Genomic DNA, 126836 nt, shown 5'->3' on the forward strand with positions numbered 1-126836 from the left:
TTGGAATTGAAGGGAATATAGGGCATTTACTTACGGCATTCAGGAGCTAAGGTTGCCATGAATTCTGTCGTGGATTCGCTAGACTCCTCTGTTTGAACTTTATTCTCTGTCAAACTTCTTTTCTTTAGTTCAGCCCTTCGCCACTCCTCCACCCGGGGCGGTAATCCTGAAAGGCGCAGTTTTGGCTGGATCAATATGGTATAAGGAATTGACTTCCATGCGCTGTGACACCTCAGCATATCCAACCTTTCAAGCTTCGACAACTTGGTCATGCTTTCAGGAAGGCTCTCCGATTTTTCGCACCAGCTCAGACTTAATTGCTTCAGCTGTGATAGGTTGCCAATGCTCTCAGGAAGTTCATTTAAGATTTTACAACAAGTTAAGTTCAAGAACTGCAGCTGTGATGGGTTTCCAATGCTGTCAGGAAGGTATATTAATTTTTGACAGTAACTCAAATTCATGTATTGCAGTTGTCAGAGGTTGGAAATGGTGTTTGGAAGACAGTCCAGATTCTGACATCCAGACAAATTCAGGGACTGCAATTGTGACAAATGAGTAAGTGTTTCAGGGAGGTTTTGTAAGGATCTGCAGTTAGTCAACTCCACGATCCTCAACTGCGATATTACAGAGGTAGATTTCTTCTTCATTGCTAAAATTAAGTCCTTGAACAAATTGGAGCTATACCACGTGCTTGCAAAGGAACTAGAATCGACCTTTAGCCATCTCAAACTTGGAGGAAGACTGTCTATGCCATCTTCTATGTGCATATGCTCCAAATGAAGATACCAATGGCTAGGTGTGCACAACTTTGTAAGACACTGTGAATCACCACCTTTACAGAGACGAAGACGAGAGATATTAATAACGTTGTTGATTATTGAGCTACTTGATTGGGCAGTCTCCCATTGCCGGGTTTGCTCTTCTTCAGCAATGATTCGCCCCATATCTCGCACGAGGTCATGCATATCAAATACGCGTTTGTCGTCTATCTTAATCAACAACTTAATTGAAAGATTGGTGATTGCAGTGTGCACATTCTTGTACATGGATTTCCAGAACACAATGGCAGAAGTTGTGTATTCTCCAATAAAATAGCAAGCAATGTCCAGAAATATTTCCTTTTCCTCAGCACTCAGACCATTATAACTGATGTAAAGAGTTCTAAAAATGTGTCTGTTCACGGTAATGTTGTCAATAGTTTCAAACCAGCAATCAATGTCACTGAGATCCTGCTTATCGTACAAGAAAGCTCCAATTATTTCGAGAGAAAGAGGGTGCCCCTTGCAGGCCTCCACTATTCTTTGGGAGAGCTCTTCATAACCGGGAATCGGGGATGGTCTGAGGAAGGCGTGCCAACAGAACAGCTGGAGACCTTCACACTCCTTCAATCCATTCATTTGGAAAATGTTTTTGATTCAGACGTGGGCAGCATTGAGAATGTGTCGATCTCGTGAAGTTATGATTAGACGGCTTTCAGGAGTCAGGCAATCCCAGGCCAAGGCATCCAGTTGAGCGCGATCATCCACGTCATCCAAAATGACAAGGGCGCGGACTCCTCTCAGACGATCTCTCAACAAATATTTGCCCTTTTCCAAGCTGTACAGTTCTTCTTCATAGTTGACCAAATCTTTAAGAATTTGGCCCTGCAATTTCGTAAGGCTGGTGTCGTGGACATTAAATAGGAAGGAAGCAGCTTCAAAAGCACCGTGAACTTCATTATACACGGCCTTTGCTACTGTGGTCTTGCCAATGCCGCCTATACCCCATATTCCAACTCTAACCGCTGTTCTGGTTGATTCGAGATGCAGTTTCTGAATGAGAGCTTTTTTCAGGATTTCTAATCCCACTGGATGTTTGGCGACTTGTAACGACAACCTATCCAATGTCTTTATTATGTCGTTCACCACTTTTTTCACTAGCTGAGCTTCAAAGCTGCACAAGGCGAAATTAGTGACAGCTATAAAACGAAGAAAGGAACGAATGCATTTTCTATCTTTACAAATTGAAAGGTTTGAATGTGCGAGAGAAAAACAGCAAAAGAGCAGATGAATTTACAATGGAAGAAGAAAAATAAACAACACTAGATTTATCCTGGTTCATCACAAATGTGGCTACGTTCAGAGTGCAGAGTATATTTTTTTGATGGAGGTCATCTTTTTTGCCTAGGGCACGATTCCGGCTTCATCCATTTTAGATATTGTGGGCCTTGCACTCAGCAAGACTTGATCCCTGGTGGGCTCTTTGTGAGCCTTTCAACTTCAGGAGTGCAGAGTATTGAATTAATATAAAAAGATATTTACAAATGAGCAGGAGTACCAAACATAAAGACTCCAATAATATTACATAATGAAGAGTCTTCAAAATGAAGAGCCACAATTTGAAGGAACGGGTTATTATGTCTCTTGGCCTTCACATCTCAACAAACTCCCACATGAAGGAGAACCAATGCTGCAACTAATCACCCAATACCCTGCTTCAATGATGATTTATCTTTTCTTCACAAGTCCAAGAGAAGTCCTAGCACATTCAAACTTCTCTTTGGCAACAACCTTCGTCAAAATATTAGCCTGGTTGATCTTAGTGTCAATCTTAACAACTTTCAGCTTGCCTTCTTCAACTGTATGACAAACAAAGTGAGCATGTGCATCAATGTGCTTAAAGCGATGTTGTGATCAGTGATTATGTGCCATGAAGATCGCATTGCGGCTGTCACAAAACAGATTATATTCGCTTTGATGAACTTTCAAATCATACAAGCAATCGCTGAAGCCAAATAATTTCCTTTGCACATTCAGAAAGAGCTAAGTATTCAGCCTCAACTAAAGAGAGAGCAATGCAATGTTGCAACCATGAAACTCAACTAATCACAGCTTCAGCAAACATGAAGGTATAACCAGTGGTACACCTTCATTTATCCAAGTTTCTGGCAAGATCGAAATCAGTGTAACCTTGTAGCTGAACCTTTTTCCTCCAAAACATAATACATAATCTGAAGTGCTTTTTATATACTTTAGTATCCATTTGATGACTTCCCAATGAGATTTTTTCGAGATTGCTCATGAATCTGCTCACAACTCCCATTGCATGAGCAATGTCGGGGCGTGTAGAAACCATGGCATACATAATGCTACCAATTGCTGATTTATAAGGAATTTTCTCCATGAATTCCTTTTCTTCTTGTGTTTTTGGGCACAATTTAGAACTTAACCGAAAATGATCAGCAAGTGGAATAGGAGCAACTTTTGCATCAGCAATGCCAAATCTCTCAACAACTTTGTCAATGTATTGTTTTTGAGACAAAGTGATTTTCCTCTTTTTACTATCTCTTGTGATCATCATACCAAGAATCTTCTTGGCTGCCCTTAAGTCTTTCATTGCAAATTTGCTTGCCAATTTCTCCTTTAACTCATTAACAATTCTTTTATTTGTGCCAGCTACTAACATGTCATCAACATAAAGAAAGAGAATGATGAACTCACCATTAGGAAGTTTCTTGAAGCAGATACAAGGATCTGATTCACATCTTGTGAAATTGTGTGTAGCCATAAAGTGAACAAATTTTATATACCACTGTCTTGGGCCTTGCTTGAGGCCATACAAGCTTCAATTTAATCTGCAATAAAGATGCTCTTGTTCCTTCTTGATGAATCCTTGAGGCTGCTCCATATTTCTCTTCGTCTACATTACCATGTAAAAATGTAGTTTTGACATTAAGTTGTTCCAACTCAAGATCCCACGCTGCTGCTAATCCCAAATAGTGCAGATGGTTGTCATTTTAACAACACTTGAGAAGATCTCATTAAAGTCTATTCCCTTTTCTCGATCAAACCCCTTTACCACCAATCTAGCCTTGAAGCAATTTTTGCCTTTCACTTTCTCTTTCAACCGGTATACCCAGTTGTTCCTAAGTGGTCTTTGATTTGGCGAAAGAGTAACCAAATCCCAAGTTCGATTCTTGAGTAAAGAATCCATCTCTTCATGCATTGCTGCTTGCCATTTATCACTGTTTATATCTTTGAGAGCAGATTTATAAGTAGTTGGTTCTCAGAATTCTGAAACCAATATGGAAGGCTCTGCTTCTTTTGCAAAAAGAAGCTCATAATCAGAAAAATTAGTTGGCATTCGTCTCTCTAGTGGATTTCCTCAATTGAGGTTCTATGTTCTCTATTTGAGCTTGAACCAATTCAAATGGAGAACCAAAGACTAGGGTTTTTCCATTCAAACGTTTAACTTCCTGCCTCTGTGTTTGGTTACAATCATGAGATGGGAATGATGTACCCAATTCGTTTTGGGAATCATGTCCAGTGATGTGTGCCTTTGATGAAGGATCCAGAAATGAATTATTTGTATGATGTGCATTACTCATTTCTTGTTGTCGTGTCTGTGAGCCGACAATCTCATCAAATGATTTACCACACTGGCTATCTTCGTCAATCGTTGCACAATGATTTGGAGTATTTGAAGTGTTAAGATCTCTGGAAAAGCGTTGACCTTGGATATTATCGTTGGTGGAGCTGTTATCTTTATTCCTAGGCTGTGTAACACAGAGTTCAATGAACTTGTCACGTCTTGTCACAATTTGTAGCGAACTAGTGTAGAAAACAAAATTATCTTCTCTGCCAATAATGTGGCTGATTGCATTGAAAGATGAATGTCCACCATGTTGAATATGTTGAAATAAATTAATTATCTTAGATATGGTCAGCACAGACCAGTCGTCCAGCACTGACAATTCATTTTCCATGTGCAACCAATCATTCAGCCGTCCATTTCAACTGTCCACCACCATTAATATTGCAACTGACTTCTACTATACATTTATGATGTATTTGCTTATAAATAGAATGGATTGGGCTGTGATCAGCAGAGCCCATTTTCTGGGTTTCTCCATGACTTTTTCTCTCTATAGCTTTTTCTTTTATTTGGTTTCTTTGTTGTGTTGTGCTGTAATTTTCATCAGAATATAAGCATTGTCAAAGGAAGTTCGCACATCATTGCATTTAACCTGTTCATCAAAAATTGCAACACGGGCACGGAATTGTAGGTTTTCAACGCTATTGACAGGTGCGATCTCCATGTGATTATAGTTGCCCTACATTCCACGACATCGCCACTTATTAGCCATGTGATTGTGGCTCTGTTTTCCACTGATTTTGTGGTAGCATAGGGCCCGCCCATGTTAGAATTGGGAAAATTCAGGTCATGGTGCTGACCATGGTGAGAACATCACCGGATGAGAAGTCTTTGTTACTCATTCTCATGTCTTCACTTAGTAAAGTGGCAACAACTTTATCATAGACCAGCTTTGTCTTCGTGGAGTTTGAAGTGCTTACAGGATCTCAACTGTCAAGTAAGGAACACAACAAGATGATGGCTTTGGCTTCGTCATCTTGAGTCATACCAGCTGAGGATGCTTGACATAATAAAGTGTTCAAATCATTTATATGGTTTGACATCACGGTCCCTTCATTTTCAGCTTGTAGAGCTTCTTCATATTGAAGATTTTGTTTGCAGCCAATGCTGTCTCATACATGCTTTGAAGTTTGTGCCAAACTTCTTTTGTTGTCTTTTTCGTTCAAAACAATGAACAAGACATTTTGTGATAGTGAGAGAAAGATTGATGCCATCGCCTTATCATTAGTCTATTTCCAATCATTCGTCATTGAAGCTGGTTTCTTACTTTTTCCTTCAATTGCAATTGATAGGTCTTGCTTGATCAGCAAGCAACACATCTGCACTTTCCACAAGCTGAAGTTCTTGCTAGCGAATTTCCAATCTGCACAACTTGTGCTCTGATACCAATTGAAAGGTTTGAATGCACGAGAGAAAAACAACAGATGAATATACAATTAAAGATGAGAAATTAACGACACCAGATTTATCCTGGTTCACCATAAATGTGGCTACGTCTAGACTGCAAGTATTGTATTAATATAAAAAGATGTTTACAAATGAACAGGAGCAGCAAATATAAAGGCTCTAATAATATTACATAATGAAGAGTCTTCGAAATGAAGTGTCAAAATTGCAGGAAACAGATTATTATGTTTGTTGACCTTCACATCTCAACACAAATGTCAGTGTAATTGCTGGTATATCCAGTTACTTTCATCCTTGAGTGGCTTTTCTGATAGCTCTAGCATTTCCAATGATCTCCTGTATATTCGTGTATGAGCATATTGAATTAATATATAAAGAACTTATTCAATATTATTTTATTTCCTTCCAGACTGTATCGTTGGAATTTTTAATTTTTTTTTGAAAATTTGAAAATGCAGAAGATATTTACGAAACTTCAGGATAAATTCTTTATGATTTCAACGATTTATAGTAGAAAATCTGCTAAAAAAATTCTGTACTTTTGAGATCTGAGGAAAAAAAAAAAGACTTTTCGGTGCATTCTGTAGGGAGGATATCCCGCGCCCAAATAAGAGATCAACTTGGTTCTTCAATTATAAAATGTTTTTTTTTCATGTAGATGGTCCCATCTAATTCAGAGTGGTAAGTAGAGTTTGAACTTTCAACACTGTAAAACTATGTATATACGGTAGCCTATTTCGATTTATTAAAACTGAGTAGTTTTTTAAATTAGATTATTTATGTATATTTTTTTCCAGTATCAATGTTTTAAATTTCTCTGATCTATCATCACTTTATTGCATCTCTTATTAGTAGAAAGAGCATCGGCTCGGTAATTTGATTTATATGCAATTAAATATCGTTTATTGTTCCGAACCTTGCATCTCTCTTTTGTGTTCTGTTTTAAATTGAGTAGATTTTGGATTAGATTGTATCTATAATTTTTTGTATTATTATTTTCGGTCTACTAATAAGTACACACGATCTAATCCAAAATCTATTCAATTTAAATACACAATCTAATCCAAAATCTACTCAATTTAAATACTAATAAATTGTCAAAATCTTGTATCTCTATTGTAAAAAGTTATTACATACGTCCTCCAACGAAGTATACCCTGTTTTGTTCAAGAGGGAAAATTATAAATATTTGCTATACTTCTTTGTACTTCTTAGTACTTATCCGTCTAGAATAGCTGGAGAATCTTATCGTTTTAAAACATAAAAGAATACCACTAAATACAGTGAAGGGGAAGTTCAGTAGTCTCTGATGATGTTCATGTTCTTGCATCTTAACTCACATGTATGGAGGAAAACATAACGTATAGATTTCCTTTTATTCATCTTTACAGTTTGTCCTTGATATTTAAATTTATCTTTTCCTATCTAATCTAGTTTATCATTGAAGTTCTCTAATCACAATTGCTTCCAAGTGTTTTACTCTTTTCCGTGAAAGAGAAATAAAACAGAACACAAAGTAGAGATGCAAGGTTCAAAACAAGAAACAATATTTAATTGCACATAAATCAAACTACCGAGCCGATGCTCTTTCTTTGGCTCTAAAGAGTTAAAACAGGTCTCTGTTCTTGCCGGCCACCCTTAAACATCACACACTAAGGGAAGAATTAAGCTTGGGAAAAAAAAGTCAACTTCGACTATTTAACACTTTTAGTCTAGGAATTAAACTTAGTGTGTGATGTTTAAACCGTTCCGTTCTTGCCTGCTTCTCAACCTGCCGTTGCTACGGCAATAAACGTTCCTACTTCTACGCTCTTGTTCAAATACCCAGCACATAAAAGATTACTCTTATTCAACGAATATGACCAGCAAAGAGAGGCAAAAACCAAAATAATTTGCATTTAGAACTGCACTGTATGAAGATCCAAACAAGGAGAACTCAATCTAAATTTTATATGTCACAGACGAGAAAAATGAGAGCCAACGGAGGAGTAAGAAAGAGTGGTAGGAGTGATTAAGTCTAACAAAGAGGCTTTCAAGCGTTTCGTATGGATCCACTAAAATGGGTCTCATTTTTTCTGTTTTATATTGTTTAAACTACATTTAGGCTATTGTTGAGTAGCAAAGATAATATAACCAATTTTAACTATGATTTCTCTTGCAACTCCTGTTAAGTTTTGTAAGAAGGAACAAGATGGGTAAAGTCTGTATAGCTTTTATAATTATCCTATATCCAGTATTTGACTGGGTCTATTATTTTCATTAGAATGACGCCAGAAATAAATTTAAAAAATTGCACATCTTCCGCTAATCCTTTATCCATGCTCTTAAACCAAATCTTACTGGTTTCAAATTTTTAACCTGCTGTCATGGTTTTTGATAGGAAATTACATGACTACGATTATGTTTGACTATGTTTGGGATTGGAGGGCTTAAACATCACAATACTGAGTTTCATTTCAACATTAAAAAATGTTAAATAGTCAAAGTTGACTTATTTTTTCCAAGCTTAATTTTCTCCTGTTTAAGAATGACCCTTTGAAACTACTTTTGAAAACATTTTTGAACAGCTAAATTAAAGTTCAGAAATTTTGGAGTTCAATCATTGGGCACAAGAGATATATAACATTGGATTGATATCTGAATTTGATCTTATTTAGTTGCCAAGCAAATGAAAAAATAAATGCGTATCAGAATTCCACAGTTTGAAATTAATAATATATGTAGAGAGATTTTTTAAAATCTTGTCCAAATATGCAACCCAATAATAGAAAAGGTGAATATATTCAAGAACCGACAGTAAATAGCTAAATCCACACAACACAATTTCTCTGTGTTCACTGTACATAAATTACCATTATCTATGAATATCCGATAACTGTTGTGAAACTGATGCTGATCGTGCAGACTATCTCCGTCACCTCCAAATCTTTAGTTTACCACCGCAAGACCTAGTTTACCTCAGATGTATGAAAGCAGATTACTTTATATGTATGAAAGTATATTACCATTTATTTTAGTAACAAACTGCACTCCCACCGAATACTGCAGGAGTTGCATACATAATATGCATGTCCAGTGACTATTCTAAGTCCTGCCTTAAAATCTATCTAAAGGAGCTATTAGCTCTATAAAACAAAGCTTTATTGCTGTATTGATGCAGCCTGCAACAATGTATTGTGATCTGCAACTGTAATAAGATTAAACTCTGTGTTTGTGTGAACATTCTTGTACTATGTTTTCTCTGTTTCTTGCCCTGTTTACAGGTTGCGTTTTGAAAGCTTTAATAATCATATAAAATTTATTTTAATCTTAAGAATTCTAGCATATTATAGAACAGTAAATATGATTTTGCTGCACTAGAGAATAGTGAATATGATTTTGCACAGTTTTGTTGAATAAGGCTAATCTCTATCTCACTAAATAGGAGGCGGGTACTCCAATTTAGTACCTAAGTTTCATAATAGAAATATCATCATGAAAAGAAATTTAAAATTTGTTTAATTTAGTATCGCCTGATCCTTTACACTACTGAATCTCGGTAAAAATGTATTCCTTGATTCATTCAGACCTATGAATAATCTTATCCCTATGGAACCTTGTCCTCCTTTTTAAAACTCTTAGGTTACAGTGTTTATAATTTCTATAAGCCCATATGCAGCCCATGCTTAATATGGTTCTTCCAACAAAGGTAGGTTCAATAGTTATATTTAGGAAATCGTTTGGATTGGCTGGATTTGATTTTGAGCTATTACATAAATTGAAGTTAAAAAGAGAGAAAAAGTGAATTAAATTACTTACCCTCCAGTCATATCCAGGGACCATCCTGAGCGACAACAGATCTCTTGGAGGGAATGCTTCCACTCATCAATCTCTGCTCTTGAATATCAATCTGGACTATGGCTATCATGCTTTTCAAATGATTTCCTGTAAGGGCTGGATTCTCCCTGTGGATATCTAACATGGGTTGGATCAATTTCATAAAAGAGAGGAATGATCAAGCCAGGGAAAGCCAACATTAAGGCAGCCTCCTTGAGACACCATGCGGAGCTTGCATATCCTTCAGAAAATATGGGGATGCAAATTGCGCTACACATAATTGCATTTTCTAGGCTTAAATCAATGATCTCGCCCTTCTTTAACTTGTGGGTGTCAAGAAACACATTCAATCCAGCTGCGGAAAGAGCTTGGAAGAGATGGTCAACCAGAGTCTTCCGCACATCTTTTCCCCTGAAACTCAAAAACACATGAAATCTCTTATCATTTAAAGAAATTTTACTCAGGGCAGGTATGTAAGGCTTACAACCATTCATGTTAGGGTTCCAATTGAAATGATGTTGGGATACAGAAGCGTGAAGAACAAAACCCAACTGCGAACAAGGAGTATAAGGGATCCGACTCCACAGATTTTCATTATTTATGAGATTGGTCAAATTGTTTTTGATTAGATTAAGTGATAACCAATTATAACTTAAAATATGTCACAGAGATTTTTCAGCGCTGGCTCATCTCCAGATACGCTAAAGACAAAAAAAAGTTCACAGTGATTTGTTTTTCAATTTTTTGTTATTTTCGATCACAAAATGTGAAGATCATGAAGATCAAATGCTGAAAATTTCAAAAAAAATCACACTCGATTTTTTGATTTTTTGAAATTTGGTGATAGCCACATCTATATTTTTCTGTCTGATTGGAATGTTGTGGTCACTTTCATGGCAAGATTCACGCTAAATTTGTATGGATATTGGGATTGCATGTATGTGTAATTGATGAGGCAGCTTGAACATCAAGTTGGAGAACCCACATTCTTTTGTAACTATCCATGCTTTAGAAGATGTTTGGAATGTTATTTTATCCATTTCTAAGGAAACAAGAAGAATAGTAGTCTGGTTTTGTTGAAAAATAGTAGTTTTGTTTTGTTGATTACACAATTCATTTGTCATTCATTGCTCAAAATTTATCACTACAAATTTATTTTAGATTTGTTGATGCTTTTGGTCGCTCCTTAGAGAAAAGATTTGTTTTAATAAGCATAACTTTCAACATGTTAAAACTAGCACTTGCATTCAAAAGAGGTGCAATATTTTAGCACATAGCAAAATATATTTACTATTATGTTATTTTAACAAAAAACGTTTGAGAACAATATGACAACAAGAGATATAGATATTCAATCCACTCTTCTTCTTCTTCTTCTTCCCCCCCCCCCCCCCCTCTAGTTTGTTCTTCATCTCTGAGGTAGGAGCATCTTGGGTTGACGTTTTATCCTGCTCATTTGTGTTCATTCTGCTAGTTGTTGTCAAGTTTTAGTCATTGCCGAGTTGCAACAATTGAGTGCTAGTAATTTTGTAGTTTAAGTTGAGTTGAGGTTATCCCCACGTCATGTTAACACTCGGGTTAGCGTGTTATCCCATCTCACTCTACAGTGCGTGTCGAGCTATCCTTCATGTGCTGAGTGATCCTTCATGTGTCGAGTTATCCAGTTGATGTTGAGTGTCAGCATTTTGGATGAGTTTTCTGTGTTTTTGGTGCGAGCCGACTTGCAGGATTTATTTCGATCAGGACATTTTTTATAAGATCTTTTCTTGGAATGTGTCCAGACCATTGTTGGGTTGGCCTACCTATTATGTAATGATCTAGAATGTTCTGTAAGCCATGTTGGCAAGTATAAAAAGAGTGTGTAGGCTTAGAGTTAGGCAGTTTTTTTTGGAGAGATTAGAGGTAGTTTAGAAGAGAACTGGAAAGTGCGAATTTGAAGTTGGATCTTGGATCTGGAATGTATCTTGTATATGGTTGTAACCTAGAAGGCCTTACAGCTGGGCATGTATGCTGATCACTTGTTTAATCAATAAAAGAATATTGTTCCCTTTGTGTGTGGTGCTGTTCTCTTTTTGTGTTTGCTTTCATTGTGTTTACTTTGCAAGGTTGGTTTAGATTGTTGGGTGTGCCTTTGGTCCTAGTCTTTCTTTGCCTTCCTTGTATCAGGTAGTATTAGAGCGCAGTTGTTCTTGAGCGTTCAAGTAGATTGTCGAAGTGTGAGGCAGTTTGTACCAGGACCTTGGATCGTGTAGAACCCTAATTCAGATTTGGTTGTAGGATTGTAGATGTGTGGATTTTATCTATAACTTGCAAAAGGTTACAATCTTGTAGGAACTTGATTTGTAGATATGGTTTGTGGCAGAGGAAATATTGATAATGTCGTGTTAGATGCATTGAAGCAAATTACAGCCAGATTAGATGCTATGGAGATAGCCCAGAGGAGAGGAGCACATCTTGAGGATGTGAGTGATGATGAAGCAGTAGCACCAAACCTTAATTCGAAACCTGAAGAAGATCAAGATGATGAAAGATTGCTGAGAGTATTTGTCTAGGGCACATTCGAAACCTACTGTAGAAGTTGTTCCTTATGATGGAAAGTTGGATACCAATGTTGTGTTGGATTGGATTTCTGATATGGAGAAGTTCTTTGATTATGAAAACACTCTTGATAATTGGAAAGTGAAATTTGCAGTTACTAGGCTGAAAGGTCATGCTTCACTATGGTGGGAGCATTTGCAAATTGATAGACAAAGGAGAGGAAAGGAAAAGATCAAGAATTGGCCAAAGATGGTGAATAAGGTAAAGAAAAAATTCCTTCCTGTTGATTACCAAGTTAGCTTGTTGAGAAAAATGCAAAATTTGAGACAAAAAGACATGACTATGAAAGAGTATATTGAGGAATTCTATAGATTGGACATCAGATCTAGACATGTGGATGATGATGCTAAGAAAATTGCAAGATATTTAAATGGATTGAGATCTAGAATTCAAGATGAGATAAGTTTGGTGAAATTGGAAAGTGTAGAAGAAGCATATCAATATGCCTTGAAAGTTGAGGAGATCTTGACAAAGAAGCATGAACAAAGAAAAAGAGGTAGAGGTATTAGATTCCAGAGAGGTAGAGGTAGAACTTATGGTGAAGGTGGCAGATCTAACAGTTTTGTGCAAGATAAAGGCAAATCTAAATGAAAAAATGATGACAAAGACAAGACCAAATGGAAAAGTGGTAGTTCATACCGAGCAGGTACTGGTTCTTACCGAGGAAGAGGTAATTCTTATTCTAGAGGTGGTTTCCATGGTAATTGTTTCAGATGTGGTAAAGAAGGGCATAGATCTTTTGAATGTAGATCCTCCGAAAGTGGGCAAGGTAATAGAAATGCTATAATTCAAGAAGACATTGAGAGTTCACCAAGTGGACCTAAGGCTGGAGAAAATCTGATGGTGAGAAGAACCTTATGTAATAAGGGAAGTGATGAGGAACCTGTCCTTAGAAGAAGTCCTTTCAAGACCAGATGTAAGATGGCTGGAAAATGTTGCAAGGTGATCATTGATAGTGGAAGTTCAAAAAATTTGGCATCAAAAGAGCTGGTTACAATGTTGTAGTTGTAGAGGCTGAAGCATCCCAAACCTTATCATGTTTCATGGATCAAAGATGAGCATAAGATATTGGTAAGTGAGCAATGCATTGTGAAGTTTAAGATTGGACATTACTTTGATGAAGTTTTGTGTGATATTATGCCTATGGATTATTGTCATATTTTGTTGGGTAGACCTTGGCAATATGATAGATATATTGTACATGATGGAAGATTGAATCAATATACTCTTTAGGTGAATGGGAAGAAGCAAATGTTGTTGCCTTTGATTGGAAGCCCAGATGAGGCCAAGTGTACTACTGTGAGAGTTTGCATGGTTAATGGAAAGCAATTTGAAAAAGAAATGAAGAAGAATCAAGTTTGTTTTGCTATAATTCCTAGAGGATCGAGTTTGGGTAGTAATGGTTGAGTGAATACAGATAGTGGTAGCCAAGTACTAGAATAAATTACATAATTGCTAAATGAGTATAAAAAGATTGTTGCTGAGGATATTCTTGATGGTTTACCTCCAACGAGAAGCATAAGTCATTGTATGGATTTGATTCTTGGAGCTAGTTTGCCAAACAAAGCACCATGTAGATTGACACCTACAGAGAATGAAGAACTTAATAGAAAAATGCACGAGTTGTTGCAGAAGGGATTAATCAAAGAAAGTTTGAGTCCATGTGTTGTGCCTACTGTATTAACACCTAAGAAGAATGGAGAATGGAGAATGTGTACTGATTCTAGTGCTATTAAAAAGATCACAGTGAAATATAGGTTTCCTATGCCGAGGATGGATGACATAATGGATTGTTTGAGTGGAGCAAAGTATTTTACCAAGATTGATTTGAAGAGTGGTTATCATCAGATCAAAATCAGAGAAGGTGATGAATGGGAGATTGCTTTCAAGACAAAAGATGGTTTGTATGAATGGTTGGTTATGCCTTTTGGTTTGACTAATGCACCTAGTACTTTCATGAAGTTGATGAATGAAGTTTTGAAAAGATTTTTAGGTAAGTTTGTGATTGTTTATTTGGAAGATATTTTGATATTTAGTAAGACTAAGGAAGAACATCTTGAGCATGTTAGACAAGTATTATAGAGGCTGAAAGAGGATAAGTTGACGATTAATCAGAAAAAAAGTGTTCTTTTATGCAAGAGGAGATTGTGTATTTGGGATTTGTGTTTTCCATTGCTGGTTTGAGAATGGATCCAAAGAAGGTTAAAGCAATTTTGGAATTGTCTACACCTGAGAATGTGGGTGAGGTAAGATCATTTCATGGTTTGACTAGTTTTTACAAAAAGTTTATAAATAATTTCAGTGTTGTTTGTAATGCTATGACTGAGACAATGAGAGGAGATAATAGGGAATTCAAGTTGACACGTGGAGCTAATAAGAGTTTTGAGACTTTGAAACAAAAGGTTGTTGAGTTACCTGTATTGGCTTTTCCTGATTTCAATAAGGTATTTCAAGTTCAATGTAATGCAAGTGGTAGTGCAATAGGAGCTGTATTAAGTCAAGAAGGTAAACCTCTTGCTTTCTTTAGTGAGAAGTTGAATGATGCTAAAAGGAAGTATTCTGTGTATGATCAAGAGTTTTATGCTATTATTCAAGCTTTGAAGAAGTGGAGACATTATTTGATTCCTAAGGAGTTTGTGTTGTATATGTTGGCCATTTTTGCCCTCTCGCCAAAAATTGAATTTGAATGCCTATGCCCACCCAATGGTTACTTCCCATCTTTAATATTATTTAAATGCCACGAAAATACGAAATGAATGAAATTAAAACTTTATTGCATTTCCATATCTCCTTAGTTTATTTTTATGGGTTCGCAACTTTCCCCGCTATCAGATCTTGCATAGATCTACAACAGGCACTTTCCTGCTTTCTCAAAACAAGCGATCTTTACATAATGTGGGAAAATGCCTCGTTGCCATGTGGCAGGTGAGTCTGTTTCCTTTTGTGGGCCTCAAGTTGGGGAAGCTATTGGGTGAGCTGGTATTTTGATTGGCTAGCGCTTTCCCACATTCTGTCTTTCATTAGACCTTTTGACAATGCAGGCAAGCACCGTCCGGCCACATGGTTTCATGGGTTTGACCTTTTTAGTAGGCTACCACAGATAGGGTGGACAAGGTGGTAGATGTGTGCCGACAATATGATTGGTAGGCGCTTTCCCACATTTTGTGTTTTGTCAGACCTTCAGACAATGCGGGCAAGCACCGACATGACACATGGATTAGTGGGGTCATTTCATCCTTTGTGGGTTGAGGAGGAAAAAGGATTGTCAGTCGAGTTGGCATACAGAGGAATTTTCATTGGTCAAGTACTGACATAGATCGTTAGCAGCCATGGATTCTCATCGATCGTTTGATCTCCCAAGATCAACGGATGGCACTTCCCTGCTTTATGGAGATACAAGGATGTTAAGGAATGTGGGCAAGTGCCTTGCTGCCGTGTGTCCTTGTGGGGCTAGGTTATTATGAAGCTGTAGGGTGATGCCAGATGGAGCAGTGTCATGTTGAGGTGTATGCTGAATAGTTCGTGGGCCCAAAAACTTTTGTGGGCAGGCACAGTGTAATGAGGATCTTTCATGATCGTTGATCTTATAGAGATCAATGATCGATGCTTTCTTGCATTATGAAGATGCAAGGTAATTAAACAATGTGAGAAAGTGCCTAAAGGGCCCAGCTAAGGCATTGATAGTTAAGACTGGTAGTTGTGAGATTGCCATAGTCAGGGTTTTGAAAAGGTGGCTCAATTAGTTGGTCAACCACATAGAGACTTTTGCAGGGTGGAAAAATGAAATAAGATCATTGGCACACGTGGCTCATCCTGGTGGCAGAATTTGGTTGACTTGTTGAATTTGCTGACTCGTAAGCTAGAAATGAAGGGAATTCGGTTTTCTTGCACAATCCAATCTTCATGATCGATTCCAACCACTCTAAGTGAATGCTGCGCCCAGTAAATGAAGGAGAACACTCCACCACCTCTGATCCTATCCATCTACTTGGTTAGAATGGTTTAATGGCACCGTTTCTGTCTTCTTGAGGCCCTGTTTCAACAAGATTTTGGATTTCATTACATTTGAATCTGTGCCAAGGTTAGATTTTCCCTAGATCTGCATGATTATTCTCTATAAGACTTAATGGTAGTGGGTGTGGAGTAACTTCAGTTAGAGAACATCTCAGTTATGCCTGAACTATAAAGGTAATTTTAATAGATTTTGTTAAGGTCAAATCTTCTCTAACCTCTCTAATATTGCTCTGGAATTTCACTATAAATTCCCTTTGTCTCTAAACTGTATGACATTCTACCTTATCTCCTTCAACCATTGATGTAAAGTGCAAGAACTATTTGCCTCTCATTGGTGTATTGTGGATATCTGCAATCTTGCATGACTGTATCTCTTTTGGCCTATAAATGATATATAAGTGAATTTCCTCTTTCCTTGTGTCATTTATTTGGATTTTCTGATCTACATGTGATTGCTAGATTAAAGCAAGTCTAAATGTGTATATCTTTTGGTGTTATGATGGTTCAATAGTGCATGTATGGGTAGAGATTGGTTTGAACACTCTATTTTGGTGCATGGCCCCCTTAGGTTAGAGTAGGTAGATTTGCTTCTATTCATTCCTTCTCCCTTTTCCTTTCCAAGAGTAGTTAGGTGCACCTTGATAGTAAAGGAAGTTAGCCTTCTCCAGAGACTCAACCTCACAGTTCAAGTTCCACAGCTTGGAGGTTGTTTTCATGTTTCACAAGGTTGTCCTTAGATAAAAACTTTGGACAAGGGTGCAAACTTTTGTGACAACAATATACTGATCATAAAGCTTTACAGTACTTGGGAAGTCAACATAAATTGAACCAGAGACATATGAAGTGGATTGAGTATTTGCAAAGTTTTACATTTGTGATTAAGCATAAGAGTGGGGTTGCTAACAGAGTTGTTGATGCATCAAGTAGAAGACATTCTTTGTTGACTAAAATGAAAGTTGAAGTTCTTGGTTTTGATGAGATGAAGGAGTTGTATGATGCTGAATCTATTTTTCTGAGGCATGGAGAGGGTGCAGAGCACCAAATGTAACAGATCACATTAGTAAGTATGATGAATATTTCATTCAAGAAGGTATGTTGTTTAAAGGTATTTAGTTGTGTATCCCTAGAAGTTCTATGAGGTTGAATTTGATTAAGGAAAATCATAGTGGTAGATTGGCTGGACATTTTAGAATTGATGAGACCTTAAGTTTGGTGAATGAGAAGTATTATTAGCCATAGATGTATAAGGATGTTTAGAAATTTGTAAAAAGTTGTGGAGTTTGTCAAGTTGCAAAAGGAGTAAGTTAGAATACTGGATTGTATACACCTATTTTTATTCCTGAGAAACCTTGGAGTGACATTAGTATGGATTTTGTTCTTGGATTGCCTAAAACATCAAAGGGGTATGATTCTATATATGTTGTTGTGGATAGATTTTCTAAAATGGCTCATTTTATACCTTGTAAGAAGACATCAAATGTTGAACATGTTGTTGAACTTTTCATTAAAGAGATTGTTAGATTGCATAGGTTACCAAGAAGTATTATTTCTGGTAGAGATAGTAAGTTTGTTGGCTATTTTTGGAGGACTTTGTGGAAGAAGATCGGTACTGAGTTGAAGTTTAGTTCTACATTCCATCTACAAACTGATGGGCAGATAGAGGTTGTAAATAGAAGCTTGAGTAATTTGCTGAGATGCTTAGTCAGAGATGAAACACATAATTGGGAGATTGCATTGGCACAAGTTGAGTTTGCATATAATAATTCTGTGAATAGGAGTACATGGAAGACACCTTTTGAGATTGTTACTGGAATGATGCCTAGAGCAGTATCTGATTTGAGAGATGTTGTTGGTGAAGAGAAGAGAAGTGTTGCTGAAGAAGAATTTGCTGATTTTTGGAGTCTTTGCATAAGGAAGTGAAGCTGAAGTTGGAACAAAGTAATCAGAAGTACAAAGAGAAAGTTGATAAGTTTAGAAGACATCATGTTTTTGAAGTTGGTGATGAGGTGATAGTTCATTTGAAAAAAAGAAGATTTCTGGTTGGAACATATAGTAAGCTGAAGATGAAGAAGTTTGGACCTTGTAAGATCTTGAAGAAGTTTGATAGTGGAAATGCTTATGAAGTTGAGTTACCTGATGACATGGATACATCTCCTATATTCAATGTTGCTGATCTATAAAAGTATCATGAGTTAGATGATGAAGTTGTTGTACTTGATGATTATCCTAAGAAGTAGATTGAAGAGGTTGAACAGATATTGGATCAGAGAGTTGGTAAAAGCACAAGAGGAAAAGAGTACTATGAATATTTGGTAAAGTGGAAGAACAAATCAATTGAAGATGCTATATGGATTTCTCAATCTGAGTTGGATTCAGCTCAGGTTGTGACACTTGCGTGATTCAGGAGAATCATTTCTTTCTACCTTGGTTTTTTGATGCAGGAGCATCTTGGGTTGATGTGTTATCCTGCTCATTTGTGTTCATTTTGCTAGTTGTTACTGAGTTGCAGCAATTGCCGAGTGCTAGTAATTTTGCAGTTTAAGCCGAGTTGAGGTTATCCCATGTCATGTTAACACTTGGGTTAGCATGTTATCCCATCCAACCTTGCAGTGTGTGTCGAGCTATCCTTCATGTGTCGAGTGATCCTTCATGTGCCGAGTTATCCCGTTGATGTCAAGTGTCAACATTTTGGACGAGTTTTCTGCATTTTTGGTGCAAGCCGACTTGCGAGATTTATTTTGACCGTGACATTTTTGATAAGATCTTTTCTTGGGATGTGTCTAGACCGTTGTTGGGTCAGCCTACCTGTTATGTAATGATCTAGAATGTTCTGTAAGCCATTTTGGCAAGTATAAATAGAGTGTTTAGGCTTAGAGTTAGGCATTTTTTTTTGAAGAGATTAGAGGGAGTTTAGAAGAGAACTGGAAAGTGCGAATTTGAATTTGGACCTTGGATCTTGAATGTATCTTGTATCTAGCGGTAACCTAGAAGGCCTTACAGCTAGGCATGTATGCTGATCATTTGTTAAATCAATAAAAGAATATTGTTCCCTCTCTTTGTGGTGTTGTTCTCTTTTTGTGTTTGCTTCCGTTGTGTTTACTCTGCAAGGTTGATTTGGATTGTTGGGTGTGCCTTTGGCCCTAGTCTTTCTTTGCCCTCCTTGTGTCAATCTCCCCCTCCTCCTTCTTATTCTAGTCTTCTAGGTCTTCTCCTTCTCCTTCTCTAACTTTTTCTCCTTCTCCTCCTCTTTCCCCCTCTAAAATACATATTCTAAATTTATAAATAATTACGCTACATTTTCATGTTTTTATAAGGGATTTTTTTCTTGGGAATTCTTGGTTCCTCCAATATCCTAACCTGATTTAATTTAATTTTTTTATTGTCTTTGGGTGTCAGACATACTAATATTTTCTATGATTGTTTGGTATTTTTAAATGCACTAAATTATGATTACCTTTAATTTTTAATTTTTAATTATATATCAATAAAATTAGATTTTCTTATCTAAACAAAATGTAAGAACTTAGAAATTTAGTTAGTAGACATATGAATTTAGAACTATGTTTTGTAAACTTACGATTTTTTACATATTGTGATATTGCTATCAAGATTTAACTCTATAGTTTTTTTAGTCAAACTCATTGACCCACATTTCATGAGTAACAAGTCAACACAAATCTATCTCTCATGAGAATAAATGGAACACATAGCACTCATTGGATCTAGGTGATGCTCACAGTGGTGAAGCACCGAGACTTCCCATTTCTTCTTGATATGAGTTTGCCTCTTCACTCCATCTTCTATGAAATATCCATTTGGAGATCTAAGATGAACTCAAATGTATCCATTTGGAGATCCATTTGCATAAGAAGAGGAGGTAAGAATATGTTAAATTTTCTTTCATGTTAAATGTTGTAAGTGTTAAGGTTGTAGCTTCTGTCGGATTGATTTTATCTTGAGATACCTTGTTGATGGTAAATCTTCTTTAAGTTAAATATCTTATATATATAATATATATAATATATATGTAATATAATATATAATATATTTTATATATAATAATATAATAATATATATTATATATTGTATATTATTATATAATAACATAATAATATACTACATATATGGTTGTTTATATATTACTATCAAATATGTTAACTAGTGATGATTAATCGTAGCGACATGTCTCTTCATGAGACATTTCTCCTCCTCTCATATGAAGAGACATGTCTCCTCCTCTCATATTTATATGAGATCCAAATCTGCATTTGCAAATCATCAATTACAATGGTCATTTTAGTACATTTGCAAAAAAGATCTAAGTTATTCAACATGATATCAGAGCCAAACTACAAATGATAATTGGTTGTGGCTATTAGTTTGAAAACAAATAATCCCTTAATAAATTTGTAATATGTTTAGCAAGATAGTATGTGATGGGCAAAGACATAGACAATGATAGTGCTTCAATACATTGCATGAGAACTGGTTTTTCCTTGTGCATTTCATCACAGTTTGCAAGTTATAAATAAATGGATACTATACTTCTAGGTTGAGAATGTATGTCATTTGACACACAAACATAGGTTATCTCTCTTAACTGTCAAATCTTCTTGGTAGGTTGTCATCCATAAAATAAACTTCCATGAAGAGAAATATATTCTCTCTTACTAAGGAGTATCATGATAGGAAATAAGTGTCAAATTAGACAAGTGAATGACATATAGCAACATCCACAGGTCTCATGGAAGCTTGAAGAATATTCAGGTGTTGACATTTAAGTCTGTACCATTGAAACAAGATGAACATTACCTATAGGTTTGAGGAACCACATGGTCTTTAGATCTAATGTGGCGTTAGTTGCGCGGAGTCCAAATCTCTGTGTGAGCTATGAAGAGAAACATTGAATGAATGTGCAAATTGGGCTCCTTGAGGATGGAGAAGATGCATTGTAAAAAAAGTTTGTGCCTCATGAGATAGTTTAGAGTGTGTGGCGTTTGAGGACATTATGTTGATGCTTCTTGCATGATTGAAATGTCACTTGTAGAACTTGACATGCTTAGGCATAGTCTCTGAGAGCTTGCTGGTTGGGTTGTCTTCTGTAATAGCAAGGCAAAGGAAGCCAAAACCAAGAAGATCATATCTACTGGTGTGCTTGAAGAAAAGGAATATGTAGGTAGTTGTGCAAATCTAGTCCAAGTAGTTCTATCTATGGGTAATTGATTGTCAGATGTAAATCACTAATCTTTAGTAAAAAATAGGGTTAAATCTTGTTTTAGGCACCAATGAGGAGAAAAAAGAATGAGGGAAGGATGCATGTTGAGCCTAGTCATATTGAGTTCAAAGATTGTGAGTGTGGTCATATTGATATGTGAAAAGGATAACATTAATTACAATCAAAAAGAGAAATTTCTTCAGATTGTATGGTAATGGATGTCAAAGCATTTAAACCAAGAATTGGTCTCTTTTGAAGAAGCAGAGTACTGGTCATCGTCCAATTTACAAGAAAGAAAAATTTCTTGGGGAAACGTGGAACTCGATCACGCTTTGAGAATAACCAATACCACTCGACTTACGTGGCAAATCAATACACACAATGAACATTTTAATGAAAGATTAAGTGAATGGAAAGAAAATCGACTCACCAAGGACTAGTGGCTTCCACGTGACGGATATGGAATGGAAATAAAATTTATCAGATGTGGATGTTTACCGGTTGAATGCTTGTTTGACTTGTAATAACAATGGGCAAAACTTGAAGTATCAATGTGCGTAGTGGATTTGACTTTTTCCCTATCTGTAGATTGTCTTTATACAAATTCCTTAAAAAAGGATATTATCTTCAGTATCGATATTGGTTGTAGATAGATTTGAGATGATCATTGACGAGTGTAAAAAAAAATTAAGTATTTTATTAGGGCACCCTTCTCATTGGCTCACCCTTCACACAAAGCATGAAAAGTGTTAATCCTTGTACTCTTCCACCTTGAAAATTTTGTAGACTGCACGAAATATAGTCCCACCCACATTAAGATGTGACACCTGCAAACAATAAAACGGGGAAAGGGTAAATAGATCCTTGCGTCCAAGGAGAAGAAACTACACGCAGGACATGCAGGTAAGGAATAAGGTACCTGAGACAAATTCATATAATAGTCAATTATGTTTAGTGCCTAGATATATCAAAGGTCTATTGGGACCTTAGGTACTAAGACATACCGAAAGACTCTAGGGTTTCGAGCATTGGTCCCTCTAAGGTAAGTATGTATGGTTTATGTTTTAATGTTTCCTCTTCATACTATTATTATGAAGTATATTGTTTAAATTTTATTTATTAATATGTTAATAGACGTATTATATGAAATGTTATAATTGAGAATATATGTCAATAAATTATAGATGTATAATTGTATTTGAATTATATATCTTTGTTCAAAATGATATTTAATAATTAGATATAATGATTGTGAGATTCATAATGCGAGTATGAAGGGTTAAAGATATTAAATATTATGTTATCTTATTTTTATTGTTGAAAGTATAAAATAAATGTTACAATCAGTTATGTTATTGTTAGTAACATGCATGAGTTAAATTACTAATATCCTAACTAATGTTAATATTCTTATTTGTATTATATGAATTATTTGCCTTGATTTTTTTTCTTCGAAAATGTTCTTGCACAAAAAAGAGGGAGATTGAGATTCAGAGGGAGCCTAACGTGTTATTAGAAGCAACCTTGAAACATATGGAGAAGATTGAGGATGTTATTTAGTAAACCTTCAATGAACTTGGTTTTATTGATTAAGAGAGAACAAATAATGTTGAGATGGATTCTATAGTGTTGATAGCATAATTCAGTTGAGAAAACATTTTGTCAATAGGGGGAATAAAAATATTCAATGTTTCCTCTGTTTAATTAACTCGTCAAGGTCTTCAACTCATTTTGGATAGCAAGGGCACTACAAATTAGATTGGATAAGTGGATCAAGAATTGTCTAAAATAATCTCGAATAGACAACTTGATAATGGAAGAGTGTCTTGGTTGGAAGAAATCATTGGGCCACACATAACATGAGAGCATGGATATGGGTTGATTTAGATCCGATATTTGGGTCAACTCTTTACTTGCAGAAGGGGTAGATCTTAGATTTGGGGCAATCAACACGAGAGATGATGCCAAAGGAATCCATATTTGATTTGATGCAAAAGTGTTCAACAATACAACATGAGTGGGAATTTTACATTGTGGGGGGAATAATAACCAATGTTTCATTCCTACTTGAACCATCCTTAGAAAAGGAGATGTTCCATGACCCTTATGGGCAGATAAGTACTTGTATCTTTTACATTGTGGGGGGAATAATAACCAATGAAAAGAAGGTTGGTACTTTGCATATGCTACCAAATATTATGCAGACTAAATCTATTGATAGTAGCTCCAAAGACCCTGATGATCAAGATAGATAAAGCGAGGCTCTAGAAGCAAACATTTTTTATGATTAAGATTGTGAGATTCTTCTACATTATGAGGGAGTATGACACTTCTTTGAAGACAACACATGAGCTTAGAAGATTGACACACAGAAGGAGTCTAGAAATACATGTATGTGACTGCATGATTTTGATGGGCCTAATTCTATGTATATCATGATGAAGTGATGACCTATCACCAAAAATCATATTCAGAGTGAGTCTGACAAGAATCCTTGGGGGAAGGAAGCCTCTAAGAGGAGTAAGTACTGGACCTGACTTCCTAGGATCTTTGTTTAGAAGGAGAATTTTTGAGGTGCAATCTTTTGTGAATGATACAGATTCTCTATGAGAAGAAGTTCTAAGTGAAATTCCTTGAAATGCATTCTTCTCTATGAGAGAGAATTGAGGTGAAAGCCTTTGCACCACCCTCTGACTTGGTTCATGGTGGTTATTATTTCACATATGATATATAATGAAAGGTGACAATATTTCATTGACATATATAAACATAAGGTAACCATTATAAGATGACGATATTATAAATGGTAGACCTATTATCATGATATACTTCATTAAATTGCTATCCCAGAGTGCTAGAGTTCATGATAACGAATAGATAGAAGGTAACCATTGTAAGGTGGCGATCTTATAAATGGTAGACCTGTTATCATGGTTCTTTGGGCCGGATTTTGCCAGACACCATGGTAACCAACTTGTTATAGTATTTTGGGCTGGATCTTGTCGGACACTATGACATAGTTTTTATTATAAACCACACTTAAGGTGGTGTCTAAGCTTATATTAAAGTTATGGAAATTGCTTAAATTACGTGTTATGAAAGGTGAGAAATTCAACCTCATAGTGAATTGAATATCATACTAAGATGATATCTCTTCATATTCTTGAGATAATGTGTTCTATAAATCCTGCCTAGCTAAGAGGGAGTGTTAAGGTTGTATCTTTTGTTGGATTGATTTTATCTTGAGATACCTTGTTGATGGTAAATCATCTTTAAGATAAATATCTTACATATATATTATATATATGTAATATAATATATTATATATGTTATTATATAATAATATAATAATATATATTATATATTATTATATAACAATATATTACATATATGGTTGTTTATATTACTATTAGATTTGTTAACTAGTGATGATTAATCGTAGAGACATGTCTCTAATCCAAATCTACATTTGGAAATCATCAATTACAATGGTCATGTTAGTGCATTTGTAGAAAAGATCTAAGTTATTCAATAGTAAGAAATAACAAATTACAGAGCATACTTCAAGAGGATATGAACTCGTATCCTCTTGAAGTATGCTCTGTTATTTGCCATTTCTTACAACATTTAACATGAAAGACAATTTAACATATTCTTGCCTCCTCTTCTTATGCAAATGTATCTCCAAATGGATACATCTGAGGTCATATGAGTCTGCAAATGGATATTTCATAGAAGATGGGGTGACAAATCAAGGCATACTCATATCAAGAAGAACCAGGAAATCCCAGTGCTTCGCCTCTATGAGCATCACCTAGATCCAATAAGTGCTAAGTGTTCCATTTATTCTCATGCAAGATGGATTCGTGTTGAATCACTACTCATGAAATATGGGTCAATGAGTTTGACTCAAAAACTATACAGTTAAATCCTGATAGCAATATCACAATTTGACTTCTATTTTTACATTTTTTGTATTTCACTTTTTTTTGTCTATCCATGTATAAAAGATCAACTTCAATTCAATTTTTTGGGACATAAATGTATCATAAATAATAATAATAAAAAAATGAAGCTTATGTAGAGGATATTTGTATAGCACAACATTGAAATGAGATCTAGTACAATAGACAACCTACTATCACTTAGTATCTGGTGGTTGAATAACTACATAACAACTCATTCTAACTACACCATATTAGACGCAAGATGGATGGTCGAGAAGATCAAAAGATATAGAAGAAAAAGAGAATAAATAAAAAATAATTAATAAATTATATATATATATATATATATATATATATATATATATATATATATATATATATATATATATATATACACCACATACTGAAAAGTAAATAGAACAAAAATAAGCAAGAGAAAATAAATATAATCATAATAATAAATTGATCACATCTATTAAAAAAACTAAAATGAAAAATTACCATTGAATAAAAAGGTTTCAAAATAAATAAAAATAATAAATATTAGACGACAAAAGCTTCCCTGTCTTTCAAACAATCCACCGACTGTCCATTTGGCTCTGTTTAAGGAAGAAACAAGTGGATGCAAATGCTCGCGAATGGTTCTTGAGTACGATATGGATGTTAACTTATGAAGAAAATAGCCCAGAAAACGTTCTTGCTGTTTCTTTAGAAAAAAACTGTCAGGCAAACAGAAAAATTGTAGCATCGTTCAAACTAAATGGTAAGCACAAAGTGTTGAAGTATCTGTACCTTCCGAGTGATGATCACTCGGTTTTTGTCTAGCCATTTTATATTGCATGACCTGCCAAAAAAACATCCACAAATAGATCTAGACGCAAAATGTGAAATCGGTAAGGCACGCGAACTGTTTGACAAAATGCTTGACAAAAGTGCGGTCTCTAGGAATGTTAGCATTGCAAGATAGGTACAAAATGTATTTCTTAAAAAGGCTTTGGAAACTTTGGAGTAAGTACACTTGGTAGGTGTAAAGCCAAATCTGTCTTCTTTTTCTTTATCTGAATCAATTCACGTATGTCCCTGCCTTTACACTGACGACAAACCTCCTACTGCTCTTATCTGGAGAAGCATGGATGGCTTCAGTAATAATCGCTCTCGTCCTAGGTGACCCACGCGTCAACTTGCATAACGCCTGAAGGAGCTTGCAGTAGCCAGCGATTCACCACCGTCACCATGTCGGGTGAGACAACACGGTTTTCCATTTTTATGTAGCAACATAACTTAGCCTATCGGCTAAATATTAGGGGAGGGATATCACACTGTGTACCCTATCTTTAAGGTTTCACGTTAGTCGAAAAGATGATCTTTAGATGTTTAGTTGTTTGATTGATTTTTTCTTTAAATTATTGTAGAAAACGTTTGCCACTTCACGATCCAACGTGTGTAAATTTGGGCATTTTGGGTGTTGATTGAGACACGCACTAGCCTATGTCACTAACATACTTATAGTCATGTGTAAAATTGTGATGGTGGTCGTGTGGCAATGAATCTTTTGCCACCATTCAAACCAACTACACATTTTTGAGTTAGTACCATGGATTCATGTTGAATCACTACTCATGAAACATGGGTCAATGAATTTGACTCAAAATCACACAGGTAAATCCTGATAGCAATATCACAATTTGACTTGTTCTGGAAATTATCTCCTACTTATCAATTGATAAGCTTAAGGGGCTTTCTAATGAATGGTTCATAAGGCACAACAGTTGGTGAAGGTTTTGCAAATGGGGTTGCAAGCTTTGGATTTAACCATGGAGCAAACTCTGTAGTTAAGTGCGCTCAGGCTGGAGTAGTACTGGGATAGGTGACCTCCCGAGAAGTCCCAGTGCTTCACCCCTGTGAGTATCACCTAGATCCAATGAGTGCTAAGCGTTCCATTTATTCTCATGAGAGATGGATTCATGTTGAATCACTACTCATGAAACATGGGTCAATGAGTTTGACTCAAAAATCACACAGTTAAATCCTAATAGCAATATCACAATGTTATTTTCATCGAAATTGAATGAAACGAAAAGAGTTTTTTTATATCATCTTGAGATTTCATCGATATAACTGCTGTCAAATTTTGAGTTCGATAAGTATTTATTAAATAATTTTCAATGAAGATTATTATAAAGTGCTGATTGACATACTGATTGAAAAATAGCTATAACTTTCAAACGGTATAACATTTTTTAAATCCAAAAGTTGCATCACGTTCTATGCTTCACCTAGTATAGGAAAAACAAAAAAAAATTAAATTTGGTAAAATTTTCTATTAGTTAAGGTGGTCAGACACGAGAGTTTTTTTTTCCAAAAAATTTTTAGTAGAAAATTCATATTTAATTATTTATTTGGAATAAAAATACTCAAAAATATGCGTCACATCTGGGCATGAGTCTACTTTTTATATCTATAATTATATTAAAAAAATATTATCATTTGATTTTGATTAAGGTCGTCAGACATATACCTACTTTTTATTTTTGCCCTAAGATTTTCGTAGTATTGCATTAAAATCCAAACTTTTGACCAATCAATTTTTTTTTTCTCCAAATAAGGCCTAGTAGTTTAGAAACTACATTCAATTTTCTACAGATTATTTTTTTACAAATTTTTGATATAAAGTCCATAACCACTTTAAATTATGTGTTAAGTTAACATAACCTTGATTTGCTGGTTTGTCACTGCCACTTAAGGCCATAGTTTGGTTCACCATGATCCTGCACATACTCAAGGGAAAGAAATCACACTATATTGTTGAAGACAAGCACACTTAGTCAGATTCTGATAATGATAATGAAGGTGGGGAAGTGTTAAATGTTGTTGTTAAAGAAGACTTAGATGAAGAAAGGTATGAGGATGAAAAAGTTCTTATTTCTCATGTTAGTGAAAGTGATAAATGGATAATCGATAATGGATGTTCACATCACATGACTGACGATGTTAGTAAGTTTGATAAGTTAGAAGAATATGATGGTGGAACTGTTAAACTTGGAAATGATGTTCCATGTCCAATGAAAGGTAGAGGATCATTGATGCTAAATGATAGGATCAGATGCAATGATTCTTATTGGGTTCAAGGACTAAAGTACGATTTTTTGAGTGTTGCACAATCGAACAATACAAGTCACTAGTTGGAATTTTAGAATAGGAAGGTAAGAATATATATGATGATGATGAAGACTTGATTGACCTACTAGAGAGAAAACAAGAGGTAACCTATTTTACCTAGATCCTACTATTAGTACATGCATATTTGCTAAAATTAAATATGTATGGTTATGGCATAAGAGATTGTGTTATGCAAATTTTGATAATATGGTCAAAGTGAGTAGAAAGAAGAAAGTAAGAGGCTTATCAAATCTACACAAACTTGATAATGCTATGTGTAAAAAATGTCAACTCCATAAGATGACCAAGCCTAGTTTTTCTAGTAAGGCACATTCATCTAATGATATTGTAGAGTTGGTACATATTGATTTATATGGACCTACAAAAGAGCTACTATGGATATAGATATTTCATACTATTTGTTGATGATTATTCCAGAATGAAGACAATTATGTTTTTGAGGTTGAAATTTTATGCTTTTCAAATGTTCAAGTGATACAAGGCTAGAGTAGAGAAAGAAATTGGTAAACAATTGAAATGTTTGAGGTTTGATGGAGGTGGTGAGTTTATGTCTGATGATTTTTTTGTGTTGAGCTTGGAATTAAGAGACAACTATTTGCACCGAGGACAACACAACAAAATGGAGTTGTAGAGAGAAGAAACAAATCTATTGTTGATTGTGCTAGAACACTAATGATTGAAAATGGAGTTGCACAAATGTTCTGGAGAGAAGCTATTAACACTATTGTTTACACCCTCAATCGATTTTAGTTAAGGAAAGGAACAAACCAAACACCATATGAACTTTGGTATGGTCATACACTTAATCTAAGTTATTTCAAAATATTTTGAAGTAGGTGTTACATTCATAAAGATGCAAGGAATGGAAGGTTTGATTCTAAAAGTGATGAAGGTATATTCCTAGGTTACTTTACTAGGAGCAAAGCTCACAAATTTTTGAACAAGGTGACTAACACAATTATTGGCAATTTGCAATACGTTGTATGCAATAGACATGATATTGCACATGTAGTTGGTATAGTTGCAAGATTTTCTTCTAATCCTAATGGAACACATATGACTGTAGTTTTAAGAGGATATTCAAATATCTGAAAGGAATAGAAGATTATGGATTATGGTACAAAAAGAAGGTGATTTTGAGCTTAGAGTGTATACTGAAGCTAATTGGGCAAGAAATGTTGATGATAGAAAGAACACTAGTGGTGGAGCTTTCGTTTTAGGAGAAAATCCCTCCTCATTTTTGTTGTATTATTTGAAACGAAAAGTAATTTAGGGTTTTATGGGAGACTAAGAATCTTGTAGAAGTTGTGTTTAGATATCCCTTTCACATGTTATTTGATTATTTTCTTGTTATGTAGTGTAAATGATCTATGTTTTTGTCTACTCTCTTTGGTCACATAATGGCTTAAAATTGGGATTTGCCCAATTTCTATGCTAAATTTGATAATTCCAAAAGGTTTATTAGAAAGAATATTAGATGGAAACCCCTAGATAATGGGTGACATGCATTAATCTTTGATGACACTACTAGAGATGTTTTATTGGTTAGTGGAGGTGTTATCTATACTTCATCCAATGCCTTTGTAGTGGCATATTCTAGTAATCTTGATGGATTAATTAACAATCAAGAATAATGCATGTCAATGTTTTGGGGCCTAAATGTTGCTATTTCTATTGGTATAAGGCTCTTATTCTTGAGGGTGATCCTAAACTTGTCATAGATGTTGCTAAAGGGATATTTAAGATCAATTGGCCCTTTACTAATTTAATGGAGGATATCAAAAGGCTTCTTTGGGGCCTAGATTGTTTTGTCATGCACTACAACTATAGATACGACAATTATGAAGTGGATGTCATGGTTGCTCTAGGTTTAAGACTTAAAGGATTAAGATGTTGCAGAGACTAAGGGATGCTTTCAAATAATTTGGCGCTCATTCTTTCCATGGTCACTAGAATTGGACTTGGTGTGGTTGATTAGCCTAGCACTTGCCATGTTGTTGTGGCAATATTTGGTTTGTGGGAGTGTTTAAGATAGGCAAAATATACGGCGTTTGTTTATAAATGACCCTATATGTGTGGTTCATAAGACTAATATTAGTTATATTAGCTCAAATAGTGTGTATGTTTATTGGACTTTTTATTCCTTGTTAGCTTATATGGTAAGATTAATTATACCACACAATAGTTTGCTCTTTGTTTTGTGTGTGTCTAGTTTTTTATATTATCATAGTGTTGTTAACGTGTCTCTGTAGCTTTTGGACTATTAGGGCACTCCTTTAGGCCTAGTTGTATTTGGGCAATACCTTAATTTTACTACACTTAATCAAAATAAAAATGAAAATAATAAGTTCAAACATTCATAAATACTTAAAGCAACAAATGTAAATGTGACCTATGAATCCTGCAATATATAGTAAATATATAATGTTAATAAAAGACAACTAGAAATATCATGTTAACATGAAGCTATCTTCACATTTTAATATAGTATTTAAAAAAATGTCATGATGACATCAAGCTCCCTTACCTTCCTACCCATTTACTTGTTCCTGCAATTTCAATACATCAAAGTTGTGATCTTCACTTTTTTTCCTACTATTTTCATTTTTTACTTAACTATTTGTATAATATTTTTAGTATCACTGTTTAATTCAAACAATGAAATTTAAAATTAAAAACATTTTTATATTCAAATATTCTATTTTTAAATAGATGAGTACTTTGAAGAATAATTAGAAAGCATGTATTTAGTTAAAAAACAAAAACAAAATGACACAACGTAATATTCAAAATGTGCATGCTTTGAAAATTAGCTAGAGACCCTATATTTATTAATAAATAATCAATAAAAAAATGACAAACTAGATAGTACTGGTGACCTTCCTATTAATAGAACATATAATATAAATAAACATTTTACTAGTGAGGCCAGCCGTCCAAAATGACTCTGACTTTTTCTGCTTCAGCTTTTGATTTGAATGAAAGTTGACTGACGCTGCAATCAACCCATTCAATTCATCGCTAAAATTGATGACATGAAACACAAATTCTACTTCTAACTGGGTTGCACAACACGGATTTGATCTCAGCTACAAAATGAGGTGCAGCTCTTGCTTTTCTATTCTTCTTTTCTTCTTTGTAATGATTTTTTCTTCTGTGAAATCCGATTACAGATGGCATAATTGTAACAATGATTCAACTTACGCCAACAGCAGTACATATTCTGCTAATCTGAACCGAGTCATGTCGGATCTATTTACAAATACATCTCTAAATTCGGGGTTTAACAAATCTTTCTATGGTCAAACACCCAACAAGATCTATGGTCTTCTGCAGTGTTTTGGGAACTTATCAGCACAGAAATGCTCAGACTGTGCACAAGCAGCAAAGACTTCTCTCATGGAGCATTGCGCGAACACCACAGGTGGCATGATATTGATGGATGACTGTTTTTTGCGCTATGACAACTCTAATTTCATTTCAACCCTCGATACCAACGTATATAAAAAGCTGTGGAATCCCATTGAAGTCGACACGAGCAATATGGATGATTTCAAAGCCAAAACCTCTATTCTTCTCTCCAACTTGTCCAATCTAGCTTTAGATCCTGCAAATAAGCGATTCGCCATGGGAACGACCAACTACTCCACATCCAAAAATGTCTATGGGCTCGTTCAATGTTGGAGATATTTATCTATCAATGATTGCAAGAATTGTTTGTTTACAGCAAGAAAAACTGTGGAGGATTGTTGTTCTATGAACCAAGGAGGTCGGGGTCTGTTAGGAAACTGCGTGGTCAGATTTGAGTCATATTCATTTTTCAACACTACAGTTGTATCTTCTCCACCTACTTCAACAACTTCTGCACCTCCCACAGCAGGACAGACCCAATCAAAGAGTAAGCACAAACACCTCCTTTTAATATTTGTTGGATTCTATGTCTGATATTCTTGTATTGAAAAGAATCTGCACTGCAGAGAAGCAGTCAAAAGTACCCTTAATCTTGGGAGTATTTGTCTAATTGCAATGAGAAAAAGAGTGAGATTTGTCATTTTTAGGAGCCCAGTCACCCACAACGAAGGTGCTGCGTCCAATTTTTTTTGTTCTCTGTTGGGTTTAGTTTTTAAACAAAAAAATTCTGAGTTTTTATAATTTTCTTTCCTACACAGAGGGGCATGGGTATTCTGCCGAATCTCGTTTACTCATACCTGACCAGCAACATTTACTCATGAGCTTAGGGACATTGGCAGAAGCCACACAAAATTTTCATGAAAATAACAAGCTTGGAGAGGGAGGCTTTGGAAGTGTATACAGGGTGGGGCTATATTGTATCCTTGACCTTAATCAACACTGTGTTCATAAGGTTATTAAGGGGGAAATTTCTTTAAGAGAAATGCAGAGCTCTAATTCTGGTTTGATCTTTCAGGGAACAAATAGAGACGGGAAGGACATAGCAGTCAAAAAGCTGTCTGCAAAATCTTTCCAAGGTACAATGGAGTTCATGAATGAAGTGAAGCTAATATCTAATGTTCAGCACCGAAATCTTGTGAAGCTGTTAGGATGTTGCACAGAAGGAGATGAACGGTTGCTTATTTATGAATATCTTCCCAATAAGAGCCTGGATACTTTTCTCTTTGGTGAGTTATGTTCTCTCTTTATTTATTACATATAATATAATATTATTTTGCAGAGTCATAGTTTAAACATTATACATTTAGCTTCATTTCAGTACTAAAAGTGTTAAATAGTCAAAATTGACTTATTTTTTCCAAGCTTAATTTTTTTCCTTAGCATGTGATGCTTTGAAGAATGATGGATAGAATTGGGATTAGAGATCCAGAAAAGCGAAGACAGCTAGATTGGCAACAACGCTATAACATCATCACTGAAATTGCTCGGGGTCTTCTCTATCTTCATGAAGATTCACAGGTGAAAATCATTCACAGGGATATTAAAACAAGCAATATTTTGCTTGATGACAAATTTAATCCTAAAATAGCTGACTTCGGTTTAGCCAGAATTTTCCCAGAAGATGAAACACAAATCCAAACAAGAATTGCGGGCACAATGTAAGGACCCCAATGATGATTGAAATTGTTTAAAATTATTTTTCAATTTTTCTAAGTGGGGTTTATTTGTGAGGCAGAGGTTACATGGCTCCAGAGTATGCAATGCGAGGACAACTGTCAGTTAAAGCTGATGTTTATAGCTTTGGTGTGCTAGTGCTTGAGATTGTCAGCGGAAGGAAAAACTTAGATATTCATTTAGACCAGGGGATGCAGAATCTGTTGGAATGGGTACCAAATCAATCTACCACTATATGTTTGTTTTCAATAATGGATTTCAATTCCAGATATCAAACTTAAAACTGACGGCACTAAGGAATAAATTAAGCTTGAAAATATAAGTCAACTTTGACTATTTAACACTTTTAGCTTAGGAATCAAATCTTAATGTATTATGTTCAAACAATCTCAAAACTGACAGATACTGACAGATATAATTTGTGATTTATACAGGCATGGAGAGTTTATAGAGGAGGAGATGTGATAACTATGGTTGAGCCAACATTAAGAGAGAGGTGCTCATAGGATCTTGTGGTACGATGCATTCATGTGGCACTTTTGTGTGTACAAGCTGATGCCACAGTTCGTCCACTTATGTCCAAAGTTGTTCCGATGATATTGAGCAATTCGGTGACATTGCCAGTTCCATCAAAGCCGGCGTTTTTAAGTGGCTCGGATTCAAGTAAAGGACTAGAATTAGTAAGGCACGGAAAGGAGACACCCACATTTGAAGACTCGCAGACATCTGGAACCACCGCTTCTTCTGCGTTGGGCGTTCCATCGGTAAATGAAACCTCCGTCACTAACATGGGGCCAAGATAAGGTAGGTATTGACATTTAGGCTCCGTTTGGTTGCCGGAATATGGGTGGAATAGGAAAACGAAATTAGAATATGTTTTATATTCGTTGTTTGGTAAGCTCAATTGGAATAGAGAATAGGAAGACATATTCCAATTTTGCCCCTAAAATGAGCATATGTCCATGCCCAAAAATATTTGTTATTGGAATAGGCCATTTCCATTCCCATTCCGATTTTCCATTAAAAAATATTTTTTATTAATTTTTTTTTTTTTTTTTTGTACTTTTACTTTTTGAATTTTTTTTGTTAAATTTTTTTAAATTTTTTTTTTTTTATAACATTTTTTAAAATTATATCTATTTGTTTAAAAAAATGAAAATGAAAATGAATTAACTAAAAAAAATAAATTAAAAAAAAATTAGGAAAAATGTTTAAAAAAATACAAAACTTAACCTTATTCCTATTCTATTTTTGTACAACCAAACAATAGATTAACATATTCCAGTCGAATTCCAAGTGCACCAAACATGATTGGAATTGTCTATTTCTATTCCCATTCCTCCTTTCCATTCCCATTCCCATTTTCTATTCTAATTTTCTATTCCTATGCCAGCAACCAAACGGGGCCTAAGAGCATAATTAATGTGATATACAGAAGGAATACCAACATTACAACATGGGTTGTATTCTCCATGCCTATTCTTAAGGTGACTCATAGATTCCTTCCAACTGTGGACAGAAAATCTCCAATGGTAAAAAAAAATGCAAACGTAGACATAGGCATAAATACGAGAATTCGGGTTTAACGGCACAGGGCCCCACATGACGATTGTACAACTATGAGGTCAGCGTACGAATAAAAAGAATGGACAAAAAACAATGAAAAACCTGTGAGAAGGCATGGACAAATGACATATACATCAATGTCATCACCAGTAATGAAATGATGAAAAAGCGGTGGACATCGTCAGACGACTGTATAGCCTTCAATCGTCTTGACTCTCGCCTATCCTTTTCCCACATTGCAAGCCGTTGATAGACAAACTTAGTAAAGTCCATTTCACATAAACACCTTTCGAATAATAACTAGCAATTGCACCTAAGGTTGCAATAAGGATACCGAAGAAAATTATGTTAAGTTTAAAATGTTGGTAATGAATAATATGATAAACATTTATTTTTATTGCATATATTTGAACAAACATAAGTACAAAAGTTTATGTGGCACACAAACATCTTTTTATGGATCTGTCGTATCCAGGTTTAGCATTGCCTATTTTTTCCATAAAGAAACATAACACAAGCAATAGTCAAAAGACACATTTGAATGTCAGCAAGGAAATATGATTAGTAAGAAATTGTAAATCTGTCATTAAATTGTAACAATGAAGGTATAGAAGACATATTTATTTATTTTCGAGAAATAAACAAAAGTTCAAAGCAATCCAATCAACAATCAAATGGTATTAATTAATAAAGTATCAAGTGAGGTGTGTAAATTTAACAAATGCAAATATAGGAATGGGCATAGTTGGACAAGGTGAGAAACATGATTTGCATTATTATATGTTTCAATTTTTGAAGATTTAAGTTTTAATGAAAAAAAAATTATAACTGTGCCCAAATGTTGTATGGAATTGTGTGTGGATTATAAGTAGCAAATAAAAATGTTCTTTTAAACATCATTTGGTAGCTGAACATTTGAAAAATATATTGGAAACCAAATAGAATGAAGAGCCAGTGCGTATATAAAATGTGTTGCATTCGCTGTTAATTAAGACATGCTCAATGAACTATTTTTACTGTTTTGTAGTCAACTGTAAAAGAATAGAATCTAAGATCACAACACTCATGAATTTGGTAATTAGTTTTGAGTTTGGCCGAATAATGTGGGAAAATTATGTCCTTTATGATAAAAAAAAATTCTCCATAGACACACATTAAAAATATAAGTCTTCTTAGTGCAATCGCAGTAAGGAGAGCTAGTGCTATAATAAGAATTATACAGTAATCCACCATGCATTTAGATCCTCACGAAAATAAACATCAAAATTGGATAAAATATTATCACATCTAACACCAAATTTGTTGTGCGTATAGAAAGTAGAGCTCAGAGGCGATATTGCTCAACAAATTGATGGCCAAGGCAAGAATATCTCCCCACTGGTCTCTAGACCCAAACGCGGCCATTCCCGGCAGCAGATACCCTATAAACACACATATTATGAGTCTTCCACTCTCAATGAGGAGATGATTGCCAAGCACCATTGACATGCCCCATATGTTTGGGTTGTCCGAAAGGCTCACAGACGCCACGTCCAAGTATGACAGAGCCTCAATTGTCAGCGCACACAGAACCAAATACTTCCCCGGGATCCAGTACGTTCTCTTCTTAAAGCTTCCCCATAGATCGAGTGCTATTACACAGCTAAAATAGACAAAGTGCTATGGACGCGAATGCCAGGTTTTGAATATTCGTCAAGAAGTAACCCCAAACATCCTTCTCCATTGCGCTTCCCTCACTCGATATACAATGTGATTGACACGCAGAGCATAAATCATATTGAGCCTAACTGACGGTGGGAACGCAAACAAATAATTTTTAACAAGTATTTAATTAGTTCTACTTAATTTATTAACAATTCAACGATTTCGAAATGATTTTTAACTACTTCAATAGTTGCACCCAAGTTTAGTAATAACTTTAGAGTAGGGGAGAAATATATAATATAAAAGAGAACTATGAAAGCAAATTTCTGGGTTCCATTGAAGGCCCTCGTAATTCTAGGCCAGACTATTTTTGTTCGAATAATAATGACAGAACATTAATTATGATAATGAGAAGCATTTATACTTGCCTATATTTTGTTGATTTCCCATCCACCAGCTAAGACTAGCTAAAGAAGATGATTTTAGGAAAGATTCCACATTTTAAAATATACGATCCAGTCCCAGTTCCTCAAAGCGCACAAATGGTGATCACCAGCACTGATTTCAACATATTCTGCTGCGGTTGACGGCACTCCCATCTGAACATACACGTTGTTTCCCCAGCAATACGGCTGCCCGGAGCCCTCCAATCAGCACACAAATCCATCGCCGCCAGTCAGCCCTGTGAACGCCTTTCTGAGAGGTGCTCCGTACACGATCGCCGCATCGCTTCCAAAGCGAGTCACAAAATGCGAACCATCGGCGTTCAATCCGCAGAGCGTCCGCCCATTTTCTCCATAAGAAGCCGCCAGAGAATTCATAGAACCGACCACCAAAACAGCCGTTAACTCAACAGTCAGGAAAACAAAGAACGCCGCTACATTTTCCATAATCTAAACCCATATAGGATTATGGCAGTTGGTTGAGATAAATGCGTGTTTTTTTAAAGATGCAGATCAAACATGTCCCATACAAAATTTTTTTGGAAAGGACTACATTTATCACACGGTGAGAAAAGAATTTCATATTGGACTTTCACATTCTGAAAACACTCAACAACAAATGTAATAAAATATTCTAAAGGACTACACTTGTCAGGAATGGCATATTATCATATTTTGAAATTAATCATTGAGATTACTGCAATCATCTTGTATCCTATATTAATGAATATGATCGTTGATTTTAAAATGATGTTTTGAGACAACTCCCCCTTTCGTGGAATCCTATAACATGTTTAATTTCAACTTTACTTGTCCGGGTGCCCCACAAACGAAAGTTCTTATCTAAGTTAACCATTACGTGGTTTCTGAGGAGAAGGATGCACATTATGTCAAATCTGAGCAGGCGAGCGAGGAAAATTTCCTAAAGGTGTTGCATTGTATTCGAATATATCATTTTCAATCTACAAAACGCGTCAGCCAAAAAGTGCGTGTAACGTGGAAAGCGAATTGGCCGGCAAAAAGTTCAAGAAAATAAATATTTTTCCAATTTCTGTGGCTTTCCTTCCCCATTCTTCTAATTAAACATATAAGTTTGATGCGGTAGTATGTTTGGGCTTTTGTTAGAATCTTAGGAGGAGGGCCAATTCCTGTTAGATGCCATAGAATCAACCAAATGGTCAAGTAGGTCCACCACCAACTCAGTCTTATCTTCATGATTAGTGCAACCTGATCACAAACTATATATGTCATGAATACTATAACCAACTTCATGACCACCATTTATTATGCATTTGACTATAAATCTAATAGATTGATGCTCCTTTGTATCTCCTCCGGTGCATGTTTTTCATAATTCGCAGAAGCTTCATGTTGAAGCATCGCTCAAGACTCAAATATTATATCGTTCTAATTCCAAAACAAGCGGCAAGGCAATGCGGTAGAAGTTAAAATGTACGCCCTCACTCGACCCTAAACTCTCAAGCTCGTGAAGCTATGCAGATGTTTCTTCCAAAACAACGTCAAACTCTCTGTCGGAAAATTTAACCCTGTCAGAGACCTGTTTGACAGTGACTTTCAGACTGAAGTTTTCTTACCATTTGCTTTAGCAAATTATTGAATTTGTAAGTCTTCTTTATATTTGCTTTGTTTCAGTATTTTTACCACCAAGTCCAGTTGACCGAAAAAATATTATACATTTAAAATATATTAACTTTTATTTAATACAAAATTTTAAAATATCATACATGTAAAATATAGTAGCTTTTATTTAATACAATTTTTTTTTAAAATTATTGATAAATTTTAATCTTTTGTTTTGGAGAATATTAAATTTCAAAAAATTAAAACTCGAACATTATCAGATATAAAGGCTCTCATTGAAATTCACATGGTAATAGTAAATAGATAATAATAAAGATCTTCTATACCAATACATCTAGAGAGCTGCACACTACAGTATATCACATTTGTAATAGTACGACGAAAGAGTGCATTTATAGAATGTCTATTAATGAGTTGAAAGGAAGTTTCCTGCTACATGGAGTACAAGTTAAGATCTGATCTTTCCTATAATATTTTTCCTTTTTGGGTTGTGCCCAATATCGCCCTTCTGTATCTAGGTTTCATTACATTCTCCTTCCTTTCAATTGGAACTCTGACATGGAAGGATTCACGCCTTACCTTTCGGCCGCCATGACAAAGGTTTCTTTCCATGCTAAGAGATATAATGTGTTTTTGAGTTTTAGGGGAAAAGATGTGAGAAAGACTCTGGTTGACCATCTCTTCCAAGCTCTTTCTGCAGCCGGATTGAATGTATTTCTTGACACCCACAAATTAAATAAGGGGGGAACCATTGATTCCAGCCTGAAAAATGCAATTATGTGGAGCGCAATATGTATTCCTATATTTTCCAAAGGCTATGCAAGCTCAACATGGTGTCTTAGGGAAGTTGCCTTTATGTTGGAATCTTCTGGGACGATTATTCCTCTCTTTTATGAACTGGAACCGACCCATGTTAGGTATCCTCTAGGAGATTCCAGCCCTTACAAGGAATCATTTGAAAAGCACTACAACCATCCAAATCGATATTCAAGAGAAGAGATTGATGGGTGGAAGCATGCCCTTGAGAAGATCTGCTCTCGTTCAGGGTGGTCACTAGATATGACTCCAAGGTTAGTAATTGATCTTTGTTTTTTTGTTTTTTCAAATTCAATTATTAGTTTAAAATTGAATTATTTTTTAAAAGTAAAGGATGAAATGTGTCAAAGTTCTTTTCTATAGTTAGATAAGAAGAAAAATAGATAGATATAAACAGAAATGGAAAATAAATAGTGAAAAGAGATATTGAGGGAGTTTAAATGGATAGAACTCTATGTAATTATATATAAAAAAGGGGAAGAGAGAGAATTTTTAGTCATGAAATTGTTTTAAAACTAACATTTTCAACTTGGTGTGAAATGGATACACTCAAGAGATTTGGAAAGTCTATGCGAATTATTATTATTATTATTTTTTTGACATATATTAAAGACTTCAAAATTATTGTCAATTCACCACTTTATAAAAATTTGGTAAGACTAAATGGGAGCCTGCATGCTAATAGTTTTACTTCTGCAAGTTTCAGCTAGAAATGGCAAATAGTTTGTCTAAAATGCTAAGATTTAAAAACAAAAATATAAATTAGATACTACATACTGAAGGGCAAGACCTTTTTGATAAAAGACTCACAATTTACCGTTGTGGTGTAAGCTCTTGCCTATAATCTATTAAACTTTATTATTCACTATACAAATAAAATATAAATGAATATTTTTAATAGTTATAATACATTTATAATCCAATTACACTTTCTCCTTTCTTTATATTGGCAATCTCAAGTGAAACCTAATATGCCGAATCAGAAATGTTTTTTAAGGAGACGGAAAATAGGATAGCATTTATTTACTTTAAAAGAATAAACCCAAAAATCTCGTAAAAAATAGTTATTTTTATTTTATACCGCACCATTCATGGATACTCTGGTGGCCTCGGTCATATATATATATATATATATATATATATATATATATATATTCACCTATCGAGTATTGAGAGGTTTAGAGCCATCCAATTTAGTGGAGATAATGTTGATCTCTACTTTGTAGTATAATATTTGTACCCACTGCAATATAAAATGCGGGTTGTACCGGGCATCTTCTGAGCGATGTAACGTTATTGATGCCTATAAGCTGCTCTTATGCAGAAGAGTTACCAGCTGCATCTACGGATGAGATACACATGTACATATGGTAAATTTGAGTCAAATAGACATACAATGAATAATATGGACATTTCATTGATGCAGCATATGAACAATTTAGCCATGTTGGTTCTTATTTAATTCTAAGTCTGTGAATTCCAAAATAAATGTTATGAATTGTCACGTGTCCGAGAGTGTAAATCTATCAATTTAAAATTGAGGAGTTTCAACAGTTGAATGCCTCCACAAAGCCGGCCTATTTTAAGAAGGAAAAGAAATACCAGATTCGTTTATCACATAATTAATGCCCCATATCTAATATAGTGAGCACTCTTAAGAACGTCAAAAGAAAAAAGCCAAACACCTGAACTCAATCGTTCAAAATAACCAAATTTGAGCATCTAGAGGTTTCCTGTGGGCTTCTCATTTCTGACTATAAGTATGGGACAAGTTGAATTGTTTTGGTCGTAATAAAAGTAGCAAGGAATCTAGTCTATTTTGTAAAGCTGAAATAGCTAATATCTTGCAATTGAAGAGCATGTGCAAATTTTCATTTTCATTGAGAAATAGAAAACAAGTTATTTATTACAAGTTTTTAATTACTGCAAAAGAGTTCTAGATTAACCTTCATATGATATATGTAAAAGAAGTTTAGATTGCAGAATATATATTTTTAAATGTTGATAATATTAGAATGATGTGTTGAGTGACCTTCATGTTATGTAAAAGATCACAGACTTTGAATAGGTTAAGATCATCACTCTGTTTATAGTATTCATGAAAGTTACACAGAACAGTAGATCTATAATTCGCGATCAAATATTGATACAGATTTAAATATATATGAAATATGATTTTTTTTTAAATTTGATTTGTAAAAATCTTACCTCTCTAGTTTTCTGTTCCTTTTTATTTCATTTTTCCTGTGCTCTTTCTTTCACTTTTCTGACGTAAAGACTCCATCATATCACTAAGCTTTATTTCCTTGCACGGTAGTTCGCAAGCATTAGCTTTCGCTTGAAATACTTGGAAAACCTGAAGCAATAATGATTGGAAAAATGGAGTTAAAAGGAAGATTAGAGAGGATGATCTTTTAAATTAAATATGGAAGAAAGCTGGAGCAGATGAAAAAAAGAATTCTTACCTTAGGTTTTCCTTCATACGCATGAGATAAGATGCCAGAAAATAAAGATCATCGGAGATAGTTGTGTGGCTTTACTCATATCCATCCATTCTACACTATTAAAACAAAATCATAAAACATTTAAAATCTGCCCTCTTGGAAAATAACAGGAGATACTTCATTGGCTAGACAAAAACTAGCACAATGTTTCAAAGCAATATGCACCAAGTTTTTAGTATGAGCAAATTTCCATAAATACATAGATTTTCCATGGTTATTATGAAGATTATATATTGTTTGGGTGATTAGGATGGGCACAAATTAGATATACTTCGTAATTGCAATTGCATTGTCATTTGAAATGATAGAAAATAGATTCGATTATTTCGTCATTGTACAGGTGTCACTAACTTCGCAATATACAGATTCGAAGGTCAGCTAGTGAAGAAAGTGGTGAACGACATAATAAAGACACTTGACAGGGTGCCGTTACAAGTTGCCAAACATCCGGTGGGATTTGAAACTGTACGAAAAGGTCTAATTCAGAAATTGCATCTCATTTCATCCCAATATGGAATATTGGGTATAGGTGGTATTGGGAAGACCACAGCTGCGAAGGCCGTGTATAATAAAATTTATAGTGAATTCGATGCTGCTTCCTTCCTGTTTAATGTCCGCGACGCTAGCCTTCCAAAATTGCAGGGTCAAATTCTCAAAGATTTGGTCAACTATGAAGAAGATCTGTGTGGAAAAGGGAAAATATTTGTTGATAGATCGTTTGCAAGGAATCCGCGCCCTTATCGTCTTGGACGATGTTGATAATCGCGTGCAATTGGACGCCTTGGCTGGGGATTGGCTGGCCCCTGGAAGCCGTTTAATCATTTAATCATTAGACACATTCTCAATGCCGCTCATATCTCATCCGATTGCATTCGCGAGATGCGCGGATTTGAGGAAAGCGTAGGGCTCCAGTTGTTTTGTTGGCACGCCTTCCTCAGACCATCCCCCATTCCCCGTTTTAAACAACTCTCGAGAAGAATAGTGGAGGCTTGCAAGGGACACCCTCTTTCTCTCGAGATCATTGGAGCTTTTTTGTACGATAAGCAGGATGACACTCACATTGATTGCTGGAATGAAACCCTTGAAAATGTTGCAGGCAATAGAGACATTTTTGAAACACTCAAGATCAGATATAGTGGTCTTAGTAGTGAGGAAAAAGAAATGTTTCTGGACATTGCTTGCTATTTTATTGGAGAATGCACAACTTCTCCCATAGTTTTCTGGAAATCCATGTACAAGAATGTGCGCATTGCTATCAATAATCTGTCAAATAAGTTGTTGATAAAGATAGACGAGAAAGGTGTATTTGAAATGCATGACCTCGTGCGAGATATGGGCCGAATCATTGCTGAGGAAGATCAAACCCAGCAACGGGAGACTGTCCACTTCCAGTCAAGCAGCTCATTCAACAATGCAAGTAGCACTATCAATATCTCTCGCCTTCGTCTCCATCAAGGTGATTCACGGTGCCTTAAAATGTTGTGTACACCTAGTCTTCGCTATCTTCATTTGGAGCAAGTGCTCATAGAAGATATCTTAGACATTCTTCCTCTAACTTTGAGATGGGTCAAGGTGAATTCTTAGACAACCTGAGTTGGTCTAGTGGTGGAGAACTTGTACTCTTGAAAGAGAGGTCACAAGTTCAAATCCCACTGGGCGGGTAGGGTATGTATGCCTCATTTGTAGTGCCAAGCGCCTCTCGAAAAAGAGTACGAGGTAGTCCCATATCACTGTCACCATACATAAACCCAAAAACTATGGCATAGTGTCGTGGACTATAAAACCACCTTGCCTTGCCTTTTTGCAAGCATGGGGTGTAGCTCGAATTCGTTGGAGGAGTTACTTTTAGCAATAAAGGAGAAATCATCTGTTTTAGGCATGAGATCGCAATTGAGGATCATCGACTGGACTGACTGCAGGTCCCTGCGAAACCTCCCGGACAGTGTTAGTTATTTGTCACTTTTGCAGTCCTTGAATTTTTCCAGATGTCAGAATTTGAATTGTCTTCCTAACATCATTTTCGACCTCTCACAACTGCAATACATGAATTTGAGTTACTGTGAAAAATTCCGTTGCCTTCCTGACAGTATTGGGAACCCTCTCTGGGCTTGAGTACTTGAACTTAACCTGTTGTAAGATCTTAGTTCAACTTCTTGACAGTATTGGCAATCTATCACAGCTGAAACATTTAAGCCTAAGCTGGTGCGAAAAATTGCAGAGCCTTCCAGAAAGCATTAGCAACTTGTCAAATCTGGATAAGTTGGACGTTATGAGTTGTTATTCTGCATGGAAATCAACTCCATATGCCATTTTGATCAAGCCAACAATATGCCTCTTGGGATTGCCTCCTCAGGCGGAGAACTGGCGGAAGAATTTAATTATAACCCCAGGATGTAAATAAATACTATATATTTATTTCGATATTGAATACTAGCAATCAGCTCATTACAGCTTGTCTTATGGTTTGATGGAATGAAATTTATGCTTTCCCTTATTTGCATAAAAGCATGTGTAATGTGTAATGTACTGGCAGCGTCACACAAAGAGTAGATCAAAACGGTATACCTCAACCTCCTGATCATATCTTAAATGCATTAAATTCTTGGTCATTTTTTGTATGCAATCTTAAATAAATTTTACACTTCAAAGCTCTTAAAAAATATACTTACTATCACACGCTAAAGGGGATGTTTTCCTTCAATCCAGAAAAATTAGTGTCCAAGCTAACAAAAGTCAGATGGTCGTAGGGTAAAAGTTCAAAACTCAAATTCAAATTGTCCGGCAAACCCAGTAAAGGTAAAAAGCATATCAATCGCCTTGCACGTAAGTTCAGACTCGTCTTATTTTTTCTTCACGATTTTGTTCGATTAAAATCTCTTGGATGCAATCTCATTTTTAAAATTCAATTGAGAATATATTAGAAGATTACTGAAAAGTTTTTTTTGCCATATATATTAAAATGGTTGGAAGCAATTGTATAATGGTAATGCTTTAAAATAAGGTTGTATTGTTTCAGCTTCATATTTATAGTATTATATCTATACCAATATGAATATGAGAACTTATATTTAATTTAAATTTTTAGGCTAATTTTTATTTTTATATTGTTGAAGACTTGATTTTTAGGCTGTAACTGTTAAAAAGTTAAATTTTACTTCTTTTTACAAAAATTAATTTATTTCTTAATATGTGATGTCTAAACTGCTAAATTCTTCTATGAATATTAAATATTAAAATATAACATGATTTTATTTTTCTAAATCTTAGAAAAGTTAGATTCTTGTGACGAAACCAAACCCATTGATCATGCGTGGAGTGTCCCAATATTCTCAGCAGAGAAATCTGGTTTTTCCATATAGACAAGGAGTGCCCCTATTTTCCCATGATATAAAGAGCAAACCCATGGATATGATGAACAACAAAAATGGGATGAGTAAGCCACGTTTGTTGAAATGAATCAAGACTGGAATTCAAGCTGGTAGGAAAACAAACTAAAAGTAACAATGAGAGTTATATTTGTAATCTCAAATGCAAATTGACCCTCTATTTGTTATGTGCTACCAAAAATTATATTGTAATTTATTTTGTGAGTTGTCAAATTTTATAATAAATACCTTTCTCTGGTGCCTTTTTAAATTCTTTATTCAACAACGGCATGGTTTTAGAAATCAATGACTTAAAGTTTTTTTTTTTTCGGTCTTCTATAACTTAGAACCCATTTTTTTGACTGCATGAATTAGCAATCTAGCATTTGTCTAATATTGGAATTTGCTAGATGTTGGATTTGTTAATCTAGAGTTTGATTTTGGAAATATAATTGGATCCATTTGGTTCACTTGAAATTTGATGGGAAGATGTTTTCCTTGTTTGATTATACAAAATCAGAATTGGAATAAGATTAACTTTATAATTTATTTTGAAATCTCATTGAAATCGAATCTTCCAGAGATTGCATGAAAATCAAGTTTTGCATATTATGCAAACTAGTTAACAAATTTCGGGGTGCTTCTTTAAATTCTTTATTAAGAAAGTGCTTTAATATTAAGGCGTGGTTTTGGAAAACACTAGCTTGGATTTTTATTTTTTTTGTCTTCTATATCTGTTTGACTGCAGCAATTAGCAAATGCAGCATTTGTGCAATACTGAAATTTGTTAGTTATTGAATTTGTTAATCTAGAGTTTGATTTTGGGAATATGATTGAATCCATTTGGTTCACTTGAAATTCAATGGGAACATATTTTCCAGTGTTTGGTTGTACAAAACTAGAATCAGAATAAGATTAATTTTATAATTTATTTTGAAATATTTATTTTTTTAATTTATTAATTTTTTTATTATATTTTTTAATAGAACATAAAGTATTTCTTCAAGTTTTCTCTAACTATGTTTACCCAATTTTTTTACTACAAATTATCAATATTCGTTTTTTTGTATTATGCATCCAGTTGATAATTTGGTAAAACAAAATTCCTATCAACTCATTGTTGCAGGCAAAAAAAATCTGCAACAACTAGTTTTTATGAACATTTTGAGAAAGGAGTTGGATGGAAGGGTTCCAAGATTCTGAATTTTGACCACAGTGAGGAAGAAGAGATGTTTTTGATTGAATCTCAAGATCCTAAATTTGATTATTCAAAAATGCTTTCCATTATTAAAATAGTATTATCCCATGCTCCATCTAAGTCCTCCTCCAAGAAGAGATGTCAGAAATATAAGATAGCTAAATTGAAGGAAGAAATTGACATTGGTAGTCAATCCATCTTGGATGGAAAATCATTAGTTTCTAAAAGGTTGAGGAGACTGTATCGCTTTCCTTGAGCCCAATGAAAATTCTGACATGGAATGTCAAAGGTTTAAATGCATCTAATTAGAGGTACGAGATCAAGTATCAATTGTATGCACTTAAGGTATATATTATAATGTAACAAGAAACCAAAAATTCTCTACAAAACTTTGAAGACACTATTCAAAAATGTTATAAATAGAATGCAGTTCATACACTTATTGCAGGAGCCCTATGTGGTCTTATTACTCTCTAGAACCTAGAATCAATGGTTATTCATGCTGAAAAATAGGATCCAATTGGCAGGATCTAATGGTTGTCAATTATAAACTAAACTTCCTATTACTTAATTTATATGGACCAACTTAGACCTATAATAAAAAGAAGCTATGGATTTCTCTACTTAAATATGAATCAATAAAATAAAATATTAAGTCTTCAATACTTATAAAAAATTTGTTTTTTTTCTAGATGTTTTCTTCCATGCTAGTATAACATTGTTCTCATATTGTTTTCCTCAACATGATATCAAAGAAAAATTTGATACTTGGAAAGTGATATGGCTTTTTCGTGAAATTGTGATCTTTTCTGCTAAATAGTGTCAAGAATTTTTCTTGTGTCAACTAATTTCTATATATGTTTAGTGAGATTTTTTTCATTTGTTAATTTGAGATTTGATGATTCTAATTTTTTTTTCTTGTCCAAAAATGAGAGAAGTTGATACAATGGATTATCTTAGTGTTATTTTACATGCAGAAAGTTAAGTGGAGATAATTACTAGTATTGGGTTTCACAAATAGAGATGTCTCTAACACATCAACATTATTATAATATTGTTATTGGGATGAACAAAGATAGAGCAAGTAGATTGGGATAAAATGGACAAGAAGGCAGCAACTTTGATCAAGCTTGCACTTTCAAAAAAAAGTCTTTTCGAAAGTAGTGTGAAAATATAAGAAATGTAAAAAAAACTATCAAAATTGAGGTGATATATGAATCATATCCCTCACCATAGACTTGTACAATATGGAGTTATCAAATTCACAAGAAATAGTCTATCATTTAAGTAAATTAAAGGAATAGAAGAATTAATTGTTTTCAATAGAAAGGAATATAAATGATAAAGATTTTGTACAAATAATATTACGAAATCTTGAAGAATCTTATCAATCATTTAAAAAGGACTTGATACTCCAGATAAATTAAAAATATTAAATCTAACGAGTCATGTGCTAAGTTAATCTATGAAGAGAAACATAAAATAAAGGAAAGAGAATCATTTATTGCTTAATCTTGAGTCTTAAGCATTTAAGAAAATAATGTTATAAAAAGGCACAAAATAATTAATCTAAAGAAAGGAACCAAAAGTATGGAGATAAAACAATGAACTCTTATTGGGTTGGGGGGGGGGGGGATGGAAACACTCAATAAATTATGTATCAAATAAGCCTTCCACTTCCTAAATAGAAAATACAGGTGAAAGAGGGGTATTCCAAACATAACTCTTAATATAATCAAGGTTAGACTAGCAAAACTCAAATAGGATGAAGAGATGTCAATATTAAACTCATATTATGTAATCAGGAAGTGTGCATGCAAATCAACTTTCATGCAATGTTCATTTACTTTAAGATGTGCAATATAAGTGTAAATTGAACCAATTAATTAAATGAAATATATCTAGGAGCATTATACGTGCAATCATACCAATTAAAGCATATAAATAGGTCTATGCTAAGAGATTCAAAAAAGGGGGAAATCTAACTTTGAAATATGAAAAAGAAAGTGCCTTTCTACTCTAAAAGCTGTGGATTTGGAACCGTGATTCAAAATTCGACTATGGGTTTGTGTTCAATGCAAAGAAAACCCAAAAACCTTGAAAATCTCAAAATTCTTGATCAATTTGGGTGACATCTACCAATTTATGAGATGACAAACATGTTCAAGAAGTTTAACCTAGATCTTTCCAAATATTTATTATATAATTAAGTTTCTTCAAATCAATAATAAAAATCACTCCAACACATATTTTGTACCATAATATTCTATAATAATTCAAAGAACAAACTAAAATATTACGGAACTGCTTACTTAAAGTATACATTTGAATCAATCTTAAAAAATATTTCATATTAATAAGTTAATGTTAATTACTATTATTCTTATTTAACATGTTCTAGATTAATTAAATATTAGAAAATTTTGAAAAAAATAAAAATACAGCTAATCATAAATTACCTAACAATTGTTCTTTGCACTACATAGAGTTTTTACATAAATCTGACGAGCAAAGTCACAAACAGATTTTCTAAGGTATACGCCCCCTGAAACTACTTGGACATTTCTTCTCGAACAAGGTCAAGCTCCTCTCTCAAAAATTTTAGTCTTGACAGAGATTCGTGTGCCACCGACTTTCAAAATAGATTTACAAAAAATTATAAAATGTGTTTGACATTGACTTTCAAAATAGATTTAACATAACATTGCAAAATAGATTAAAAAATAGACATGCATGGAGGTACCCACTACAATATAACAATTGTATGGGGAAAGAGTGGGGAAAGAGCATACAAGATGGCTATCAAGAAGTTGGAATAAATTCCAATGATATATGTAGTAGAGGTTAAGATCTGATGCGTGGATTTAGGTTTTGTCTCATTACATTCTTCTTCTTCCTTTGAATTCAAACTCTAACATGGAGGGAGTCAAACTCTACATTCCTACCGCCATAAAAGTTCCTTTCAATTGTACCATGAAATATCATGTGTTTTTTACTTTTAGGGGAAAAGATGTGAGAAAACTCTGGTTGATCATCTCTTTCAAGCTCTCTTTGCAGGCTGATTGAATGTGTTTCTTAACATCCACAAGTTAGAGAAGGCGCAAATCATTGATTCAAGCCTAGAAAATGCAATTAAGTGCGGTGCAATATATGTTCCTATATTTTCCAAAGGCTATGTGATCTTGGCATGGTGTCTTAGGGAGTCTGTCTCAATGTTGAAATCTTCTGCTCTTATGGGCGAGCTTTCCAATTTATAGGAAGGAAATGAATGAAATTTTGATTGAAAGCTCCTTGTTATAATCTTCATGCGGTGCATTTCTATAAGAAAATTTAATTCTAATTAGTACTTTGGGTTATTGCCTCTCTTTGTTGCCCATATTCGTTGAACAAGAGAAGTCTTCTATGTGTTGGCAGTAGCCAACAACAAGGGTCTCTCTCTGATGTAGGAGAATTTGGGGGCATAGGACAATTTTACATCTTTTTTAAGTATTATTATTTTTTATTTTTTTAATAATAGTTAAGTAGTTGAAAATGAATGCAGACATATATAAATTTTTATGTATTGGGCTGGGAAAAGTGTTCAAGAGAACACAGAAGACTGAAAATACATCTAAACTATAATTTTCAACAAGGTACACCTGAACTATCATTCATCATGGTTAAATCAAAAAAATTGATTTTTTGAGGTGTGGAGAAATTTACCTTTAGTTTTGCAAGTTTGAAGAACAATTGGCAGATATTTTCTCTATGGTGTTATGAAAAAGTAAATTTGAGTGTCTGCGATAATGAAGTTTTAATAAAAAGAAAATGGAGCAAAGAACAACAGAACAAAGATAGGGCAGAAAAGAAGGAATTAAATACAACACATATGGACACTGAAAATTTAGAACTTTACTGCCAGAGCACACTGCAACTTTTTGTTATATACATGAGCCAAAGCAACTGGAAATTTATAACCATTTATGCAGACCTCTAGAAAGCTCCCAATAAGCTACGTTGAAGATGGGATAAGATGGGGAACAATCTGGATGTTTAAGGTACCTATTTTGGAAAATTGAATAGATACACTTTTTAGAAGCTCTGTTGGAAAAGTTGAAAGGTGGTCTACTAGTTATGTGTTTCTTATATTGATAGAGATGTGTTGTTCATCAAAAGGAAGAGAGATTTCTAAGAGGTGAAAAAAATATAAAAAGAATTCGTAGGCTAGAAGTTATTTATTGGAAGTTGAGTTCTTCTCTTCTAGATAAAATAAATAGTAAGTAATCTCGAAGAATAGCTTGTAACTTACAATTTGTAAAACTAAAATAGATAATATTTTGCAATTGAAATAGAATAGCATGTGTGAATTATCATTCTCATTAAGAAATAGAAGGCAAATTATTTCCTATAAATTTCTTACTTTGAATATATTATATTAGTTTGAATAATCCTCTTATGATATGAAACAACATGAACTTTAAGTATTTTAAGAAAGTTCTTTTGATCACTTTGATTTTCTCTTTATAAAAATAAAATAGTAACAATAGTTCTATGATTTGATATATATTCAATTAAATATTAATAAAATTTAAAATAAACATGAAATATGAATTTAAAAAATTTCTATTTTATTTTATTTTTATTTTTCCTCTGCTGCTTTCTTTCTCTTTTCTGACATAAAAGAGTCAGTGATATCAAGGATCTTGATTTCCTTACACATTAGTTTACAAGAATTGGCTTTAGCTTAAAATACTTAAAAACCTAATGAAATAATGATTGAAAAAATGGATTTATAAAACAAATTAGAAAGGGTGATCTTTTAGGTAAGTTTAGATATGAAAGACAGTTGATACAGATGAGCATGAGATATTCTGACCTGAAGTTTTCCTCCGTTTGCATTAGATAAGATGCAAGAAAATAAAGATCTTCAAAGACAGTTCTGTGGCCGCCTTGGTTTTCATCTATTCTATAGGATATAAAAATATGGAAAAAATTTAAAATATTCCCTCTTGGAAAATAAGCGGGGATAATTCACTAGTTGAACAAAAACTGGCAAATGCGCCATAGAAATATGTACCAAGTTTTTAGTATAAACAGATTTCTGTAAATACATAGTTCTACCATGGTTATTTAGTTCCCTTTCTAATACTGTGAAGATTATATTTTTTTTAGTGGATTAGAATGTGTGCGAAATAGATATTCTTCGTAATTGCAATTGCATTGACAATTGTAAATGATAGAAAATAGATATGTTTCTTTCTCTATTTTTTAGCTGTCACTAACTTCGCCTTAAGAAGATTCATTTTTTTATTATAAATAGTGGTATTGGGCTTACCTCCCCAGGTAGATAACTGGCGGAAATTTGGAATACTAGCCCTGCGATGTCAAACAGAGTCTATTCTTTCGATTAATATACAAGACATGGAAGAGTATAGGGCAATCTTAGCCGCTGAATGTGGTAAGTAAATAATATATATTCATTTGGATTTTAAATACTAACAGTCCATCCATTGTAGCTTGTCTTGTGATTACATGGATTCAAATTATTATTTTTGTTTATTAGTATAAATGAAAAAAACATAAACAAACTTAAGAGAAAAGCATAGCAGCACAAAACAAATTTGAAAGAGAAAGATATTGTTTTATTAATCTAGCTACAACAACACATTACAATGGCTCTCTCTATATATAGAGGCTTCCAACACGTATAGGTTGGTAGAACTTTCCTGAATTCATGTTGAAAATAAACTAACTTCCTCATACATTGCAGAGGACCCGATATTATTTTGACAGCACTAAAAGTCAATGGCTGGAAAATATGATAAACTGGCAGTTTTGTTATAACGGACCAGTGATGTGGAGATAATAAGGTGGAATTATTCCGATACCTTCCCTTAATTTCTACCACGAATGCATCTTTAAGTGGGAGAAATTATTACAAGAATGAATTCAAACATCAACCTCTTTGAGATATAGCAATGTTCTAAACTTGAGAAATTTGATAGTAGATAATGCTTTGGTAAATATATCTACAATTTGATCTTCAATGCCACAGAAGTGTAGCTTGATTACTTCACTCTCCATGAGATCTCAAACAAAGTGGTGGTGAACTTCAATATGTTTGAATCTTGCATGGCAGACAGGATTCTTTGCAAGCTTAATAGTGCTTTGGTTGTTACAGAATATGGTAGTTCGATGAGCTTGTTGATGACATGTCTCTTCAAGTAGTCTTCTGATCCATAGAGCTTCTTGAGATGCCTTTGATGCTACAATATATTCGACTTCTATTGATGATAGTGTCACTGTTGATTGCTTCTTGCTGCTCCAAGAGATTGGTCCGAATCCAAGGTGGAAGATATATCCTGAAGTTGATTTCCTATCATCAATATCAGCTACATAATCAAAATCTATATAGCCTACTAAAGTAGGGTCTCCTCCATGTTGGTACTCAGTGCCAAGCTTGTAAGGGTCTTTGATGTACTTCAAGATCCTCTTAGCAGCCTTCCAATGATCAAAGCATGGGTTTTCCATGTACCTGGATACAACACCAACAGCATATGCAATATTTGGTCTAGTTATGGTAAGATATAAGAGACTACCGACAAGCTACCTATACAATTTTTCATCCACCTTCTTTTGAGTAGATCTAATTTCTGGGCAGTGGCTTTATGGAGAAAATCTCTAATCTTCTTTGTTGCAGGCTAAAAATTGGTTGAACAACACTAAGTTTATTCTCTACACAAGTTTGGTAAGAATTTCATGTCCTTGTTAACTTTGAAGTGCTGAAAGTTCTATTTTTTTCAAAAAAGAAGTGAAGTTGATTAATGGATTCTCTTGTTACTCCTCTACCCTCAATTAGATTGAATGGAAAGAATTACTATGATTGGGTTTCACAAATTGAAATGTCTCTAACTCTACAAAACTGTTATGATATTGCAAATGGTAGTGAGCAGAGACTAGTAGATTCTAGAAAAGAACATGATGATTGGAATAGGAGAGACAAGAAGGCATCTGCTTTGATAAAGTTAACGCTTTCAGAAGAAGTTTTTCCAGAAGTTTGAAATGAAAGAAGAGGAGTGCCAAGTATGGAAGATCTTGGAAAGTTTGTATCAAAATTCAAGTATTGTATGGATTATATCTCTCATCACAAAGTTGTATAATCTAAAATTAAAAGGCTCACAGGAAGTAGTGACTCATTTAAGTAAATTAAAGGAAAAGAAAAATGAATTGGTTTCTCTTGGAAAGAGCATAGATGATAAGGATTTTGTGCAAATAATTTTACAAAGTCTTCTAGGCTCTTATCAATCTTTTATAAGGGGACTTAATATTGTTGATAAATTAAAAGGCATTAAATCTGATGGGTTGTGTGCTAAGTTAATTCAAGAAGAAAAATGTCAAATAAAAGAAAGAGAATCCTCTATTGTTGATTGTGCATCTCAAGCATTTGTAATGAAAGAAGAACAATAACATCAAAGGACACAAGATAATAGATCTAATTGAAAGATTTGGAAGTATGGAGATAATAATAATTCATATAGGAATCCAAATAGAAGTAAGTGGAAATGTCATCACTGTGGTAAGAAATGACACAAAGCTAATGAATGTTACAAAAGGATTAATGACTCAGAAAAGAATAAGTCTACAAAATCATTTGATTCTAAGAGGAATACCTTCTATGTAGCACTTAAAGCAAATACTTCTTTTAAGGATGAATGGATAATTGATTTTGGTTGCACACAACATATGTCACATAATAAGGAGCAGTTTGAGTTATTCAGTGAAAGCAATGGTGAGAATATATATCTAGGAGATAATAGTCCTCTAGAAGTTCAAGGAAGTGGAAATGTGCAAGTAAATAATGGAATGTTAAAAAATGTATGATAGAAGAGTATGACGGAATCCAAAATGGGTTTTCCATGGATTTGCATTCTTGCATCAATAGTTTAAACTGATTCCGTACTCATGAATCACACCGGCTAAAATACACTAAAAAACAATCCATTGCAAGGAGGCGATAAAGATTAGTAAAGAACTTAAAGAAGACACACAGGTATACTACGAAGAGTTTTTAGAAGTGAGCATCTTATTAGCTCCAAGTTGGAACCTCACAGAACAATCTATCACAGAACAATCGAATATTCATTTAGGTTTTTTTTTATAAAAACATTACAAATACTATATTTTCAAAAGAGAGAGATTGATGCTATCAACACTCAAATGAACAAGACTCATTCTTATTAACAAAATTTACAGAGAAATAAAATAAATAAAATCTGAGAAGACCGAGCAACTCTGGAATTTTGTCCAAATACAATGACCCAAATCAAAGTCAAATAGAAATTGAAATCAAAAGGCTCCAAAAATTCAATGTTTCAATTTGTCATGGATCTTCTGAATTCTGCAAAGATTTTAGTGCGCTCATAGACTGGAAGGAACCTATAAATTGGAGCCGCAATAGAGCCAATTCCAAATGCATATCCAGATCCAGAGTCAGTCATTTATCTTTAATCCATTCCCATTCAGTCCCAGCAACGCGCTAATAGCGTCAGGAAGCTCCATGCATGAATCAGAAGAAAATGGATAGATTTGGTTAGGAAAGTACATATTGGACCAAAATATTTCAGAAATAGAAAAGAAGACATCCCTAAAACACTCCCATCAAGCACCATTAACAATGAAAAGTATTATAAAATATATATATCAAATAGATTTTGAATACAAATCTAAATCTAAATCAAACATGCAAGACTAAACTATTAAATGCAAGCCTAAATAGTTATGAACAGAATTCTAAATCTAAATGAAATTAATTAAAATTGAAATCTAAATCAAAGTAGAATATTATAACTAATTTGGAATTTCAATTTACATCTACATCTAAATCTAAATGAAAATGTAAATAAAAAATAAAAATCTCACCTGCAAAAATGTTACTCCAAAACTTCAATTTACTCCTATTCAAAAACTCCAATCTAATCCTCCAATAACCTCCACCTCTTCCTTCCTGCAAAAACATAAAATGAAAATGAAATGAGGAGCCTTGGTTTTATAACTTCTGAGAGGCTCCTCATATCCCCCAACAGACGTCTCTTCACATTCCACGAATTTGTTTCAAATTCCCCCACTCCCCGCAAAGAATAAGCATGAATGTGCATGCAAAATTATATTTAACAAAAAAAAAAAAATCATATTGAAATTATTTTGCCCCTACTTTTTCGAGCCCTATTTTTTCGGGTCCTAATTTTTCGGGCCCCACTTTTTCAGGCCTATTATTTCGGCCTCCATCTGGCTTCCTATTATTTCGGCCAGCTATTATTTCGGGAATTCTATTTTAATATTTAATTTGGAAGTTTGTAACTGCTCCCAAATCTTTTTTATTGACAAGGAATCTTGGCATATTCCTGTGCTGCCATTGTATAGAACACCTCTCGGCGTAATCAATTGATTAAAATAAATTTAAAAAATAATTGAATTTTAAAATATATGTTCCATCTCAAGACTTAAGAAAAGAAATAAAATCTAAGACAAAATTAAAACAAAAGATTATCTCAAAAAAGTAAAAATCATTAATAAAAATGATTCGAAGATTGGTTTGAAGAGTGGTTATCATCAGATCAGAATCAGAGAAGGTGATGAATGGGAGACTGCTTTCAAGACAAAAGATGGTTTGTATGAATGGTTGGTTATGCCTTTTGGTTTGACTAATGCACCTAGTACTTTCATGAGGTTGATGAATGAAGTTTTGAAAAGATTCTTAGGTAAGTTTGTGATTGTTTATTTGGATGATATTTTGATATTTAGTAAGACTAAAGAAGAACATCTTGAGCATGTTAGACAAGTATTGTAGAGGTTGAAAGAGGATAAGTTGACGATCAATCAGAAAAAAGTGTTCTTTTATGCAAGAGGAGATTGTGTATTTGGGATTTGTGTTTTCCATTGCTGGTTTGAGAATGGATCCAAAGAAGGTTAAAGCAATTTTTGAATGGCCTACACCTGAGAATGTGGGTGAGGTAAGATCATTTCATGGTTTGACTAGTTTTTACAAAAAGTTTATAAATAATTTCAGTGTTGTTTGTAATGCTATGACTGAGACAATGATAGGAGATAAAAAGGAATTCAAGATGACACATGGAGCTAATAAGAGTTTTGAGAATTTGAAACAAAAGGTTGTTGAGTTACCTGTATTGGCTTTTCCTGATTTCAATAAGGTATTTCAAGTTCAATGCGATGCAAGTGGTAGTGCAATAGGAGCTGTATTAAGTCAAGAAGGTAAACCTCTTGCTTTCTTTAGTGAGAAGTTGAATGATACTAAAAGGAAGTATTCTGTGTATGATCAAGAGTTTTATGCTATTATTCAAGCTTTGAAGAAGTGGAGACATTATTTGATTCATAAGGAGTTTGTGTTGTATATGTTGGCCATTTTTGCCCTCTCGCCAAAAATTGAATTTGAATGCCTATGCCCACCCAACGGTTACTTCCCATCTTTAATATTATTTAAATTCCATGAAAATATGAAATGAATGAAATTAAAACTTTATTGCATTTCCATATCTCCTTAGTTTATTTTTATGGGTTCGCAACTTTCCCCACTATCAAATCTTGCATAGATCTACAGCAGGCACTTTCCTGCTTTCTCAAAACAAGCGATCTTTACATAATGTGGGCAAATGACTCATTGCCATGTGGTAGGTGGGTCTATTTCCTTTTGTGGGCCTCAAGTTGGGGAAGCTATTGGGTGAGATGGTGTTTTGATTGGCTAGCGCTTTCCCACATTCTGTCTTTCATTAGACCTTTTGACAATGCAGGCAAGCGTCGTCCGGCCACATGGTTTCATGGGTTCAACTTTTTTAGTAGGCTACCATAGATAGGGTGGACAAGGTGGTAGATGTCTGCTGACAATATGATTGGCAGGCGCTTTCCCACATTTTGTGTTTTGTCAGACCTTTTGACAATGCGGGCAAGCGGCGACATGACACATGGATTAGTGGGGTCATTTCATCTTTTGTGGGTTGAGGAGAAAAAAGGATTGTCAGTCGAGTTGGCATACGGAGGAATTTTCATTGGTCAAGTACTAACACAGATCGTTAGCAGCCATGAATTCTCATCGATCGTTTGATCTCCCAAGATCAACGGATGCCGCTTCCCTGCTTTATGGAGATACAAGGATGTTAAGGAATGTGGGCAAGTGCCTTACTACCGCATGTCCTTGTGGGGGCCAGGTTATTATGAAGCTGTAGGGTGATCCCAGATGGAGCCAAGTCATGCTGAAGTGTATGCTGAACGGTTCGTGGGCCTAAAAACTTTTGTGGGCAGGCACAGTGTAATGAGGATCTTTCATGATCGTTGATCTTATAGAGATCAATGATCGATGCTTTATTGCATTATGAAGATGCAAGGTAATTAAACAATGTGAGAAAGTGCCTAAAGGGCCCAACTAAGGCATTGATAGTTAAGGCTGGTAGTTGTGAGACTGCCACAGTTAGGGTTTTGAAAAGGTGGCTCAATTAGTTGGTCAACCGCATAGAGACTTTTGCAGGGTGGCAAAATGAAATAAGATCATTGGCACACGTGGCTCATCTTGGTGGCAAAATTTGGTTGACTTGCTAACTTTGCTGACTCGCAAGCTAGAAATGAAGGGAATCCGGTTTTCTTGCACAATCCAATCTTCATGATCGATTCCAACCACTCGAAGTGAATGTTGCGCCCAGTAAATGAAGGAGAACACTCCACCACCTCTAATCCTATCCATCTACTTGGTTAGAATGGTTTAATGGCACCGTTTCTATCTTCTCGAGGCCTTGTTTCAACAAGATTTTGGATTTCATTGTATTTGAATCTGTGCCAAGGTTAGATTTTCCCTAGATCTGCATGATTATTCTCTATAAGACTTAATGGTAGTGGGTGTGGAGTAACTTCAGTTAGAGAACATCTCAATTATGCCTGAACTATAAAGGCAATTTTAATATATTTTGTTAAGGTCGACTCTTCTCTAACCTCTCTGATATTGCTCTAGAATTTCACTATAAATTCCCTTTGTCTCTAAATTGTATGACATTCTACCTTATCTCCTTCAGCCATTGATGTAAAGTGCAAGAACTATTTGCCTCTCATTAGGGTATTGTGGATATCTGCAATCTTGCATGACTGTACCTCTTTTGGCCTATAAATGATATATAAGTGAATTTCCTCTTTCCTTGTGTCATTTATTTGAATTTTCTGATCTACATGTGATTGCTAGATTAAAGCAAGTCTGAATGTGTATATCTTTTGGTGATATGATGGTTCAATAGTGCATGTATGGGTAGAGATTGGTTTGAACACTCTATTTTGGTGCATGGCCCCCTTAGGTTAGAGCAGATAGATTTGCTTCTATGCATTCCTTCTCCCTTTTCCTTTCCAAGAGTAGTTAGGTGCACCTTGATAGTAAAGGAAGCTGGCCTTCTCCAGAGACTCAACCCGACAGTTCAAGTCCCACAGCTTGGAGGTTGTTTCCATGTTTCACAAGGTTGTCCTTAGGTAAAAACTTTGGACAAGGGTGCAAACTTTTGTGACAATAGTATACTGATCATAAAGCTTTACAGTACTTGGGAAGTCAACATAAATTGAACCAGAGACATATGAAGTGGGTTGAGTATTTGCAAAGTTTTACATTTGTGATTAAGCATAAGAGTGGGGTTGCTAACAGAGTTGTTGATGCATCGAGTAGAAGACATTCTTTGTTGACTAAAATGAAAGTTGAAGTTCTTGATTTTGATGAGATGAAGGAGTTGTATGATGCTGAATCTATTTTTTCGAGGCATGGAGAGGGTGCAGAGCACCAAATCTAATAGATCACATCAATAAGTATGATGAATATTTCATTCAAGAAGGTATGTTGTTTAAAGGTATTTAGTTGTGTATCCCTAGAAGTTCTATGAGATTGAATTTGATTAAGGAAAAGCATAGTGGTAGATTGGCTGGACATTTTGGAATTGATGAGACCTTAAGTTTGGTGAAGGAGAAGTATTATTAGCCATAGATGTATAAGGATGTTTAGAAATTTGTAAAAAGTTGTGGAGTTTGTCAAGTTGCAAAAGGAGTAAGTTAGAATACTGGATTGTATAAACCTATTTTTATTCCTGAGAAACCTTGGAGTGACATTAGTATGGATTTTGTTCTTGGATTGCCTAAAACATCAAAGGGGTATGATTCTATATATGTTGTTGTGGATAGATTTTCTAAAATGGCTCATTTTATACCTTCTAAGAAGACATCAAATGTTGAGCATGTTGCTGAACTTTTCATTAAAGAGATTGTTAGATTGCATAGGTTACCAAGAAGTATTATTTCTGGTAGAGATAGTAAGTTTGTTAGTTATTTTTGGAGGACTTTGTGGAAGAAGATCGGTACTGAGCTGAAGTTTAGTTCTATATTCCATCTACAAACTGATGGGCAGACAGAGGTTGTGAATAGAAGCTTGGGTAATTTGCTGAGATGCTTAGTCAGAGATGAAACACATAATTGGGAGATGGTATTGGTAAAAGTTGAGTTTGCATATAATAATTCTGTGAATAGGAGTACATGGAAGACACCTTTTGAGATTGTTACTGGAATGATGCCTAGAGGAGTATCAGATTTGAGAGATGTTGTTGGTGAAGAGAAGAGAAGTGTTGTTGGAGAAGAATTTTCTGATTTTATGGAGTCTTTGCATAAGGAAGTGAAGCTGAAGTTGGAACAAAGTAATCAGAAGTACAAAGAGAAAGTTGATAAGTTTAGAAGACATCATGTTTTTGAAGTTGGTGATGAGGTGATAGTTCATTTGAAAAAAAGAAGATTTCTGGTTGGAACATATAGTAAGCTGAAGATGAAGAAGTTTGGACCTTGTAAGATCTTGAAGAAGTCTGATAGTGGAAATGCTTATGAAGTTGAGTTACCTGATGACATGGATACATCTCCTATATTCAATGTTGCTGATCTATAAAAGTATCATGAGTTAGATGATGAAGTTGTTGTACTTGATGATTATCCTAAGAATTAGATTGAAGAGGTTGAACAGATATTGGATCAGAGAGTTGATAAAAACACAAGAGGAAAAGAGTACTATGAATATTTGGTAAAGTGGAAGAACAAATCAATTGAAGATGCTATATGGATTTCTGAATCTGAGTTGGATTCAGCTCAGGTTGTGACACTTGCATGATTCAGGAGAATCATTTCTTTCTACCTTGGTTGTCTGATGCAGGAGCATCTTGGGTTGATGTGTTATCTTGCTCATTTGTGTTCATTTTGCTAGTTGTTATCGAGTTGCAGCAATTGCTGAGTGCTAGTAATTTTGCAGTTTAAGCCGAGTTGAGGTTATCCCTCGTCATGTTAACACTTGGTTTAGTGTGTTATCCCATCCAACCTTGCAGTGTGTGTCGAGCTATCCTTCATGTGTCGAGTGATCCTTCATGTGCCGAGTTATCCCGTTGATGTCAAGTGTCAACATTTTGGACTAGTTTTCTGCATTTTTGGTGCAAGCCGACTTGTGGGATTTATTTTGACCGTGACATTTTTGATAAGATCTTTTCTTGGGATGTGTCTAGATCGTTGTTGGGTTGGCCTACATATTATGTAATGATCTAGAATGTTCTGTAAGCCATTTTGGCAAGTATAAATAGAGTGTTTAGGCTTAGAGTTAGGCATTTTTTTTTGAAGAGATTAGAGGGAGTTTAGAAGGGAACTGGAAAGTGCAAATTTGAAGTTGGACATTAGATCTTGAATGTATCTTGTATCTAGCAGTAACCTAAAAGGCCTTACAGCTAGGCATGTATGCTGATCATTTGTTAAATCAATAAAAGAATATTGTTCCCTCTCTTTGTGGTGTTGTTCTCTTTTTGTGTTTTCTTCCGTTGTGTTTGCTTTGCAAGGTTGATTTGGATTGTTGGGTGTGCCTTTGGCCCTAGTCTTTCTTTGCCCTCCTTGTGTCAATCTCCCCCTCCTCCTTATTCTAGTCTTCTAGGTCTTCTCTTTCTCCTTCTCTAAATTTTTCTCCTTCTCCTCCTCTTTCCCCCTCTAAAATACATATTCTAAATTTATAAATAATTACGCTACATTTTCATGTTTTTATAAGGGATTTTTTTCTTGGGAATTCTTGGTTCCTCCAATATCCTAACCTGATTTAATTTAATTTTTTTAATGTCTTTGGGTGTCAGACATACTAATATTTTCTATGATTGTTTGGTATTTTTAAATGCACTAAATTATGATTACCTTTAATTTTTAATTTTTAATTAGATATCAATAAAATTAGATTTTCTTATCTAAACAAAATGTAAGAACTTAGAAATTTAGTTAGTAGCCATATCAATTTAGAACTATGTTTTGTAAACTTAAGATTTTTTACATATTGTAATATTGCTATCAGGATTTAACTCTATAGTTTTTTTAGTCAAACTCATTGACCCACATTTCATGAGTAACAAGTCAACAGAAATCTATCTTCTCATGAGAATAAATGGAACACATAGCACTCATTGGATCTAGGTGATGCTCACAATGGTGAAGCATCAGAACTTCCCATTTCTTCTTGATATGAGTTTGCCTCTTCACTCCATCTTCTATGAAATATCCATTTGGAGATCTAAGATGAACTCAAATGTATCCATTTGGAGATCCATTTGCATAAGAAGAGGAGGTAAGAATATGTTAAATTTTCTTTCATGTTAAATGTTGTAAGTGTTAAGGTTGTAGCTTCTGTCGGATTGATTTTATCTTGAGATACCTTGTTGATGGTAAATCTTCTTTAAGTTAAATATCTTATATATATAATATATATAATATATATGTAATATAATATATAATATATTTTATATATAATAATATAATAATATATATTATATATTGTATATTATTATATAATAACATAATAATATACTACATATATGGTTGTTTATATATTACTATCAAATATGTTAACTAGTGATGATTAATCGTAGCGACATGTCTCTTCATGAGACATTTCTCCTCCTCTCATACGAAGAGACATGTCTCCTCCTCTCATATTTATATGAGATCCAAATCTGCATTTGCAAATCATCAATTACAATGGTCATTTTAGTACATTTGCAAAAAAGATCTAAGTTATTCAACATGATATCAGAGCCAAACTACAAATGATAATTGGTTGTGGCTATTAGTTTGAAAACAAATAATCCCTTAATAAATTTGTAATATGTTTAGCAAGATAGTATGTGATGGGCAAAGACATAGACAATGACAGCGCTTCAATACATTGTATGAGAACTGGTTTTTCCTTGTGCATTTCAGCACAGTTTGCAAGTTATAAATAAATGGATACTATACTTTTAGGTTGAGAATGTATGTCATTTGACACACAAACATAGGTTATCTCTCTTAACTGTCAAATCTTCTTGGTAGGTTGTCATCCATAAAATAAACTTCCATGAAGAGAAATATATTCTCTCTTACTAAGGAGTATCATGATAGGAAATAAGTGTCAAATTAGACAAATGAATGACATATAGCAACATCCACAGGTCTCATGGAAGCTTGAAGAATATTCAGGTGTTGACATTTAAGTCTGTACCATTGAAACAAGATGAACATTACCTATAGGTTTGAGGAACCACATGGTCTTTAGATCTAATGTGGCATTAGTTGCGCGGAGTCCAAATCTCTGTGTGAGCTATGAAGAGAAACATTGAATGAATGTGCAAATTGGGCTCCTTGAGGATGGAGAAGATGCATTGTAAAAAAAGTTTGTGCCTCATGAGATAGTTTAGAGTGTGTGGCGTTTGAGGACATTATGTTGATGCTTCTTGCATGATTGAAATGTCACTTGTAGAACTTGACATGCTTAGGCATAGTCTCTGAGAGCTTGCTGGTTGGGTTGTCTTCTGTAATAGCAAGGCAAAGGAAGCCAAAACCAAGAAGATCATATCTACTGGTGTGCTTGAAGAAAAGGAATATGTAGGTAGTTGTGCAAATCTAGTCCAAGTAGTTCTATCTATGGGTAATTGATTGTCAGATGTAAATCACTAATCTTTAGTAAAAAATAGGGTTAAATCTTGTTTTAGGCACCAATGAGGAGAAAAAAGAATGAGGGAAGGATGCATGTTGAGCCTAGTCATATTGAGTTCAAAGATTGTGAGTGTGGTCATATTGATATGTGAAAAGGATAACATTAATTACAATCAAAAAGAGAAATTTCTTCAGATTGTATGGTAATGGATGTCCAAGCATTTAAACCAAGAATTGGTCTCTTTTGAAGAAGCAGAGTACTGGTCATCGTCCAATTTACAAGAAAGAAAAATTTCTTGGGGAAACGTGGAACTCGATCACGCTTTGAGAATAACCAATACCACTCGACTTACGTGGCAAATCAATACACACAATGAACATTTTAATGAAAGGTTAAGTGAATAGAAAGAAAATCGACTCACCAAGGACTAGTGGCTTCCCTGTGCCGTTAAACCCGAATTCTCGTATTTATGCCTATGTGTACGTTTGCATTTTTTTTTACCATTGGAGATTTGCTGTCCACAGTTGGAAGGAATCTATGAGTCACATTAAGAAGAGGCATGGAGAATACAACCCATGTTGTAATGTTGGTATTCCTTCTGTATATCACATTAATTATGCTCTTAGGCCCCGTTTGGTTGCTGGCATAGGAATAGAAAATTAGAATAGAAAAATGGAATGGGAATGGAAATGAGGAATGGGAATAGAAATAGACAATTCCAATCATGTTTGGTGCACTTGGAATTCGACTGGAATATGTTAATCTATTGTTTGGTTGTACAAAAATAGAATAGGAATAAGGTTAAGTTTTGTATTTTTAAAAACATTTTTCCTAATTTTTTTTTAATTTATTATTTTTTTAGTTAATTCATTTTCATTTTCATTTTTATAAACAAATAGATATAATTTAAAAAAATGTTATAAATTTTTTTAAAAAAAAAATTTAACAAAAAAAATTCAAAAAGTAAAAGTACAAAAAAAAAAAAAAATCGAAATTTTTTTTAAAAAAAAATAAATTTAAAATTAAAAAAAAAAAAAAAATAATAAAAAATATTTTTTAATGGAAAATCAGAATGGGAATGGAAATGGCCTATTCCAATAACAAATATTTTTGGGCATAGACATATGCTCATTTTAGGGGCAAAATTGGAATATGTCTTCCTATTCCCAATTCCGATTGAGCTTACCAAACAACGAATATAAAACATATTCTAATTTCATTTTCCTATTCCACTCATATTTCGGCAACCAAACGGGGCCTTAATGCAGTTTTCCAAAGTTTTGTCCCCCAGGTTTCCACATCACTTTTAATAATGAATATATGGACGAGAAAATGTTTAAATCTGGATCAATCCAGTCAATGAGTGCCATTGTCTTCAAAAGTATTCCACATGGTCTTCCTCTTCAACACAGACGAATCAACCAATTAATTGGTGAGCTTTGTGAATCCATGACAAATAATTGTTTCAATCAATTTGAAGAAACAACACATGCCCATTCTTTGAAGCTGCATTATTTTTAATGGGATTTTAAGTTGGGCTCAGATATTAGCAAAGAAATTGGTAATTCCTGAAGTATACATCTGAACTGCAAGTGCTTGCAGCTGCAATATTTACTTCTCAGTGCCTCTTCCCAGAAAAAGGGTCACATTCCTCTCAAAGGTATTTTTCAGTGAGGTATAGATATTTTGAATATATCTATATGTCAATTTAAAATTATTATATTTATAATTAACTATTACTACTTTCATATTATCTACTATCAAGTTTTAGATAAAAAACAAGAAATTTTCCTAACACATGAGCCAACTTATTATATTCCATCACAATTTCTATGTAGAACTCTATTTAAAAATAGTAATTGTGAATTGTATAAATGGATTGGGATAAATCTTTAAGGTCAATGTTTCTAATATTTGATATTAAAAAGAAATTGTATATTATGTCAATTTATTTATTTCAATTTTTAAATTATCATTTTTATTAATGATTTTTACTTTTTTGAGATAATCTTTTGTTTTAATTTTGTCTTAGATTTTATTTCTTTTCTTAAGTCTTGAGATGGAACATATATTTTAAAATTCAATTATTTTAAAAATTTATTTTAATCAATTTATTACGCCGAGAGGCGTTCTATACAATGGCAGCACAGGAATATGCCAAGATTCCTTGTCAATAAAAAAGATTTGGGAGCAGTTACAAACTTCCAAATTAAATATTAAAAAAGAATTCCCGAAATAATAGTTGGCCGAAATAATAGGAAGCCAAATGGAGGCCAAAATAATAGGCCCGAAAAAGTACGGCCCGAAAAAGTAGGACCCGAAAAATAGGGCTCGGAAAAATAGGGGCAAAATAATTTCAATATGATTTTTTTTTTTGTTAAATATAATTTTGCATGCACATTCATGCTTATTTTTTGCGGGGAGTGGGGGAATTTGAAACAAATTCGTGGAATGTGAAGAGACGTCTGTTGGGGGATATGAGGAGCCTCTCAGAAGTTATAAAACCAAGGCTCCTCATTTAATTTTCATTTTATGTTTTTGCAGGAAGGAAGAGGTGGAGGTTATTGGAGGATTAGATTGGAGTTTTTGAATAGAAGTAAATTGAAGTTTTGGAGTAACATTTTTGCAGGTGAGATTTCTATTTTTTATTTACATTTTCATTTAGATTTAGATGTAGATGTAAATTGAAGTTCAAAATTAGTTATAATATTCTACTTTGATTTAGATTTCAATTTTAATTAATTTCATTTAGATTTAGAATTCTGTTCATAACTATTTAGGCTTGCATTTAATAGTTTAGTCTTGCATGTTTGATTTAGATTTAGATTTGTATTCAAAATCTATTTGATATATATATTTTATAATACTTTTCATTGTTAATGGTGCTTGATGGGAGTGTTTTAGGGATGTCTTCTTTTCTATTTCTGAAATATTTTGGTCCACTATGTACTTTCCTAACCAAATCTATCCATTTTCTTTTGATTCATGCATGGAGCTTCCTGACGCTATTAGCGCGTTGCTGGGACTGAATGGGAATGGATTAAAGATAAATGACTGACTCTGGATCTGGATATGCATTTGGAATTGGCTCTGTTGCGGCTCCAATTTATAGGTTCCTTCCAGTCTATGAGCGCACTAAAATCTTTGCAGAATTCAGAAGATCCATGACAAATTGAAACATTGAATTTTTGGAGCCTTTTGATTTCAATTTCTATTTGACTTTGATTTGGGTCATTGTATTTGGACAAAATTCCAGAGTTGCTCGGTCTTCTCAGATTTTATTTATTTTATTTCTCTGTAAATGTTGTTAATAAGAATGAGTCTTGTTCATTTGAGTGTTGATAGCATCAATCTCTCTATTTTGAAAATATAGTATTTGTAATGTTTTTATAAAAAAAACCTAAATGAATATTCGATTGTTCTGTGATAGATTGTTCTGTGAGGTTCCAACTTGGAGCTAATAAGATGCTCACTTCTAAAAACTCTTCGTAGTATAACCTTGTGTCTTCTTTAAGTTCTTTACTAATCTTTATCGCCTCCCTGCAATGGATTGTTTTTCAGTGTATTTTAGCTGGTGTGATTCATGAGTATGGAATCAGTTTAAACTATTGATGCAAGAATGAAAATCCATGGCAAACCCATTTTGGATTCCGTCATACTCTTCTATCAATGTGAAAAAAAATTATTTCCCACTTACATTAATATTAATTGGTATGGATTTACTTTCATTATATAATGTATGATATGAACAAAATAATTTATATTAGAGAAGATACAAATAGTTGGAAGTCAGGAATAAATTGTTGTTACATAGTTTTAAAATCTGTATTATGCAGAACAACAAATCTTTTACATAGTTTTAAAATCTGCATTATGCAGAATAGATCTATGTTGTGTAGATTTTCTATTTTTAATTTAATCACGTTTTAAACAGAGCAATTAAGTTTTACAATGGGGTGGGTAGATTTGGTAATTTAGTAATTCAATATAAAAGTCATCATTTAATCAATAAAATACACTTCAACACAGTTTATTTCTGGCTTGCATCCTGAGCATTTGATATTTTAGTCATTCATTTTAATATTTTCAACTTTGACATTTTATATCTTGATATTGCTTACTCATCTTTGGAAGATGCAATGCCAAGATGAGACAAAGTTCATTCAAAACCATTAGATAAATGAAAAAAATTAATGCATTTAGTGCACAAAATAAAGAATGCATATGCAATCAATTTTTTTTATCAATCTTTATGATAGCTTTTTTTTAAAATAGAAAATAAAAAATAGAAAATAGAAATTATTCTTTTATGTATGTAGAAAAAAATTAGAAAGATTTTATGTATGTAAAAAATTAAAAGAATTCTATATACATTTAGATTTTTTGAAAAGAATTCTATTTACATCTAGATATTTTGATTGAAATAACCATAATGTAAAAACAAAATATAAAATAGAAATGTTAATATATGTATGTAGAAAAAATTAGAAAGATTGCATGCATCTAAAAAAATTCTATTTACATCTAGATTTTTTTAGAATGGAAAAAAATGGATAATAGAAATATCAGTTGCATGTTTGTAGAAATAAATTAGAAAAACATGTATCTAGAAATTAAAAAGATTCTATATGTGTCTAATTTTTAGATTTTACTTTATTCTAAACTAATTATTGATGGATATATATTTTAAAAATATTTATGTAGTTTAACGTTTATATTTTAATTAATTTGTATGCAAATAGCAAAAAGAATAAATATTTTATATATATGTAGATTAATTTCTATTTTTAAAATTTACAAGTAAATAAGTACTTTATTCATTTAAAGTAAACAAGTTTTTAAGTAATATATTTTTATTTTAGAAATATATTAATCATAATGTTCATTTATTATTACTTATTTAATATACTTACTCTAAAATCTAAGACAATAGAAATGATATTTTATTAACTTTGAAATAGGGAAGAGTCAAGCAAGTTCGTTTACAAAAATACCAAAAATATATTTGGTCTTTGATCAAATTGGAGTTAATATTAGAAATATAAATATGATCATTAACAGTTAAGCTAAATTCAGTTCAAAACAATAATATTATTTAAATTTAAATAAAATAAGCCATGTTTACTTTGAAACATCAAAAAACTAATTAACTAATACAATAATTAAAATAAATGAATCTATTATGACATATAGAAAAATATTTTCGAAGTATAATTTCTTTGTTTTTCAATCAATATGAGTTTTTTTTTCTACTTGAAAAGATAAACCATCCTAATTGTCATCCTTAGTTAACCCTAACAGCAACCCCTACCTGAGCCCTAGCCCCAAAAATGATGTACAATCTAACTATAATCCAAAATTAAACTATAATTATAGCACTAAAACATATCCCTATTGATATTCTAAACTCTAATCATGACAAAAATCTCAGCCCAAACCATAATCTAAACCAAAAACCTACACACTAATATTGGTTATAGTCCTAACCCTAAAATCTAACCCTTAACCATAATGTAAAAACAAACTCCAGAATATTGATCAAAATCCTAAACCTAACTATAGGGATAACCATGATATTAAACTCTAAATCCAGTCCCAAGGTCTTAACCATGGTGTAAACCTATAACCGAACTCTTAAAAAATTTACTAATCCCTGATCCTAATCACATTCCCAACTTTAAAATTGAACCATAAACCATAGTTGTAACCATAATCATAAACTTAAACAAAACCCTAACCCTAAAGGTACAATCATAAAATTAATCATAGCTTAGACCCTAATCCTAGCACAAACCACAATCATGACCAAATATAAATCGTCACCTTACCCCTAATCATAATTTCAATGTTAACCCTAACATTAGTTTCAATCCTACCAGGATATGAACCCTAATATAGACTTCACCTTGATCCTCACCCTAATCTTAAGTCTAATTAAACCCTGACTAAAACCTAATCTAAATGATATATCTAACTATAATCCTAACTGTAACTATCATACAACCCAATGCTAACCCTCATGTATATTTAATCCCTAATCTTAACTCTAAATATTCTATAAACTCTAGAATTGACCTTGATTCTAACCATAACCCTAAAATCTAAATTGTAACCATAGCACGAAAGGTGGGGACCCCCGCTACGTGGCACAATTCTAGGTCTTGGAGCCTCGCGAAAGCACTACAGAGTGAGGAAATGTCAGAAAGGTGACATGTGGTAGCATGACGCAATTCTGGGCTTTAGAGCATTGAAGAAACAATGCAGCGTAAGGAGGCGCTACAATGGAGACTCATGGAAAGAAGAGGAAAGACTTTCATGTCGCTGGCAGAAAACTACGAAAAGAGATAACATGATGTGTTAACCTCCCACAAAAAATGCAAGGTTGACCACAATGGGGAATTTGGTTTCCCCAAAAATGAATGATGGTCATCGATGAAGGTCTTCCTCTCGAAATAGACGGCATACATGCATCGTGAATCCTCACATATGAAGGATTAAGTCACAACCGTTGATGTAGATTCTCCCCTCAAAAAGGATGACTGAGATGCAACGAGGAAACTCCTCCCAATGAAGGATTAAGTCACATTCGTCGAACAAGATTGGCTTTATTTCCAATGGATGACTAAGATGTAGTGAAGAGATTCCTCCCAACAAACGAAGCAGATAGCACAAAAGGTGTGAACCCCCTCCATGTGGCACAATTTTGGGTCTCAAAGACTCATGAAAGCATTGTGGAGTGAGGAAATGTTGGAAAGGCAATGCGTGGTAGCATGATGCAATTCTGGGCTTAAGAGAATTGAAGAAACAATGTAGCATGACGATGCATCAGAATGGAGATGCATGGTAGCATCTTGTGCAATTCTAGGCTTTAGAGTGTTTTGAAGACACTAGCATATAAAGAAACGTTAGAATGGGAATGCATGGCAACATCTTACACTTTTGGGAAGATGAGAAGATAGCTCGTGAAGAAATAAGAGTTATCGAATCTCGCAGCATGAATCAACCTGACCAAGAAAAAATGATCCAACGTGGTCAATGAAGAAATCGAGCCAACACAAAATGTTAGCCACCAACTTTAGCGATGGTAACCCTCTACAAAGAACCTATCCCATTTAAGGTCTCTCAGATCAGACATCAGTGATGGGTTGAATAGGGGAAAACAATAGCACACAATGCCCTCCTAAATGAAATTCTAAATGTAACACTAATAACCATGGTCCTACTTCTTTCCCTAACCTTATCCATGAGCGTGGGAATATACATATTATTATGTAGGGCACCTTATATAATAATAAATATAATCTAAAATCCCAACCCCTACTCCCCTCCTAACTATAACTGTGACCATAAGAAAACTTCTAAATATAACCCTTCCTCTAACTCTAACCCTAACCCTAACCCTAACTATAACTGTAACCCTATCCCTACCACTAACTGTAACCCTGAATCTAACTCTACCATAATTGGACTTTAACCCTAACTATAACTGTAACCCTAAACCTAACTCTAACCTTAACCGTAACCCAAAACCTAACCCTAATCGTAGCTAGAATTCTAATACTCTGTCTACCCCTAACTCAAACTATAGCCCTAACTATAACTCAAACTCTAACCCTAACTCATATTCTAACCCTAAACCTAACCCTAATCTTGACCCTAACCCCAACCCTAAGCCTAAGCCTAACCCTTTGTCTACTCCTATCTCTAACCCTAACCCTAACCCTAATCCTACCCCTAACTCTAACCCTAAATCTAACTCTTACTATAAATCTAACTCTACCATAATTAGACTCTAACCCTAACCCTAACTTTAATCCTGACTGAAACCCTAACCCTAACCCTAACTCTAACCTTAACCCTGACTCAATCCCCTTACCCTAACCTTAACATTGATATAACTCTCTCTATATATAACCCTAACTCTAAATATAAACGTATCCCTAGCCCTAACCCTAACCCTAAATCTAACTCTAACCCTAACTGTAAGCGTAACCCTACCCCTACCGATAACTCGAACTGTAAATCTAAGTCTACCATAATTGGATTTTAATTTTAACCCTAAACCTAACTCTAAACTTAACCCTGACTCAAAACTCTAACCCTAACCCTAACTCTAACATTAACCCAACTGTAAAATTTCTATTGGTAACTCAAACCCTAAACCTAACCCTAATTCTAGCCCTAACTCTAACTCTAGCTCTAGCTCTAACCCTAACTCTAACCATAACTCAAACTGAAACCCTAAACGTAACCCTAATCCTAACCCAAATTATAATGCTCTGTCTACCCCTAACTCAAACTATAACCCTAACCCTAACTCAAACTCTAACCCTAACTCATACTCTAACCCTAAACCTGACCCTAGCCCTAACCCTAACCCAAAACCTTACCCTAACCCTAACCCTAACCCTATCTATAACCCTAACCCTAACCCTAACTCTAATCCTAATCTTAACCCTAATTCTAATCCTAACACTAACCTTAACCCTACCCCTAACTCTAACCATAAATCTAACTTTGCCATAATTAGAATCGAACCCTAACCCTAACCTTAACCCTAGCTCAAACCCTTACCCTAACTTTGTCCCTAACCATATATCTACGTATGACTATAACATTTTACATTACAATATCCCAAAAATAAAATATATATTTTTATCTAAATTAAACTCCTTATATTAAATTTAAAATAATATTTGACTCAAACCTTAACCGTAACCCTAACCTTAACCATGAACATTACTCTAACCCTAACCTTAACCATAAACATAACTCTACGCCTAACACTAACCCTAATTCTAACTCTACCATAATTGGACTCTAATCCTATCCCTAACCCTAACTATAAGCATAACTCTAACCCTAGCCTTAACCATGAGCATAACTCTAACTCTAGATCTGACTCTACCATAATTGGACACTAACCCTAACCCTAACCTTAATTTTGATCCTAACTCAAACCCTAACCCTAACTCTAACCTTAACCTTGATTCAAACCTTAACCCTAACCCTAACCCTAGCCTTACTATAACCCTAACTCTAATCATAACCATAACCATAACTCTAACCCTAACCTTAACCATGACCATAACTCTAACCCTAACCTTAACCATAAACATAACTCTAATCTGAACCTTAACCATAACTCTAATGATAACCATAACCATAATTCTATCCTTGACCTTAACCATAGCTCAAACCCTAACCCTAACTCCAACCCTAACCCTAATGCTAACCCTAACCCTAATTCTATCCCTAAGGTTAACATTAACTGTAATGTTAACTTTGTCCCTAACCATATATCTACGTATGAATATAACATTTTACATTACAATATCCCAATTCTTTTTATTTATCTAAATTAAATTCCTTATATTAAATTAAAATATATATTTGACTCAAACCCTAACCTTAACCCTATCCCCACTATAACCCTAACCATAACCATAATGATGACTCTAACCCTAACCTTAACCATGAGCATTACTCTAAACCTAACATTAACCATAAGCATAACTCTACCCCTAATTCTAACCCTAATTCTAACTCTACCATAATTGGATTCTAACCCTATCCCTAACCCTAACTATAAGCATAACTCTAACCCTAGCCTTAACCATAAGCATAACTCTGACTTTGGATTTGACTCTACCATAATTGGACTCTAACATTAACCCTAACCTTAATTTTGATCCTAACTCAAACCCTAACCCTTTAAACTCTAACCTTAACCTTGACTCAAACGTTAACCCTAACCCTAACATTAGCCTTACTATAACCCTAACACTAACCCTAATCATAACCATAACCATAACCATAATCCATATGCATTGCATGAAGCTAAAACAACACACATGCTTTTATTGTTGGAATAATTCCACCTTACTATCTCCACGTTGCCAGTCAGTTATAACAAAACTACCAGTTTGTCATATTTCCCAGCCATTGACTGTTAGTGCTGTCAAAATAATACTAGGTCCTCTACAATATATGAGGAAGTTAGTTTATTTGCAACATGAATTCAGGGAAGTTCTACCAACCTATAGGTGTTGGAAGCATCTATATATAGAGAGAGCCACTGTAATGTGTTGCTATACTTAGATTAATAAAACAATATCTTTATCTTTCAAATTTTTTTTGTGTTGTTGTTCTTTTCTCTTAAGTTTCTCTATGTTTTCTTCATGGTATCAAAGCAACTTTTGATTCATGGGCTGTGATATGGTTTCTTGCTCTGATGTATGACTATATCAGAGCATCTATGATTCACAGCTTATGGTAAAAATTGTTTGTGTGAAGTTTTAGTTTTTTTGCTGCATGTTATTTATGATTGAGCAACATCAAATAAATCTACGAATATTTTGGAGAAAGCTAGAAGAATCCAATAAAGTGTTTATCATAATCATATGAGAAAATGTCTTTTAATGCCAAGCTGAAGAAAAATCAAAAAAGTGTTGAATATCGTAGGAAGCAAGACACTGTTGTTTGTGTAGTTCTTAAAAAAAATATTGAGTAGTTTGGGCTTTATGTTGGCTATTAGATCTATCGTTTTTATTGGATTTGAGTGTCTAGGTATAGAAAATAGTTGGGAGATGGTATGTTAAAGTTTTTTTTTTATCACATAATGAAGATGATGTAGGATGTAAGTGTATGGATTGGTAGTAAGTGGATATGTCAATTTAAATGTGAAGGTTATGTTGTCAAGTTTTGGTCATGTAATGGAAGATTGTTGAATCAAATATCCCTCAAGTGAGTATTGTACCTAATCTATTGTAAGAGGTGCATTATCCGTTGTGCTCGACGCCTCAAAAGTTTTAGATATTGATGAACCATGTATCTGAAAAATATTTCTAGAGAACTATTGAGCACAATGGCTAGGTACCCATGTGACTCGGTAGATGGATTATTTTTTATATGGACTCAATACTAGTGTGCATGAGAAAAGTTTAGAGTTGGTTTCTCCATCATTGGATCAATGGTTTTGTGAAGTTTGAAGGGTTTGTGGTAATCCAAAACCACTTGTTTAGGTGAATCTATTGAAAGCTTTGTGGTAAGCCAAAACCACTTATTTAGGTGAAAAACCTAAAAGTCTTGAAGGGTTTGCGGTAATCCAAAACCATTTGGTTAGGTGAAAAACCTAAAAGTCTTGAAGGGTTTGTGGTAAACCAAAACCACTTGTTTGGGTGAAAGATCCTAAAGCATTTTTTGAAGAGTTTGTGGTAAGCTAAAACCACTTAACAAGAGGAATGAATTTTTCCATAGTGATAGTGATAGGGGAAACTAAAAATTTCTAATACAAAAATGAGACACAGTAGGCTTTCTTCCACTCCAAGCCTCTTCAGGGGTTATGTTCATGACAACCTTTGTAGGAGTTCTATTTAGAATATAAACTGCTGTATGAATTGCTTCAGCCCAAAGATTTACCTCTATTTGTTCTTATAATTCTTAGAAATTTCCAACTTTTCTTTTCAGTTAGAACCTTAAACTCCTTAAATTTATGAAACACTTCCTCCTTCTTTTGTAGAAAGTATACCCAAATTCTTCTTGAATAGTCATCTATGAATGTGATAACATACCTTGCACCTCCAAGTGAGGATGTTTTGAAAGGACCCATTACATCGCTGTGGACTATGTGTAAAGGCGTTTTGGTTCTCCATGATTTTGCTCGTGGGAAACTTTTTAAATGTTGCTTGCCCATTGCACATCCTTCACATACTGCTTTTGTTGGAGAGATTCTTGGTAGACCATGCACCATCTTCAACTTCTCTATAATTTTGAGACTTTGATAGTTTACATGCCCTATACGCTCATGCCACAAGCTGCTCACATCATCGTACTTTGCAATAGCACATAAATCTTTATTTCCAATAAATTCTTGAAATTTATAAAGCCCATTTTCCTCTCTACCAATTGCAGTCACTTCATAATTTTTATTCACATCCTTGACTAAGCATTTATCATTGTAAGATTCTACTTTGTCTCCTTGATTTGCAATTTGAAAGACATAGAGAAAATTTGTTGATAGTTGAGGGACAAGCTTCACATTTTTTAACATTCCATTATTTACTTGCACATTTCCACTTCCTTGAACTTCTAGAGGACTATTATCTCCTAGATATATATTCTCACCATTGCTTTCACTGAATAACTCAAACTGCTCCTTATTATGTGACATATGTTGTGTGCAACCAAAATCAATTATCCATTCATCCTTAAAAGAACTATTTTCTTTAAGTGCTACATAGAAGGTATTCCTCTTAGAATCAAATGATTTTGTAGACTTATTCTTTTCTAAATCATTAATCCTTTTGTAACATTCATTAGCTTTGTGTCATTTCTTACCACAGTGATGACATTTCCACTTACTTCTATTTGGATTCCTATATGAATTATTATTATCTCCATACTTCCAAATCTTTCAATTAGATCTATTATCTTGTGTCCTTTGATGATATTGTTTTTCTTTCATTAAAAATGCTTGAGATTCACAATCAAAAATAGAGGATTCTCTTTCTTTTATTTGACATTTTTCTTCTTGAATTAACTTAGCACACAACCCATTAGATTTAATGCCTTTTAATTTATCAACAGTATTAAGTCTCCTTATAAAAGATTGATAAGAGCCTAGAAGATTTTGTGAAATTATTTGCACAAAATCCTTATCATCTATGATATTTCCAAGAGAAACCAATTCATTTTTCTTTTCCTTTAATTTACTTAAATGAGTCACTACTTCCTATGAGCCTTTTAATTTTAGATTATACAACTTTTTGATGAGAGATATAATCCATACATCACTTGAATTTTGATACAAACTTTCCAAGATCTTCCATACTTGGCACTCCTCTTCTTTCATTTCAAACTTCTGGAAAAACTTCTTCTGAAAGCGTTAACTTTATCAAAGCAGATGCCTTCTTGTCTCTCCTATTCCAATCATCATGTTCTTTTCTAGAATCTACTAGTCTCTGCTCACTACCATTTGCAATATCATAACAGTTTTGTAGAGTTAGAGACATTTCAATTTGTGAAACCCAATCATAGTAATTCTTTCCATTCAATCTAATTGAGGGTAGAGGAGTACTAAGAGAATCCATTAATCAACTTCTCTTCTTTTTTGAAAAAAATAGAACTTTCAGCACGTCAAAGTTAACAAGGACATGAAATTATTACCAAATTTGTGTAGAGAATAAACTTAGTGTTGTTCAACCAATTTTTAGCCTGCAACAAAGAAGATTAGAGATTTTCTCCATAAAGCCACTGCCCAGAAATTAGATCTACTCAAAAGAAGGTGGATGAAAAATTGTATAGGTAGCTTGTCGGTAGTCTCTTATATCTTACCATAACTAGACCAAATATTGCATATGTTGTTAGTGTTGTATCCAGGTACATGGAAAACCCACGCTTTGATCATTGGAAGGCTGCTAAGAGGATCTTGAAGTACATCAAAGACCCTTACAAGCTTGGCACTGAGTACCAACATGGAGGAGACCCTACTTTAGTAGGCTATATAGATTTTGATTATGTAGCTGATATTGATGATAGGAAATCAACTTCAGGATATATCTTCCACCTTGGATTCAGACCAATCTCTTGGAGCAGCAAGATGCAATCAACAGTGACACTATCATCAATAGAAGTCGAATATATTGTAGCATCAAAGGCATCTCAAGAAGCTCTATGGATCAGAAGACTACTTGAAGAGACATGTCATCAACAAGCTCATCGAACTACCATATTTTGAAACAACCAAAGCACTATTAAGCTTGCAAAGAATCCTGTCTGCCATGCAAGATTCAAACATATTGAAGTTCACCACCACTTTGTTTGAGATCTCATGGAGAGTGAAGTAATCAAGCTACACTTCTGTGGCATTGAAGATCAAATTGTAGATATATTTACCAAAGCATTATCTACTATCAAATTTTTCAAGTTTAGAAAATTGCTATATCTCAAAGAGGTTGATGTTTGAATTCATTCTTGTAATAATTTCTCCCACTTAAAGATGCATTCATGGTAGAAATTAAGGGAAGGTGTCGGAATAATTCCACCTTATTATCTCCACATCACTGGTCCGTTATAACAAAATTGCTAGTTTATCATATTTTCCAGCCATTGGCTTTTAGTGCTGTCAAAATAATATCAGATCCTCTGCAATGTATGAGGAAGTTAGTTTATTTTCAACATGAATTCAAGAAAGTTCTACCAACCTATAGGTGTTGGAAGGCTCTCTATATAGAGAGAGCCATTGTAATGTGTTGTTGTAGCTAGATTAATAAAACAATATCTTTCTCTTTCAAATTTGTTTTGTGCTGCTATGCTTTTCTCTTAAGTTTGTTTATGTTTTTTTCATTTATACTAATAAACAAAAATAATAATTTGAATCCATGTAATCACAAGACAAGCTACAATGGATGGAATGTTAGTATTTAAAATCCAAATGAATATATATTATTTACTTACCACATTTAGCGGCTAAGATTGCCCTATACTCTTCCATGTCTTGTATATTAATCGAAAGAATAGACTCTGTTTGACATCGCAGGGCTAGTATTCCAAATTTCCGCCAGTTATCTACCTGGGGAGGTAAGCCCAATACCACTATTTATAATAAAAAAATGAATCTTATTAAGGCGAAGGTAGTGACAGCTAAAAAATAGAGAAAGAAACATATCTATTTTCTATCATTTACGATTGTCAATGCAATTGCAATTACGAAGAATATCCATTTCGCACACATTCTCTGTTTTGTGTGTGTCTAGTTTTTTATATTATCATAGTGTTGTTAACGTGTCTCTGTAGCTTTTGGACTATTAGGGCACTCCTTTAGGCCTAGTTGTATTTGGGCAATACCTTAATTTTACTACACTTAATCAAAATAAAAATGAAAATAATAAGTTCAAACATTCATAAATACTTAAAGCAACAAATGTAAATGTGACCTATGAATCCTGCAATATATAGTAAATATATAATGTTAATAAAAGACAACTAGAAATATCATGTTAACATGAAGCTATCTTCACATTTTAATATAGTATTTAAAAAAATGTCATGATGACATCAAGCTCCCTTACCTTCCTACCCATTTACTTGTTCCTGCAATTTCAATACATCAAAGTTGTGATCTTCACTTTTTTTCCTACTATTTTCATTTTTTACTTAACTATTTGTATAATATTTTTAGTATCACTGTTTAATTCAAACAATGAAATTTAAAATTAAAAACATTTTTATATTCAAATATTCTATTTTTAAATAGATGAGTACTTTGAAGAATAATTAGAAAGCATGTATTTAGTTAAAAAACAAAAACAAAATGACACAACGTAATATTCAAAATGTGCATGCTTTGAAAATTAGCTAGAGACCCTATATTTATTAATAAATAATCAATAAAAAAATGACAAACTAGATAGTACTGGTGACCTTCCTATTAATAGAACATATAATATAAATAAACATTTTACTAGTGAGGCCAGCCGTCCAAAATGACTCTGACTTTTTCTGCTTCAGCTTTTGATTTGAATGAAAGTTGACTGACGCTGCAATCAACCCATTCAATTCATCGCTAAAATTGATGACATGAAACACAAATTCTACTTCTAACTGGGTTGCACAACACGGATTTGATCTCAGCTACAAAATGAGGTGCAGCTCTTGCTTTTCTATTCTTCTTTTCTTCTTTGTAATGATTTTTTCTTCTGTGAAATCCGATTACAGATGGCATAATTGTAACAATGATTCAACTTACGCCAACAGCAGTACATATTCTGCTAATCTGAACCGAGTCATGTCGGATCTATTTACAAATACATCTCTAAATTCGGGGTTTAACAAATCTTTCTATGGTCAAACACCCAACAAGATCTATGGTCTTCTGCAGTGTTTTGGGAACTTATCAGCACAGAAATGCTCAGACTGTGCACAAGCAGCAAAGACTTCTCTCATGGAGCATTGCGCGAACACCACAGGTGGCATGATATTGATGGATGACTGTTTTTTGCGCTATGACAACTCTAATTTCATTTCAACCCTCGATACCAACGTATATAAAAAGCTGTGGAATCCCATTGAAGTCGACACGAGCAATATGGATGATTTCAAAGCCAAAACCTCTATTCTTCTCTCCAACTTGTCCAATCTAGCTTTAGATCCTGCAAATAAGCGATTCGCCATGGGAACGACCAACTACTCCACATCCAAAAATGTCTATGGGCTCGTTCAATGTTGGAGATATTTATCTATCAATGATTGCAAGAATTGTTTGTTTACAGCAAGAAAAACTGTGGAGGATTGTTGTTCTATGAACCAAGGAGGTCGGGGTCTGTTAGGAAACTGCGTGGTCAGATTTGAGTCATATTCATTTTTCAACACTACAGTTGTATCTTCTCCACCTACTTCAACAACTTCTGCACCTCCCACAGCAGGACAGACCCAATCAAAGAGTAAGCACAAACACCTCCTTTTAATATTTGTTGGATTCTATGTCTGATATTCTTGTATTGAAAAGAATCTGCACTGCAGAGAAGCAGTCAAAAGTACCCTTAATCTTGGGAGTATTTGTCTAATTGCAATGAGAAAAAGAGTGAGATTTGTCATTTTTAGGAGCCCAGTCACCCACAACGAAGGTGCTGCGTCCAATTTTTTTTGTTCTCTGTTGGGTTTAGTTTTTAAACAAAAAAATTCTGAGTTTTTATAATTTTCTTTCCTACACAGAGGGGCATGGGTATTCTGCCGAATCTCGTTTACTCATACCTGACCAGCAACATTTACTCATGAGCTTAGGGACATTGGCAGAAGCCACACAAAATTTTCATGAAAATAACAAGCTTGGAGAGGGAGGCTTTGGAAGTGTATACAGGGTGGGGCTATATTGTATCCTTGACCTTAATCAACACTGTGTTCATAAGGTTATTAAGGGGGAAATTTCTTTAAGAGAAATGCAGAGCTCTAATTCTGGTTTGATCTTTCAGGGAACAAATAGAGACGGGAAGGACATAGCAGTCAAAAAGCTGTCTGCAAAATCTTTCCAAGGTACAATGGAGTTCATGAATGAAGTGAAGCTAATATCTAATGTTCAGCACCGAAATCTTGTGAAGCTGTTAGGATGTTGCACAGAAGGAGATGAACGGTTGCTTATTTATGAATATCTTCCCAATAAGAGCCTGGATACTTTTCTCTTTGGTGAGTTATGTTCTCTCTTTATTTATTACATATAATATAATATTATTTTGCAGAGTCATAGTTTAAACATTATACATTTAGCTTCATTTCAGTACTAAAAGTGTTAAATAGTCAAAATTGACTTATTTTTTCCAAGCTTAATTTTTTTCCTTAGCATGTGATGCTTTGAAGAATGATGGATAGAATTGGGATTAGAGATCCAGAAAAGCGAAGACAGCTAGATTGGCAACAACGCTATAACATCATCACTGAAATTGCTCGGGGTCTTCTCTATCTTCATGAAGATTCACAGGTGAAAATCATTCACAGGGATATTAAAACAAGCAATATTTTGCTTGATGACAAATTTAATCCTAAAATAGCTGACTTCGGTTTAGCCAGAATTTTCCCAGAAGATGAAACACAAATCCAAACAAGAATTGCGGGCACAATGTAAGGACCCCAATGATGATTGAAATTGTTTAAAATTATTTTTCAATTTTTCTAAGTGGGGTTTATTTGTGAGGCAGAGGTTACATGGCTCCAGAGTATGCAATGCGAGGACAACTGTCAGTTAAAGCTGATGTTTATAGCTTTGGTGTGCTAGTGCTTGAGATTGTCAGCGGAAGGAAAAACTTAGATATTCATTTAGACCAGGGGATGCAGAATCTGTTGGAATGGGTACCAAATCAATCTACCACTATATGTTTGTTTTCAATAATGGATTTCAATTCCAGATATCAAACTTAAAACTGACGACACTAAGGAATAAATTAAGCTTGAAAATATAAGTCAACTTTGACTATTTAACACTTTTAGCTTAGGAATCAAATCTTAATGTATTATGTTCAAACAATCTCAAAACTGACAGATACTGACAGATATAATTTGTGATTTATACAGGCATGGAGAGTTTATAGAGGAGGAGATGTGATAACTATGGTTGAGCCAACATTAAGAGAGAGGTGCTCATAGGATCTTGTGGTACGATGCATTCATGTGGCACTTTTGTGTGTACAAGCTGATGCCACAGTTCGTCCACTTATGTCCAAAGTTGTTCCGATGATATTGAGCAATTCGGTGACATTGCCAGTTCCATCAAAGCCGGCGTTTTTAAGTGGCTCGGATTCAAGTAAAGGACTAGAATTAGTAAGGCACGGAAAGGAGACACCCACATTTGAAGACTCGCAGACATCTGGAACCACCGCTTCTTCTGCGTTGGGCGTTCCATCGGTAAATGAAACCTCCGTCACTAACATGGGGCCAAGATAAGGTAGGTATTGACATTTAGGCTCCGTTTGGTTGCCGGAATATGGGTGGAATAGGAAAACGAAATTAGAATATGTTTTATATTCGTTGTTTGGTAAGCTCAATTGGAATAGAGAATAGGAAGACATATTCCAATTTTGCCCCTAAAATGAGCATATGTCCATGCCCAAAAATATTTGTTATTGGAATAGGCCATTTCCATTCCCATTCCGATTTTCCATTAAAAAATATTTTTTATTAATTTTTTTTTTTTTTTTTTGTACTTTTACTTTTTGAATTTTTTTTGTTAAATTTTTTTAAATTTTTTTTTTTTTATAAAATTTTTTAAAATTATATCTATTTGTTTAAAAAAATGAAAATGAAAATGAATTAACTAAAAAAAATAAATTAAAAAAAAATTAGGAAAAATGTTTAAAAAAATACAAAACTTAACCTTATTCCTATTCTATTTTTGTACAACCAAACAATAGATTAACATATTCCAGTCGAATTCCAAGTGCACCAAACATGATTGGAATTGTCTATTTCTATTCCCATTCCTCCTTTCCATTCCCATTCCCATTTTCTATTCTAATTTTCTATTCCTATGCCAGCAACCAAACGGGGCCTAAGAGCATAATTAATGTGATATACAGAAGGAATACCAACATTACAACATGGGTTGTATTCTCCATGCCTATTCTTAAGGTGACTCATAGATTCCTTCCAACTGTGGACAGAAAATCTCCAATGGTAAAAAAAAATGCAAACGTAGACATAGGCATAAATACGAGAATTCGGGTTTAACGGCACAGGGCCCCACATGACGATTGTACAACTATGAGGTCAGCGTACGAATAAAAAGAATGGACAAAAAACAATGAAAAACCTGTGAGAAGGCGTGGACAAATGACATATACATCAATGTCATCACCAGTAATGAAATGATGAAAAAGCGGTGGACATCGTCAGACGACTGTATAGCCTTCAATCGTCTTGACTCTCGCCTATCCTTTTCCCACATTGCAAGCTGTTGATAGACAAACTTAGTAAAGTCCATTTCACATAAACACCTTTCGAATAATAACTAGCAATTGCACCTAAGGTTGCAATAAGGATACCGAAGAAAATTATGTTAAGTTTAAAATGTTGGTAATGAATAATATGATAAACATTTATTTTTATTGCATATATTTGAACAAACATAAGTACAAAAGTTTATGTGGCACACAAACATCTTTTTATGGATCTGTCGTATCCAGGTTTAGCATTGCCTATTTTTTCCATAAAGAAACATAACACAAGCAATAGTCAAAAGACACATTTGAATGTCAGCAAGGAAATATGATTAGTAAGAAATTGTAAATCTGTCATTAAATTGTAACAATGAAGGTATAGAAGACATATTTATTTATTTTCGAGAAATAAACAAAAGTTCAAAGCAATCCAATCAACAATCAAATGGTATTAATTAATAAAGTATCAAGTGAGGTGTGTAAATTTAACAAATGCAAATATAGGAATGGGCATAGTTGGACAAGGTGAGAAACATGATTTGCATTATTATATGTTTCAATTTTTGAAGATTTAAGTTTTAATGAAAAAAAAATTATAACTGTGCCCAAATGTTGTATGGAATTGTGTGTGGATTATAAGTAGCAAATAAAAATGTTCTTTTAAACATCATTTGGTAGCTGAACATTTGAAAAATATATTGGAAACCAAATAGAATGAAGAGCCAGTGCGTATATAAAATGTGTTGCATTCGCTGTTAATTAAGACATGCTCAATGAACTATTTTTACTGTTTTGTAGTCAACTGTAAAAGAATAGAATCTAAGATCACAACACTCATGAATTTGGTAATTAGTTTTGAGTTTGGCCGAATAATGTGGGAAAATTATGTCCTTTATGATAAAAAAAAATTCTCCATAGACACACATTAAAAATATAAGTCTTCTTAGTGCAATCGCAGTAAGGAGAGCTAGTGCTATAATAAGAATTATACAGTAATCCACCATGCATTTAGATCCTCACGAAAATAAACATCAAAATTGGATAAAATATTATCACATCTAACACCAAATTTGTTGTGCGTATAGAAAGTAGAGCTCAGAGGCGATATTGCTCAACAAATTGATGGCCAAGGCAAGAATATCTCCCCACTGGTCTCTAGACCCAAACGCGGCCATTCCCGGCAGCAGATACCCTATAAACACACATATTATGAGTCTTCCACTCTCAATGAGGAGATGATTGCCAAGCACCATTGACATGCCCCATATGTTTGGGTTGTCCGAAAGGCTCACAGACGCCACGTCCAAGTATGACAGAGCCTCAATTGTCAGCGCACACAGAACCAAATACTTCCCCGGGATCCAGTACGTTCTCTTCTTAAAGCTTCCCCATAGATCGAGTGCTATTACACAGCTAAAATAGACAAAGTGCTATGGACGCGAATGCCAGGTTTTGAATATTCGTCAAGAAGTAACCCCAAACATCCTTCTCCATTGCGCTTCCCTCACTCGATATACAATGTGATTGACACGCAGAGCATAAATCATATTGAGCCTAACTGACGGTGGGAACGCAAACAAATAATTTTTAACAAGTATTTAATTAGTTCTACTTAATTTATTAACAATTCAACGATTTCGAAATGATTTTTAACTACTTCAATAGTTGCACCCAAGTTTAGTAATAACTTTAGAGTAGGGGAGAAATATATAATATAAAAGAGAACTATGAAAGCAAATTTCTGGGTTCCATTGAAGGCCCTCGTAATTCTAGGCCAGACTATTTTTGTTCGAATAATAATGACAGAACATTAATTATGATAATGAGAAGCATTTATACTTGCCTATATTTTGTTGATTTCCCATCCACCAGCTAAGACTAGCTAAAGAAGATGATTTTAGGAAAGATTCCACATTTTAAAATATACGATCCAGTCCCAGTTCCTCAAAGCGCACAAATGGTGATCACCAGCACTGATTTCAACATATTCTGCTGCGGTTGACGGCACTCCCATCTGAACATACACGTTGTTTCCCCAGCAATACGGCTGCCCGGAGCCCTCCAATCAGCACACAAATCCATCGCCGCCAGTCAGCCCTGTGAACGCCTTTCTGAGAGGTGCTCCGTACACGATCGCCGCATCGCTTCCAAAGCGAGTCACAAAATGCGAACCATCGGCGTTCAATCCGCAGAGCGTCCGCCCATTTTCTCCATAAGAAGCCGCCAGAGAATTCATAGAACCGACCACCAAAACAGCCGTTAACTCAACAGTCAGGAAAACAAAGAACGCCGCTACATTTTCCATAATCTAAACCCATATAGGATTATGGCAGTTGGTTGAGATAAATGCGTGTTTTTTTAAAGATGCAGATCAAACATGTCCCATACAAAATTTTTTTGGAAAGGACTACATTTATCACACGGTGAGAAAAGAATTTCATATTGGACTTTCACATTCTGAAAACACTCAACAACAAATGTAATAAAATATTCTAAAGGACTACACTTGTCAGGAATGGCATATTATCATATTTTGAAATTAATCATTGAGATTACTGCAATCATCTTGTATCCTATATTAATGAATATGATCGTTGATTTTAAAATGATGTTTTGAGACAACTCCCCCTTTCGTGGAATCCTATAACATGTTTAATTTCAACTTTACTTGTCCGGGTGCCCCACAAACGAAAGTTCTTATCTAAGTTAACCATTACGTGGTTTCTGAGGAGAAGGATGCACATTATGTCAAATCTGAGCAGGCGAGCGAGGAAAATTTCCTAAAGGTGTTGCATTGTATTCGAATATATCATTTTCAATCTACAAAACGCGTCAGCCAAAAAGTGCGTGTAACGTGGAAAGCGAATTGGCCGGCAAAAAGTTCAAGAAAATAAATATTTTTCCAATTTCTGTGGCTTTCCTTCCCCATTCTTCTAATTAAACATATAAGTTTGATGCGGTAGTATGTTTGGGCTTTTGTTAGAATCTTAGGAGGAGGGCCAATTCCTGTTAGATGCCATAGAATCAACCAAATGGTCAAGTAGGTCCACCACCAACTCAGTCTTATCTTCATGATTAGTGCAACCTGATCACAAACTATATATGTCATGAATACTATAACCAACTTCATGACCACCATTTATTATGCATTTGACTATAAATCTAATAGATTGATGCTCCTTTGTATCTCCTCCGGTGCATGTTTTTCATAATTCGCAGAAGCTTCATGTTGAAGCATCGCTCAAGACTCAAATATTATATCGTTCTAATTCCAAAACAAGCGGCAAGGCAATGCGGTAGAAGTTAAAATGTACGCCCTCACTCGACCCTAAACTCTCAAGCTCGTGAAGCTATGCAGATGTTTCTTCCAAAACAACGTCAAACTCTCTGTCGGAAAATTTAACCCTGTCAGAGACCTGTTTGACAGTGACTTTCAGACTGAAGTTTTCTTACCATTTGCTTTAGCAAATTATTGAATTTGTAAGTCTTCTTTATATTTGCTTTGTTTCAGTATTTTTACCACCAAGTCCAGTTGACCGAAAAAATATTATACATTTAAAATATATTAACTTTTATTTAATACAAAATTTTAAAATATCATACATGTAAAATATAGTAGCTTTTATTTAATACAATTTTTTTTTAAAATTATTGATAAATTTTAATCTTTTGTTTTGGAGAATATTAAATTTCAAAAAATTAAAACTCGAACATTATCAGATATAAAGGCTCTCATTGAAATTCACATGGTAATAGTAAATAGATAATAATAAAGATCTTCTATACCAATACATCTAGAGAGCTGCACACTACAGTATATCACATTTGTAATAGTACGACGAAAGAGTGCATTTATAGAATGTCTATTAATGAGTTGAAAGGAAGTTTCCTGCTACATGGAGTACAAGTTAAGATCTGATCTTTCCTATAATATTTTTCCTTTTTGGGTTGTGCCCAATATCGCCCTTCTGTATCTAGGTTTCATTACATTCTCCTTCCTTTCAATTGGAACTCTGACATGGAAGGATTCACGCCTTACCTTTCGGCCGCCATGACAAAGGTTTCTTTCCATGCTAAGAGATATAATGTGTTTTTGAGTTTTAGGGGAAAAGATGTGAGAAAGACTCTGGTTGACCATCTCTTCCAAGCTCTTTCTGCAGCCGGATTGAATGTATTTCTTGACACCCACAAATTAAATAAGGGGGGAACCATTGATTCCAGCCTGAAAAATGCAATTATGTGGAGCGCAATATGTATTCCTATATTTTCCAAAGGCTATGCAAGCTCAACATGGTGTCTTAGGGAAGTTGCCTTTATGTTGGAATCTTCTGGGACGATTATTCCTCTCTTTTATGAACTGGAACCGACCCATGTTAGGTATCCTCTAGGAGATTCCAGCCCTTACAAGGAATCATTTGAAAAGCACTACAACCATCCAAATCGATATTCAAGAGAAGAGATTGATGGGTGGAAGCATGCCCTTGAGAAGATCTGCTCTCGTTCAGGGTGGTCACTAGATATGACTCCAAGGTTAGTAATTGATCTTTGTTTTTTTGTTTTTTCAAATTCAATTATTAGTTTAAAATTGAATTATTTTTTAAAAGTAAAGGATGAAATGTGTCAAAGTTCTTTTCTATAGTTAGATAAGAAGAAAAATAGATAGATATAAACAGAAATGGAAAATAAATAGTGAAAAGAGATATTGAGGGAGTTTAAATGGATAGAACTCTATGTAATTATATATAAAAAAGGGGAAGAGAGAGAATTTTTAGTCATGAAATTGTTTTAAAACTAACATTTTCAACTTGGTGTGAAATGGATACACTCAAGAGATTTGGAAAGTCTATGCGAATTATTATTATTATTATTTTTTTGACATATATTAAAGACTTCAAAATTATTGTCAATTCACCACTTTATAAAAATTTGGTAAGACTAAATGGGAGCCTGCATGCTAATAGTTTTACTTCTGCAAGTTTCAGCTAGAAATGGCAAATAGTTTGTCTAAAATGCTAAGATTTAAAAACAAAAATATAAATTAGATACTACATACTGAAGGGCAAGACCTTTTTGATAAAAGACTCACAATTTACCGTTGTGGTGTAAGCTCTTGCCTATAATCTATTAAACTTTATTATTCACTATACAAATAAAATATAAATGAATATTTTTAATAGTTATAATACATTTATAATCCAATTACACTTTCTCCTTTCTTTATATTGGCAATCTCAAGTGAAACCTAATATGCCGAATCAGAAATGTTTTTTAAGGAGACGGAAAATAGGATAGCATTTATTTACTTTAAAAGAATAAACCCAAAAATCTCGTAAAAAATAGTTATTTTTATTTTATACCGCACCATTCATGGATACTCTGGTGGCCTCGGTCATATATATATATATATATATATATATATATATATATATATATATATATATATATATATATATATATATATATATATATATATATATATATATATATATATATATATATATATATATTCACCTATCGAGTATTGAGAGGTTTAGAGCCATCCAATTTAGTGGAGATAATGTTGATCTCTACTTTGTAGTATAATATTTGTACCCACTGCAATATAAAATGCGGGTTGTACCGGGCATCTTCTGAGCGATGTAACGTTATTGATGCCTATAAGCTGCTCTTATGCAGAAGAGTTACCAGCTGCATCTACGGATGAGATACACATGTACATATGGTAAATTTGAGTCAAATAGACATACAATGAATAATATGGACATTTCATTGATGCAGCATATGAACAATTTAGCCATGTTGGTTCTTATTTAATTCTAAGTCTGTGAATTCCAAAATAAATGTTATGAATTGTCACGTGTCCGAGAGTGTAAATCTATCAATTTAAAATTGAGGAGTTTCAACAGTTGAATGCCTCCACAAAGCCGGCCTATTTTAAGAAGGAAAAGAAATACCAGATTCGTTTATCACATAATTAATGCCCCATATCTAATATAGTGAGCACTCTTAAGAACGTCAAAAGAAAAAAGCCAAACACCTGAACTCAATCGTTCAAAATAACCAAATTTGAGCATCTAGAGGTTTCCTGTGGGCTTCTCATTTCTGACTATAAGTATGGGACAAGTTGAATTGTTTTGGTCGTAATAAAAGTAGCAAGGAATCTAGTCTATTTTGTAAAGCTGAAATAGCTAATATCTTGCAATTGAAGAGCATGTGCAAATTTTCATTTTCATTGAGAAATAGAAAACAAGTTATTTATTACAAGTTTTTAATTACTGCAAAAGAGTTCTAGATTAACCTTCATATGATATATGTAAAAGAAGTTTAGATTGCAGAATATATATTTTTAAATGTTGATAATATTAGAATGATGTGTTGAGTGACCTTCATGTTATGTAAAAGATCACAGACTTTGAATAGGTTAAGATCATCACTCTGTTTATAGTATTCATGAAAGTTACACAGAACAGTAGATCTATAATTCGCGATCAAATATTGATACAGATTTAAATATATATGAAATATGATTTTTTTTTAAATTTGATTTGTAAAAATCTTACCTCTCTAGTTTTCTGTTCCTTTTTATTTCATTTTTCCTGTGCTCTTTCTTTCACTTTTCTGACGTAAAGACTCCATCATATCACTAAGCTTTATTTCCTTGCACGGTAGTTCGCAAGCATTAGCTTTCGCTTGAAATACTTGGAAAACCTGAAGCAATAATGATTGGAAAAATGGAGTTAAAAGGAAGATTAGAGAGGATGATCTTTTAAATTAAATATGGAAGAAAGCTGGAGCAGATGAAAAAAAGAATTCTTACCTTAGGTTTTCCTTCATACGCATGAGATAAGATGCCAGAAAATAAAGATCATCGGAGATAGTTGTGTGGCTTTACTCATATCCATCCATTCTACACTATTAAAACAAAATCATAAAACATTTAAAATCTGCCCTCTTGGAAAATAACAGGAGATACTTCATTGGCTAGACAAAAACTAGCACAATGTTTCAAAGCAATATGCACCAAGTTTTTAGTATGAGCAAATTTCCATAAATACATAGATTTTCCATGGTTATTATGAAGATTATATATTGTTTGGGTGATTAGGATGGGCACAAATTAGATATACTTCGTAATTGCAATTGCATTGTCATTTGAAATGATAGAAAATAGATTCGATTATTTCGTCGTTGTACAGGTGTCACTAACTTCGCAATATACAGATTCGAAGGTCAGCTAGTGAAGAAAGTGGTGAACGACATAATAAAGACACTTGACAGGGTGCCGTTACAAGTTGCCAAACATCCGGTGGGATTTGAAACTGTACGAAAAGGTCTAATTCAGAAATTGCATCTCATTTCATCCCAATATGGAATATTGGGTATAGGTGGTATTGGGAAGACCACAGCTGCGAAGGCCGTGTATAATAAAATTTATAGTGAATTCGATGCTGCTTCCTTCCTGTTTAATGTCCGCGACGCTAGCCTTCCAAAATTGCAGGGTCAAATTCTCAAAGATTTGGTCAACTATGAAGAAGATCTGTGTGGAAAAGGGAAAATATTTGTTGATAGATCGTTTGCAAGGAATCCGCGCCCTTATCGTCTTGGACGATGTTGATAATCGCGTGCAATTGGACGCCTTGGCTGGGGATTGGCTGGCCCCTGGAAGCCGTTTAATCATTTAATCATTAGACACATTCTCAATGCCGCTCATATCTCATCCGATTGCATTCGCGAGATGCGCGGATTTGAGGAAAGCGTAGGGCTCCAGTTGTTTTGTTGGCACGCCTTCCTCAGACCATCCCCCATTCCCCGTTTTAAACAACTCTCGAGAAGAATAGTGGAGGCTTGCAAGGGACACCCTCTTTCTCTCGAGATCATTGGAGCTTTTTTGTACGATAAGCAGGATGACACTCACATTGATTGCTGGAATGAAACCCTTGAAAATGTTGCAGGCAATAGAGACATTTTTGAAACACTCAAGATCAGATATAGTGGTCTTAGTAGTGAGGAAAAAGAAATGTTTCTGGACATTGCTTGCTATTTTATTGGAGAATGCACAACTTCTCCCATAGTTTTCTGGAAATCCATGTACAAGAATGTGCGCATTGCTATCAATAATCTGTCAAATAAGTTGTTGATAAAGATAGACGAGAAAGGTGTATTTGAAATGCATGACCTCGTGCGAGATATGGGCCGAATCATTGCTGAGGAAGATCAAACCCAGCAACGGGAGACTGTCCACTTCCAGTCAAGCAGCTCATTCAACAATGCAAGTAGCACTATCAATATCTCTCGCCTTCGTCTCCATCAAGGTGATTCACGGTGCCTTAAAATGTTGTGTACACCTAGTCTTCGCTATCTTCATTTGGAGCAAGTGCTCATAGAAGATATCTTAGACATTCTTCCTCTAACTTTGAGATGGGTCAAGGTGAATTCTTAGACAACCTGAGTTGGTCTAGTGGTGGAGAACTTGTACTCTTGAAAGAGAGGTCACAAGTTCAAATCCCACTGGGCGGGTAGGGTATGTATGCCTCATTTGTAGTGCCAAGCGCCTCTCGAAAAAGAGTACGAGGTAGTCCCATATCACTGTCACCATACGTAAACCCAAAAACTATGGCATAGTGTCGTGGACTATAAAACCACCTTGCCTTGCCTTTTTGCAAGCATGGGGTGTAGCTCGAATTCGTTGGAGGAGTTACTTTTAGCAATAAAGGAGAAATCATCTGTTTTAGGCATGAGATCGCAATTGAGGATCATCGACTGGACTGACTGCAGGTCCCTGCGAAACCTCCCGGACAGTGTTAGTTATTTGTCACTTTTGCAGTCCTTGAATTTTTCCAGATGTCAGAATTTGAATTGTCTTCCTAACATCATTTTCGACCTCTCACAACTGCAATACATGAATTTGAGTTACTGTGAAAAATTCCGTTGCCTTCCTGACAGTATTGGGAACCCTCTCTGGGCTTGAGTACTTGAACTTAACCTGTTGTAAGATCTTAGTTCAACTTCTTGACAGTATTGGCAATCTATCACAGCTGAAACATTTAAGCCTAAGCTGGTGCGAAAAATTGCAGAGCCTTCCAGAAAGCATTAGCAACTTGTCAAATCTGGATAAGTTGGACGTTATGAGTTGTTATTCTGCATGGAAATCAACTCCATATGCCATTTTGATCAAGCCAACAATATGCCTCTTGGGATTGCCTCCTCAGGCGGAGAACTGGCGGAAGAATTTAATTATAACCCCAGGATGTAAATAAATACTATATATTTATTTCGATATTGAATACTAGCAATCAGCTCATTACAGCTTGTCTTATGGTTTGATGGAATGAAATTTATGCTTTCCCTTATTTGCATAAAAGCATGTGTAATGTGTAATGTACTGGCAGCGTCACACAAAGAGTAGATCAAAACGGTATACCTCAACCTCCTGATCATATCTTAAATGCATTAAATTCTTGGTCATTTTTTGTATGCAATCTTAAATAAATTTTACACTTCAAAGCTCTTAAAAAATATACTTACTATCACACGCTAAAGGGGATGTTTTCCTTCAATCCAGAAAAATTAGTGTCCAAGCTAACAAAAGTCAGATGGTCGTAGGGTAAAAGTTCAAAACTCAAATTCAAATTGTCCGGCAAACCCAGTAAAGGTAAAAAGCATATCAATCGCCTTGCACGTAAGTTCAGACTCGTCTTATTTTTTCTTCACGATTTTGTTCGATTAAAATCTCTTGGATGCAATCTCATTTTTAAAATTCAATTGAGAATATATTAGAAGATTACTGAAAAGTTTTTTTTGCCATATATATTAAAATGGTTGGAAGCAATTGTATAATGGTAATGCTTTAAAATAAGGTTGTATTGTTTCAGCTTCATATTTATAGTATTATATCTATACCAATATGAATATGAGAACTTATATTTAATTTAAATTTTTAGGCTAATTTTTATTTTTATATTGTTGAAGACTTGATTTTTAGGCTGTAACTGTTAAAAAGTTAAATTTTACTTCTTTTTACAAAAATTAATTTATTTCTTAATATGTGATGTCTAAACTGCTAAATTCTTCTATGAATATTAAATATTAAAATATAACATGATTTTATTTTTCTAAATCTTAGAAAAGTTAGATTCTTGTGACGAAACCAAACCCATTGATCATGCGTGGAGTGTCCCAATATTCTCAGCAGAGAAATCTGGTTTTTCCATATAGACAAGGAGTGCCCCTATTTTCCCATGATATAAAGAGCAAACCCATGGATATGATGAACAACAAAAATGGGATGAGTAAGCCACGTTTGTTGAAATGAATCAAGACTGGAATTCAAGCTGGTAGGAAAACAAACTAAAAGTAACAATGAGAGTTATATTTGTAATCTCAAATGCAAATTGACCCTCTATTTGTTATGTGCTACCAAAAATTATATTGTAATTTATTTTGTGAGTTGTCAAATTTTATAATAAATACCTTTCTCTGGTGCCTTTTTAAATTCTTTATTCAACAACGGCATGGTTTTAGAAATCAATGACTTAAAGTTTTTTTTTTTTCGGTCTTCTATAACTTAGAACCCATTTTTTTGACTGCATGAATTAGCAATCTAGCATTTGTCTAATATTGGAATTTGCTAGATGTTGGATTTGTTAATCTAGAGTTTGATTTTGGAAATATAATTGGATCCATTTGGTTCACTTGAAATTTGATGGGAAGATGTTTTCCTTGTTTGATTATACAAAATCAGAATTGGAATAAGATTAACTTTATAATTTATTTTGAAATCTCATTGAAATCGAATCTTCCAGAGATTGCATGAAAATCAAGTTTTGCATATTATGCAAACTAGTTAACAAATTTCGGGGTGCTTCTTTAAATTCTTTATTAAGAAAGTGCTTTAATATTAAGGCGTGGTTTTGGAAAACACTAGCTTGGATTTTTATTTTTTTTGTCTTCTATATCTGTTTGACTGCAGCAATTAGCAAATGCAGCATTTGTGCAATACTGAAATTTGTTAGTTATTGAATTTGTTAATCTAGAGTTTGATTTTGGGAATATGATTGAATCCATTTGGTTCACTTGAAATTCAATGGGAACATATTTTCCAGTGTTTGGTTGTACAAAACTAGAATCAGAATAAGATTAATTTTATAATTTATTTTGAAATATTTATTTTTTTAATTTATTAATTTTTTTATTATATTTTTTAATAGAACATAAAGTATTTCTTCAAGTTTTCTCTAACTATGTTTACCCAATTTTTTTACTACAAATTATCAATATTCGTTTTTTTGTATTATGCATCCAGTTGATAATTTGGTAAAACAAAATTCCTATCAACTCATTGTTGCAGGCAAAAAAAATCTGCAACAACTAGTTTTTATGAACATTTTGAGAAAGGAGTTGGATGGAAGGGTTCCAAGATTCTGAATTTTGACCACAGTGAGGAAGAAGAGATGTTTTTGATTGAATCTCAAGATCCTAAATTTGATTATTCAAAAATGCTTTCCATTATTAAAATAGTATTATCCCATGCTCCATCTAAGTCCTCCTCCAAGAAGAGATGTCAGAAATATAAGATAGCTAAATTGAAGGAAGAAATTGACATTGGTAGTCAATCCATCTTGGATGGAAAATCATTAGTTTCTAAAAGGTTGAGGAGACTGTATCGCTTTCCTTGAGCCCAATGAAAATTCTGACATGGAATGTCAAAGGTTTAAATGCATCTAATTAGAGGTACGAGATCAAGTATCAATTGTATGCACTTAAGGTATATATTATAATGTAACAAGAAACCAAAAATTCTCTACAAAACTTTGAAGACACTATTCAAAAATGTTATAAATAGAATGCAGTTCATACACTTATTGCAGGAGCCCTATGTGGTCTTATTACTCTCTAGAACCTAGAATCAATGGTTATTCATGCTGAAAAATAGGATCCAATTGGCAGGATCTAATGGTTGTCAATTATAAACTAAACTTCCTATTACTTAATTTATATGGACCAACTTAGACCTATAATAAAAAGAAGCTATGGATTTCTCTACTTAAATATGAATCAATAAAATAAAATATTAAGTCTTCAATACTTATAAAAAATTTGTTTTTTTTCTAGATGTTTTCTTCCATGCTAGTATAACATTGTTCTCATATTGTTTTCCTCAACATGATATCAAAGAAAAATTTGATACTTGGAAAGTGATATGGCTTTTTCGTGAAATTGTGATCTTTTCTGCTAAATAGTGTCAAGAATTTTTCTTGTGTCAACTAATTTCTATATATGTTTAGTGAGATTTTTTTCATTTGTTAATTTGAGATTTGATGATTCTAATTTTTTTTTCTTGTCCAAAAATGAGAGAAGTTGATACAATGGATTATCTTAGTGTTATTTTACATGCAGAAAGTTAAGTGGAGATAATTACTAGTATTGGGTTTCACAAATAGAGATGTCTCTAACACATCAACATTATTATAATATTCTTATTGGGATGAACAAAGATAGAGCAAGTAGATTGGGATAAAATGGACAAGAAGGCAGCAACTTTGATCAAGCTTGCACTTTCAAAAAAAAGTCTTTTCGAAAGTAGTGTGAAAATATAAGAAATGTAAAAAAAACTATCAAAATTGAGGTGATATATGAATCATATCCCTCACCATAGACTTGTACAATATGGAGTTATCAAATTCACAAGAAATAGTCTATCATTTAAGTAAATTAAAGGAATAGAAGAATTAATTGTTTTCAATAGAAAGGAATATAAATGATAAAGATTTTGTACAAATAATATTACGAAATCTTGAAGAATCTTATCAATCATTTAAAAAGGACTTGATACTCCAGATAAATTAAAAATATTAAATCTAACGAGTCATGTGCTAAGTTAATCTATGAAGAGAAACATAAAATAAAGGAAAGAGAATCATTTATTGCTTAATCTTGAGTCTTAAGCATTTAAGAAAATAATGTTATAAAAAGGCACAAAATAATTAATCTAAAGAAAGGAACCAAAAGTATGGAGATAAAACAATGAACTCTTATTGGGTTGGGGGGGGGGGGGATGGAAACACTCAATAAATTATGTATCAAATAAGCCTTCCACTTCCTAAATAGAAAATACAGGTGAAAGAGGGGTATTCCAAACATAACTCTTAATATAATCAAGGTTAGACTAGCAAAACTCAAATAGGATGAAGAGATGTCAATATTAAACTCATATTATGTAATCAGGAAGTGTGCATGCAAATCAACTTTCATGCAATGTTCATTTACTTTAAGATGTGCAATATAAGTGTAAATTGAACCAATTAATTAAATGAAATATATCTAGGAGCATTATACGTGCAATCATACCAATTAAAGCATATAAATAGGTCTATGCTAAGAGATTCAAAAAAGGGGGAAATCTAACTTTGAAATATGAAAAAGAAAGTGCCTTTCTACTCTAAAAGCTGTGGATTTGGAACCGTGATTCAAAATTCGACTATGGGTTTGTGTTCAATGCAAAGAAAACCCAAAAACCTTGAAAATCTCAAAATTCTTGATCAATTTGGGTGACATCTACCAATTTATGAGATGACAAACATGTTCAAGAAGTTTAACCTAGATCTTTCCAAATATTTATTATATAATTAAGTTTCTTCAAATCAATAATAAAAATCACTCCAACACATATTTTGTACCATAATATTCTATAATAATTCAAAGAACAAACTAAAATATTACGGAACTGCTTACTTAAAGTATACATTTGAATCAATCTTAAAAAATATTTCATATTAATAAGTTAATGTTAATTACTATTATTCTTATTTAACATGTTCTAGATTAATTAAATATTAGAAAATTTTGAAAAAAATAAAAATACAGCTAATCATAAATTACCTAACAATTGTTCTTTGCACTACATAGAGTTTTTACATAAATCTGACGAGCAAAGTCACAAACAGATTTTCTAAGGTATACGCCCCCTGAAACTACTTGGACATTTCTTCTCGAACAAGGTCAAGCTCCTCTCTCAAAAATTTTAGTCTTGACAGAGATTCGTGTGCCACCGACTTTCAAAATAGATTTACAAAAAATTATAAAATGTGTTTGACATTGACTTTCAAAATAGATTTAACATAACATTGCAAAATAGATTAAAAAATAGACATGCATGGAGGTACCCACTACAATATAACAATTGTATGGGGAAAGAGTGGGGAAAGAGCATACAAGATGGCTATCAAGAAGTTGGAATAAATTCCAATGATATATGTAGTAGAGGTTAAGATCTGATGCGTGGATTTAGGTTTTGTCTCATTACATTCTTCTTCTTCCTTTGAATTCAAACTCTAACATGGAGGGAGTCAAACTCTACATTCCTACCGCCATAAAAGTTCCTTTCAATTGTACCATGAAATATCATGTGTTTTTTACTTTTAGGGGAAAAGATGTGAGAAAACTCTGGTTGATCATCTCTTTCAAGCTCTCTTTGCAGGCTGATTGAATGTGTTTCTTAACATCCACAAGTTAGAGAAGGCGCAAATCATTGATTCAAGCCTAGAAAATGCAATTAAGTGCGGTGCAATATATGTTCCTATATTTTCCAAAGGCTATGTGATCTTGGCATGGTGTCTTAGGGAGTCTGTCTCAATGTTGAAATCTTCTGCTCTTATGGGCGAGCTTTCCAATTTATAGGAAGGAAATGAATGAAATTTTGATTGAAAGCTCCTTGTTATAATCTTCATGCGGTGCATTTCTATAAGAAAATTTAATTCTAATTAGTACTTTGGGTTATTGCCTCTCTTTGTTGCCCATATTCGTTGAACAAGAGAAGTCTTCTATGTGTTGGCAGTAGCCAACAACAAGGGTCTCTCTCTGATGTAGGAGAATTTGGGGGCATAGGACAATTTTACATCTTTTTTAAGTATTATTATTTTTTATTTTTTTAATAATAGTTAAGTAGTTGAAAATGAATGCAGACATATATAAATTTTTATGTATTGGGCTGGGAAAAGTGTTCAAGAGAACACAGAAGACTGAAAATACATCTAAACTATAATTTTCAACAAGGTACACCTGAACTATCATTCATCATGGTTAAATCAAAAAAATTGATTTTTTGAGGTGTGGAGAAATTTACCTTTAGTTTTGCAAGTTTGAAGAACAATTGGCAGATATTTTCTCTATGGTGTTATGAAAAAGTAAATTTGAGTGTCTGCGATAATGAAGTTTTAATAAAAAGAAAATGGAGCAAAGAACAACAGAACAAAGATAGGGCAGAAAAGAAGGAATTAAATACAACACATATGGACACTGAAAATTTAGAACTTTACTGCCAGAGCACACTGCAACTTTTTGTTATATACATGAGCCAAAGCAACTGGAAATTTATAACCATTTATGCAGACCTCTAGAAAGCTCCCAATAAGCTACGTTGAAGATGGGATAAGATGGGGAACAATCTGGATGTTTAAGGTACCTATTTTGGAAAATTGAATAGATACACTTTTTAGAAGCTCTGTTGGAAAAGTTGAAAGGTGGTCTACTAGTTATGTGTTTCTTATATTGATAGAGATGTGTTGTTCATCAAAAGGAAGAGAGATTTCTAAGAGGTGAAAAAAATATAAAAAGAATTCGTAGGCTAGAAGTTATTTATTGGAAGTTGAGTTCTTCTCTTCTAGATAAAATAAATAGTAAGTAATCTCGAAGAATAGCTTGTAACTTACAATTTGTAAAACTAAAATAGATAATATTTTGCAATTGAAATAGAATAGCATGTGTGAATTATCATTCTCATTAAGAAATAGAAGGCAAATTATTTCCTATAAATTTCTTACTTTGAATATATTATATTAGTTTGAATAATCCTCTTATGATATGAAACAACATGAACTTTAAGTATTTTAAGAAAGTTCTTTTGATCACTTTGATTTTCTCTTTATAAAAATAAAATAGTAACAATAGTTCTATGATTTGATATATATTCAATTAAATATTAATAAAATTTAAAATAAACATGAAATATGAATTTAAAAAATTTCTATTTTATTTTATTTTTATTTTTCCTCTGCTGCTTTCTTTCTCTTTTCTGACATAAAAGAGTCAGTGATATCAAGGATCTTGATTTCCTTACACATTAGTTTACAAGAATTGGCTTTAGCTTAAAATACTTAAAAACCTAATGAAATAATGATTGAAAAAATGGATTTATAAAACAAATTAGAAAGGGTGATCTTTTAGGTAAGTTTAGATATGAAAGACAGTTGATACAGATGAGCATGAGATATTCTGACCTGAAGTTTTCCTCCGTTTGCATTAGATAAGATGCAAGAAAATAAAGATCTTCAAAGACAGTTCTGTGGCCGCCTTGGTTTTCATCTATTCTATAGGATATAAAAATATGGAAAAAATTTAAAATATTCCCTCTTGGAAAATAAGCGGGGATAATTCACTAGTTGAACAAAAACTGGCAAATGCGCCATAGAAATATGTACCAAGTTTTTAGTATAAACAGATTTCTGTAAATACATAGTTCTACCATGGTTATTTAGTTCCCTTTCTAATACTGTGAAGATTATATTTTTTTTAGTGGATTAGAATGTGTGCGAAATAGATATTCTTCGTAATTGCAATTGCATTGACAATTGTAAATGATAGAAAATAGATATGTTTCTTTCTCTATTTTTTAGCTGTCACTAACTTCGCCTTAAGAAGATTCATTTTTTTATTATAAATAGTGGTATTGGGCTTACCTCCCCAGGTAGATAACTGGCGGAAATTTGGAATACTAGCCCTGCGATGTCAAACAGAGTCTATTCTTTCGATTAATATACAAGACATGGAAGAGTATAGGGCAATCTTAGCCGCTGAATGTGGTAAGTAAATAATATATATTCATTTGGATTTTAAATACTAACAGTCCATCCATTGTAGCTTGTCTTGTGATTACATGGATTCAAATTATTATTTTTGTTTATTAGTATAAATGAAAAAAACATAAACAAACTTAAGAGAAAAGCATAGCAGCACAAAACAAATTTGAAAGAGAAAGATATTGTTTTATTAATCTAGCTACAACAACACATTACAATGGCTCTCTCTATATATAGAGGCTTCCAACACGTATAGGTTGGTAGAACTTTCCTGAATTCATGTTGAAAATAAACTAACTTCCTCATACATTGCAGAGGACCCGATATTATTTTGACAGCACTAAAAGTCAATGGCTGGAAAATATGATAAACTGGCAGTTTTGTTATAACGGACCAGTGATGTGGAGATAATAAGGTGGAATTATTCTGATACCTTCCCTTAATTTCTACCACGAATGCATCTTTAAGTGGGAGAAATTATTACAAGAATGAATTCAAACATCAACCTCTTTGAGATATAGCAATGTTCTAAACTTGAGAAATTTGATAGTAGATAATGCTTTGGTAAATATATCTACAATTTGATCTTCAATGCCACAGAAGTGTAGCTTGATTACTTCACTCTCCATGAGATCTCAAACAAAGTGGTGGTGAACTTCAATATGTTTGAATCTTGCATGGCAGACAGGATTCTTTGCAAGCTTAATAGTGCTTTGGTTGTTACAGAATATGGTAGTTCGATGAGCTTGTTGATGACATGTCTCTTCAAGTAGTCTTCTGATCCATAGAGCTTCTTGAGATGCCTTTGATGCTACAATATATTCGACTTCTATTGATGATAGTGTCACTGTTGATTGCTTCTTGCTGCTCCAAGAGATTGGTCCGAATCCAAGGTGGAAGATATATCCTGAAGTTGATTTCCTATCATCAATATCAGCTACATAATCAAAATCTATATAGCCTACTAAAGTAGGGTCTCCTCCATGTTGGTACTCAGTGCCAAGCTTGTAAGGGTCTTTGATGTACTTCAAGATCCTCTTAGCAGCCTTCCAATGATCAAAGCATGGGTTTTCCATGTACCTGGATACAACACCAACAGCATATGCAATATTTGGTCTAGTTATGGTAAGATATAAGAGACTACCGACAAGCTACCTATACAATTTTTCATCCACCTTCTTTTGAGTAGATCTAATTTCTGGGCAGTGGCTTTATGGAGAAAATCTCTAATCTTCTTTGTTGCAGGCTAAAAATTGGTTGAACAACACTAAGTTTATTCTCTACACAAGTTTGGTAAGAATTTCATGTCCTTGTTAACTTTGAAGTGCTGAAAGTTCTATTTTTTTCAAAAAAGAAGTGAAGTTGATTAATGGATTCTCTTGTTACTCCTCTACCCTCAATTAGATTGAATGGAAAGAATTACTATGATTGGGTTTCACAAATTGAAATGTCTCTAACTCTACAAAACTGTTATGATATTGCAAATGGTAGTGAGCAGAGACTAGTAGATTCTAGAAAAGAACATGATGATTGGAATAGGAGAGACAAGAAGGCATCTGCTTTGATAAAGTTAACGCTTTCAGAAGAAGTTTTTCCAGAAGTTTGAAATGAAAGAAGAGGAGTGCCAAGTATGGAAGATCTTGGAAAGTTTGTATCAAAATTCAAGTATTGTATGGATTATATCTCTCATCACAAAGTTGTATAATCTAAAATTAAAAGGCTCACAGGAAGTAGTGACTCATTTAAGTAAATTAAAGGAAAAGAAAAATGAATTGGTTTCTCTTGGAAAGAGCATAGATGATAAGGATTTTGTGCAAATAATTTTACAAAGTCTTCTAGGCTCTTATCAATCTTTTATAAGGGGACTTAATATTGTTGATAAATTAAAAGGCATTAAATCTGATGGGTTGTGTGCTAAGTTAATTCAAGAAGAAAAATGTCAAATAAAAGAAAGAGAATCCTCTATTGTTGATTGTGCATCTCAAGCATTTGTAATGAAAGAAGAACAATAACATCAAAGGACACAAGATAATAGATCTAATTGAAAGATTTGGAAGTATGGAGATAATAATAATTCATATAGGAATCCAAATAGAAGTAAGTGGAAATGTCATCACTGTGGTAAGAAATGACACAAAGCTAATGAATGTTACAAAAGGATTAATGACTCAGAAAAGAATAAGTCTACAAAATCATTTGATTCTAAGAGGAATACCTTCTATGTAGCACTTAAAGCAAATACTTCTTTTAAGGATGAATGGATAATTGATTTTGGTTGCACACAACATATGTCACATAATAAGGAGCAGTTTGAGTTATTCAGTGAAAGCAATGGTGAGAATATATATCTAGGAGATAATAGTCCTCTAGAAGTTCAAGGAAGTGGAAATGTGCAAGTAAATAATGGAATGTTAAAAAATGTATGATAGAAGAGTATGACGGAATCCAAAATGGGTTTTCCATGGATTTGCATTCTTGCATCAATAGTTTAAACTGATTCCGTACTCATGAATCACACCGGCTAAAATACACTAAAAAACAATCCATTGCAAGGAGGCGATAAAGATTAGTAAAGAACTTAAAGAAGACACACGGGTATACTACGAAGAGTTTTTAGAAGTGAGCATCTTATTAGCTCCAAGTTGGAACCTCACAGAACAATCTATCACAGAACAATCGAATATTCATTTAGGTTTTTTTTTATAAAAACATTACAAATACTATATTTTCAAAAGAGAGAGATTGATGCTATCAACACTCAAATGAACAAGACTCATTCTTATTAACAAAATTTACAGAGAAATAAAATAAATAAAATCTGAGAAGACCGAGCAACTCTGGAATTTTGTCCAAATACAATGACCCAAATCAAAGTCAAATAGAAATTGAAATCAAAAGGCTCCAAAAATTCAATGTTTCAATTTGTCATGGATCTTCTGAATTCTGCAAAGATTTTAGTGCGCTCATAGACTGGAAGGAACCTATAAATTGGAGCCGCAACAGAGCCAATTCCAAATGCATATCCAGATCCAGAGTCAGTCATTTATCTTTAATCCATTCCCATTCAGTCCCAGCAACGCGCTAATAGCGTCAGGAAGCTCCATGCATGAATCAGAAGAAAATGGATAGATTTGGTTAGGAAAGTACATATTGGACCAAAATATTTCAGAAATAGAAAAGAAGACATCCCTAAAACACTCCCATCAAGCACCATTAACAATGAAAAGTATTATAAAATATATATATCAAATAGATTTTGAATACAAATCTAAATCTAAATCAAACATGCAAGACTAAACTATTAAATGCAAGCCTAAATAGTTATGAACAGAATTCTAAATCTAAATGAAATTAATTAAAATTGAAATCTAAATCAAAGTAGAATATTATAACTAATTTGGAATTTCAATTTACATCTACATCTAAATCTAAATGAAAATGTAAATAAAAAATAAAAATCTCACCTGCAAAAATGTTACTCCAAAACTTCAATTTACTCCTATTCAAAAACTCCAATCTAATCCTCCAATAACCTCCACCTCTTCCTTCCTGCAAAAACATAAAATGAAAATGAAATGAGGAGCCTTGGTTTTATAACTTCTGAGAGGCTCCTCATATCCCCCAACAGACGTCTCTTCACATTCCACGAATTTGTTTCAAATTCCCCCACTCCCCGCAAAGAATAAGCATGAATGTGCATGCAAAATTATATTTAACAAAAAAAAAAAAATCATATTGAAATTATTTTGCCCCTACTTTTTCGAGCCCTATTTTTTCGGGTCCTAATTTTTCGGGCCCCACTTTTTCAGGCCTATTATTTCGGCCTCCATCTGGCTTCCTATTATTTCGGCCAGCTATTATTTCGGGAATTCTATTTTAATATTTAATTTGGAAGTTTGTAACTGCTCCCAAATCTTTTTTATTGACAAGGAATCTTGGCATATTCCTGTGCTGCCATTGTATAGAACACCTCTCGGCGTAATCAATTGATTAAAATAAATTTAAAAAATAATTGAATTTTAAAATATATGTTCCATCTCAAGACTTAAGAAAAGAAATAAAATCTAAGACAAAATTAAAACAAAAGATTATCTCAAAAAAGTAAAAATCATTAATAAAAATGATTCGAAGATTGGTTTGAAGAGTGGTTATCATCAGATCAGAATCAGAGAAGGTGATGAATGGGAGACTGCTTTCAAGACAAAAGATGGTTTGTATGAATGGTTGGTTATGCCTTTTGGTTTGACTAATGCACCTAGTACTTTCATGAGGTTGATGAATGAAGTTTTGAAAAGATTCTTAGGTAAGTTTGTGATTGTTTATTTGGATGATATTTTGATATTTAGTAAGACTAAAGAAGAACATCTTGAGCATGTTAGACAAGTATTGTAGAGGTTGAAAGAGGATAAGTTGACGATCAATCAGAAAAAAGTGTTCTTTTATGCAAGAGGAGATTGTGTATTTGGGATTTGTGTTTTCCATTGCTGGTTTGAGAATGGATCCAAAGAAGGTTAAAGCAATTTTTGAATGGCCTACACCTGAGAATGTGGGTGAGGTAAGATCATTTCATGGTTTGACTAGTTTTTACAAAAAGTGTATAAATAATTTCAGTGTTGTTTGTAATGCTATGACTGAGACAATGATAGGAGATAAAAAGGAATTCAAGATGACACATGGAGCTAATAAGAGTTTTGAGAATTTGAAACAAAAGGTTGTTGAGTTACCTGTATTGGCTTTTCCTGATTTCAATAAGGTATTTCAAGTTCAATGCGATGCAAGTGGTAGTGCAATAGGAGCTGTATTAAGTCAAGAAGGTAAACCTCTTGCTTTCTTTAGTGAGAAGTTGAATGATACTAAAAGGAAGTATTCTGTGTATGATCAAGAGTTTTATGCTATTATTCAAGCTTTGAAGAAGTGGAGACATTATTTGATTCATAAGGAGTTTGTGTTGTATATGTTGGCCATTTTTGCCCTCTCGCCAAAAATTGAATTTGAATGCCTATGCCCACCCAACGGTTACTTCCCATCTTTAATATTATTTAAATTCCATGAAAATATGAAATGAATGAAATTAAAACTTTATTGCATTTCCATATCTCCTTAGTTTATTTTTATGGGTTCGCAACTTTCCCCACTATCAAATCTTGCATAGATCTACAGCAGGCACTTTCCTGCTTTCTCAAAACAAGCGATCTTTACATAATGTGGGCAAATGACTCATTGCCATGTGGTAGGTGGGTCTATTTCCTTTTGTGGGCCTCAAGTTGGGGAAGCTATTGGGTGAGATGGTGTTTTGATTGGCTAGCGCTTTCCCACATTCTGTCTTTCATTAGACCTTTTGACAATGCAGGCAAGCGTCGTCCGGCCACATGGTTTCATGGGTTCAACTTTTTTAGTAGGCTACCATAGATAGGGTGGACAAGGTGGTAGATGTCTGCTGACAATATGATTGGCAGGCGCTTTCCCACATTTTGTGTTTTGTCAGACCTTTTGACAATGCGGGCAAGCGGCGACATGACACATGGATTAGTGGGGTCATTTCATCTTTTGTGGGTTGAGGAGAAAAAAGGATTGTCAGTCGAGTTGGCATACGGAGGAATTTTCATTGGTCAAGTACTAACACAGATCGTTAGCAGCCATGAATTCTCATCGATCGTTTGATCTCCCAAGATCAACGGATGCCGCTTCCCTGCTTTATGGAGATACAAGGATGTTAAGGAATGTGGGCAAGTGCCTTACTACCGCATGTCCTTGTGGGGGCCAGGTTATTATGAAGCTGTAGGGTGATCCCAGATGGAGCCAAGTCATGCTGAAGTGTATGCTGAACGGTTCGTGGGCCTAAAAACTTTTGTGGGCAGGCACAGTGTAATGAGGATCTTTCATGATCGTTGATCTTATAGAGATCAATGATCGATGCTTTATTGCATTATGAAGATGCAAGGTAATTAAACAATGTGAGAAAGTGCCTAAAGGGCCCAACTAAGGCATTGATAGTTAAGGCTGGTAGTTGTGAGACTGCCACAGTTAGGGTTTTGAAAAGGTGGCTCAATTAGTTGGTCAACCGCATAGAGACTTTTGCAGGGTGGCAAAATGAAATAAGATCATTGGCACACGTGGCTCATCTTGGTGGCAAAATTTGGTTGACTTGCTAACTTTGCTGACTCGCAAGCTAGAAATGAAGGGAATCCGGTTTTCTTGCACAATCCAATCTTCATGATCGATTCCAACCACTCGAAGTGAATGTTGCGCCCAGTAAATGAAGGAGAACACTCCACCACCTCTAATCCTATCCATCTACTTGGTTAGAATGGTTTAATGGCACCGTTTCTATCTTCTCGAGGCCTTGTTTCAACAAGATTTTGGATTTCATTGTATTTGAATCTGTGCCAAGGTTAGATTTTCCCTAGATCTGCATGATTATTCTCTATAAGACTTAATGGTAGTGGGTGTGGAGTAACTTCAGTTAGAGAACATCTCAATTATGCCTGAACTATAAAGGCAATTTTAATATATTTTGTTAAGGTCGACTCTTCTCTAACCTCTCTGATATTGCTCTAGAATTTCACTATAAATTCCCTTTGTCTCTAAACTGTATGACATTCTACCTTATCTCCTTCAGCCATTGATGTAAAGTGCAAGAACTATTTGCCTCTCATTAGGGTATTGTGGATATCTGCAATCTTGCATGACTGTACCTCTTTTGGCCTATAAATGATATATAAGTGAATTTCCTCTTTCCTTGTGTCATTTATTTGAATTTTCTGATCTACATGTGATTGCTAGATTAAAGCAAGTCTGAATGTGTATATCTTTTGGTGATATGATGGTTCAATAGTGCATGTATGGGTAGAGATTGGTTTGAACACTCTATTTTGGTGCATGGCCCCCTTAGGTTAGAGCAGATAGATTTGCTTCTATGCATTCCTTCTCCCTTTTCCTTTCCAAGAGTAGTTAGGTGCACCTTGATAGTAAAGGAAGCTGGCCTTCTCCAGAGACTCAACCCGACAGTTCAAGTCCCACAGCTTGGAGGTTGTTTCCATGTTTCACAAGGTTGTCCTTAGGTAAAAACTTTGGACAAGGGTGCAAACTTTTGTGACAATAGTATACTGATCATAAAGCTTTACAGTACTTGGGAAGTCAACATAAATTGAACCAGAGACATATGAAGTGGGTTGAGTATTTGCAAAGTTTTACATTTGTGATTAAGCATAAGAGTGGGGTTGCTAACAGAGTTGTTGATGCATCGAGTAGAAGACATTCTTTGTTGACTAAAATGAAAGTTGAAGTTCTTGATTTTGATGAGATGAAGGAGTTGTATGATGCTGAATCTATTTTTTCGAGGCATGGAGAGGGTGCAGAGCACCAAATCTAATAGATCACATCAATAAGTATGATGAATATTTCATTCAAGAAGGTATGTTGTTTAAAGGTATTTAGTTGTGTATCCCTAGAAGTTCTATGAGATTGAATTTGATTAAGGAAAAGCATAGTGGTAGATTGGCTGGACATTTTGGAATTGATGAGACCTTAAGTTTGGTGAAGGAGAAGTATTATTAGCCATAGATGTATAAGGATGTTTAGAAATTTGTAAAAAGTTGTGGAGTTTGTCAAGTTGCAAAAGGAGTAAGTTAGAATACTGGATTGTATAAACCTATTTTTATTCCTGAGAAACCTTGGAGTGACATTAGTATGGATTTTGTTCTTGGATTGCCTAAAACATCAAAGGGGTATGATTCTATATATGTTGTTGTGGATAGATTTTCTAAAATGGCTCATTTTATACCTTCTAAGAAGACATCAAATGTTGAGCATGTTGCTGAACTTTTCATTAAAGAGATTGTTAGATTGCATAGGTTACCAAGAAGTATTATTTCTGGTAGAGATAGTAAGTTTGTTAGTTATTTTTGGAGGACTTTGTGGAAGAAGATCGGTACTGAGCTGAAGTTTAGTTCTATATTCCATCTACAAACTGATGGGCAGACAGAGGTTGTGAATAGAAGCTTGGGTAATTTGCTGAGATGCTTAGTCAGAGATGAAACACATAATTGGGAGATGGTATTGGTAAAAGTTGAGTTTGCATATAATAATTCTGTGAATAGGAGTACATGGAAGACACCTTTTGAGATTGTTACTGGAATGATGCCTAGAGGAGTATCAGATTTGAGAGATGTTGTTGGTGAAGAGAAGAGAAGTGTTGTTGGAGAAGAATTTTCTGATTTTATGGAGTCTTTGCATAAGGAAGTGAAGCTGAAGTTGGAACAAAGTAATCAGAAGTACAAAGAGAAAGTTGATAAGTTTAGAAGACATCATGTTTTTGAAGTTGGTGATGAGGTGATAGTTCATTTGAAAAAAAGAAGATTTCTGGTTGGAACATATAGTAAGCTGAAGATGAAGAAGTTTGGACCTTGTAAGATCTTGAAGAAGTCTGATAGTGGAAATGCTTATGAAGTTGAGTTACCTGATGACATGGATACATCTCCTATATTCAATGTTGCTGATCTATAAAAGTATCATGAGTTAGATGATGAAGTTGTTGTACTTGATGATTATCCTAAGAATTAGATTGAAGAGGTTGAACAGATATTGGATCAGAGAGTTGATAAAAACACAAGAGGAAAAGAGTACTATGAATATTTGGTAAAGTGGAAGAACAAATCAATTGAAGATGCTATATGGATTTCTGAATCTGAGTTGGATTCAGCTCAGGTTGTGACACTTGCATGATTCAGGAGAATCATTTCTTTCTACCTTGGTTGTCTGATGCAGGAGCATCTTGGGTTGATGTGTTATCTTGCTCATTTGTGTTCATTTTGCTAGTTGTTATCGAGTTGCAGCAATTGCTGAGTGCTAGTAATTTTGCAGTTTAAGCCGAGTTGAGGTTATCCCTCGTCATGTTAACACTTGGTTTAGTGTGTTATCCCATCCAACCTTGCAGTGTGTGTCGAGCTATCCTTCATGTGTCGAGTGATCCTTCATGTGCCGAGTTATCCCGTTGATGTCAAGTGTCAACATTTTGGACTAGTTTTCTGCATTTTTGGTGCAAGCCGACTTGTGGGATTTATTTTGACCGTGACATTTTTGATAAGATCTTTTCTTGGGATGTGTCTAGATCGTTGTTGGGTTGGCCTACATATTATGTAATGATCTAGAATGTTCTGTAAGCCATTTTGGCAAGTATAAATAGAGTGTTTAGGCTTAGAGTTAGGCATTTTTTTTTGAAGAGATTAGAGGGAGTTTAGAAGGGAACTGGAAAGTGCAAATTTGAAGTTGGACATTAGATCTTGAATGTATCTTGTATCTAGCAGTAACCTAAAAGGCCTTACAGCTAGGCATGTATGCTGATCATTTGTTAAATCAATAAAAGAATATTGTTCCCTCTCTTTGTGGTGTTGTTCTCTTTTTGTGTTTTCTTCCGTTGTGTTTGCTTTGCAAGGTTGATTTGGATTGTTGGGTGTGCCTTTGGCCCTAGTCTTTCTTTGCCCTCCTTGTGTCAATCTCCCCCTCCTCCTTATTCTAGTCTTCTAGGTCTTCTCTTTCTCCTTCTCTAAATTTTTCTCCTTCTCCTCCTCTTTCCCCCTCTAAAATACATATTCTAAATTTATAAATAATTACGCTACATTTTCATGTTTTTATAAGGGATTTTTTTCTTGGGAATTCTTGGTTCCTCCAATATCCTAACCTGATTTAATTTAATTTTTTTAATGTCTTTGGGTGTCAGACATACTAATATTTTCTATGATTGTTTGGTATTTTTAAATGCACTAAATTATGATTACCTTTAATTTTTAATTTTTAATTAGATATCAATAAAATTAGATTTTCTTATCTAAACAAAATGTAAGAACTTAGAAATTTAGTTAGTAGCCATATCAATTTAGAACTATGTTTTGTAAACTTAAGATTTTTTACATATTGTAATATTGCTATCAGGATTTAACTCTATAGTTTTTTTAGTCAAACTCATTGACCCACATTTCATGAGTAACAAGTCAACAGAAATCTATCTTCTCATGAGAATAAATGGAACACATAGCACTCATTGGATCTAGGTGATGCTCACAATGGTGAAGCATCAGAACTTCCCATTTCTTCTTGATATGAGTTTGCCTCTTCACTCCATCTTCTATGAAATATCCATTTGGAGATCTAAGATGAACTCAAATGTATCCATTTGGAGATCCATTTGCATAAGAAGAGGAGGTAAGAATATGTTAAATTTTCTTTCATGTTAAATGTTGTAAGTGTTAAGGTTGTAGCTTCTGTCGGATTGATTTTATCTTGAGATACCTTGTTGATGGTAAATCTTCTTTAAGTTAAATATCTTATATATATAATATATATAATATATATGTAATATAATATATAATATATTTTATATATAATAATATAATAATATATATTATATATTGTATATTATTATATAATAACATAATAATATACTACATATATGGTTGTTTATATATTACTATCAAATATGTTAACTAGTGATGATTAATCGTAGCGACATGTCTCTTCATGAGACATTTCTCCTCCTCTCATACGAAGAGACATGTCTCCTCCTCTCATATTTATATGAGATCCAAATCTGCATTTGCAAATCATCAATTACAATGGTCATTTTAGTACATTTGCAAAAAAGATCTAAGTTATTCAACATGATATCAGAGCCAAACTACAAATGATAATTGGTTGTGGCTATTAGTTTGAAAACAAATAATCCCTTAATAAATTTGTAATATGTTTAGCAAGATAGTATGTGATGGGCAAAGACATAGACAATGACAGCGCTTCAATACATTGTATGAGAACTGGTTTTTCCTTGTGCATTTCAGCACAGTTTGCAAGTTATAAATAAATGGATACTATACTTTTAGGTTGAGAATGTATGTCATTTGACACACAAACATAGGTTATCTCTCTTAACTGTCAAATCTTCTTGGTAGGTTGTCATCCATAAAATAAACTTCCATGAAGAGAAATATATTCTCTCTTACTAAGGAGTATCATGATAGGAAATAAGTGTCAAATTAGACAAATGAATGACATATAGCAACATCCACAGGTCTCATGGAAGCTTGAAGAATATTCAGGTGTTGACATTTAAGTCTGTACCATTGAAACAAGATGAACATTACCTATAGGTTTGAGGAACCACATGGTCTTTAGATCTAATGTGGCATTAGTTGCGCGGAGTCCAAATCTCTGTGTGAGCTATGAAGAGAAACATTGAATGAATGTGCAAATTGGGCTCCTTGAGGATGGAGAAGATGCATTGTAAAAAAAGTTTGTGCCTCATGAGATAGTTTAGAGTGTGTGGCGTTTGAGGACATTATGTTGATGCTTCTTGCATGATTGAAATGTCACTTGTAGAACTTGACATGCTTAGGCATAGTCTCTGAGAGCTTGCTGGTTGGGTTGTCTTCTGTAATAGCAAGGCAAAGGAAGCCAAAACCAAGAAGATCATATCTACTGGTGTGCTTGAAGAAAAGGAATATGTAGGTAGTTGTGCAAATCTAGTCCAAGTAGTTCTATCTATGGGTAATTGATTGTCAGATGTAAATCACTAATCTTTAGTAAAAAATAGGGTTAAATCTTGTTTTAGGCACCAATGAGGAGAAAAAAGAATGAGGGAAGGATGCATGTTGAGCCTAGTCATATTGAGTTCAAAGATTGTGAGTGTGGTCATATTGATATGTGAAAAGGATAACATTAATTACAATCAAAAAGAGAAATTTCTTCAGATTGTATGGTAATGGATGTCCAAGAATTTAAACCAAGAATTGGTCTCTTTTGAAGAAGCAGAGTACTGGTCATCGTCCAATTTACAAGAAAGAAAAATTTCTTGGGGAAACGTGGAACTCGATCACGCTTTGAGAATAACCAATACCACTCGACTTACGTGGCAAATCAATACACACAATGAACATTTTAATGAAAGGTTAAGTGAATAGAAAGAAAATCGACTCACCAAGGACTAGTGGCTTCCCTGTGCCGTTAAACCCGAATTCTCGTATTTATGCCTATGTGTACGTTTGCATTTTTTTTTACCATTGGAGATTTGCTGTCCACAGTTGGAAGGAATCTATGAGTCACATTAAGAAGAGGCATGGAGAATACAACCCATGTTGTAATGTTGGTATTCCTTCTGTATATCACATTAATTATGCTCTTAGGCCCCGTTTGGTTGCTGGCATAGGAATAGAAAATTAGAATAGAAAAATGGAATGGGAATGGAAATGAGGAATGGGAATAGAAATAGACAATTCCAATCATGTTTGGTGCACTTGGAATTCGACTGGAATATGTTAATCTATTGTTTGGTTGTACAAAAATAGAATAGGAATAAGGTTAAGTTTTGTATTTTTAAAAACATTTTTCCTAATTTTTTTTTAATTTATTATTTTTTTAGTTAATTCATTTTCATTTTCATTTTTATAAACAAATAGATATAATTTAAAAAAATGTTATAAATTTTTTTAAAAAAAAAATTTAACAAAAAAAATTCAAAAAGTAAAAGTACAAAAAAAAAAAAAAATCGAAATTTTTTAAAAAAAAAAATAAATTTAAAATTAAAAAAAAAAAAAAAATAATAAAAAATATTTTTTAATGGAAAATCAGAATGGGAATGGAAATGGCCTATTCCAATAACAAATATTTTTGGGCATAGACATATGCTCATTTTAGGGGCAAAATTGGAATATGTCTTCCTATTCCCAATTCCGATTGAGCTTACCAAACAACGAATATAAAACATATTCTAATTTCATTTTCCTATTCCACTCATATTTCGGCAACCAAACGGGGCCTTAATGCAGTTTTCCAAAGTTTTGTCCCCCAGGTTTCCACATCACTTTTAATAATGAATATATGGACGAGAAAATGTTTAAATCTGGATCAATCCAGTCAATGAGTGCCATTGTCTTCAAAAGTATTCCACATGGTCTTCCTCTTCAACACAGACGAATCAACCAATTAATTGGTGAGCTTTGTGAATCCATGACAAATAATTGTTTCAATCAATTTGAAGAAACAACACATGCCCATTCTTTGAAGCTGCATTATTTTTAATGGGATTTTAAGTTGGGCTCAGATATTAGCAAAGAAATTGGTAATTCCTGAAGTATACATCTGAACTGCAAGTGCTTGCAGCTGCAATATTTACTTCTCAGTGCCTCTTCCCAGAAAAAGGGTCACATTCCTCTCAAAGGTATTTTTCAGTGAGGTATAGATATTTTGAATATATCTATATGTCAATTTAAAATTATTATATTTATAATTAACTATTACTACTTTCATATTATCTACTATCAAGTTTTAGATAAAAAACAAGAAATTTTCCTAACACATGAGCCAACTTATTATATTCCATCACAATTTCTATGTAGAACTCTATTTAAAAATAGTAATTGTGAATTGTATAAATGGATTGGGATAAATCTTTAAGGTCAATGTTTCTAATATTTGATATTAAAAAGAAATTGTATATTATGTCAATTTATTTATTTCAATTTTTAAATTATCATTTTTATTAATGATTTTTACTTTTTTGAGATAATCTTTTGTTTTAATTTTGTCTTAGATTTTATTTCTTTTCTTAAGTCTTGAGATGGAACATATATTTTAAAATTCAATTATTTTAAAAATTTATTTTAATCAATTTATTACGCCGAGAGGCGTTCTATACAATGGCAGCACAGGAATATGCCAAGATTCCTTGTCAATAAAAAAGATTTGGGAGCAGTTACAAACTTCCAAATTAAATATTAAAAAAGAATTCCCGAAATAATAGTTGGCCGAAATAATAGGAAGCCAAATGGAGGCCAAAATAATAGGCCCGAAAAAGTACGGCCCGAAAAAGTAGGACCCGAAAAATAGGGCTCGGAAAAATAGGGGCAAAATAATTTCAATATGATTTTTTTTTTTGTTAAATATAATTTTGCATGCACATTCATGCTTATTTTTTGCGGGGAGTGGGGGAATTTGAAACAAATTCGTGGAATGTGAAGAGACGTCTGTTGGGGGATATGAGGAGCCTCTCAGAAGTTATAAAACCAAGGCTCCTCATTTAATTTTCATTTTATGTTTTTGCAGGAAGGAAGAGGTGGAGGTTATTGGAGGATTAGATTGGAGTTTTTGAATAGAAGTAAATTGAAGTTTTGGAGTAACATTTTTGCAGGTGAGATTTCTATTTTTTATTTACATTTTCATTTAGATTTAGATGTAGATGTAAATTGAAGTTCAAAATTAGTTATAATATTCTACTTTGATTTAGATTTCAATTTTAATTAATTTCATTTAGATTTAGAATTCTGTTCATAACTATTTAGGCTTGCATTTAATAGTTTAGTCTTGCATGTTTGATTTAGATTTAGATTTGTATTCAAAATCTATTTGATATATATATTTTATAATACTTTTCATTGTTAATGGTGCTTGATGGGAGTGTTTTAGGGATGTCTTCTTTTCTATTTCTGAAATATTTTGGTCCACTATGTACTTTCCTAACCAAATCTATCCATTTTCTTTTGATTCATGCATGGAGCTTCCTGACGCTATTAGCGCGTTGCTGGGACTGAATGGGAATGGATTAAAGATAAATGACTGACTCTGGATCTGGATATGCATTTGGAATTGGCTCTGTTGCGGCTCCAATTTATAGGTTCCTTCCAGTCTATGAGCGCACTAAAATCTTTGCAGAATTCAGAAGATCCATGACAAATTGAAACATTGAATTTTTGGAGCCTTTTGATTTCAATTTCTATTTGACTTTGATTTGGGTCATTGTATTTGGACAAAATTCCAGAGTTGCTCGGTCTTCTCAGATTTTATTTATTTTATTTCTCTGTAAATGTTGTTAATAAGAATGAGTCTTGTTCATTTGAGTGTTGATAGCATCAATCTCTCTATTTTGAAAATATAGTATTTGTAATGTTTTTATAAAAAAAACCTAAATGAATATTCGATTGTTCTGTGATAGATTGTTCTGTGAGGTTCCAACTTGGAGCTAATAAGATGCTCACTTCTAAAAACTCTTCGTAGTATAACCTTGTGTCTTCTTTAAGTTCTTTACTAATCTTTATCGCCTCCCTGCAATGGATTGTTTTTCAGTGTATTTTAGCCGGTGTGATTCATGAGTATGGAATCAGTTTAAACTATTGATGCAAGAATGAAAATCCATGGCAAACCCATTTTGGATTCCGTCATACTCTTCTATCAATGTGAAAAAAAATTATTTCCCACTTACATTAATATTAATTGGTATGGATTTACTTTCATTATATAATGTATGATATGAACAAAATAATTTATATTAGAGAAGATACAAATAGTTGGAAGTCAGGAATAAATTGTTGTTACATAGTTTTAAAATCTGTATTATGCAGAACAACAAATCTTTTACATAGTTTTAAAATCTGCATTATGCAGAATAGATCTATGTTGTGTAGATTTTCTATTTTTAATTTAATCACGTTTTAAACAGAGCAATTAAGTTTTACAATGGGGTGGGTAGATTTGGTAATTTAGTAATTCAATATAAAAGTCATCATTTAATCAATAAAATACACTTCAACACAGTTTATTTCTGGCTTGCATCCTGAGCATTTGATATTTTAGTCATTCATTTTAATATTTTCAACTTTGACATTTTATATCTTGATATTGCTTACTCATCTTTGGAAGATGCAATGCCAAGATGAGACAAAGTTCATTCAAAACCATTAGATAAATGAAAAAAATTAATGCATTTAGTGCACAAAATAAAGAATGCATATGCAATCAATTTTTTTTATCAATCTTTATGATAGCTTTTTTTTAAAATAGAAAATAAAAAATAGAAAATAGAAATTATTCTTTTATGTATGTAGAAAAAAATTAGAAAGATTTTATGTATGTAAAAAATTAAAAGAATTCTATATACATTTAGATTTTTTGAAAAGAATTCTATTTACATCTAGATATTTTGATTGAAATAACCATAATGTAAAAACAAAATATAAAATAGAAATGTTAATATATGTATGTAGAAAAAATTAGAAAGATTGCATGCATCTAAAAAAATTCTATTTACATCTAGATTTTTTTAGAATGGAAAAAAATGGATAATAGAAATATCAGTTGCATGTTTGTAGAAATAAATTAGAAAAACATGTATCTAGAAATTAAAAAGATTCTATATGTGTCTAATTTTTAGATTTTACTTTATTCTAAACTAATTATTGATGGATATATATTTTAAAAATATTTATGTAGTTTAACGTTTATATTTTAATTAATTTGTATGCAAATAGCAAAAAGAATAAATATTTTATATATATGTAGATTAATTTCTATTTTTAAAATTTACAAGTAAATAAGTACTTTATTCATTTAAAGTAAACAAGTTTTTAAGTAATATATTTTTATTTTAGAAATATATTAATCATAATGTTCATTTATTATTACTTATTTAATATACTTACTCTAAAATCTAAGACAATAGAAATGATATTTTATTAACTTTGAAATAGGGAAGAGTCAAGCAAGTTCGTTTACAAAAATACCAAAAATATATTTGGTCTTTGATCAAATTGGAGTTAATATTAGAAATATAAATATGATCATTAACAGTTAAGCTAAATTCAGTTCAAAACAATAATATTATTTAAATTTAAATAAAATAAGCCATGTTTACTTTGAAACATCAAAAAACTAATTAACTAATACAATAATTAAAATAAATGAATCTATTATGACATATAGAAAAATATTTTCGAAGTATAATTTCTTTGTTTTTCAATCAATATGAGTTTTTTTTTCTACTTGAAAAGATAAACCATCCTAATTGTCATCCTTAGTTAACCCTAACAGCAACCCCTACCTGAGCCCTAGCCCCAAAAATGATGTACAATCTAACTATAATCCAAAATTAAACTATAATTATAGCACTAAAACATATCCCTATTGATATTCTAAACTCTAATCATGACAAAAATCTCAGCCCAAACCATAATCTAAACCAAAAACCTACACACTAATATTGGTTATAGTCCTAACCCTAAAATCTAACCCTTAACCATAATGTAAAAACAAACTCCAGAATATTGATCAAAATCCTAAACCTAACTATAGGGATAACCATGATATTAAACTCTAAATCCAGTCCCAAGGTCTTAACCATGGTGTAAACCTATAACCGAACTCTTAAAAAATTTACTAATCCCTGATCCTAATCACATTCCCAACTTTAAAATTGAACCATAAACCATAGTTGTAACCATAATCATAAACTTAAACAAAACCCTAACCCTAAAGGTACAATCATAAAATTAATCATAGCTTAGACCCTAATCCTAGCACAAACCACAATCATGACCAAATATAAATCGTCACCTTACCCCTAATCATAATTTCAATGTTAACCCTAACATTAGTTTCAATCCTACCAGGATATGAACCCTAATATAGACTTCACCTTGATCCTCACCCTAATCTTAAGTCTAATTAAACCCTGACTAAAACCTAATCTAAATGATATATCTAACTATAATCCTAACTGTAACTATCATACAACCCAATGCTAACCCTCATGTATATTTAATCCCTAATCTTAACTCTAAATATTCTATAAACTCTAGAATTGACCTTGATTCTAACCATAACCCTAAAATCTAAATTGTAACCATAGCACGAAAGGTGGGGACCCCCGCTACGTGGCACAATTCTAGGTCTTGGAGCCTCGCGAAAGCACTACAGAGTGAGGAAATGTCAGAAAGGTGACATGTGGTAGCATGACGCAATTCTGGGCTTTAGAGCATTGAAGAAACAATGCAGCGTAAGGAGGCGCTACAATGGAGACTCATGGAAAGAAGAGGAAAGACTTTCATGTCGCTGGCAGAAAACTACGAAAAGAGATAACATGATGTGTTAACCTCCCACAAAAAATGCAAGGTTGACCACAATGGGGAATTTGGTTTCCCCAAAAATGAATGATGGTCATCGATGAAGGTCTTCCTCTCGAAATAGACGGCATACATGCATCGTGAATCCTCACATATGAAGGATTAAGTCACAACCGTTGATGTAGATTCTCCCCTCAAAAAGGATGACTGAGATGCAACGAGGAAACTCCTCCCAATGAAGGATTAAGTCACATTCGTCGAACAAGATTGGCTTTATTTCCAATGGATGACTAAGATGTAGTGAAGAGATTCCTCCCAACAAACGAAGCAGATAGCACAAAAGGTGTGAACCCCCTCCATGTGGCACAATTTTGGGTCTCAAAGACTCATGAAAGCATTGTGGAGTGAGGAAATGTTGGAAAGGCAATGCGTGGTAGCATGATGCAATTCTGGGCTTAAGAGAATTGAAGAAACAATGTAGCATGACGATGCATCAGAATGGAGATGCATGGTAGCATCTTGTGCAATTCTAGGCTTTAGAGTGTTTTGAAGACACTAGCATATAAAGAAACGTTAGAATGGGAATGCATGGCAACATCTTACACTTTTGGGAAGATGAGAAGATAGCTCGTGAAGAAATAAGAGTTATCGAATCTCGCAGCATGAATCAACCTGACCAAGAAAAAATGATCCAACGTGGTCAATGAAGAAATCGAGCCAACACAAAATGTTAGCCACCAACTTTAGCGATGGTAACCCTCTACAAAGAACCTATCCCATTTAAGGTCTCTCAGATCAGACATCAGTGATGGGTTGAATAGGGGAAAACAATAGCACACAATGCCCTCCTAAATGAAATTCTAAATGTAACACTAATAACCATGGTCCTACTTCTTTCCCTAACCTTATCCATGAGCGTGGGAATATACATATTATTATGTAGGGCACCTTATATAATAATAAATATAATCTAAAATCCCAACCCCTACTCCCCTCCTAACTATAACTGTGACCATAAGAAAACTTCTAAATATAACCCTTCCTCTAACTCTAACCCTAACCCTAACCCTAACTATAACTGTAACCCTATCCCTACCACTAACTGTAACCCTGAATCTAACTCTACCATAATTGGACTTTAACCCTAACTATAACTGTAACCCTAAACCTAACTCTAACCTTAACCGTAACCCAAAACCTAACCCTAATCGTAGCTAGAATTCTAATACTCTGTCTACCCCTAACTCAAACTATAGCCCTAACTATAACTCAAACTCTAACCCTAACTCATATTCTAACCCTAAACCTAACCCTAATCTTGACCCTAACCCCAACCCTAAGCCTAAGCCTAACCCTTTGTCTACTCCTATCTCTAACCCTAACCCTAACCCTAATCCTACCCCTAACTCTAACCCTAAATCTAACTCTTACTATAAATCTAACTCTACCATAATTAGACTCTAACCCTAACCCTAACTTTAATCCTGACTGAAACCCTAACCCTAACCCTAACTCTAACCTTAACCCTGACTCAATCCCCTTACCCTAACCTTAACATTGATATAACTCTCTCTATATATAACCCTAACTCTAAATATAAACGTATCCCTAGCCCTAACCCTAACCCTAAATCTAACTCTAACCCTAACTGTAAGCGTAACCCTACCCCTACCGATAACTCGAACTGTAAATCTAAGTCTACCATAATTGGATTTTAATTTTAACCCTAAACCTAACTCTAAACTTAACCCTGACTCAAAACTCTAACCCTAACCCTAACTCTAACATTAACCCAACTGTAAAATTTCTATTGGTAACTCAAACCCTAAACCTAACCCTAATTCTAGCCCTAACTCTAACTCTAGCTCTAGCTCTAACCCTAACTCTAACCATAACTCAAACTGAAACCCTAAACGTAACCCTAATCCTAACCCAAATTATAATGCTCTGTCTACCCCTAACTCAAACTATAACCCTAACCCTAACTCAAACTCTAACCCTAACTCATACTCTAACCCTAAACCTGACCCTAGCCCTAACCCTAACCCAAAACCTTACCCTAACCCTAACCCTAACCCTATCTATAACCCTAACCCTAACCCTAACTCTAATCCTAATCTTAACCCTAATTCTAATCCTAACACTAACCTTAACCCTACCCCTAACTCTAACCATAAATCTAACTTTGCCATAATTAGAATCGAACCCTAACCCTAACCTTAACCCTAGCTCAAACCCTTACCCTAACTTTGTCCCTAACCATATATCTACGTATGACTATAACATTTTACATTACAATATCCCAAAAATAAAATATATATTTTTATCTAAATTAAACTCCTTATATTAAATTTAAAATAATATTTGACTCAAACCTTAACCGTAACCCTAACCTTAACCATGAACATTACTCTAACCCTAACCTTAACCATAAACATAACTCTACGCCTAACACTAACCCTAATTCTAACTCTACCATAATTGGACTCTAATCCTATCCCTAACCCTAACTATAAGCATAACTCTAACCCTAGCCTTAACCATGAGCATAACTCTAACTCTAGATCTGACTCTACCATAATTGGACACTAACCCTAACCCTAACCTTAATTTTGATCCTAACTCAAACCCTAACCCTAACTCTAACCTTAACCTTGATTCAAACCTTAACCCTAACCCTAACCCTAGCCTTACTATAACCCTAACTCTAATCATAACCATAACCATAACTCTAACCCTAACCTTAACCATGACCATAACTCTAACCCTAACCTTAACCATAAACATAACTCTAATCTGAACCTTAACCATAACTCTAATGATAACCATAACCATAATTCTATCCTTGACCTTAACCATAGCTCAAACCCTAACCCTAACTCCAACCCTAACCCTAATGCTAACCCTAACCCTAATTCTATCCCTAAGGTTAACATTAACTGTAATGTTAACTTTGTCCCTAACCATATATCTACGTATGAATATAACATTTTACATTACAATATCCCAATTCTTTTTATTTATCTAAATTAAATTCCTTATATTAAATTAAAATATATATTTGACTCAAACCCTAACCTTAACCCTATCCCCACTATAACCCTAACCATAACCATAATGATGACTCTAACCCTAACCTTAACCATGAGCATTACTCTAAACCTAACATTAACCATAAGCATAACTCTACCCCTAATTCTAACCCTAATTCTAACTCTACCATAATTGGATTCTAACCCTATCCCTAACCCTAACTATAAGCATAACTCTAACCCTAGCCTTAACCATAAGCATAACTCTGACTTTGGATTTGACTCTACCATAATTGGACTCTAACATTAACCCTAACCTTAATTTTGATCCTAACTCAAACCCTAACCCTTTAAACTCTAACCTTAACCTTGACTCAAACGTTAACCCTAACCCTAACATTAGCCTTACTATAACCCTAACACTAACCCTAATCATAACCATAACCATAACCATAATCCATATGCATTGCATGAAGCTAAAACAACACACATGCTTTTATTGTTGGAATAATTCCACCTTACTATCTCCACGTTGCCAGTCAGTTATAACAAAACTACCAGTTTGTCATATTTCCCAGCCATTGACTGTTAGTGCTGTCAAAATAATACTAGGTCCTCTACAATATATGAGGAAGTTAGTTTATTTGCAACATGAATTCAGGGAAGTTCTACCAACCTATAGGTGTTGGAAGCATCTATATATAGAGAGAGCCACTGTAATGTGTTGCTATACTTAGATTAATAAAACAATATCTTTATCTTTCAAATTTTTTTTGTGTTGTTGTTCTTTTCTCTTAAGTTTCTCTATGTTTTCTTCATGGTATCAAAGCAACTTTTGATTCATGGGCTGTGATATGGTTTCTTGCTCTGATGTATGACTATATCAGAGCATCTATGATTCACAGCTTATGGTAAAAATTGTTTGTGTGAAGTTTTAGTTTTTTTGCTGCATGTTATTTATGATTGAGCAACATCAAATAAATCTACGAATATTTTGGAGAAAGCTAGAAGAATCCAATAAAGTGTTTATCATAATCATATGAGAAAATGTCTTTTAATGCCAAGCTGAAGAAAAATCAGAAAAGTGTTGAATATCGTAGGAAGCAAGACACTGTTGTTTGTGTAGTTCTTAAAAAAAATATTGAGTAGTTTGGGCTTTATGTTGGCTATTAGATCTATCGTTTTTATTGGATTTGAGTGTCTAGGTATAGAAAATAGTTGGGAGATGGTATGTTAAAGTTTTTTTTTTATCACATAATGAAGATGATGTAGGATGTAAGTGTATGGATTGGTAGTAAGTGGATATGTCAATTTAAATGTGAAGGTTATGTTGTCAAGTTTTGGTCATGTAATGGAAGATTGTTGAATCAAATATCCCTCAAGTGAGTATTGTACCTAATCTATTGTAAGAGGTGCATTATCCGTTGTGCTCGACGCCTCAAAAGTTTTAGATATTGATGAACCATGTATCTGAAAAATATTTCTAGAGAACTATTGAGCACAATGGCTAGGTACCCATGTGACTCGGTAGATGGATTATTTTTTATATGGACTCAATACTAGTGTGCATGAGAAAAGTTTAGAGTTGGTTTCTCCATCATTGGATCAATGGTTTTGTGAAGTTTGAAGGGTTTGTGGTAATCCAAAACCACTTGTTTAGGTGAATCTATTGAAAGCTTTGTGGTAAGCCAAAACCACTTATTTAGGTGAAAAACCTAAAAGTCTTGAAGGGTTTGCGGTAATCCAAAACCATTTGGTTAGGTGAAAAACCTAAAAGTCTTGAAGGGTTTGTGGTAAACCAAAACCACTTGTTTGGGTGAAAGATCCTAAAGCATTTTTTGAAGAGTTTGTGGTAAGCTAAAACCACTTAACAAGAGGAATGAATTTTTCCATAGTGATAGTGATAGGGGAAACTAAAAATTTCTAATACAAAAATGAGACACAGTAGGCTTTCTTCCACTCCAAGCCTCTTCAGGGGTTATGTTCATGACAACCTTTGTAGGAGTTCTATTTAGAATATAAACTGCTGTATGAATTGCTTCAGCCCAAAGATTTACCTCTATTTGTTCTTATAATTCTTAGAAATTTCCAACTTTTCTTTTCAGTTAGAACCTTAAACTCCTTAAATTTATGAAACACTTCCTCCTTCTTTTGTAGAAAGTATACCCAAATTCTTCTTGAATAGTCATCTATGAATGTGATAACATACCTTGCACCTCCAAGTGAGGATGTTTTGAAAGGACCCATTACATCGCTGTGGACTATGTGTAAAGGCGTTTTGGTTCTCCATGATTTTGCTCGTGGGAAACTTTTTAAATGTTGCTTGCCCATTGCACATCCTTCACATACTGCTTTTGTTGGAGAGATTCTTGGTAGACCATGCACCATCTTCAACTTCTCTATAATTTTGAGACTTTGATAGTTTACATGCCCTATACGCTCATGCCACAAGCTGCTCACATCATCGTACTTTGCAATAGCACATAAATCTTTATTTCCAATAAATTCTTGAAATTTATAAAGCCCATTTTCCTCTCTACCAATTGCAGTCACTTCATAATTTTTATTCACATCCTTGACTAAGCATTTATCATTGTAAGATTCTACTTTGTCTCCTTGATTTGCAATTTGAAAGACATAGAGAAAATTTGTTGATAGTTGAGGGACAAGCTTCACATTTTTTAACATTCCATTATTTACTTGCACATTTCCACTTCCTTGAACTTCTAGAGGACTATTATCTCCTAGATATATATTCTCACCATTGCTTTCACTGAATAACTCAAACTGCTCCTTATTATGTGACATATGTTGTGTGCAACCAAAATCAATTATCCATTCATCCTTAAAAGAACTATTTTCTTTAAGTGCTACATAGAAGGTATTCCTCTTAGAATCAAATGATTTTGTAGACTTATTCTTTTCTAAATCATTAATCCTTTTGTAACATTCATTAGCTTTGTGTCATTTCTTACCACAGTGATGACATTTCCACTTACTTCTATTTGGATTCCTATATGAATTATTATTATCTCCATACTTCCAAATCTTTCAATTAGATCTATTATCTTGTGTCCTTTGATGATATTGTTTTTCTTTCATTAAAAATGCTTGAGATTCACAATCAAAAATAGAGGATTCTCTTTCTTTTATTTGACATTTTTCTTCTTGAATTAACTTAGCACACAACCCATTAGATTTAATGCCTTTTAATTTATCAACAGTATTAAGTCTCCTTATAAAAGATTGATAAGAGCCTAGAAGATTTTGTGAAATTATTTGCACAAAATCCTTATCATCTATGATATTTCCAAGAGAAACCAATTCATTTTTCTTTTCCTTTAATTTACTTAAATGAGTCACTACTTCCTATGAGCCTTTTAATTTTAGATTATACAACTTTTTGATGAGAGATATAATCCATACATCACTTGAATTTTGATACAAACTTTCCAAGATCTTCCATACTTGGCACTCCTCTTCTTTCATTTCAAACTTCTGGAAAAACTTCTTCTGAAAGCGTTAACTTTATCAAAGCAGATGCCTTCTTGTCTCTCCTATTCCAATCATCATGTTCTTTTCTAGAATCTACTAGTCTCTGCTCACTACCATTTGCAATATCATAACAGTTCTGTAGAGTTAGAGACATTTCAATTTGTGAAACCCAATCATAGTAATTCTTTCCATTCAATCTAATTGAGGGTAGAGGAGTACTAAGAGAATCCATTAATCAACTTCTCTTCTTTTTTGAAAAAAATAGAACTTTCAGCACGTCAAAGTTAACAAGGACATGAAATTATTACCAAATTTGTGTAGAGAATAAACTTAGTGTTGTTCAACCAATTTTTAGCCTGCAACAAAGAAGATTAGAGATTTTCTCCATAAAGCCACTGCCCAGAAATTAGATCTACTCAAAAGAAGGTGGATGAAAAATTGTATAGGTAGCTTGTCGGTAGTCTCTTATATCTTACCATAACTAGACCAAATATTGCATATGTTGTTAGTGTTGTATCCAGGTACATGGAAAACCCACGCTTTGATCATTGGAAGGCTGCTAAGAGGATCTTGAAGTACATCAAAGACCCTTACAAGCTTGGCACTGAGTACCAACATGGAGGAGACCCTACTTTAGTAGGCTATATAGATTTTGATTATGTAGCTGATATTGATGATAGGAAATCAACTTCAGGATATATCTTCCACCTTGGATTCAGACCAATCTCTTGGAGCAGCAAGATGCAATCAACAGTGACACTATCATCAATAGAAGTCGAATATATTGTAGCATCAAAGGCATCTCAAGAAGCTCTATGGATCAGAAGACTACTTGAAGAGACATGTCATCAACAAGCTCATCGAACTACCATATTTTGAAACAACCAAAGCACTATTAAGCTTGCAAAGAATCCTGTCTGCCATGCAAGATTCAAACATATTGAAGTTCACCACCACTTTGTTTGAGATCTCATGGAGAGTGAAGTAATCAAGCTACACTTCTGTGGCATTGAAGATCAAATTGTAGATATATTTACCAAAGCATTATCTACTATCAAATTTTTCAAGTTTAGAAAATTGCTATATCTCAAAGAGGTTGATGTTTGAATTCATTCTTGTAATAATTTCTCCCACTTAAAGATGCATTCATGGTAGAAATTAAGGGAAGGTGTCGGAATAATTCCACCTTATTATCTCCACATCACTGGTCCGTTATAACAAAATTGCTAGTTTATCATATTTTCCAGCCATTGGCTTTTAGTGCTGTCAAAATAATATCAGATCCTCTGCAATGTATGAGGAAGTTAGTTTATTTTCAACATGAATTCAAGAAAGTTCTACCAACCTATAGGTGTTGGAAGGCTCTCTATATAGAGAGAGCCATTGTAATGTGTTGTTGTAGCTAGATTAATAAAACAATATCTTTCTCTTTCAAATTTGTTTTGTGCTGCTATGCTTTTCTCTTAAGTTTGTTTATGTTTTTTTCATTTATACTAATAAACAAAAATAATAATTTGAATCCATGTAATCACAAGACAAGCTACAATGGATGGAATGTTAGTATTTAAAATCCAAATGAATATATATTATTTACTTACCACATTTAGCGGCTAAGATTGCCCTATACTCTTCCATGTCTTGTATATTAATCGAAAGAATAGACTCTGTTTGACATCGCAGGGCTAGTATTCCAAATTTCCGCCAGTTATCTACCTGGGGAGGTAAGCCCAATACCACTATTTATAATAAAAAAATGAATCTTATTAAGGCGAAGGTAGTGACAGCTAAAAAATAGAGAAAGAAACATATCTATTTTCTATCATTTACGATTGTCAATGCAATTGCAATTACGAAGAATATCCATTTCGCACACATTCTCTGTTTTGTGTGTGTCTAGTTTTTTATATTATCATAGTGTTGTTAACGTGTCTCTGTAGCTTTTGGACTATTAGGGCACTCCTTTAGGCCTAGTTGTATTTGGGCAATACCTTAATTTTACTACACTTAATCAAAATAAAAATGAAAATAATAAGTTCAAACATTCATAAATACTTAAAGCAACAAATGTAAATGTGACCTATGAATCCTGCAATATATAGTAAATATATAATGTTAATAAAAGACAACTAGAAATATCATGTTAACATGAAGCTATCTTCACATTTTAATATAGTATTTAAAAAAATGTCATGATGACATCAAGCTCCCTTACCTTCCTACCCATTTACTTGTTCCTGCAATTTCAATACATCAAAGTTGTGATCTTCACTTTTTTTCCTACTATTTTCATTTTTTACTTAACTATTTGTATAATATTTTTAGTATCACTGTTTAATTCAAACAATGAAATTTAAAATTA

At 33.7% G+C, this 126836-nt stretch overlaps 4 protein-coding genes and 1 pseudogene across 4 annotated transcripts in view; 2 read left to right on the plus strand and 3 right to left on the minus strand.

The window, feature by feature from the left end:
• The window catches only part of LOC149563461 (uncharacterized), a 1909-nt gene extending 1448 nt beyond the window's left edge, over positions 1–461 (minus strand). The window contains exon 1 of the mRNA XM_089826710.1: positions 35–461. Within this exon, the coding sequence (XP_089682836.1) occupies positions 35–461 (427 nt within the window). The remainder of the gene's footprint in view (positions 1–34) is intronic.
• LOC149563462 (disease resistance protein RUN1-like) overlaps positions 1–10068 on the minus strand; it is a 10218-nt gene extending 150 nt beyond the window's left edge. Inside the window, exons 1-2 of the mRNA XM_089826711.1 lie at positions 9619–10068; positions 1–1932 (exon numbers count right to left, since the gene is read on the minus strand). The exon at positions 1–1932 is cut by the window's left edge and continues 150 nt beyond it. Of these exons, the coding sequence (XP_089682837.1) occupies positions 1416–1932; positions 9619–9629 (528 nt within the window). The 5' untranslated portion in view covers positions 9630–10068 and the 3' untranslated portion in view covers positions 1–1415. The remainder of the gene's footprint in view (positions 1933–9618) is intronic.
• Positions 9705–10231, minus strand: LOC149563463 (disease resistance protein Roq1-like). Its single transcript, XM_089828187.1, has 2 exons — positions 10164–10231; positions 9705–10047 (listed from the first exon to the last, which is right to left on the minus strand). The coding sequence occupies exons 1-2, from the start codon at positions 10229–10231 to the stop codon at positions 9705–9707; spliced, it is 411 nt and encodes a 136-aa protein (XP_089684313.1).
• A 21291-nt stretch (positions 10232–31522) lies between these two features.
• Positions 31523–82239, plus strand: LOC149563464 (cysteine-rich receptor-like protein kinase 15; annotated as a pseudogene).
• Positions 82240–87236: 4997 nt separating this feature from the next.
• On the plus strand, positions 87237–90833 carry LOC149563465 (toll/interleukin-1 receptor-like protein). Its single transcript, XM_089828188.1, has 2 exons — positions 87237–87748; positions 90440–90833. The coding sequence occupies exons 1-2, from the start codon at positions 87237–87239 to the stop codon at positions 90831–90833; spliced, it is 906 nt and encodes a 301-aa protein (XP_089684314.1).
• Positions 90834–126836: the final 36003 nt, after the last annotated feature.

Source organism: Cupressus sempervirens, chromosome 4, assembly GCF_028749045.1.
Source record: "Cupressus sempervirens isolate cs-2001-9-10 chromosome 4, ASM2874904v1, whole genome shotgun sequence".
Classification (NCBI taxonomy): domain Eukaryota; kingdom Viridiplantae; phylum Streptophyta; class Pinopsida; order Cupressales; family Cupressaceae; genus Cupressus; species Cupressus sempervirens.

Bases quoted from the DNA above. Each gene is read 5' to 3' on its own strand.
- LOC149563463 (XM_089828187.1), bottom strand. From the start codon at position 10,231: ATGAAAATCTGTGGAGTCGGATCCCTTATACTCCTTGTTCGCAGTTGG. The intron at 10,048-10,163 runs GTATCCCAACAT...TTTGAGTTTCAG, and splicing joins GTTTTGTTCTTCACGCTTCT to GGGAAAAGATGTGCGGAAGA.
- LOC149563465 (XM_089828188.1), top strand. From the start codon at position 87,237: ATGGAAGGATTCACGCCTTACCTTTCGGCCGCCATGACAAAGGTTTCT. The intron at 87,749-90,439 runs GTTAGTAATTGA...CGCAATATACAG, and splicing joins TCACTAGATATGACTCCAAG to ATTCGAAGGTCAGCTAGTGA.